At 55.9% G+C, this 140,279-nt stretch overlaps 2 protein-coding genes and 1 long non-coding RNA gene across 8 annotated transcripts in view; 1 reads left to right on the top strand and 2 right to left on the bottom strand.

Annotated features, from left to right (window-relative positions):
- Positions 1 to 9,255, bottom strand: part of MDFI (MyoD family inhibitor) — a 17,641-nt gene extending 8,386 nt beyond the window's left edge. Inside the window, exon 1 of the mRNA XM_052815705.1 lies at positions 9,011 to 9,255. Coding sequence (XP_052671665.1) covers positions 9,011 to 9,080 — 70 coding nt within the window. The 5' untranslated portion in view covers positions 9,081 to 9,255. The remainder of the gene's footprint in view (positions 1 to 9,010) is intronic.
- A 12,086-nt stretch (positions 9,256 to 21,341) lies between these two features.
- On the bottom strand, positions 21,342 to 84,428 carry FOXP4 (forkhead box P4). Of its 6 annotated transcripts, none has more exons than XM_052815416.1 (17): positions 84,340 to 84,428; positions 61,066 to 61,285; positions 52,003 to 52,092; positions 43,384 to 43,506; positions 41,284 to 41,370; positions 35,268 to 35,415; positions 34,516 to 34,720; positions 34,126 to 34,230; positions 31,461 to 31,548; positions 29,330 to 29,413; positions 28,579 to 28,780; positions 28,400 to 28,476; positions 28,077 to 28,178; positions 23,591 to 23,712; positions 23,397 to 23,463; positions 23,076 to 23,242; positions 21,342 to 22,848 (listed from the first exon to the last, which is right to left on the bottom strand). In XM_052815416.1, exons 2-17 carry the CDS (start codon positions 61,267 to 61,269, stop codon positions 22,704 to 22,706), a joined length of 2,016 nt encoding a protein of 671 aa, XP_052671376.1. In that variant the 5' UTR covers positions 61,270 to 61,285; positions 84,340 to 84,428; the 3' UTR covers positions 21,342 to 22,703. The 6 variants fall into 6 exon arrangements, with proteins under 6 accessions (XP_052671376.1, XP_052671375.1, XP_052671374.1 ...); XM_052815415.1 differs by lacking the exon at positions 84,340 to 84,428 and adding an exon at positions 84,213 to 84,292; XM_052815414.1 differs by lacking the exon at positions 84,340 to 84,428 and adding an exon at positions 83,156 to 83,317.
- LOC128154584 (uncharacterized) lies at positions 84,339 to 85,510 on the top strand. The gene is made up of 2 exons (XR_008239383.1): positions 84,339 to 84,405; positions 85,067 to 85,510. It is a non-coding gene; the product is annotated as an uncharacterized LOC128154584 (long non-coding RNA).
- Positions 85,511 to 140,279: the final 54,769 nt, after the last annotated feature.

The following is a 140,279-nucleotide window of genomic DNA, read 5'->3' as shown; positions in this document are numbered from 1 at the left end:
GCCATGTCCACTTCACACATATAATTACCCTGCACAACAAGAGGTCTCACACACAACCACAGCGATGCAGGGAGGAAGATGGCAATTAAATTAACTCCCGCTGGAACAAGCTGGCCAGAAGAGAGACGAAAATAGACAGGAAAGAAATTTGGGTAAGCTGGTCCTTCCCTGCCTTATACAGCCTCGCTTCCCTATTGCTGCACGTCCATGGGGAGCGTACGGACAGCGCTGACCCCCAAGCGCACGGCATCCCCTGGGAGCGAGATGGAGAAGGGCTACGTCTGCCCTCGTGGTCGCAGCCTGACCCCGCGGCAGGGCTGGGGGCAGCCGGACACGTGTGGGCTCAGCGCAAACCCTGCAGGCTCCTGCCCCGCAGCTCCCTGCTGCACTGCTGGTTTGCTGCGTCTGGGCACTTCCCAGGCACATTCCGACCCACAGGGAATGCACAGGAAAATGTGCGAGCACTGGGCACGCATGGGTGCGGCGGCTCGCCAATAAGCTTGGCAAAATGCTCCTCTGAACACTCGCTTTGGGGCTCAAAGCCCCCCCGAGAGAGGGGTTGCTGCTCCCCAAACCACACTAGAGAGGGCGAGCGGGGAAAGAGGCATGGGGAGGAGCAGTTCCATCTCCCCCATCACTGGGGTCTAGCAGGGGGTCCCCCGGCAAGGTGATGCCCCCCCAGGGTCCCCTCTCCCTGCTGCCACCAGGGCAGGGACTGGCTTCTTCCCTCCCCTGCTATTACCCTGCTGCCACCAGAACAAGACCAGGCTTGACCTAAATCTGACGGGTTTAAAACCAACCACAAGCCCGGGCAAAACGCAGATAAAGCCCTAAGGAGAGCCAGCCCTCGGGATGGGACATCCATCCCTTTCCCCACCTGCACCCCCAGAGCAGCTGCACCCCCAGCCCCTTCCCAGCCAGGGCAAACGCTCATCACATGGTGGAGAAACAGCCTGGGACAAGAGTCCGGGTCTCTGCTCCCCCATTCTGCACCACCTCTTGTAAAACACGAGGGAGAAATGAAGGTAACGTGACACAGGGAGAGCAATTCACATGTTTTGTTTATGGGAACAGAGATAATAAGGCATTTAAAAATAATAAGCCAGGCTTCAATAAATCACAGTGCTGCCGTAAGGTACAAAAGATTAGGAAAGCCGATAGACGCAGAACTACTTTCTTTGCCTCCTGGTTGCCAAGCCCGGGCGATGCACACGGGTCAGGTTTTCTGACTATTCTCCCCATTTACAAAGTCCAAATCCACCCATCATAAAAGCCCCAAGACATCAGTGAGCTCCAAAGTCCACCAAGCATCACAGGAGTTGAGAAAAAAGGAGGGAGGAGAGGAAAGATGCAAAGAAGTGGAAAGGTTTCATTGGCTTTAATCGAGTATCTTGTAATACTCCTACAAAGTCAAATGTACAAAATGTCCCTCCAGGAGCAGCGGCCGCTTTGCATGGCCAGAATCTGCAGGAGCTTCTGGGGCAACCCCCAGTTGTTCTGATTAGGGGAAAAACTATTTGTGTTTTGGGTGCGAGGCACGCTTAATTCCTGATGAGCTTGCAGGACTGAGCTAACCCATCCCCAAAAAGCTGGACAAACAAAAGGAAACAGCAGCGTGTCAGCAGCTGGTGAGAGCACTCGGCTGCGCCGAGCCGGGACGGGGCAGCACAAACAAGAGCCACGCCGCAGGCAGCACGGCCACAGCATCTCACGGCTCACCGGGACCTGTGGGTTTCCTTCTCTGCCGCCGGTTGTGGTGCCCAGACCCCCCAGCAGGGAAGGCACGGAGGATGTGGGAAGATGCAGAGCTGGAGCCAGGCTTTTGGGTCAAACCCACTCAGGTTGTCCCACGGCTCCTGCTCAGCTTTCCTGAGCTGTAGCTTAATGCAACAGATGATCTGCCTGGCTGCTTGGGATCTCTGATTTATCTGCCCCTCTTCTATCCAAGTGCCTTTGGCTGAAGAGGAAGAAATCTGGTGGCAGGAGATGGACGGACACCTCACCAGCGTGGCACGTACCCATCACCGCTGCCCCACACGTGGCTGCGTGCCAGCGACGGGCAGCACGGGAGAGAAAAATGCCTCCAACACATTGCAGCTAAAGACAGGCTCGGGCTGGTGAGCTCAGAAGCAAATCCCACCTCTTTAGCAGGCAGCGTGTTTGCATTAGGTGGTGTCAACCTGTTGCAAAAGGGAGGGACAAGGGTCTCGACACGTCTGGATCCACATCTGAGCTCTTCTGGACTCGAAGAGCATCCAAATCTAACACCGTGGGTCACGAGTCCTGCTGACGTGGAGATGCTCAGGAGAGTCTCCCGTTCCCCCTTCTCTCTCCCTTTAATCCCTCAGGAATGGCTGGTCAGGGACGAGATAGTGTTGGATGGAGACACAAACAGAGACAGTCTAGCGAGGCATTTGCCATTAACAACATGCTACCTTGCAGCAATATTTAGTTTGGGAGCTTTCTAATCTGTTTTATGCAGATAAAATGAGCGTGTAATCTCTCTTGGTTTTCCCGTACATGCTGCCTGGCCCAATCAGGTGCCTGTCTGACCTATTCAAGGGATATTTTAGAGCTTGATTAAGTGGTTTCAAGTGCAGAAGAGACGGCACTGAAGCAAATCCTTCCAATCCCATGAGCCAGGCTGGAGGAGAGGAAAGCAAAATTCTGGTTTGAAAGTTTGCTCAACTGGGAAAAATCCAAATGGCTTATTTACATTCAGTCTGAAATTAATGCACTAAAGCATTTTCAGATTCTATGATATTCAGGGAAAGGAAAAGCAGGGTGAGAGGGGAAGGAGGAGAAATGCCCAGAGCTCCTGAGCACACCCGGGACAGATCCAGCACAGCTTTGCTTCCCTCCCAGAAAGCGTTTGCCCCAGTGTCTCTCTGCTCACCTGGGCAATGCTTTGGATAAACAGTTCAGTCCTGGGACAATGAGGAATCCGGTCAAAAAAATATTGGTTTCTATGAAAAGTTACTTCCTAAATGCAAAAAAGCAAAACAAAGCAAAAAAACCCACAAAACCCCAAATAGCTTGCCAACCTGGGAGTTGTTATTATTTGTTATTTATAGCCATTGGGTGGGTAGGAAGAGAGGAATTTCGGGATAGCCAGACAGCCAGGACCAGCGTCTATCCAGTCCATCCGCGTTTGGCGTTTGACCTCAGCTGAAAGCTCCTTCGGTGACAAAACCCCGACTCCAGGTTTGGGGCGCAGACCCCGTGCCAAGGTGTCCCTACAAATCCCATCACCCAAAGGTCCTCGTTGACCCAACCAGCTCCTGCAAAGGAGGCACAAACCAACCCTCGTGGAAGAATTGCTCCCACCCAAGAGCAAGGACACCAGGGTGGTGGGGATAACCCTCAAGAAGGGGTTTCAGGGAAGATAAGAAATAAAATCACTGCAAGAAGCATGCACCTCTGTCACTGCAGCAATGGTGAGGAACTATTCCTTACGCACTAAGAATATATTTAACATACATATATTAAGGCAGCATTCGGGACTACAGCTGCAGGTGTAAGGGAAGAAGCAATCTCCAAGCCTAAACTGGAGAAAAGGGACAACGCGACTTGCCCCAGGACACAAACCCGATCCAGCAGGACCAGGTTTCTGCTTCCAGCTGCCAGGCCAGCCCATCTCCCAGCGTCAGGCCTGGGCTCCACCTAAACCAAAGAGCAATGTCTAACATCCCAAACGCACTGTGGGGCCAAGGAGTGGGGAAAAAGGATGGGAAAAAACAAAGGGTCAAAGACCCAGCCTGGGGTTGAGTCAGCTTTCATTGACTTTGAGGAGCACCGTGCCGGTTCGGCGCTCCCCGGTGCAGGTTATCCCCCGGTACTGGCCAGAAGGATGTAGAACGCCCATGCCATGGGAGCCGGGCATGGAGGAAGGATGCAGGAAGAGATCCTGCCACATCCCGGGTGTCCTTAAGGACAAGCAATTATCCTTGAAGCCTGGAAAGCGGCTAACGTGATGCCTATCAGATCCAAGGAGATTCTGGGAATTACAGAGTAAGGAGCCACACCACTGTGCTGGGGAAAATTATGGAGAGTCTAATTAAGGACCATGCCGGTACAGTAATTGTGTAACCTTACGGGGTCAAACCAGCACAGGTTCTGCCAGGGAAAATTTGTGTCTTTCTAACCTGCTAAGAGTCCTTAAAAAAAGTTAATTGAAGAGCAGATAAATGTAAGCTGGTGGACATCATTATTAACAAGAATAATAATTTGCACTTATGCAGCACCTTTCATCCTGAGATCTACCCAGCATACAGTTCTAAGCCAGTGCCCATCACACATTACCTGATCTCCATGTATTTTACTTTAGCATAGCTGCAGCTCTAAGCCGCTGTGAAATGGAACCGTATCACTGCTCGGCCCGGCAGGGAAACCGAGGCACGTAAAAGGGATTTGCCCAAAACAACATCCTACGGCGATGGAGCCCAAAACTTTGCAGTCCTGGTGCTCAACTTCCCGCTGGCGTGCACTCTCGCTACCTTGGGGTTTCTTCTAAGCACAGACCCCAAAGCAGCTTCGGAGGAGCTACAGCGTGGCCTGAACGGGGCCGGGGCGAGGTGAAAACAAGCTCTTCTGCAAAGGTCAGGGCAGAGCTTGCGGGGCAGCAGCATGCCTGCTCGCTGAAGGAAGGCGGTGAGGCCGGCCAACGATGAAGCCATCCGGGTGGAGCGAGTAATCGCTCCCGGAGCCGGCCGGCCGACCCGCTTCCTCGCGATGCGAAGGCGCAGCCGCTGCGGGGAACGCGCCGCGCTGGCAGCCCAGTCCTGGCACCGAAAGCAGCCGAACCGGGTGAGCACCCTCCTGCCCCGGGCACGGGGGCCGCCCGCAGCGGGGGAAGGAGTCCCTGCACACCCATGGGGAGCACCCCAAGAGAGGATGGGACTGGGGTGAAAACGCTTCCCGAAGCTACTGCTCGCTCCCTGATCCGCCCCGTCGCAGAGCCGGGGATGCACCGGTGGAAAGACAGTGGGAAAGCACCGGAGCGAGGGGGGAACCTTCCCCCCCAAGTCAAACACGATGTCCAACGAGGCTGCCAAAGCCCGGGTGAAGATCAGAGATGGTCAAAAGCGTGCGTGCATGTGGCTGCGGTGGGCAAAGCCTGAAAATTGGAATTTGGGGCAAAAAAAAAAAAAAAATCCCAATTACCCCATCCCTGCTGCTACGCAATAGCTCATTTCCACCAGTACAACCCAAGCGTGGCACTTGGGGGGGGATGCGGGAAGGGGCCACCCGCACCAGGAGGGACTGATGTGGCTCCATCCCACACCAAACCCCACAGCCCCGGGCAGCTGCCCGTCCCACAAGAGGCTGTGCAGGGCACGGCCTGAGCAAGGCGGAGCTCTGGGAAAAATCAGAAAAACTACAGAAAACGCCCAGAGGACAGCTTGGGTTTCTGCAACTAATAGACTCGAGCAGGCGCTTTCCAAGGAAATTCAATAAGGAGCTGGAGCGGGACCGGGACGCTGGGGCGGCAAGCGGCACAGCCCCGAAGGGCCCGCTTTGTTTTCCTCAAAACAAGAAACATTTGAAAAAAGCCAGAAATCTGCCTTTTTTGTTGGTTTTTTTGAGTTTTGTTGTTGTTGTTGTTGTTGTTGTTCAAAGACAAGAAAAAAAAAAGATGCATTTTCATGAGCAGACAAGAAACTTTGAAAGGAAACCAGAAATTAATCTTTTGGTGCAAAAAGTCTTTACATGGGGTAAAAAACAAAATTAATTTTGATTCTTTTAGGGCTTTTTTGGTTTTTTGGCTCCTTTGCACTTACAGGATGTCTGCATGCAAATCTGCAACCAGTTGCATTTAAATCGGTGCTAAGACAACCAAAGACCCTTTTATTTTGACCTTGGAGGGGGTTGCCTTTGTTTCTGCCCCCCACCCAGGGCAGGACAGAGTCCCAGTAATGGGTACGTGAGTGATGGTGGCACCAACTCCTGCCCAGCCTCCCCTGCCCACAGCCCCACAGTGCTTGGGGCATCCGTGGGTGCTCAGGTCCCTGAGTGGGGTGGCAGCACCCTCGTGCAGGCAGGCGGACCCCGGTATTTCGGGTGAGTGGGGCAGAGCCGCTCGGCGTATTGAAGGCTGCGCTGCTGGGGCTGCAGCTTTTCACCTCCTGTTACACCTCGGGCCAAACTCCTTGGGAACAGGCAGAAAGAATTAAAGGAAAAAAATTGCATGTGTGTGTGTGTGTGTGTGTGTCTCATCCCTGCCCGGCTCCAAGCAAAGAGCCGCTGAGCTGCCGGAGCCTGCGGCCAAGCCGGGATGCAGACACGGAGGGGGGACATGGAGGGGGGGACGCGGCGGTGGCCCTATGCAGCAGATGTCCTGTTGGGAAGGGAAAGAAGGGAGGTGGGAATGAGCAGACTCAAACCCGAGGGAAAGGTTTGTCTTCTGGAGATGGATTTGCCTCAAGCATCTTTACATGGGTTTGCTTCCCATAAGGAAAGCCCCTCTCCTGCTGTCCCTGTTCCCCCTCCTCTTCCTCCCCGTGAAGGGAAGGAAGGACAAAAATAATCTCATCAGCCAAAGGGCTTTCTGTTTTTCTCCCATTTTCTGTTAATTCCTCAAAAAAAATAATTATACCCCACGTACTCCACACAGGCAGACAACTGGCTCTTCTCTCTGAGGCTCCTCTGCAAACTACCTGTGGCTATTTCAAGCATTTGGTTTGCAATGTGCCCGTCCCTCCCGGGTGGGAAGAGGCTGCGATGGCACCGGGCCCGTCTCCGGAGATGCCAAGGAACAAACTCCGGGAAACAGGCTTCGTCTCAGGCTGGGAAATCGGACCAAGCATGGCAATGCCAACCCGACCCTGCCCACGACGCACTAACTTGGGCCAAACCACTCTGGCACCTCAGTTTCCCCATTTACTTCACAGGCTCGGTGTTACCAAATTAACTGGTCTAATTTGCAAAGCATCGGAAAAGGGAGCCGAGCAAAAATTCCCAGGCTCCGTGGTGCGTGACAGAGCCCCTGGACGCTGCCCAAGCGATAATGGCTCTGCACCGAAACGTCACGAGGCCAAACAAGCATGAAAGACAAACCGGACCCTGTCCATTCATTGCTCACCAAAAAAACCAAAAAGAAGTTATGTGAGCAAAGAATTCAAAGCTCAAGACGTGCACCCAGAAAGCTGCTCTCTGAGAGAGGACAGGGATATTCTCTCGGCATGAAATTTGGCCCCTGGAGCCTGGGCAGATGGAAATCGAGGGTGTCCTGGAGACCCCCTTGACCCCCCTCCAGCTTTGCATGCTGTGAAACGGGGGTCTAAAGGAGGCAAATTTGGTCCCCCTCTGCTCGGGTCACCCACTCCAGGTCCACGCTCCCCTCCAGGAGGAGCTGGGGAAGAGGAGGGTGGGTTAGGGGCTAGTTTGGGATGAAGGTGACAACCCACCACCACGGGCCCACCAAATCGGGCACTCAGGGATGCCCCCGGGCTCCCAGACGCTGCACACCTCGGCCGGGTCCCACCGCTCCTGCTCAGGACACCAGTACAACCGGGAGGCTGAACCATGCTCTACCTACACACCGCTCCTGTGCGGCCAGCGGCTGGCAACGTGGAAAAGCTGCAAGGCCATTTTTTTCCGACGCATTTAACAGATTTCTAAACTACTTTTTAAAAAAACCCACATTTGATCTCACAGCAGCTAGTGCACAGCGTTCCTCCTAACCCAGGCCGGTGGCAAATTCCCGTGCAAAAGCTTTTTTGCACTAGGTCCGTGCATTAACAGTTCACCGTTTCCCACCTGGAGAGGAAAGCAAATGGAAGGAAATCCAGAGAAATAAGCTCCGCACAGCCCCTGCAGCTGCCTCGGCCCCGCGACACGACTGCAGCACAAAGCAGCAAAAGAGTTTAGCTGGGAAGCGGAGCCTGCAGCATCCAGCTGGAAAAGCAGGGGGAAGAGAACAAGAGGATGTATTCTGCGAAATTTGGGCCCAGCTGTGCTCCGGGCCAAAGCCAACAAGGGGAGAGATCCAGCTGTGCTAAGCTTGGTTTCTGTGTATCACCATGCCCGGTGCTCCGGCGGCACAGCTCCTGCCTGCTCAGCCCGCCGCCCGGCAGCCGCTTTTGGAGCACGCGTGGAGCTGGTCCCGGGGTGAATTTGGCCCCTTTTGTGTCTGCTCTGACAGCACACGCAACGGGCTGTTTCACCTCTTGCCATCAGCTTCCCGCTCCGGCATTTTTGCCTCTCGCATCGGGACTTTTAATGCAGTTTCCGCACGTGAACTGAAACTTGGTGGGGACCCACCACCCCGGGACACCAGCGCAGGTCCTCACGACCCAGGCAGAGCCCGGACAACTGAGGGGCTCGGTTTTGTCCCAGGAAAAAAAGCGAGGATTCCCAAAACTTTTCCATCCACTTCTCCGTGGCCTGCTCCTGCCCCAATTGCATCCCGCCCGAGAACCCCCAAAAGTCGCTGCGGGGTGGGGAAGGGACCCCCCCCCAGCCTGAGGGGATTTGCCTCGGGGTATCCCTGTCCCTCGGGGGTGTTTTTAACCCTTTCAGCTTGCACCCCCCAGCTGCCCGGGGCGCTTGGCCGAAGTTACCGAAACTGCTGCAAAGTTTTGTGCTGCCAACTCCCCCCCGGCTCGTCCGGCACACGCACCCTGTCAGGGGCACGAACACACGCTCGGCTCTGCACAACACACGCACGCTCGGGCCTTGCTGGACACGCACTCAGGCCCCCCCACTCCCCCCCCCAGCCCTGCACACACACAGCCACGCACCCCCCGCCCCCCCCAAGCCGTGCACCCCCCCCAGCCACGCACACACTCCACCATACAACCCCCCCGAGCCGTCCTTACACACAGCCCCCCCCCCCCACCACCACCCCCCCAGCCGTCCTTACACCCCCCCCCCCACTATCCCCCCCCATACACACGCACCGTCTCCAGCAATGCACCCCCCGGCGGGGCACCCCCTAACCGTATACCCCCCCTCCCCGGGCAGACCGTATACCCCCCCGACCCCCCCCCCCAAACCCCCCCCCGGGTACCTGTCGGCGGGACCGGCTCGGCTCGGGGGGGCTCCGGGCGGCTCGGTCGGTGATTGCTGGCCTGGGACATCGGAGAAGGGGCACGGCTGCTGCGGCGGGGGAAAGAGGGCTCACTGCGGGACCCCGGCCCCGCCGCTCACCTGGGGGCCCCGGGGGTCTCCGAGCCTCGGCTCAGCCCCCTGCCCGCCCTCTCCGCCCCCCCCTACCCCCGGCATCCCCCGGCCCCGCCGCCAGCAGAGCGCCGGCAGCGCTCACCGCCCCGCCGCCTCCCAGCCCCGCCGCTCCGGCGACCTATAATGAGCCGGTCGGGGACGCGGGGTTGGGTTTGGGTTTGTTTTTTTTTTTTTTTAACCCAATTCCTTCAAAAAAAAAAAAAAAAAAAAAAAAAGGCTGCGAGAACAAACAAACAACCACCCGCGTCCCGCCGCGCTCCGCGGAGCTGGAGGGGGAGGAAAAGTTTCTTTTGGGGGATGGAGCAGAAGCCGGGGAGGGGAGAGGCGCAGGGCAGGCAGAGGTTGCTTGGCTCCCAGGGCCAGGCTCGAAATTGGGATTTCTCAGCTTTGCTGCGCTTTCGGCTCAGCGTTGGGTTTCCCTCCTGAAAACTGGGGCGGGGGGGAGCAGTGGGGATTAGTGGGACTGGGAAACTCCCACCACCCAGCCGTGCTCGGGACCCTCGGGTGGGTGCTCCAGCCCGTCCGCTCTGTGCCCAGGCAAGGAAGGAAAGAGGGTGCTTTTGTTCCTGACTCTGCTCGCACGTCATGGGGAAAGCCTCTGCCTCTCCCACCACTCCCTGCCTCAGTTTCCCCAACTGGTAAATGAGGTTCAGCTCCTTGGGGCGATGCCTGGAGGTGCTGGCATCGGAGGTGGCAGCGTCACTGCTGTCATCAGCCCCGAGAGCGATGGCGTGGAGCCGAGGTTTCAAGCGGTATCAGCACGTCCCAAGTGGGCCGACTCAGGGGTTGCTGCGTTTTCTCCGGCGCTGTGTCCCTGCGGGGTCCCCATGAGGATTCATCCTCGTGCAGAGCATCATGTAGGACCCAGTGGGACATTTTCAAAGTTGTTTTTTTATAACACCGCCGTGTTTTCCTGAATTTAAAAAAGCCCAGCATTGCAAAGCGTAGAAAAAAGAGGCTGCAATCGCTCCGGAGCTTGGCTGGAGCCACGCTGCCGCCAGTGTGAGCCTGGAGCTGAACCAGCCGGCAGCATGGGGGGCTGCCCTCCCTGCCCTCCCCTGCAGCGTGGGGCTGGGGGGGTCACCGTGAGCCGGCACTTCCCTCGGCCACCGCTTCCCAGACATGCCGGGGATCCGGGTGACAGCTCAATTTTGCAATCCAGAGCTATGGCTCCGGGTTCCCAGAGCAGGGCTGAACCCATGGGATGGGCCCCGAGTGACTCCCCACGTCCCGCTTCTTTCCTGCCTGGTGATGCCATAACCCTGCTGCCATCGGGGCCGTCTCCTACGCTGTGGTGCAGCATTTAGCGTGGCGAGGGAGACGTCACCGCTGCGGCCACATGTAAAGGAACCGGGTTGGGAGGGGGAAATGAGGCAGCCTGGGGCACGAAGCAGGACTGGAGGGACCCGACGTGCTCAGGATCCTTCTGAAAGCTCCAGCCTGAAGCCAGGAAGATGGAAAAGGTCATGCAAGACCTCAAGAATCGGTCTATTTTAAAGCCAACTTGTCACTACGGTTTGTGCCTTTTAAATAATCCTTCCAGGAGACACGTTCCTGCCTGCACCATACAGCGGCCCTAAAATCCTGCTGCTGGAGCTGCGTCCTCCTGAGAGCCAGCCAGCACCGTCCTGCCCAACCTTGCCGTGCTGGGCGCTGCACATCACAGTCCCTGCTTGGCAGGTTGGGATAACAGGGATGCTGACACAGGCAGAACCCCGAGTGCTCCCTGCCCAGGCAGCGGTGGGTGCGTGGGGAGCAGCACAGGGTGCAGCGTGGGGTGCAGCACCGTGCAGGGCCGTGCACCCTCCGTCCCGGCCGCAGAGAGCCTTTCCCTGTGCATCGCTGTCACTGGGGGTGAAGCATCAATTGACACCACGACACCCTGTCCCTGGGGGGGGCCACCCCGGCGCAGGTCACCCCACCAGGAGCCAGCGGCTGGATCGTTTCCTTCACCTGACACCGCTGCGCTGGCAGCAGCCCCAGCAGGACCCAGCCAGCTTTCCACAAGGGTTCATTAAAAGCAGCATCCAAGCGTGGAGCCGGCCGAGGTGGTGACGGCGAGCGGGGCCGCGGGGTGTGCCGGCATCACCGGCCTCTGAGGCAGTGTCTGTGAGTCACACCGGGAACACGCCAGCCCCACGCGCTGCCGCCGCACATTCCTCCCTGTTTACCTGCTCAGACACCCGTGAGCCTGGCCCCACCGAGGCAGACGCACCCTCGCTCCTCCCGGGCAGCCCCAAGGGACGTGGTCCCACCCGACAAAGGTGCTTCTTGCAAGAAGGACCCAACAGCCCCGGGATTGCCTTGAACCTGGGGAAGAAGAAGGGCGGCTGCCCCGCGTGGGTGATGCTCTGCCTTGGGGAGGACGGAGCCCGGAACGCGGGTACCACGTGCTCGGCTCAGGCCATGAGGCTGCACAGCCGGGTGGGGATTAGCAGCACTTTTCCTCTGTGCTGACAGCTCGGCCTGATAACCCACAAAAAAAAAAGAATTAAAGAGTACTTGGGAAGCTGAGTCATAGCTTTGGTGGCCCAGGATCTCCCTGCCGTGCAGCCCTGGCTTTGGAGGGGGAAAGTAGCTCTCCAGGGCGACTGCACGGGTGCCCGGGCTGGCAGACACCCAGGCACAGCAGGAGCTGTGCCATGCAGCGAAGTGCTTTGCAGGGTTTTTGGGGCCGGAGAGCAGCAGGGCTTTCTCGACAGCAACACCAGGGCCGTGGTGCTGCCTGCCCCGTGGGCCATCCCGCTGAGACCCCCGTGTCCCGAGTGGGGACACCCCCGGCCTCAGAGGCGCAGCATCGCTCCCCCTCCAAATGAAAGGGATTACACCGAAGCCAAAGGCAGGATCCAACCTCGCAAAACAACTCTGCGCCCTCCTTTCTTGCACCACCCGTGTGCCTTTGCTGTAAGGCAAAATGCTGCCCATGTACCTGCTCCCGGTGCCCTGGGGCTCTGCCATCTCCCTACAAGACTGGGCAGGATTCATCCCATCTCGGCACAGCCTGAGATGGCTGACAGCGGGCCCGCTTTCTGCTGCCTTAACTCCGAGCTTAGCCCTCCTCCGCCGTCCCCCCACCACCTCCTCGCTGCCTCCTGCCATTGGGGTTTCTCTCCTGCCACGTCCCACGTTCATTCAGAAGCGGGAGGCGAAATTTGGCAAGTGCAAACGAAGGGCAGCCGGGGCCCAGCCTTCCCCGACCTCTCCTTAGCGTGTTGCATCGCAGGGACGGTTCGAGCACGTCACCGGCAGCACCCGTCACCCGCAGCATCTGGTGGGGCGAGCGGCTCAGCCGGCCCCGCTGCTGCTCTCCCATGAAGGGCCCTGGAAAAAAAAAAAAGTGCTGCTGCTTTGCATCGGTGTTGCCCGACAGCGATGAACCAGCCTCCAACACTCTCCCTCGCTGTGGGGCTGCTGGTCCCTGGGCATGGTGGTCCCATGGGGGCTCCAGCCCCATCCCTGTGCTGGAAAGCTCCAGGGATGGAGGTGAGCAGGAAGCGAGGTCTCTCGCAGGGATTACAATTTGCTCAGCGATGCTGAGTACCCAACATGCTGACAAGAGCATTTTCCACAAAAACAACGTTTTTTTTCCCTAAAGTGTTGTCCTATCTAAAGAAAACTCCCCCCCCGAGCAGTTTTAGCAGGGTGCTGGGGTGGGCAGGATGGGGGCTGGGGGCACCCTGCAGTGTACAAGTACAGTCCCGCAGTGATTACACCTGGATTAATCCTGTGATACACCGGGGACTGCTGGACCCTGAGGAACACTGTGGGAGCTGGCTGTATTTTGGAAAACAAGGCCATTTCTGTAGGTGTGTGACTGCACTGACCCACATTCACAAACCCTGGCATCAGCCACCGCTCCGAGCTCCTCTGCAGCCAAAGTAAATCCATCCGAGTCCTCCCAGCTCCCGGTTGCGTCTCAGGCTCCTCGGGGGGAGCAGGGTCTGTGCCCCATTGCCCCCGGGGTCTCCTGCTCCCCGTTTACCCCATAGCTCCCCATCATCCGGGCTGGGGGTGGCGCGGAAGAAGGGGGCAGAGATTTAAACCTCCCTGACCTTCCCGACTCTGGCGAGGATTTAGCACTAAAACCTCGACTTTGCAGTTCAAAGAGGGTTTTGCAACATTCCCGGCATCTATCCCTCGGCGAACCCTTTGCAGTTTCGGAAGAAAAATAAATAAATAAGAGAAAATGCGTGCAATTCGAAAACAAAAAAAAAAACAACCCAGCACCCAGCCACAGCATGCGGTTAACCTGCCATGAATGGGACTGTAGATTTCGGCTTGTCTCAGCACAGAGCCAGGCTGTGCAGACTGAGTCGTGTTTGCTTAGGGTCCAAGCCATAACCCCCTGATCTGTCTAGCATAATTACCAGTCGCTGGGCGCACACAAAATCTCTAAACAAAATAACCTTCTCAAACCCTTCTGTGCAAAGCGGGCCGGGGGGGGGGGGAAGGAGAGGCGCTGCCTCACTGGGTTCGCAGTGAATGACCCCACTGTTTTAGATTTTCTGCTAAAAGATTTTGATGAGTCACGAGCTATTTCTGTAAATAATAAAAAAAAAAAAAAAAGGAAATGGACATTTAAAAAAAAAAAAAAGGGGGCCTCATGAACATTCATCTTTTGAAGATGGAAAAATTAAAGACTTCCCCCCCTCCCCTCCGCGCCACGCTCCGTCCCTGGGGGGGTTGTGTGCAAGCGCTGTTATTGGGGGGGGGGGAGGCAGAGGCACATAAGCAGCCGCGGGAGCATCGTGCGGTGCACGTCGGAGCAGCCCCACCGCTGCCACCCACCACAGCCACTCTTGGGGGGATGGATCGCTGGGGACCACGGCCTGGGGGGCTCGCCGGTCTCCCAGTGCTGGGGGGGGGGGTGAGCGGGCTACATCCCAGCTGGGCAAGGGACTGAGCATCACCGCGGCCTTTTGCAAAGAAGGAAACTGAGGCACGAAGTGGGTTGCTGAGAAGGATATGGGTGCACCCGGGGATGGGGAGGTGACCCTCAGCAGCAGCATCCCTGAACGGGGCTGGGGACGGCAGCGCTCCCCGCTGCTGCGTCGTTTCTGGGCAGGGTCAGCAAAGCAGATTTGGTTTCGGGGTGGAGATCAGGCGGCCGGATCCTGCCATGGGCAGCGATGCGGTGCGCTCACACTCGCCAAAAAGGTCCCCTTTGTCCTCCCTCCCCGTCCTGCGCTGGGGGGACCTGCTGGCCTGGGGTCGATGTTCCAGATTTCTGCACAGATGGGTACAAACCGAGGCTTTCGGAGAGGCTGGGGTGGCAAAAGTGGGGGCTTACACCCACCAGCGCCTGCTCCCCCATTCCTGGTCTTTTCCTTCCTGGCTACTAAAGCCACAGTTAGTCTTTCCACGGCTTTTTGAGACACCCCCCCCCCCCCGTGGTGCAGAGGGCTCACAGCCCCAGGCTGAAGCACATCACAGCTTGTGCCTTGCTCTGGACACGATGCGACGCTGATATTAAATCGGCCACGGTCTTTCCGCAGGGAATACAGCGCTGTCTGAGTGGCAAGAGAAAAATAAATCAGCTACAGGCACTTAAAGTATATTCAAGGGCTGTTCTTAACAGGAATTTGTCTACACTGGTCCAGCAGCCCCCAGGCAGAGGGTGGGCCAGGACCCCCAGGCACTGCCCCTCCTGCAGCACCCTCCAGCCCCACGAACAAACCAGAAAAGCAAAATGGGTGCAGAAGGGAGACTAAAGCAGGGAGCAAACCCGCTCGTGGCCCATTGCAGAGCTGAGGGCTCTGTGTGTGCCCTCTGCCCGCACCGCTTCAGGACCCCTTCTCAGCCCTGGTCCAAGGGGGGGGATACAGCCACATGGACCAGAGACCCCCCTGAGACACCAGCAGCTCGGGGAGGGGAACAGATTTCGGAGTAAGAACGCTTTGGCCACATTCCTTCCTGGCCCCAGTTGCAATTCCTTAATGCTTATTTAAAAAAAACCCCAAACCCAAACCAACCAAAAGCACTCCCTCCTTTTGTTTGTTGTTTTTAACTATTTGAAAGCCGTGCCGGCTGCGTGCATCCCAGGCAGCGACTTGCCCCCGGCCGGGGGCTCTGCTCCCAGCAGCAAACCTCACGCTGTGCTTCAGGGGTGTGCGAAAATCCCACGGATTTGGGGCAAAGCATGGAGCTAGCTGGAGAGAGGGGTGGTATCCTCGTGGGTGCGAGCTCTGGAGCACCCAGGAGGGAAGAGGAGGGAGGGAGTGGGTGCCTCCCGCCACTGTTTTCTGGGTGCATGGAGTTGCTCCGCACCCAGGAGCTGAGGGAAGAGGGTGGCTGGTCCCAGTCTCTTCCCCCATCCACGTACTGGTTTAGCAATCAAACCAAGAAAGCTTTCATGTCCACAGCAAAAAAAAAAAAAAAAAAAAAAAAAAAAGAAAGGAAAAAAGGTTTCTAGTTTAAAAGTTAAAAGCTCTTTCTCCAAGTGTTAAATCAATCAAAGCCACATGCTCCCCCAAGTGATCGACAGCCCAACCGCGAGCCCCCGCGCCCTCCCCGTGGGAGCTGGGGAGCCGCTGGAGGAACGGGGACACCGGCCTCTCCGCACGGTTCGGGCACCCATGGGTGCTGGCTCAGGTCCCCCGGGGCGGGCGGCGAGGGGCTGGCGGAGGCACGCTCAGCGCACCCCCAGGAAGCCACGGGCGAGCTGGCCGCGGTGCAAAGAGCCCTGGAAAAGGGCCACTGGAAAAAAGATTAAGCGAGTTTGGCTGAGACGGAGCAGCGGAGGGAAAGGGGATATAACAGTCTATTAATATTGGCAGGGTCTAGACACAGATGGGAGCCAGCCATTTCGCTGGGCTGCGAACCGTGGGGCTGCGAGGCGGCTGGGGGCCGCGGTGGCGGCCGAAATCTGCTCCCTGCCCTCTCCCGTCCTCATCCCTGTCCCCTTTGCTGCTGCAGCTCTGGCCAAGCCTCATAGCGAGGATATTCAGGAAAAAAAATAACGCAATGGCCAGAAGTCCCTCATGGCGAAGCCCCGGTGGCCCGGGAAGTCGATTCCCCGAGGGGAGTGCCAAAACCTTGCTGTTTTGTTTTTAAAGGGCAGATATCAAGGCTGCAAACCTGGCCCTGCTTTCGGAGCCTCGATGAGCACCAAGTGCTTCCGAATAAACCTCCGGTCCTCCAGCTGTGGGTGCTGAGCTGCCGGGAAGCCGCCTCCTCGCTCGCCGTCGTCCCGGGGAGAACCGGGCTGCCACCGGGGCTGAGCCGCGGGCTCCACGGTGCCGGGTGCCGCGTGTCCGGCTGCCCGGGGGCTCTGCGGAGTGAGGGAGCGCGGGCGGCTGGTGGGTGCCACCGCTGCTGCTGGATTAAGAGGCCTCTGAAGAAGGCGGACACGGATGTGTTAGACATGCGGTGGAGTGGCTTCGCTGCAGAACTAGTCTTAAAAAAATAAAAAAAAAAGAGATAGGAGAAAAATTCCCTAAGAGCAGTGGCAAAAACTGTCTTACCTACTAATTATTAACTTCTTAGTAATTGTGATTTTTTCATTTGTACAGGCAGATCTCTTACTGCGGTAACTCCAGCAACTCACCTTCTCCCCAGCCTTTAGGAAAACCCTTCCCATCTCAGCAGGGAGGAGCAGGGGCTGTTTGGTGAGGAAGAGGAGGGACACTCCTATCTGAGGTGCCGTTGCGCTTTTCCAGGGGCCACTGCTGCCTCACCCCGTGCCGTGCCGTGCCGTGCCGTCCCATCCCACCCCACTCCATCCCATCGCAGCTCCAGGAGTCCACCAGCATGAGCCGAGGGCTGGCAGGGCTCTGCCCTGTAATCGGCACATCCAGGGAAATTCAGGCACTTCCCAGGTTTCTGGGATTCAGGGAGCAGTATGTCAGCACCCGGGGAGGTGGTGGGTACTGGGTGGGTGCTGCCGGGTCCCCTCTCCGTCCCTCTGCCCCCCTGGGGCTTGGAGGGGGTTGAACTTGCAGAAAAAACTGAGCATCTCCTGGCTCCCCATCAGCCAATGCGGCTCTATGGTGTCGGCTGGTGCCGACAACAAAAAACCCCTGGGTTTGGCAACTTATGACAACCGTACAGTTCCCAGCACCATGACTGTACGGCTCCCAGCACCACAACCATACAGGTCCCAGCACCGGCGGACGTGGGGGTCCCTGCTGTGATGCCACCAGCGGCATCAGCAAACACTCCACGGGCAGGATGCGACCCCAAGGCTGACCAGCTCAGCAAAACCCACCCAAAATGGGTATTTATTTCACTCAGTCCCCTGGGTTCAGCTGGTGGTGCTGGAAGGAGTGAGCTGGTGAGGTGTAGAATTAAGGACCTAAATTACCGGGACTGCTGTAGCCCCCCAGCTAGCCCAACGCCGACAGAGCAGAGCAAGTCACTTCTCTCCCCTCTGACGCCCAGGCTGACCATCACTCCCTCGCTGCTGAGAGCCTACAAGGATTAAAAATGCAGATTTTTTTTTTTTTTTTAATCAATAATCATAAGAAAGCAGCCACCACAGCAGCATGATAGGTAATTTATTTTATTGCATTTTATAATGCCATTGTCCATACAGATTACATGCAGCTAGATCTACTGTACAAGGGTTTACCGTCTGCCAAAGCAGACACACGGAAGTTCAGAGTACAAATACACAGCAATGCTATTTCCTTTATACAGCACGAGGGATGCGGCAGCGAAGGCGGTGGCGGGAGAGAAAGGGGCACTTTATACACATCTTCCCTCCCCTCCACCCTCCAGCCCCCTCGGACCTCGTCCCACCTCCCCAGCATCACCTTCCCACCCAGAGCCAAAGAGGATGGAAAAAAATAAAGGGGGAAAAAAGGAAAAGGTTGTGGCAGGGCTGGCGCTTCCCCGGAGCAGCCAGGGGATGGGGATGCCCCCAACCCAGGCACCCACCTGGGGTCCCCCAAGGCCATTGCGGGCAGCTCCGGAGAGCGGAGGGTCCCCGAGCCCCTGGCTCTGGCCTGTCCCTGCCTTCCCCAACGCTTCCAGGACAAAAACCTAGATCCAGGGAGATCCTCTTGGGCTGGCCAGGTGTGTAAACAAAGCAAAGAAACCCTTTGGTTTAACGCAGGTTCAGCTGCTGCTTTCCCTTCGCCTCCACTGGCCTCCCCAGCAGCCCCCCCAGTGCTATCAGCACCCCTTCCCTTCGAGCACTGGTTTCCAACCCCACTGGCTCTACCCATGCTAGCTATTCAGGGGAAAACAAAAAAATCATTGGGAAAAAAAAAAGGAAAACATGGAAAACTGAGTAATTCCTTCAGTGAGAGATACCAGAAAAATGCCTTTACTTACAGAGAGGTGCCCACACCTTCCCCTCGCAGAACTGCCCCAGGGGGCCAAGAAACAGGAAATTAAAAAAAAAAAAAATCCAGAAGAAAACCAAAAAGAACAATTCATGTTGGTAGGTTTAAACCCAGCATATATATATCTCAATATATACAGACATACAATTCTGCCACACATTGCGTTTGGTCCTTTATCCTTCCTTCTCCCCCCCTCCCTGCCTCCGGCGTGTGTTTGAGGTAAGACATGCAGAATTTTGTAAAATTCAAACCAGCAAAAAATAAACCAGAGGGGTGGGCGCGGGCGAGGCTGGGAAGGGACACGGTACCTGGGTTCAGATGGGACCCTGCAGAGGCGGCCGGGCTGGGCGGGGGGTAAGAGAATGAATTAAATTTACCCCTGAGTATCAAACCGGGCACGTTTCCCGTGAAATCACCCACCGTGATTCCCATTTCAGCAACGGCCGGGGAAGAGGCATCACCTGGAGCCACAGGACTTTCCAAACCTGTGCACGTGTTTAAAGAAAAAAAACTCCTTTATATTTATATATTTATTTTTATATATATAATATATATAGAGAGAGTGCTCTTCGGAGCCAGGATGGCAGCTAAAGACCTATAGGAATATACGGCGCAGAGGGGAAGGTGCCAGGTTGTCCTCGCGGGGTCTGGGGGTGATGGCGTGATGGCGTACGGGAATTTTGGCTGGACCCGTGGGGATCTGGAGGCACGCAGCTGGCCCTGGGAGGCCTTTTGGGGATGTCTATACCTCTGGAAAAGCTTAAAAAAAAAAAAATTAAAAAAAATCACACCCCGAGCAGGAACCGCAGTGGGTGCTGGAGGGCTCGCCAATGCCGGGTGGGCTTCGTGCCTGGACCGCCTTGGGTTTTGCTGAACCGTATGTGGAAACCAGGGGGTTGCAGAGCTGCTAAAAAATTAAATTTGAAGAGCATGAGGAAGGCGAGGGGAAGGGACTCAGGAAGAGCAAATGAAGGGGAGCAGCTACTGAAACAGCGAGGGGGGGTGTCTGAACTGTGAGCAGAGCTCACAGCCCCGTGGATGCGGGGAAGGACCTGCCAGCAGAACACCCCCAGCAGTGGGTGGGAGCCGGGGCCGGCAGCACCCACCACCCGCCGGCGCAATGGCTCGCAGCCCTCCCCGCACCCGTGCAAGCTCCCGAGCATCTGCGGTACCAACCGTGCCCGCACGCATCAGGCTGCAAAACCTCCCCTTCTGTGGAAAGGACAAACTACACCAGTACAAGGCCAGTTCCAGTACGAGGCCAGGTCATTCCCTCCCCAGGGACACTGGGGTGTTCCAGACACGCTGGAGCAGCACGAGGGGTGGACACAGGGTGCTGGTGCTGCTCTAAGAGGCACAATTGCTGCTCGCCGGGGAGATGCAAAGCAAAAAACCCAAAAGCCTGATGGAGGCAGGCGAGCCCCTGCCGAGGGTGAACGGTGGGCCGAGCAGCAGCGGAGGGGGGGGGCCAAGGGGCTGCACCCCAACATCCCATTGCATCCACCCCTCCCCGCTCCACCGTACAAGTAAGAGCAGCAACGCGCGACACCGGCCTCCCTCCAGCGACCACCCGCCCGCGGCAGCTGTAAACTTGTTTAAAACAATAACTTAAAAGACTGAAAAAAAAAAAAAAAATTTAAGAAAAAAAGAAAAAAAGAAAAGAAAGCAGGTGGGGAAAATATGCGGCGCCTCTGGCCTCGCAGCTCTTTTGGAGGGACGGGGCTGCACCCACACCGCAAGTGGTTCGTGTTCCCCCCCCTTCCCCAGCCTGGGCAGGGTCTTTGGTGTCCGGCAGAGCCCGGTGGGAGCCGGTGGCGGCCGGGACGAGCCGGGAGAGGCCGGAGGGCGAGGGGAAGCGGGTGGCCTGGCAAACCTCCTCGCCCTGGTATTTTGGCAGCAGCGATGGAGCGAGCGAGGCTGCGGCGCGGGGAGAAACACGGGTCGAGTGGAGACACCTAGCGAAGGCCGGCACGGCACCGCACGGCCACCCACGCGTGGGGCTGGGGAGGGCGGGTTTTGCAGGATTTTTCTGGGGTTTTAGGGAGGGGAAAGGGCCCCCTCTGCAACACCAGCCAGGGGGGATGCTGGTGACCCCCGTTAATAGCCCCACCGCGCTGTGCCTTCCCCCCAGCCCGGGTGGCTGCTGCTTCCCGAGGGTCTCGGAATGGCCCGGATGGTGCTAGGGTGGCACAGGGATACAAGGCTGGGGGGGTTTCGGTCAGCCTCACCACTGGCTGCAGGGGGGACCTAGAGAACCCCCCCCCCATCTCTGCAGCCACCTGGGTATCGAGGATGCACCAGGCAGCAAAAACGATGATCCGAGGTATGTCCCGGGGACACGCCGCAGGGCCAACAGCCCCTTGGGGATGTCACAGAGGTGATGCATGGGGACAAACAAGCACCCCCCCTGCCCAGGACCCGCAGCCGTGTGTTGCATTTTCAACCCAAAATGCAGCTCCCGGGGTACCAGCGCTAGGAGCCCGGCATGGGGCTGGGGGGGCTGTGTGCTGGGGCACTGACGCAGCCCCCACCGCCAATGTCTCAACCCAGGGTACCAGGGACAGGGAGGGACGGAGCGGCGCTCGGGGTTGTTGCGGGAGAGCCCGGAGCTGGGCTCAAAAAACGAGAGCAGCTCCACATCCATCACAGCAAGTCTCCCAAGACCCCGCTGCGTGCCAGGACGGCCAGTGCCAGCCCAGCCGTGCTGGGGAAGGTGCTGGTCCCCGAGGAAGGTGCTGGTCCCCGAGGCCAGCACGGGGCACCTGGCAAGCCATGGCTGCCTGCCGGGAGGAGCCTGGCGCTGGGTACCCACATCACCACCACCGAAAGAAAGAGCAGGGAGAAGAGGGGTGTTTGGTTGTGTTGTTCTCGTTATTATTAATATTTCTTTTTTTTTTTTTTTTTTTTTGGCATTAATACCATCTGTTCACCTGAACTACGGACCTTCTGTCTCTAGAAATCTTTTGGTATCTTCCCATCTGGACGCACACGCACACAAAAGGATAATTAAAAGAAAAGATGAAAGCGGGAGCCCCAGCGGCAGCAGGCTCAGCTCGCTGGCCACGGCCAGGTTCAGCCGCCACGGGGTTTCACCAGGGTCGGCTTTGCTACCAGCGGGATGGCCGAGCAGCGGCTCACTGCCGGGCTCTGCCCACGCCAGCTCCTCTGCGGGTGCCCCCCCAGGAGAAGGCTCGGCGGTGGTGGATGCTGCCTTCCCCGCGCCATTACCCGTCCTCGGAGACCCCGTCCCGGCTTCGGAGAAGGAACCGGGCGCGCAGGGGAGCGGGAACCTTTCCCTGAAGTCGAAGTCGGGCCAGTGGCCATCCCTGCGCGGGCTGGGAGGGTGTCAGCCGCTGCCGCCGACGTTGAGAAGGAAGCAGGGAGCTGTGTCCTCGCTGCCCGGCGCTGGTGGTGGTCATCACTGATGGGTGCCACCAGCCCCCCCACCAGCAGGGGCTGGGGGGGGGCTCGGGGAGGGCGGCCAACCCGGGGCCGGCTGCTCTGCTCGCCGGGCAGTTTAGCAGCCTGCCGGAGGTGACGAGGCAAAGGGGACACAGTCCCACCGACGCGCCGGTCCTCGTCCTTCCCCAGCCGCGAGATAACGGTGCAAGCCCGACATCCAAACCATGGCAGAGGACTCGCCCCCGTTCCTGCTGTTTCTTCCCCCGAAGCTGGGTGGAGGCAGCACGTGGGCGAGGTCCACGGTCCCTCCTAGTGCAAAACCCACTGGGGGACGGAGAGACGACAGCGGGTTCCTGCCATCGCCTTCCCTCCCCGGGGCGGTCGTTGGCGGAGGCTCGAGCATCGCCGGACGGCAGAGCACCGCAGGGGAAGAGGGGACAGAGGTGCCTTCCCTGTGCCCACCGTGCACGGGGAAGGAAGGAGGGACCATTTCGGACAGAAAGAACCTACCATCCTCGTTCACCAGTCACTAACCAAGGGAGGAGGGGAGAAAAAGTCCAGCTCTTGGGTTTTTGCTTCTCGTGTCGCGGGATGTCCCCCGCGGCAGGGGTCGGTCAGTCACCGGGGCTGCAGCGCGGGGCAGTGGGGAGCGTGAGGGACGCGCCGTCAGCAACAGGTTGTTGCACCAAGGAAACCCTTTTGCTTTGTGGAAGTGCCTTTGAGAAACAGGTTAACGCCGAAGGTCACCTTGGGGAGGTGGGAGCCGTCGCTTGGTCTCCGGCCGGGAGGGTGGGAAGGGTTTGCCCCTCGGTGGGGAGGAGGAAGGGGTCCTTAGGACAAGTCTTCCACCGGCAGCTCCTCCTCCAGGTCCCTGTCGTCGGGAATCGTCACATTCTGGTTGGTGGTGGCCATCAGTGAGACAGGTCTGCTGTCGTCCTCTGCCTCAGCTGGTTCCTCCTTCACGTGCACTGGATGGCTGCAGGGAGGGAAGCCTTCAGCCTCGGGGAGCCGATCCCCCTGACCGCAACCCCACGAAGCTCTCGGTCCAACCCTCCCCGTCTCACCTAGGGGACAGGAGCCACGGGAGGCAACAAGCAGCTCCCGCTGCCCGATGTGCCACCGTCCTTTAGCTCCAAACCCTCCAACAGCCCAGTAACACCCACCAGCACCGTCCCTCTCCCCCTCGCCCCCGGCCAGGCTGACCTGTACTGCTGCGGGGACAGGCGCGGGCTGTTGCTGCCGTTGCTGTTGACCTGCTCCACGGTGCTGCTCACGTCGTCGTGGCCCACGTGCAGCATGCCGCTGGCGGAGCTGGTGTTGATCATGGTGGGGCTGTTCAGCAGCGGGAAGCTGCTCTCTGCCAGCGCAGCCTGCAACAGAAAGCGGCGGCGGCTCGAGGCACGGAGGACGCGAGACCGGGAACCGTGCAGGCGGGGAAATGTGGCCACGAGGGAAAACGGGACCACAGAGCGACGCAGGTTTAGTGCCCCCGCATCCCTGCCAGCGACGGGACTGGATCCTTACCTGGTAACTTGCATTAAGTGCTCCGTAACCGAGTCCTGAAATCATGTTTTTGACTAAAGTCGGACTCCTGCAGAAAGAGAGAAAGCAGGACGATGCACGGCTGAGCGCTCCCGGCCCGGGGACGGGGGGTCTGGGAGCAGAGGTGGGCGCGAGCGCGGCTCCCAGGCTGCGTCCCGCGGGACAGGAGGACCCACCCTGTCATCTTTGGTGGCCTTCGCTTTTGGTACTCGTGCTCGTCGACGGTCCAGACAGCTCCCTTGACGTTCTCCACGCGCACAAAGCACTTGTGCAGGCTCAGGTTGTGGCGGACGGCGTTCTGCGGGCAGAGCGGGCAGGAGAGCTCAGCGGCACGGCCCTCGCCCCGCCACCCGGACCCCTCCTCTTCCTCCCGATCCTCCTCCTCGCCCAGCCCCTGTGGGTCCCCATGGCTCTGGGCTGTCCCGGCCACACTCGGCGTGTCTACGGCCAAATGCTCTGCAAAGCCACCCGGGGATGCTGCAAGTGCTCGCTCACCCCATCAGCACCGAGAGGGTTTAGGAGTTGAGCCCCCAAGCCACTCGTGGGACATGACCCCCCTTTCGTGGACCTCGGCCAGATGCCGAGGAAGATGGGGACAGCATGGGACAAGGGACAAGTCACACCAGCAAGGAGCTGGGAGCAGAGCCACCCTCTCCGCTGCAGCTCACTCGGCGATGCTCGGCAAAGCTGGCTAATCTTTTCCTTTCTTTTTCTCCCCCCCCCCGCCCCCCGTTTTGGTCCTTTCCCTCCCTTTCTTCTTTACATCGACCATCTTTACATTTCTAAATGTAAAATAAAGAGACACACACGTAGGCAGACAGCACAGCCCCGAGAGATACCAGCTCCCTTTTCCCCTTCCAACTCCCTGCCATTTGCTACTGCCCCTATTTCATTACCAATTTTAATTTGCCTCTAATTAAATCCTGTGTATTTTTCCGACTCACTTGCTAATCCATGAGGGAGGCAGGAGGCTGGAGTGGAATCTCTCCGAGCTATAATTACAAAGGGCCTAATCACGCCGGGGCTCTGCCTTTGAATAAATTTCCTTGCATTAAGGTTCTCAGATTCTCTGCCTTGCAAATGAGAATGACCCCAATTTCAGGAAGTTGGCCTCGGAGGGTTTTTTTTTTATATTTTTTTTTTTTTATTTCGAGTCCTGATTCGTGATGAGAGACTAATTCGTTACGCTAAAACATTAACAGCAATTTAAAAGGTCGAACGGGGGCTGTATAAACAAAGGAGCTGGCCAACACAACAAGGCAAAAGGAGACACAAGGACTGAACCCCCCCGCGCTGGAAAGTGTTAAGAGTTCCCAGAAACTCATCAAATTGCACTGTCCCCCCTTTTGCTTTTTAATTTAAGGACAAAACCAAACAAAGCTGGGCTCCTTCCCTCGTCCTCCATCCCTCCGTCCATCCCTCCCTCCCTCCATCCATCCATCCTCCGGCAGCTGCCCCGTGCCCGCTGCCCACCCCAGCGTCCCCGGCTATGCCATCGTTCCCGGCGCTGCCGCGATGGCCCCGGCGAGAGCCGGCTCACGCGGTGGCAGGCAGCGGGGACGGGCAGGGTCCTGCTCCTCTCGCTGTTGGGCAGAGCCATCCCGAAGGGAAAACTTTGCAAGCTCCCAGGAGCTGGTAGCTGGGGAAGGAGATTTGGGCACAGTCGGTGCTGTTTGATGTGATTTTTGGGGGGGGAACTGGGAACCCCTGGGTCACACCAGGAACCCGCTGGTTGGCAGCCAGCCCAGCTCCTCGGGCGATGCTCGGTGTGGTGTAGAGCCGGGTCCCCGGGTCCCAGCCCGGTACCATTGCCGCTCTCACCCAAAGGGATATATTCCATTTGGGACATGCCCTGCCCTGGGGGCAGAAGCATCCCTCGTCCTCAAACCCCATTGCTGGCATCACCCAAAGAGGAGGGTCCGGCTGCGCTCAGCACCGCGCAGACAGACATCCCGGGGAGCTGGAAATCTAAGAAGGACCCCAGGCATCGCTGTGCTCCCGGACCAGCAAGGGAGCAGGATGAGCCCCCGACCCCTGCTCTGTTCTCACAGCATCTCCGCAAATATCCCACTCCCTGCCCGTGCCTGGGGGTCTGAAGTCCGGCCGGGGCTGGGTCCTGCCGCTGCCCTTGAACCCCCATTCCCTGGCGAGCAAACACAGGAATTCCTCCCCTCGCCAGGGCCGGATCCTGCCCCGCATTCCCCTTCCTCTTTCCTGTGAGCGCAGGGGACTCCTCGTCCAAACAAAGCCCTGATTAAAGGCAAGAAGCGGGGCAAAGCCGAAACCTTTCCTGCACGTGGAGATGCAGCCCCAGCCCAGCAGTGCCCACGTCCCCCCTTTCCCCCCGCCCCGGTGACACCCCCCCTGCTTTGAGGCACCGGCGGGTATGTGTTTGCAAAGGCAAAAGTGGAGATAAAATAAATCCTGGCACCGGGCAGGATGCGATTCAGCATCACCGGAGCCTGGGATACCCCCGGTGCTGTGTGTCGCGCAGGGTGCTGGTCCCAGGATACGGAGGAGGTGCCAGGCGAGACCCCCCCCGACGTGGGAATCCTCCCACCTAGTGTCAGGGGTGGGTCCCCTGCCTCATCCTAATGTGGCTTTTGTATTTCGACAGAGTATTTGTTCAGTGCCGGACTTGGTTGCTCTGTTTGCTTCTCATCTTTGCCTTTTCTAATGATGTTTGCTTTATGGCCCCGGCCCCGCTCCCCATGCCGTGCTGGGGGGTCTCCCCGTGGGCCCCCACGCCGCACTGCGGCTCTGCCCTGCCGTGGGGATGGGGTACCCACCTTGGCCCCTGGCACCCCTGCCCCATCCCGGGGGGCAGCTATGGCAGGAGATGAGGGAGAAGCCGCAGCAGAAACGGTGGTTTTCTGAAGAGCGGAAATACATTATTTTTTCCTGCGTATCCCCCTCCTTCAAAAGAAGCCTGGCCTTGGATGCTGAAAGTTGTGAAGGGAATTATTTCCCCCCCAGCTCTTTTTAATCCCCTGTCATCCCTTTTGGTGGTAGAACAGGAAAAAATAAAGAGCAGCCAAAAGGGAACCAGAAGGGCTGGGGGATGCCCCTCTGAGACATCAACTCTGCCCTTGGGTAGCACGGGATACAGGGGAGCCACAACGAAAAAACCCCCAAACATTTACTCCTTTCAGCTAGTAAGAGGGCAGGAATAAGGCGTTTTCACCTGCCATTATCTCCTTCCACAGATGGGGAAACCGAGGCACGGAGCAGGTAAAGTGCTGCCCCGGACAGCCCCTGCTCTGCCCCACGGCGAGACACCATCCTGCGACCAGCGACGGCCGCACCGGGCTCTCTGCCCCAAAGTTCCCCATCGCTTCCCACCCTCGCCCCAAACCCGGGGGTGTCCCCACGGGCCCGGCCGGGGTGCAGCGGTGGCAGCCAGCGCTGCTCCCCATGCCGTGCTTGCAGTGCTGCACGCGTGCCGTGAGGGGGACTCCAGACTGATGCAGTGCCACGGCCAGCACCAAAAACCAGCCCGGGCACCTCTGACCGCTCCTGCCCTTCTCCTTCCCGCTGCCATCCTCCCGCTCGGCGTGCGGGGATGCTCGGGATGGGTTGTGCCAAAGCCAAGGGCCACCCATAGCGCTTTGGAGCCGAAACGCCCGTTATTCACCCAAAGTTTGCTGCGGAGAAGCAAACCCCTGCTGCACTCAGCTCTGATCTGCAGCAGCAACACACGGGGGCCCTGGGCTCCAGAATAACCGATTCCTCCTTAACCCTTTCAAAAATGCACTATCTTGCTTGCACCTCGCTTATTCTAATTTTTTTGTTGTTTTTTGTTAGCTTCCTTCTGCCACTTTACTTCTTGCTGCCCTGAGCAGGAGGAAGCTGTGTCTCCGTAAATACATGCAGCAAGAAACAATAAATAAATCTTCCCTGGTTGGGGCAATAACTGCTCCTTCTCACAACCACCCTGCTCCTCTGAGATGTGTTTTCTCAGTCCTCGATTTCTAAATAACCAAGGGGGGAGCAGCCTTGGCACCTGCGTGCTGCCCCAAAATTCACGCCCATCAGCCCAGGCCAGTGACAAACGGCTCCTCGGTGCCAAAAACTTTCAATACCTGCCCATACACCACCATGCACCGGGTGGGGGGACCCGACGGGCACGGACACCCACTCGGGGTCTCGCAGCAGAGCCACAGGTGCTCCCACTCGCTGACGGTCTCCCCAGCCACCACCGCTCTCCCTCCATCCCCACGGACCACAACCCGCTTCCCCGGCCACCATCAAGACCTGGCCGCCGCATCTCGCAGCCCGGCTGCGGCACCTCGCGTTCGCAGCGTGCCACCCGCCCCCGGGTTATCATTAACCTTATTTGCTATTTCAAGTGTCTTGCTCTTTTCTCTGCCCTTCTCCCGGCACCAAGGCTCCGCAGAAAGCCCCAGGTTTCTACACCGTGGCCCTCTGCCGTATCCTACTGCACGGATGATGCGTCCCCAGAGACCGGGAATGCGTTTTGCGTGGAAAAATGTGGGATTTATCCACAAAATCATTTCCTGCACCATCTCAGAGCTGTGCAATGAACTGGTCATTTACCATAGATGCCCATATAAGTTGGAGCATCTCCCGCAGCAGGTGGGATTGGGTGAGCCCCGGGTGGGATGGGGTGAGCCCCGTGGCGCTGAGCAGGACTGCTCTCACCTTCCAGGTGGCCGTGTTCCTCCGGAAATAGGCAAACATCCGCGTGAACCAGTTATAGATTTCGTTCAACGTTAGCTGCCTGTCGGGGGTCTCCAGGATGGCCTGGGAAACCAGAGAGGGGACAAGAGCATCACTCGTGACGCCCTGGTGAGGTTCAACGTCCATCCCGTGGCGAGGCACGAGATGCAGAAATGGGGGTTCAGCAGGCACGGGAGCCCCCCCAGGACTGAGAAAGTGGGGGAGAGCGTGGCTTTGCCTGAGATGCCCAGCAAGCAGGTCTCAGGGTGCAGAGCTGAACCCCGCGGGCACAGGGAGCCACTCACCTGCCGGATGAGCGAGGCGTACGTGAAGGGCGGCCGGACGTCTGCGTTTTTGTAAAACTCGTGATTCTGTGCAAGTTCTGGAGGGTAGACAAGAAATAGGGGGGCGGGGGGTGAAGGGACCCACTTTGGGACCCAGGGACGGCAGGATGGAGGGTGCTGAGCCCCATCCTGGAACTCACCTGAAGATATTGGGGTGCAGAACTTCTCCGAGTTTCTCCTGCGGATGGGCCCCACGTTGTGTAAAGTGGAAGAGCTGATGACAGAGGGGCCCTGCCGCAGGGGGGTGATGGGCGCCGTGGCGGAGGTGGGGGGATGAGGTAAGCCGTCGGGGAACGTGTCAGAAGTGCTCTTGGAGAGGGTGGCACTGGAGACCAGGTTCAGCTGCACGGACAGGAGGAAGGGAGGACGGGCGGTTGGGCACCGGTGTGGGGAAGGCAGGGACTGGGAGAGCCCCCCGGCACACCGGCAGCTCGGCAGGGCTGAGCCGGCTCATGCCGCAAAGCGGGCGGCGAAGGGCTCGCGGGGGGGGAGACTTGCTGGGCTTGGCAGGGATGGGATGCGACCATGGGATGGGATGCAACTGCAGGATAGGACGCAACCATGGGATGGGGATGCAACGGTGGGAGAGGATGCACCCACAGAACGGGATGCAACCACAGGACGGGATGCATCCACTACATGTCCGAGCTGGTGGAGCAGCACAACACGCTGACACAGGCTGCGTTTCACTCCCACCTGATGCCTTCCACCGCACAAGGGACCAGGCTACATGTGCCGGAGCAGAGTCAGGGCATGCCCATCCCGGGGAGCCTGTCCAGCTGGGCTGCGGTGCCCATGCGCAGGGCAAGGAGGGGATGGCAGCAAGGGGAAAGGGGAGGAGAGGGGGCGGCCGCAGGGACTCACAAGGGCAGGAGGGGGACGCACGCTTACAGGTTGGCTGAAAGGCTTTGGCTCTGAAGGTCTCATGTGAAGATGGGCCATCATTGCTTGGAGACGCTCGCTCTCCTTTGCCAGCTGTGGGAGGCAAGAAGCAGAAGGGAGACGGTCAGGCAGTGCCGGCAGTCACCGCGGAGGTGCCCTGGGCCCGGAGGAGGTGCCCACCAAGCCCCCAGCCCTGGTTCTGGGCAGGGAGCATCCTCCAGCATCCCCGCAGGAGCCACCTCCTCCCTGATGCTGAGCCCTCCCAAGAGCCCCATCAAGGCTGTGGCTCTGCGGGGGGCTGCGGCACCCATCGTGGGGGGCACAGGGGCTGCCGCTGCTCCGGCTCCGTGTGTGCAGTCAGATGAAAAATCTATGGTGAAACGGAGTCACTTCCCATGCCTTCAGGCTGCCATCCACCAGCACGGCTCCATCCTGGCCACACACCGCAGCCCTCGCTCTCCCTCCTGGGTGCTCTTGTCCCCACACCCCGGCGCCTGCCGTCCCCATCCCCTTCGCCCTCCTCCAGCCTCTGCTGTCTCCCGCTCACCAGCAGCTCCCTGTCCATCTACCCGTCCCTCTGTCCGTCCATCCATCCGCCCGCATGTGCAACATCGCTTTAATTGTGCACTCCCGCCTGTTTACTCCCCAGAGTGCGGAGAAGGGTGAAATATTCACTGTGGCACCAGGAGGGATTTTGAACCCGGTGGAGGCGATGGGATCTGACACCCGCTCTCTTCCCGTCACCTTCCCTTTCCACCACGACCCCTCAAGCTTGGGGCTCGGCCACATCCCCGCATGCTGCCGGCTCCCCGCTAGCCAAGCCCCCTCCCCGGGCAAGCGCCGGAGCTGGGAGTCGGGCGAGGAAGGAGTTAAAGGCAGGAGCCGGAGCAGAGTTTGCTGCAAGTTTGGAGCAGCTCGGATGCTTTTGCGCTGTCGTGGTGCTCATTAGAGCTGACAGGTCTCCCCTCGTGATGCAGACGCTCTCCACCGGCACAGCGGGAGCTCCGCGCTGAAAACTTTATAATTGGTAGCTCCGGTGGCAGGTTCTCCTCTCTGCACACGCAGCCCTTCAGCTTTTTTTTCCCCTTCCTTTCCCTCCCCTCTTTAAGCCCCAGTAATTGCTTTCAACCTCTCGCTTTAGCGAGGGCTGGGGAGCAGGATGTGATCGCATGGCTTCGCCCAGGCGGCTTGGCAGCCTCCCCACCCGGGAAGGTTTTGCTGTGTCCCCCCCACCCCAGAGCCCCCATTACAGTAACTCCAGGCAGAGGGTCTCCCAAAGCTGCCGCACAGTGTGGCCCGCTGCCCCCCGGGGCTGGCGTCCCCTGCGATGATACCCACGGCCACGCACAGCGATGGGCACGAACCGCTTTGAGCTCCTGCCAGCCCCTGCCTGAACAGCCGGGCACCGTCATGCCACTGGGGTCTCGGTGAGCAACCCTCTGACAGAGACCCCTGCCCCATCCCGCTTCCCTCCTCAACTGCTTTCAAGTCCCAAGATGAAAACCCTCCATTTCCTCCTATTTTCCCCACTCCCTTCTCTATTAACCGAATTATGCACAACACATCGGGGAGTCGGAGACACTGGGAAAGGCACTATTTCAAGAACTAGCTTTCCAAAAATAGCACCCTGAAGTTGGCCTCCAAAGACCATCCTCAGCCACTGAAATAAGTGGCCTGATTTCCAAAGAGCCCAGCAGCCCCGTGGCTCTCTCTGCGGCGGCACGCCTGGGCACGACGGCTGGGGCACAGCTCACGTCCCGCCTGTGGGCATGCACCCCACCAGGCAGCACATGCCTTCCAGGTCTGTGGCATCTCCTTGGACCCACAGGGACACTTTGGGCAGGAGGGATGGCTTGTCCCTTCCTCCAGCCCCATCATCATTGTGCAGGGATGCTGGTATCGGATGGGGAACCAGTTTGAGGGTTCCCCAGGTCTTGATCTCCACCAGGATGCGGTCCAGGGCCAGCACTCCCATTTGGGAAGGATGCTTAAAATGAGTCCCTGGGGCGGCTGGTTATCTCACTACGGTCCCCGACCTTGCTAACCCCCTCCTGCAGAGAGCAGCCAAGACACAACACGCAGAAGTGGAAAGAAGACGGCTTTTTAAACCCATGTCCTTTGAGGCTGAGGCAGCACCCACCTGTATTTCCAGCTGCTGTACCACTTGCATCTGGACTCGACACTGGGCCGTGCTTCGGTCATCAAGTGCATGTTCTGTATTGAGGTGTCTGGGGAGGAGAACACCGGGGTTTATGCCTGGACGTGCCCAAAATGCAGCCCCTCTGCTGGGGCCACACCTGGGATCAGCCCCAACCTGAAACCCCCTGTACCGCAGCAATGCCTGGGGATGCCCGTGAGGCACTGCCCATGCCGGGGATGCTCCGGCACTGCTGCCCAAAGCGTGATGAGCAGAAGGGAAACTGAGGCATGAAGGAGGGCAAGCAAACTGGGCTGTGCCTCCTCCCCGACCCTGGGCTGGAGGGCAGCCGTGGACAACCAGCCCTGCCCATGGCAGCCCCGCGGTGTTCCGGAGCAGTCACTGGTTGATGGAAAGTCCTTGAGAAAGCTGCTGGCAGGAGGTGTCCAGGAGGACCTGAGGAGCAGGTTTCCAGGACAAAGGTGGCATTATGGAGGTTTACTTACACCCTCTAAGGAAATCCCCGAGGCGGAAGGTGACATTTCCAGGATGCTCCTCATCCTACTGCTTTTGTGCCTTATGTTTATAAGGCATTTTATGTTTATAAAGCACAAGGACCTTTGGTCCTTGCTGCCCTCCCTCCTTCTCGGGGAGGGGAAGGGCTCCCGGCAGAGGCAAGCAGCCAGTGATGGGGACATCACTTGCTGCAGAGCCACGGACATCCCGGCATCACCTTGTGGGGGTCCTCGCCCCTGGACCCAGCAAAGCGGCAGCCTGGGGACGCACTCAGCCCTGAAGATGCCGCGTGGCCGGGCCACGTCTTCGCTGGGGTGGGTGCAAACCCCGGGGGGGTCCTCACCAGAGGAGTGGGACAGGTCGGAGGGGGGATGCAGGGCAAACTGTACCAGGGCCACCCCAGAAACACCCCAAAAGGTGGCATCTGATGCTGGAAAACACACAGGTGTCCCAGGGCCATGGGCCAATGCTCTCCAGGACCAAGACTGAGATACTTCTGCTGAGACATCCCAGGAGAAGGTGCCTCAGGAGTATCTACCCTCGGTCCGGATGCAGAAGACGGCGGAATCTCACCCAGCTGTTTGCAAGAGACTTCCAGCCCCAACTTGTAAAAACAAGTTAGGTAACTGGGACCAGCTGCCAAGCCTGTATGTGAGCAAACCCTGCTGGTGTCTCAGCCCTGCTCTGCAGGGCTTCAGCTGGACCAAGCTGCCTGCTCCTCTCCCCTCATGGCAGATTGAGGGCACAGCTGTTTCTCCAGGGAAAAAGCTGTCGAGAGCCTTGGCTGTGCTGAGCGGGAACGAAGAGGTCTCCCACCGACCCTCACAGGCTTTTATAAACCACTGCTCTAAAGATGCACTGCCCCTTTCCACCCTAACGCTGAGGCTTTCTGAGCTACTCCATGGAGGTGATGCTCAGAGGAGGCTTGAAGCCGGTGCCCGGACCCAAAACAAAGTCCATGCTACAGCTGGGCTCAGCCTTTGGGAGCTGGAAGTTTTCCATCTGTCTGTCCCACACCCCGACACTCGCTCACATTGGCAGAGAGGGGACAGAAACACTTCACTAGTGCTGTTGGGGAGGCTGCCCCTCGGGAAGCTTGCTCCTGCAACACTACGTGTGCTTGGGGGGTTCAGGCAGATGCGACGCAGGGTGCAGGGACCCTACAGCCCCGGCCAGCGCAGCAAGGCTCTCCCAGCACCGTGACCCAGCTCCGGCTGTCCCCTGTCAACCCCAGCTCCAGCTTCCAAACCAGAACTTGCTTATCTGCCCCATGCCATGTACACATGCCCGGAGGGGTGGGAGGAGATGTCTTATCTAGGTTCACCCCCTGAGTCACAGGCAGAGGAAGGAGGATGCAGGAGCCTGACTCATTCATTCAGTGGCCACCAGGCAATGCTGCCCCAGCCTTCCCAGACTGCCTTCGCACCTCCTCATCCTCCTGTGCAAGGCCTCTGCCCAGCTCCTTCCCTGGGAACGAGGAGGCCAGCGCGGTCTGCGGGATGCTCCCACTGGAGCCAGCCCCAAGTGCGTGGCAGCGGACGGGATCAGTTTGTAAAAACCCAAAATCTCGCTGATGGACAGCGAAGCAAGCGCCGGTGCATCTCGGCTGCTGCGCCGAGCAGACAGCCGGAGAGGCGGGGGGGAAGGAGCAAGCAAACCCGTCAGTTCCTTCTGATGTCTTTGCTAAAAATCCCGGCTACAAAGAGATCTAATTGCAAATGAACTAATTAAGTAAACCTCTGACGAAGCGTGAAAACAATTTGTTTGACCCTGACGCTAGCAGAGGGCTCTTCGACAGCAGAGTTAATCAGTCAGCGCCGGAGCCCACAAGCGGTGTCAGCGGGCTGCCGCGCCGCCATCTGCTTCCTCCTCTCCTCTCGCCCCCCAGGAGGGGAGCTGCAAACTCCCCTTGCCTGCTGCCTGCGCCTGCCCGCTCCTGCCCGCTGCATTGGGTCTCTTCTTCTCTAGCAGTAATCCCTGGTGTGTTTTTTTCCTTTTGCATCGGGCCCCCTTGGCTCTGGGCAGACAGACTTTGGGGTGTCTGGACCTATTTCCAGGGTCTCCCCCTCTGCCAGCCCCATGCTGTCCCAGCCTGAGAGCACGGGCTCTCCCCTTCTCTGGGAAAACCTCCCCCAAAAAGGGGAGCACTTACTTGACAAACTGTCCCAAGTCCTCACAGAGGGTTTCGCAGCCGGGCCACTTGCACTCTCCGTGGCCGTAGAGCGGGTGGGAGCCGGGGGTCTCTTCGTGGGAAGAGCTGCAGAAGAGGAAAAGGGACCGTCAGATGGGACAGCTGTGATGCTCCGGCGTTCCCATGTACAGGGCCAGCCCTCGGGGACCCACGGGAGACCCCACAGCAATGGCTCCCTGTCCTCTGTGGGCACACGGGCACAGCGAAACAGCGATAGGACTTATTTATGTGGTGGGCAGAAACCCCCCAACCCTCCCAACCCTGTTGCCAGCCCTGCGGGCGACAGATCCTGGCCCCTTCCACCTCTCCGGGGGTAAAAACACAAAGTGCCAGAGCCCGACCCGGCTCTACCTGTCCCTTCTCGGCGTGTGCATGGTGCTCTGTCCATTGGGCAGAGGGTGATGGGAAATGGGAGGCGAGACCTTGGCGGCCGAAAACGAGGTAGAGTTGGAGGTGTTGGTGGTGAGGTCGAGACCTTCTTGCTTAATGCTGTCCTCGACGGGCTGGGTGGCCGTGACCTCCTTCCAGAGCTGCTGGAGGTCCGAGGGACACACAGCTACGGCGCGGGGAGAAAGCGCCCGCCGTCAGCAGCGAGGAGGAGCAGCACCCGCTGGCACCCAGGCACCAGGCTGGTTCGGGACCCCACGGGCTCCCTCCCTGCCCGGCTGGCGCAGCTTGGCTCCCTGAAGCTCAGGCAGCCCGGCACGGACCGTGCATTGGGAAATCACTACCCGAAGCTGGGCACAGCCCTCTGTGCCGGCAGCCGGGGAGGAGAGGCTGCCCGGCCCCATCGGGAAGCCCAAAACAAGCCGCCCGCAGCACCCGGGAACCCCGCAGAGCTGTCCCCGGAGGGAAGGAGACCCCAGCACCCCGGCACCCTCCTGCAAGAGGAACCCGGGGGCTCAATCCTGCAACACAACCCAGCTCAAACTCCCCCAAGCTGCTCCGGCTGTTAATGCAATCCGGCCCCAAACTTGAGAGGGATGCATTAGGAAAAGCAATGCCCCAGCCCCCTCCCCGCAGCCTTCCCTCGCCCGGAGCAGGGAGAAGGTGCAGCCGCAGGGTCCCCCAGCACTCTCCCCACCCCAGGCAGGGGTCCTTACCTTGGGGCAGGGTCTGCAGGGGCACGGTGCCCTGTCCCGGCGGGAGGCTCACCAGCCCCTGGCGCTGCAGGTTTAACAGGTGCTGCTGCTGGAGCTGCTGCATCTGCAGGAGCTGCTGCTGGAAGGCCAGCTGCTTGTTCCCTAACGGCTGCCGGGAGACAAACGGGAGAAATCAAAGCACGTTACTTCCAGCCTCACAGCAGAAGCCTTGCAAGGGAGGCAGGGGCTCGGTGGCGAGGGATGCCCGCGGCGGCGGGACCGGGGCCGTGCGTGCCTCCGTCCTGCTGCTGGGCCTGCTCAGCTTGTGGCTGAGCCGGACGGAGGCTTTGATCTCTCGGAAGAGGAGGGGAAGAAAAGGAAAGGGGAAGGGAAAAATAAAGCACTGAAAAGAGAGGGAGCGAGCAGAGCCGGGGGCTTGCTCAGAGCAGAGACCCAGCTCTGCCTGCAACGTGGGCAAACCTGCAAACCCAAGCCGTGGGGTCCCACGCGGGGAGGCACAGCCGCAGGGCGAGCTCCCGCAGGCACCAAGCATCGCCGAAGGAAAGGGGGCTCCCAGCACCCAAAAGGCATCCTGGATGCACAGCATCCTCCTTTAAGCAGGGAAATGGTCCCATTTGCCAAAAAATGACCATTACGAGCCCCTTCTTTTCTACAGGGGAGCAGGTGCCCAGCGCCAGTACCGGTGCCCCCACCCCAGCCACGAGCATCCCCCAGGTAGGCGACCCTCCCACCCATCCCCAGGAGCCGGCCGCACTCTGACCGGCACGGCTGGCCCTAAACTAGTTAGGCAGGACATGTCCCTGGGGAGGCACCACGAAATCCATGAGAATTAACTGAAGAGGAGAGAATTCAATTAGGGATGGGGACAGGCAGCTGCTAATCTGAGCCGGCCACGAGAGGGGAGCTGCCCCAGGCCTGCCTGGCCTCATTAGCGGGGCAGGCGTCTCCGTAACCCCTTGAACCCCTCTGTTTGCGCAGACGTTATTTGCAGGTTGCGAGGAGCCGGGCTGGCAGGCAGCGCAAGCCGGCTGTGCCGCGCCGACCGGCCCCAGCAGCAGCCCAGCCCTTCCATGGCAGCTCCGTTATCCTGAGCAAGAAAAGTGCCGGGGTCCCTCTCGGCAGAGCGAGCCCCCTCCTCGGCGGAGCACGTCGGCCAAGCCCATGCTAAGGCGCTTCCCCCCGATCTTGCTGCACTCGTGAGCGGGGGCACTTTGCAGCCCCATTGCTTGGCCGAAAAAGAAGTATTTTCACGTTCATGTTCTTACTGATGAGTGCAAAAGCTTTTTTCGTATCTTCTGGCTGGGTCTGAGCATCGTGGGGATTCAGGCCGCGGTGCACCAGGGCTCCCATGGACCTGGCACAGCCCCACCTTGCTCTCTCCATGATCCCTGAGGCTGCATCTCGCTCTCTGCTCAACAAGGAACAGCAAACAGAATCTCCGTGGCAAATCCAGTACACGGCTTAGTTTGGAATCAGCATGCGTTGCTGTACCCGAAGCAGCACCCCAGGCCTCGCGGGATACAGGTGGTCCCCTGCAGATGCTGCCGACGCTGTGGCTTTGTGAAACGGAAGGCGAGGATGAGCTCCAGGCACTGCCCTGCAAAATCCCTGCAGTCTGCAATGTAAGGCATGACTGTGAGTCCTGTCTAGGGCACAGAGAGAGTTTAAATCTGGTTTCATCAGTCTCAGAGGGATGTGCGGACTCCTCCCTGTCCTGTCCTGTCCACCTCTTGGCCACAGTAGAATTGGCCAGAGTAGAATTGTCTCCTCAGAGTCAAGTCCAGATTCTCTTTGGCTTTGCCTCAGTCCTGCACCTCTGACGCTTGAAGATAAAGGCACAAATCAAAGAAATTTCTGCTCAGTGAAGAGAAATCCCTGCGCTCACCCTTGCTCCTGAGCAAGGTGCTAAGCCAGGAGGGCTTCAGGCCATGGGACGGGACAAGACCACGGCCCGTAGGACAACGATGGAGGAAAAAAAGGCAGGACCAGGCTGTGTGCCCAAGGGTCTTAACAAAGGCAGCGCTGTCCCCCACGGCGTCCCCATCCCCTGCGAGGGAAAGCTCTGCCACCCCGTGGGATGGACACTCACGTCCTTGCCTTGGTTAGAAACAGCAGCTGGGATGGGATGGGATGGGATGGGATGGGCTTCTCCTCCTCTTCCCAGCTCCGCTGCCACCCTCCCCGGGGGCCCCGGGGCAAGCCTGGGCTCCGCGCAAACACAGCCTCATTCACGGCACTTCCAGGCTGCGGAGCAGAAGGAAATTGGGAGCGGATGAAGTCATGAGGATCCCCAGGGCACGTCGCCTGCGCCTCATATCCCGGCTGGGCTCTTCCGACCTGGCCTCACCAGAGCCGTGGCCGGCAGAATCAGACCCCGCTGAGCCCCCGGGGCACCGGGCAGCCCTGACCCATGTGTGGTTCTGGCAGGGACGATGTCTACGTTGAACCTGCACCTTCACGTGCTTCAAATCCACATGCGCATCCTTCCAGCTTCACCAGACCACGAACATGGGGACCGGCCTCAGGAATACGAGTCCTGGTGCCCGGCGGATGCGCAGACGCCTGGGCTAAGCCAAAACGAGGACCACTTCTCTCTGGGGAAGCCAATTTGCCAGTCCCTAGAGAGCAACCGCTGCACCGCAGAGCCAACAAACTGCCCGGGCTCAAAACCGCTGAGCGCGACGGGTGAAGAGGTGCACCCATGTGCAGACCCACCCAAGAGCACCCACCAGCCCGGGGGCTCCGAGTCAAGAGTTTGCCCTGGAGAAGATGGGGCGGCGAGAGCCTGACTTTCAGCCCCAGCCTTATCAAAAACCTCACTCCCTGGCCATTTCCCCATGAGCTTTGCTCATCTCCTCTCCTTCTGGCAAACCCCAGCTCGGCAAATGCTGGCCGAGTCCCTCCCAGAGGGGACCTCCCAGCACCCACCGGAGGAGCTTGCTCTGTGTTAAGGCCGGATCCTGCGTTTGGCCCCCCCCCCCCCCCATCCCAATCCCACCTCCCATCCCAGCGCGGGGGCTCGGGGTCCGGAGCTTCGCCTGCGCTCAGCGTACATTAGACGCAGATGACTGGGTGCAGCTACCGGGGTAAGAGCCGCCGTCACTTTGATTTATGAGCACATCAGGAGGAGTTTCGGCGTGACACGCGGGACTGACAGGAGCAGTTCATTAAGCTGACACTGAGGTTAGGCAGCCGGCAGCTCCCCCTTGCCGCCCCCCTCCCCTGCCCTGCCAGACTCAGGAGAGGGACAAACACCCCCCGCCCCGGCAGCTTTGGGGGCACACGGAGACCCACTGGTCTCGCCCCCAGGGGATATTGGGGTCTCCGCACCCGGAGGCCACTGGGCTTGGAGAGGCAAAGCGGCTGGAGAAAGAGCGGGACGGCAGACACCGGCTTCGCTGCCTCTTGCCACGAGGACGAGGGGCTGCCTGGAGCTGTCCCAGCCCTGCGCCGCAGCTCCTCGCTTCGCCTGCGCCCGGGATGCTGCTGGGGGTTCACCCTGACACCCTAATGCAGGAAAATGCTCTGGGCTGGGCTGGGATGTGCTGCAGCTCAGCCCCATCCTGGACCAGCTGCCTCGCTCGGCCCCTTCCTCGTGGCTCCTCGCAGACCGCGGACACCCCCCACATCCTCTGGGACAGGATGCTGCCGACAGGCGCTTCCGACACGTTTCCATCCTCCGCGGTCCCTCTTTTCCTGCTCTCCCCTTCCCCGCGCCCGCTGGGGGACCTCCAGCTGCGCCGCTCCTCCTGGGGAGATCTGAGCCGCTCCTCCACGAGATGCTGCTACCTGCTCCCGGCACCTTCCCCGGTGCGGCGGCACAAAGCCGTTCCCACCTGCTGATCCCCCTCCGTGCTCACAGGCGAGCCGCCGACTTACAATTACACCAAGGCGAATCCTTGAAATCAAGCAGAGGGAAAGCAGAAGGCGCTCGGTTTACAAACCTTGCAGTGGGGCCGTAATTAAATACCACCGTGGATTTCCATGAAGGAACCGACGCTGGCCAAGAGCGGCTCTGCGGCGGCATCCCAGACACGCCAGCTATTCCCCGCGCCGTCGGGGGAAGCAACGGCAGCACCGTTCCCAGCAGGCAAGGACTGCTGCCGAACGCAGGCTTTATTAATAGCAGCTGCCCAAATTCATGGGGTGAAGCCGACTCCACAAAGCCTGGCTGGGGGTTTTGGGGAGGGGAAACACCACGACATCTACTCGCAGGGACACCCTCGCTGTTTTTCCTGGCCATGGGGTGGTGATGCTGCCAGGAGCTGGACACGCATCCCTTTAGCAGCATCTAATGCCCCTTCCCCCCTGCTGGCCACTCAGACTTTCTTAGCGGATAAATTTCTCGTCTCCTCTGTACCATTTAATTAAAAGTTAACATGCGCTTTTTAAACCAGGAGCCTGCTAAGCAAGCCCTTTGTTAGAGCTTAATTATATCCCCGTTCGTTGCTGCAATATAACATCGCCATGGCCAAGAGGAAAGTCCTTGAGGAAGCTCAGATTTATGCCTCCCCTGTTCCTGGAGCATGAGCAGCTACTCCAGCTCCTGGAGATGGCTCCGATAAAGCCTGACCCCGCACACGCTGCGTAAATATGCCGACATCCCGCAATGAAAGTCCGGGTCAAAGTCTATTGAAGGCTCGAGTGGGTGCCGGCCTGACCCCGAGCCGCTCGAGCCACTCTATTTCCCCAGCACCGGCATGTGCTTTGCTGTCGAGTCCCTGCTGCAGCCACCCCAATGCGCAGTCTGGGTTTAAATGCTTTCTTCCTCAAAGGAAAGCTGAATTTTGAAGTGCTGAGAATTCATGAGTGTAAATCAGGGGGTTGGATTTTAGGAGGGGTGATTGCAATGAACAGCCCCAGCACCCCGTTCCCCTGCTTGCTACTGATACTTGGCTGGGGTCAGGGACTGAGCAGCTCAGCTCCACGTCCCTCTGCACTGGGAGCCCAAGGAAGGATGCCCGATAGAGAGGGCAGTGATGCCAGACATATATCAGCACCTGCAATGCAAAATACCCCCCCCATGGTACCACGTGCACTGATCTGGGAAGAGAGAGGGGCAAAAATATATAAGAAAAAGGAAGGGAGCGGTGCTGTCTGCCCGCTGCCGGTCAGGGTCGATCCCCAGCCTCCGTGCGACCGACACATCCCCAAAACCGAGCATTGCTGATACAGCCACAACGCCTCAGAGCGCATTACTATGGGAAAGGACAGCAAAACCTGTTGTGTAAAGGGAGTTATACAAGATTGATGCAATCACACCAGCATAAAACACTTCTCCACCAGGCAACCACCTCCCCAGCAAAGGGCCCACCGCTGCCGACCTGGTCACAGCATCCTCTGCCTTGAGCATCTCCCATTGCAAAAGCCCTTCGCTGGCATCGCTGCTATTTCACGCGGCGCTTGCGTTTTGCAGAACCGCCTTTCCAGGCAGCAAAAGCCCTGGTTTGGGTTCCCACCTGACCAGCCCTGCCTGCCTACTTGCCAGGGTGCTGCCGTGCCAGCTCAATCAGGACTGGGCTGCCCGACGCGAGCTGTGCCAAGACCCTGGCAGGGCCAGCACGTCGGGCAAGGGCTGAGCCGAGCCTCCTCTGCCCCCCGCACCGCAAGGAGGATTTGGGGAGCCCTCGCTCTGTGCCGGGGGGGGCAGCGACCTGCCCCTCCTGCCGGGGAGGGTCCGGCGGCTCTGCCGGAGCTGCCAGCCCACACCCGCTGACTTCACCGCTCCCCACACCCAGCCCGTAGTTTCTAGATGCGGCAACAAGGATGCGGCGCTGAGAACGATGCAGCTCGGTGCACGTGCCAGATCACAGATAGGGAGGAAGAGGAGGAACTCCCAGCACCCGGACCGGCTGCCCCGGCACCCCCCGGGAGCAGGATGCCCCCGTATCCCATCCTCGCTGGCTCCCAGCCGGCTGCCCTGGGTGCTGGGACTCACGCACACCTTGTTTTGTGCTGGTCCCCCTTTTATTTGCTGCCAGATCTGATGGCCCAGAACCCAGCTGCATGAGCTCACCTCTTTGGGTTGCTGCTTTCCAGCTTGCTGCTGTGTCAATAGCTGCAGGTGAAGCTGCTCCTGTTGCTTCTTGTAATATTCCTGCAACTGGGAGGGAGGGAGGGACGGGAGGGGAGAGAGCAGCCCGGATTAGCAGCAGGAACACCTTGTTCACATCTCCCTGCCCAGCACTACCCCATGCCCAGCACCGAGCTTTGCCACAGCCATGCCAGCTCCTGGCACCATGCCGTCAGGGCAGGCTCTTGGCTACAGGTTAAGATGAAAAGCACCCACCGAAGGAGTCATGGCTGCAGAAAAAACCTTGGCCACACGCTCCTAAGGGCTCTGGATCCCTGCAGCAAGTAAAATCCCCAAACACCACCAATGCCAAACCTGCCATTCGTTTTAATGCCAACGGGTTCCCTGGCTTTCTGCCACCGGCTGGTCCGGGAGCCTCCACCTTGCCTGGCCTCCGGGAGGAGGGTCACAATCCCTGGCTCTAATTCCTGTGCATCCTGGGGATTTTGCAGCTGTGCTAGGGGGATTTTTGTTTGATGGGGGAATATGAAACACCAGGAGGTGGGCGAGCCCCTTGAGAGAAGCGGGCCTGGGCGCTCTGGCACGTAACGCAGTGTTTCAACAGCAGAGAAACCCCTTTTTTGGCGTGGCGGGACCTCAAAACACCCCGGCAAGTGTTGTGAGAGCTGGGGGGCTTTTGGCTGGGAAGGGGCCAGCAGCAGCCACGGTCTGTCCGGTGCAACCCCGTGAGCGCCGGGGGCTCAGACATGCATCCCCCTTCACGGGCACCACGGGAAAGCGCAGGCAACCCGGCTCCTCGCAGCACCCCGGTCAAAACAGAGGGTTTTGCTGGGCCAGTAAAAGAGAGAAAAACGCCCCGGCCCCGCGATGAGCCACTGGAGAGGGTCCCAGTCTGCACCAGGCAGCATCGGGACCTGCCAGCATTGACGCCAGCTCTCGCCCCAGCCCCTAAATAAACTGTTGGTGATGGATTTGCTGCGTGCAGGGGGGCCAGAGGCACAGGGAGGTCAGCGAGACCCGGCGGCCCCCTCCCACCCGGCCTGTACCCCCGTGCAGGGGCGACGGCGGCGGCTCAGGAATGCCCCTTTGAATGCCGGGAAGCCTTTATCAGCTCGGGGCTGACAGCGCTGACAGCAGCAACTTTGCTTTTTCTGTCGGCGAACAGGTTTGGAAAGCCTGGGTGTTTACCCGAAAGCCAATCAAAGCCAGGTCTCTGCAACATGGTCGAGCGAGGCTGCAGGAACATTGGGTCAGGGGTGAGAGGTGTGATGTTTGGTTTTCTTCTGGTGGAGAATGCGAGCTATTCCGGCCTGGGTTGTTTAATTTGCAGTCAAACGTGTTTCTTTATCCGGCTCCAAAGAGGCTTGGAGAAGGACCCACCCAGGGTAGTGTTTACCCTTTGTTCTTTCCCTGGGGCCAACCTTGAATCCTTATCAGCCTGTTTGGAGTAAACAGGTACTGGAGGCAGGAGGAAGGGTGTGGAGGATGCTTGTGGGATTTCTCCTTCTCTCCCTCCCGCCAGCGGGAGGTGTTTACCCAAGCAGACCTGTTTTGTTTCGGAGTTGAGGTTTGTTTTTTTTTTTTCTTCTCCTCCTTCTTCTTCCCTCCACATTGGTTTTACATTTGATAGAGCACTCCAGAAAAGCTGAGCAGGGCCGTGAGAAACAAACCCACATGCTCAGGTCTGGAGCTGGACCCGGGCACCTGCCCTAAAGCCCAGGCAGTGGCCACGGGGGCTCTGCTTGGGCTCCGCTGAGCCAGGAGCGTCCACCCGGACTCCAGCTCTTCCCAAGAGCCAGGGAGCCCCAAACCAGCCCTCGTGTGGGAGCTTTCTGGGCTTTGAGACCCTGACTCAGGGCAGCAGCATCCAGCTTTGCCAGCATTGTTAGCACCTGCAGCTCTTTCCAGCCCTTGGCGCTGGATGTACTCAGAATCCCTAAGGAAATATGGGGGGAACGCAGGAGCCTGAGGAGGAAAGGACCCATCTGCCTGCCCCTAACAAGCTCCAGCATTCATGGACACCAGTGAGAAATCGCTTGGCCCGATCCAGCCGATGCACAGCCAGCCCAGGACCAGGGTTACCTGTTGCAGCATTATCGCCTGCTGCTGCTGCAGGAGGGCCTGGAGCTGGGGCGGCGAGAGGATCTGCTGCATTTGCTGCGGCGTGATCATCTGCGGGGACATCATGGCCACGGACACCGGGACCTGTGGAAAGGAAGGACATGTCACCACTCCCAATTCCAACCTTGGAAAACCCTCCCCAAATGCCAACAGCCTGCGAGTGCCTCCCACCTCCCAGGCTCTCCTGGAGCAAGCTCCGTGCCCCCCATCCCTGCGTCACCTTCGGGTGAAGCCCTTGGCCACCAGTCTGGCCTGGCGTGCCGAGACCACCGCTGGGGACGTGGCGATGGCAGGGAGGTGCCCCGGCGCAGGGGTGAAGCTTCCTAAACCGTGAGCTCCCCCCACCCTGAGGGCAGGATGCTCTCTGCCCACGGGGTCGTCTTTAAATGCAACTTAGCTGGGGGAATTAGGCACCGAGAGGAGCCAGTGGCACATGGGCAGCCAGCTCCAAACCACAGCTCCCTCCTCTCCTGCGAGCACGGGAAAGGTGCCGGGCACCGCTCCTTCCCTCCGGGTCCCGGAGGGTGCAGGGAGGAGGGAAACACCAAGGGAAGTGGGGAAGATACCGATCACCCAAATAACTTTGCAAAGCAGAGCACGGAGGAAGAGGTTACCAGGTTTTCCATAGACACATCAAAGCTTTACCTCCAGTTGACACCAGTAACTCACGTAATTACCGTGCCAAGTGGAGGGAGGGCTAAGAAAACCTGCCAACCCCTGCCTTTGGTTATCATAACACGGGTCTACACCCCCGCGGCAAAGAGCCGGGGAAGGTGTCGGTGATGGATCCCAGACCCGTCAGTCCTGCCCAGGTGGAGCAACGCTGCCTTCCCAACCACGGCCATCAAGAGCTGCCTTGTCGCAGCCCTCCACTGATCCCACCAGCCTAAAGCCCTTCCCAAAGCTCTGGACAGGGTTATGGCTCTGTTGTAACTTAATAACCCTTCCTGGATGTTCCCTTTTCCTAGGAAAGCAGACGACTGCCGCTGGTCTGGAGCAGGGGAGCCGGTCAGGCTGCCTGGCAGCCTCAGGCTCTTTGAGGGGACCCCAGGAGGAGGCGACTCCTTGGCACGTGGGATGCGGCAGAGCCTGAGCCAGGCTCCTGGTGCAAGCCAAGGACCCAATTTTGACCCAAATTAGACGACTTTTCATCCCCTCACTCCAGGGTCTCGGGACCTGAGAGACCAAGGGACAGTGAAACGAAGCAACTGGCTTCAGAGCACACGGCAAAGTCCAAATGAAAGCCCGCTACCTGCCAGCCCCTCCGCCCCAGGACCTCCAGCAATGCCCAGACTCCCCAGTCTGGACCTGCTGCCCACCCTGGGGGCTGCCTCCCTGCTCCGGCCACCCTGGGGGACACGGAGCAGGGACGGGACCCCAGGGGCAGCCCCGTGCAGTCCCTCCCGTCTGCGGTGGGCATCTGGCCGGGCTGGAGCATGCTGACCTTCAAGGGAGATTGCAAAGGCTTATCTGTTTACTCAGGCATTTTGCTGGAGGGAGGCGTAGCAAGCGGGCCGAGTTTCATTTGTCGCCGGCAATCCCCCCCCCCAACCCCCCACAGCTGCCTTCGTGTCAAGAGTTATTGATTAATTGCTGCGTGTTCACACCCAAGGGCTGCTGCTGGGGTGCCTTCAACCGCACCGGCTCGGCTGGCAGCGGAGGGCTCCGGAGGCTGCACGAGTGCCCCCAGCAAAGAGCCGCAAAGCCCTGCGAGGGCTCCGGCACCCGCCGACGTCTGCGGGAGAGCCAGGAGAACCCCAAGCACCCGCCACGGCACCAGCACCGGTGAAGAGCTGCTGTTTCGGCGGTCAGGTGCTCGCAGACAGCTGTGCAAAGCCCTCGGCAAACATCTGGGAAGGAGGGAAGCTCGCGGGGATGGCAAGACGAGAGCGAGAGGGGTGCGCGCCCGCTCGCTGGGAGCTAAGCATCCTGCTAATTTCCCTTTGCCAATTCATCAGCTGGCAACGTGCTCGGAATGAGAGCCCCTAATTAATTGCTCACCGCATCCCCCATCCGGGCGGCCTCCCCGCCCCCACCGCCGCCGTGCGGCCTCTCGTACACGTTTGCTGGCATTTTCAAATCGGAGGCATCCTAATTACCGGAGAGTTATAACACCTTCCATTTCTCGCCCAGCGGACTGACACCCTGTCAAGAGCAAAGAGAATTGCCAGAGGTTTTGACAACACTAATTGCCCCTATAATCTAAAAACACAAAGGAGAGGCGATTAGTCGAGAGGGCCCCAGCTCTCGATCCGACACGAGGTTTTCACAATGTTACAAGAAAACAAAAGCGACGCTTTTTAGAGTTTGATGGCTGCTAACAAAAGCAGAATTATATTTTCATACAACCTTTGTCTGCATTAAATGGTTTTTTCTTCCGTGCTTGGATGTGGAGCTGACACGGGGAAACGGTGGCAGCTTCACGAGGGGGCGAGGTGTGAACACAGCAAACTGGTGCCGGTTCTTGCGAGGGGCATCCAGGCTTTGCCGCCTCCCCGAACCCTGGCGGATGCCGAAGCCGCACGAAGAATTTCCCCCCCCCCCCGGCGTGGAAAACATCCCCCTCCCGGCTAAGGTTTCCAGGGAGGGCAGGAACTTTCTTTAGTAAAAGGGGAAATTCCCATTTACAGTAAGTTTTGCTCCCGCCGTGGCCATTCATCACGCGCGCCGGTGCCGGGTGCCGGGCAGGCTGCGGCGCTGCTGCCGGCGGCTGACTCGACCCCGGCACGGGGCAGCAAACCGTGGTGCCGCGGTTCTCGGCCCCGGGGCTCCGGTGACAGCCCCGGCTGCCTCTGTCAGGGATGGTGACGGCTGCTGCCTCAGCAAAACGAGACGGGGATGAAAAACGTCCACCCCTGGCCCAGCCGAGAGCCCCGCGGTGGCACTCGCCGGCAGCTGATCTGCTAACGGGGAGGGGGACGGCACGGTGCGGCCCCCCTGGGACACCGAGGAGCGGGGGTCAGCCACGGCACTCGGCCATCGCCGGTGCGCAAGCTTCCCCGCGGCAGGGGACGAGGCCAGCCTGGCGTCCCCGGATAACATGGAACGGGGGCTTTGGGCAACGGTCACCTCAAAAGCTCGGATCCGGGCGGTCACGGCGGTCAACAGCGCAAGGGAGAGCCAAAGGGCGCCGAGCAGAGCGGCGCAGGCCGGGTACGAGGGGTTAGCTGCACCCAGCTGCCTCCTCTCCATCCCGTCCACCCGGCGGCAAAGTCCTTCCCCAGGAGCCGGAGCAGCCGGGGACCGTCCCCGCACCCGGCGGTCGCACCGCACCCGGCAAATCCCTGGGGAAGCAGGTCCCAGCAGCCAGCCCCCGCAGCGGCGGCTGGTCCCCAGCCGACGCGTCACGAGCTGGCATCTGCCAGACACCAAGTCAGGAAGGGTTTGACTCACTCCTTGGCTGGCTGCCACTCCGCAAAACTGCTTACTAACAGCTCCGGCTGCCTCCCAGAAAGCCCCGGCGCTGCGGCTCCGACCGGCGAGCGGGATCTCGAGGGGGTGATTTTCCAGGCGGTCCCGGTTGTAATCCCTCCGTGCCAGAGGATGGGGCGGACGCGGATCATCAGGCGGCGGGTGGAAAACGAGACGGGTATTACAGGGGAAACTCGGCGCTCAGCGTAAGCGCAGAACAACTCTGCCAAAGCCGGCTGAGCGAAACAGGATTTGGCCGGGCGTAACTCAGCAGGATGGGGGAGCGATGCTTTTATTTAAATTTTTCTTAGATTTTTTTTTTTTTTACGGGAAGCGAATTGCAACTCCCAGCCACGAGGCAGAGCGCGGAAAGCCACGGCCTGACGGCCGGTCTTGGCTCTCAGCGCTGCGGGGCTGCCATCAGAGGGACGGCCGCCCTCCTGACCCCCAAGACAGCTGGCTTGGCACAGCATGGGAACCGGGACATCCCCCATCAGCCCGGGGCATATGAGCAAGCCCGCGGTTTGCTCAGCCTCAAAGCATCCCTGCACCGACCTTCACCTCCCAGCCGTGCCGTCACCCATGCCGGGAGGTTGCCGCAGGAGCTGCCACGTCCCCGGGGAGCCGGGGCCAGCAGGTCACCGCTGCTACGGGAAGGAGCATCTCTGGGTTCACACCTAAAACCACATATCCAAGCTCTCGTGCCAGGGCAGGCACGGCCCAGACCTTGTCCCCCACCCTGTCTCTGCTGTCCGGGGGGGGCTCTGGGGCCGCCAGGATGAGCAAACCTCTCCCTGTGGTGGGTGCACGCCAGCTACCTGGGGTGTTCGATGCTTCCCGCAGAGCCCAAGGCGCTGCACATCATTGTCTCTGATCTAATCTTGAGTTTTAACTCCCAATTAGAAACAACAGCAAACATGTTTGCGCTGTTTTTCTTTTTTTTTTTAAACACCCTTTTCAAATCCAAAACCAAGAGAAACAAACCAAGGAGGTTGGTGAGGGAGGCCGGGAGCCGGTAACGTAAGGGGGGAAACAACCAGCAGCTTTGGGTCTGCTGTTTTTAGGGGCATGGGATGAGCAAATCCCCCCCCAGCGCACCCGCTTCTCGCTGCTGCAGCTGGACGAGAGCAAATCTTTCACTTTGAGTCCAGCCAAAGCGCACGCAGGCAAATCCACGTGTCCCCTCCTGCGCCCAGCATCCCCGGGCGAGCTCCATGATTCAGCGGGCTCAGACCATCTGCAAGAACTTCAAATGCCTGGGGCCAGGCAGTGATGCCACTCACACCACTGTAACTCCAGCTACGGTTATATATGTCTTGATGGGTGGTACAGGGCCACCCAAACACTGCCCAGCCTCCACCCCCTCCTCCGCTCACACCACGCCGTGTCTGGACCTTACCAAGATGGGACAGGGACAACAGACCAAAACCTATCCAGGGTCAGAGGAGAAACCGAACCCAGATCTGCAAGGGAGCTCCAGCTCCACATGCCAGGCTGGGTTTTGAGGCTGTGAGGTTATTTTACGAATACTTTGAAGAGCCTTAGCACCAAAGGATTAATTGCCTTGGGTGGGGGTGGCAGGAGGAGGGCAGCAGCGCAGGGCGAGCAGGCACCACCGTAGCTGCGTGGAGGACAACCGGCCTCTGATGTTCAGCCGCACGCAAAGAAAAGGAGGAATCAATCCCCTGCGTGTTCGACCCAACGTGCGTCCTCGTTAGCACAGCGCGCCCCGCCAGGGAGGCACTAATCGCGCGTAATTGGGCTGCGAGTCACTAAAAGTTGAAAGGGAGGTGGTTGGGGGATGCTTGGCGGCGGTGGGCTGGAGAGCTTGCTGCCTGGCAGCCCCTTCCTCGGTACGGCCCTGCCGGGGCTTGGGGTGAGCTGCTGCCCCTCAGCATCACCCGGGCAGGATCCCCGGGGGGCCACGTCTCCTCCACGGGCACGGGGCGCTGGCACGGCTCATCACGCCGATGAGATCGGCAGGGATCGAAGCGACTCCTTTGCTTCCCCGTTAATCCAAAACGCCGCCGTCGTGGCGGTGGGGACGGCGCAGCAGGATGGCGGCGGAGGCTACGGGCTGGCAGAGCTGGGGGCTCTGGGAAGGAGGAGGGGGAACGGCGGGGGGGAGCGGGGATGGACGGCGGTGCTGCAAGTTCAGATGGAAAAATCTAGCGCCACGCAAGCCAAGACGGACGGGCTGCTGTATTTTTTCCTGGAGAGGGAACGCAGAAGGGCTGGTATTGATCTGTCTTCATTACCCATTTCACTCAAGTTTCAAATCAACAAAATACACTTTTCCGCTCCGCTGCCCTCCCTGCCACAGCAGACAAAAGAAAAGCAATTTCCCGCAGTTTGCTCCAAACTCCTCTCCCCTTCCCTCAGCGTCCTTCGGCCCCTCTCCTATTTTAGAAGCTTTTTAACCTCCGCAAGTTGCTCCCGCCAGAGGCTGGGAGACCCCCGGCCCCCCAAAGAGGGCACCCCGTGATTCAGCAGTGCCTCCAAGACAGAAATGCCCCAGCACCAAAAACACACGGTGCTGCCTTTCTAAACACGCTCCAGCACCTCATACCTTGGACTTTACTGGATACCGGCAGCATCTCCCCATGCCGGCAGGACCCGGGGGGGATCCACCGCCCCCGACCAGCCTCGCGCAGGGGAGGAGAGCCCTGCAGACCATCTGCAGCAAGAGTCCTCAAATGCAACACTTAGTCGGCATCTGCCAAGTTTCTAATAGTTTTAAAGTTGCGAAGAAATAAAACCATTTAAAAATGTTTCAGGGTGGGGTTTTTTTGCGGGTTTTTTTTTGATGTAGCTGTAATTCGAGTGTCAGCTGTGAGGCCCTCCACACACACCTCCAGGCATCTGGGGGGAGAGAGGGTTCACACTCCAAAAAAAACCAACCCCAAGATCCCTATTGAGCCCAGCAGCTCCTTGTTTGTTTTTAAGAGCACGCCATTGCCGACTGTCGTTAATATTCCCGCTGGCTTGGCGCCCCGTAAATGTCCCGTCCCCATCAGCAAGGGAGCTGCTCGCTGCAAACGCAAGTGCACGGTGTCGGCAAGCAGGGGGAATTTGCAGCGCTCCTGGGTGTTGGGTGCTGGGCGCGGGGGCTCCTGCTCGCTCTGCCGACGCTGGGACCCTCCTGCTCGCTTCACCTGGGACTGGGGGCCGGGAGCTGGCTGGCAGGGAGCTGTGGGAAGACCACTGAAACAGCTTCTCCCCCTGGAGCAAAATAACTCGAGCGATGTGGAAATCCAGCCCCCAACCACGGGGACTGTGGTGCAGCCGCACATCCACAGGCAAAGCCCGCGGGGGTCCGGGCCGGCACACCGAGGGCACCCCGGTTGGCAAAGGCTGCAATGAACCCCCCGGTCCTGCCGTGCTCCCCCCGTCCTCCCTAGCCAGGGGCTGCTGCAGCCTTTCTCCTCCTCCTCCAGCCGTCCTGGCCAGTCTCATCCACACCACTCTGCCGTTAGATAAACTTCCTTTCAAAGGAGTCTGCTTAATCCTCTATCTCCCCTTGGTCAGATCCCGCTCCAGCTGCCGGCAGGGCTGGTGGGGCCGGTGGGGGGGGGAGGAAGAGGCCGGTCGCTGCTGAGTTATGAGCTATTTCTGACTCACGTCTACAACTTTCACAAGTCCTTTTGCAACACAAAAAGGGAGGAGGGGAGAGGAAGGCAGATCCAGTTCACTCCGGCAAAGCCACCGGCCAGATGGGCAGGGAGGGGAGGCGAGAGAAAGCGGCAGAGAAGGGGGGAACGGGATGTTAAGCGAGCGGAGAGCGAGCGAAGCGCGTGTGCATTGCAGCCAGGGGAAGCAGCGGAGAGAGCAGCGAGGGATAGGCAGGAGAAGAAGTGCAGGCAGGAGAAGTGCAGGCAGGAGAAGTGCAGGCAGGAGAAGTGCAGGCAGGAGAAGCACGGCCAGGGACAAGCACACGCAGAGGGGAGCGAGGTGCCGGTTACCGGAATCTGACTTCACCCTCGCTGCCTTTGTCCTTCGCAGACATTTTCCATGCAGTGACTGCATTTCCTTCCTGCAAGCGCCACTGGAAAAAGCCGCCTGTTTGTGCCGCAGAAGCCCTGACTAATTCCCGCTGCTCGTACCCTGCTGCTACTTCCCAACCTGGTGGGGCAGCCGGGGGGCTCCGGGCTTCCCCGGCCCCCGTGAGCCCACCCCGGTACTGGCAGCACCGGGATGGCCCTTGCTGTCGGCCGAGGTTCAGCCGTGCCCCGGCCGTGGGGCTCGCCAAGCCGGGAGAGGAGCCGGCGATTGCCCGTCCCAGCCCCGGCTCTTGCCATGCTGCCGTGCTGGCTCAGCCTGGCATAGGCAGGACCTCCAGCTCTGAGAGCGCTTGTGCTAATTACTTTCCTTTGTTAATTAAACCCACGTGGCTCTAATAAGGTAACCTGCTGTTCTCCGATAAATTTAATTAGCCTGAAGGGAGAGCCCCTCTGCACAGCTATTTAAATTGTCACTTTCCATCGCTTGGGCTTTGCTTCTTTCTGCCTCCCCCTCTCTCCAGGTTCACATCCCTCTTCTGCCCCTTTCCTTTGGGGGAAGAGGGCAGCAGGGGTGCAAAGGGGAGGTCCCCCCCTCCCCTACGGGAGCAGGATGCCACCCAAGGGTGCTGCGCTCACCCAAAGCCACATTTTCCTGCCAGTGCCACAAAAACCCCACCCAAGCTGGGCTTTTGTCCCATCCCAGTGGCTGTTCCACGCTGGAGGACCTGGCCTGGCTCCAGCCCCAAAGGACTATCCCTTATCCAGTCTCTACACCCAGCTCACAGCACCCGGCATCAATCCTGGGGTGCTCGGGGTGGAAAACTCGGCACTTCCCTATCCGAAATGCTGTCCCAAGGTACGGTGGCACACGATAGCCTTCTGTCCCCGGTCCTTGCCCCACCTGGAGCCATCCTTTGCCTTGCATCGCCCTTTCCCACCATGTCAGCACACAATGGAGACCACCACCCCTCTCCCCAAAAAAACCCCAACAAATTTCTGGAGGTTTCCAGGGTATTTAACTCTCAGGGGGCTCCTGGTGTGCTTCAGCCACCCCAAGGACGGAGGCGACGTGTGTTTGCACGCGCATTTTCCCACAGCGTCAGTTTGCAGCCGAGCCCTTCCCGAAAAGGGGGTGATGGGGGGACACACACACGTCCTCGGGGCTCACCTGCACCGCCGGCTGCTTGCCCTCATTGCTGCTGGGGGAGCTCAGCCCCGTGGCCTGCTGCAGCAGGAACTGGCGTGCCACCTGGAGAGCCTGCAAAAGAGACACAGCAGGGTGGGCAGGAGGAAGGATGCCCTCTTCTTCCTCCCTCCTCCGGGCACGCTCCCCCTCCAGCTCCCCAGAGCAGCGCCCGGACGCGGGGCCGGCCGGACTGGTTCTCCGCGGGTTCGATCCATGGGGTGCGAGGGATACACGAGGAGGGCGGTGCTCCCCCACGCTCCCTCCTGCCGCACCAGTATGACCAGTACATCCCATTACAGACCACCGCTCTCCAACCCCCCTGGAGCCACGGAGGGCCATGAGGACCCGGGGGCAATCCTATCCTCTTCCAAAAACCCCTACCCCATCTTCAGCAAGTCACCAGGTCCAGCATCTTTGTGCTTCTGGCAGGTTTTCACACGGGTTATCCCCAGCCTCGGCACAGGCGTCTCCTGGCTAGGCACAACCAGCACCCGACCGAAGGTCCGGCGGAGGGGCCGGCTCCCGGCTGATTTATTCCACCCTTGCATGGAGCCACCACTACATTTCTGCTGCAGCTGACATCCCTTGTGTCTAAAGCTACCGTGTATATTTAATTTTACATCTGATTGTCACGCTGGAGCACCAAAAAGTCCCAGATTCAGTCAGGCCAAGAGCAGGATTACACCCTAAATTAATAATCCACAAATGCATCCGCACAGAGTTTATGGTGATGCAGGAGTTTAGCAACTCACCCAAGTGACCAGGATGAAACCTGCTTATTTTTATGGGTGTTTGCCTAGAAAGAGTTATGGGTTTCCTTAACTTGTTTGCAGGGATGAAGGTGTCTGGCTGGGAAGTCACGCAACAGGCAAAAAAGGGAGAAACCAAAATAAATTGATAAAAAACACTTGTGGAAACACACGCAGGCACAAGCGACTGTGAGCGAGCCCTGCACAGCAGTGTCGGCAGCTGAAGAAAGCAGGTGAAATTAAGGAAAATCCTGCAAAGAGACAAGAAGGACAGAGGAGCAAGTGCGAGCCGGCAGGAGAGCCGGCTGGTCACCGGCGAGCACGGCCGAGGGCGAGCTCCGGTGTGTGTGCAAGCCGAGAAAAGGAGCTTCATTCAGGAGCTGGGAGCCAGAAGAGGGAATAAAGCCCTAACGAAAACAACCCTGCGGTACCCGGCTGCTGCTCCAAGACCCGCTTCCTCGTACACTCCTTATTTTTGCTTTTAAAGAATTTTTTTTTTTTTGGGGGGTACATTTCTCAACAACCAAGTCATTGTAGCCCTGCCTGCAGGACAGGTTTGCATTAGGGCCCGGCATGGGGTCAGAGCCTGGCTCGGCGGTGCCGCCAGCAGCACACGGGTTCCCCCGGCTGTCATCACCCCGGCTGTAAATCACTGCCCCGGCTTCCAGGAGGCAGCCGCATGCCCCGAGAAAGGGCCGCTTGTTAATTCTCTGCATTTCCAGCTATAAAGAAGAAAGCCCCCAGCCCGTGCGCTGCCTCTCCATCCCTCCGTGCCAAATCCGCTTGCAAACCGGAGAGGCATCACCCACAGCGTGGATGCACCTTAATACATCGCTCCAGTCCATTCACTATTTATTTAACCTCTGCGAACCAAGGAGCACCCACAGCACCCTTAAACAGTTGCTCAATGGAGCATCCGTGAAGACTCATTACCTGCGTTTCAATCAAAAGGTCCCATTTCGTGCTCCTCTCCGCAGGGGTTGCTCAGGAAGAGCGTAGGGGATAGATTTAGAGCAAAGGATGTCTGAGCTCTGCCACCACTGTTTTTTGTGTGAATAAAAGCCTTCTGACACGCTCCTTGCACATGGACAGGCGTTAGAAGTGCATTTGTAAAATGAGAGGTAATTTTAAAGTTGCTGCCGAAGCCAGAGGCTGTGTCCAGAGGGTTTAGCAGACAGAGCCTTGCCTATTTTATTCACAAAAATATCGTTTCCGAGCAAGGGACCCAAACCCAACAGCTGTGCCCCAGATGCAGCACAGGACACCCTCTGCCCTGCCCAGCTGTGTTTGTCACCATGCACGTGCCCCGAAAAAGTCAAAAGCCCAGGAGTTTCAAAAGCCTCTGGGATCCTAACATTACCCTCCCATGACGAATTGCCAGGGCTGCACCCCTGGGTGCACCCAGGAGCAGACAGAGCCCGGTGCACCCAGCGTGGGTGCACCCAGAGCTGCCCCAAGCCCACTGCCTCTTCCCGAGCATCCTTGGCCGGCTGCTGGGGATGCTGAAAAACTGCATGACCACTGACTTGCAAACTCAATTTATCCAAACGATTAAAAAATAAAATCCATGAGGACAAACATGGCAATTTGCTGCTGGGAATCACTGATGGTATGAACCCGTGGTCCAAGTCCCAGAGCCGACGCAGCCCCAGCGCAAGGCACGCTCCTCTGCGGGCATGTTATTTCCCTGTTATTAACAGTAATAGATGTGCATCGGTAATGTGAACACAAAAAACATGTGACAGTTATGACAGCTCAAGGTCTGATATTTTAATTACTTTTTGAAATGAAAACAGTAATTCCAGTTAAAAGCCAAGGGTGGAGGAATTCAATCGACGGCTGCTCAGCACCAGCGTGCAGCAGAGCCAGCAGGTCCAAGGCACCCACCTGAGGATGGGTGCCGGACCACTGGCTGCATCCCGCATGCGCACACCAGCTGCCCAAGCTTCATCTATTTTTCCACGTGTCCGTTTGACAGAGGTTTGCATGGATTTGGTTTCTCCATCTGCACCACGTGAGATTCCTCCGGTTGTTTGTAAAGACCATCTCACAGAGGTGATCCGGTGAGGCAGGTCCCTGCCCCAGCCCAACAAAAATCAGTGCAGCAGGTACGGAAAATACAGCAGAGGGGAAAAAACTGAACAGACATAATGCCAGCACCCAGGCAAAGCACTAGGCAGGACTTCTCCCGCAATCTCTCTTTCTAAATCCAAAAACTGGCTGGCCCGCGGGTGCCACCGAGTCCCCAGCGCCCGGCTGGCTCAGCCTGCCGCTGGCCGCCCACCCCGCGCCGCCTCTCAGGGGGGAATTTAATTCACTCCCTGCTGGCTCTCTCACTTTGTTGTGCTCTGAAGCACGAAATTACAAGATTTACAGGAAAAAAAATGACATGGCCTTACAATTGCACACAGGGGCCTCCCCGCCAGCGCCCCGGAGCTGCCCCCTCCCTCCCTCCCCGCCACCCAGCAGCGATTTCCACTTAAGCCTAAATTCAGCTCAGCCTGCAAACGAAGGATGCTCTGGCTGGCAGTGCCCGGAGTCTGCAAACCTGTTGCACGGCTGCACAAGGCAGGCGGAGTCCCAAGAATTGAATTTCAGGATGCAGAGCCCCGCGTTATCTGCATTTGTTACCCCCACCCCATAGGGCAGGAGGAGCAGCTCAGGTGCTGGGGGGGATAAAGCCTTTCTGTAGGGATGAAGGTGTCACCCACAACCGCTCCTTAGGGCTGAGGAGACGTGAAAGCAGAAGGAAAAAAGTCTCCCCATAGGAATGGATGGGCTTTTACCTTCTGGCTCTGTGAACCGGAAAAAAAAAAGATTTAAAAAAAAAAATGTATCCTGCTGCATAGTGTTATTCAAGAGTCATTAGCATGTTACCCGTAATTAGGAACGAATGGGTTGTGTCAAATTCATCATGCTCCTGGATGGCTCCCTTTGATCAGCAAATTATCCCATAAAAAAAGTTTGTAATGTCTCAGACACTTACATCAGCATCTGATGCAGTTTGGCTTTGCCCTCCGCAAGAGCAGCAGCAGCAACACGTTTCAGGGCTGAGGAAGAGGATGGTGACCCGGACTTTGCTGGGGGTGGCCCACAACTACCCCAGACTGCGCGGGGGCACCTAGCACACCAGGGTTTTGCAGGGAGAGATGAGAGATGCTGGAAGGTGTGCGCTGGGACAGGGAGGGGCTCAATATATAAACCAAGCCTGGGATTAATCCCAGGCACGGCGAAGGCTCTGTCCAGGCAGCACACCCCCTGCCAGGGCCAGCTCCGAGCTGCTCCCGCGGCAGCAGAGGTTTCCCTGCCACGGAAGGCGGCTCTCGGGGTACCCAGCCCGCGGGGATGCTCACCTCTCCCCGGAGACACCGAATCCCTCCAGTTCGCTGGAAAAACCGAGGCTGGATCCTCCCCCTGACTTCAGATACAAGCATCTCATCCTCCAGCGGGGAAGCAGCCCGTTACCCCGGCTTCCACTCAACGTAATTATCATTAATTCTTCCCCCAAAGGCTTGTGCTCCGGCCAGCGGGACTCCACACCTCCGCCCCTGTATGTGACGGAGGCATCCCAGGACGGCAGGAGGGCCAGCTTTTTGCCTGCCTTCCCCACAGCAAACACCCCGAACTTCCCTTTCTCCCACAGGGAACACCAGGTCCCATCTGGCCCCGGTGATGGAGGAGCCCGGGGAGAGGAGACAGCAGCTCCCACCCCATTTAGGGTGGCTGACTCACACTTCAGGCCCTCATCCCTGCCTGGCTGCCTTTTTCTCCTCAAAACCTGCCCGAGCGGAGCCTCTCCGAGGCCTCCCGCTGCCTGGTCAAATTAGGAAGAAATAGGTCAAGAGGTTCGGGAAAGTTTGCTGAGGATGGAGACATCCATGGGTCTCTCTAAAAGCACAAGCCCCAGCCTCCCAAAAAATCAAATGGAAAATCTTGCCCAGGGTATTTTTAAAACTACCTTATTCTACCAGGTATTTCATTTTACGAGGGTGTACTTTTTAATTATGCTCAGCGGTGCCCGGACGCTCCCGTTGCCGGAGCCAAAAGCAGCGCGCCGGCTGCCTGCCGCGCAGGGGGGAGCGGGTTCACCCGGCCCACGATGGGAACCGCTGCCCAAAAATAGCCGAGGGATTTTCCACCTGGATGGGATCAAAGCTTTGCATGGGGTTTTAACCTCCAATGAGTGAAAAGCCACCCTAAAAATGATATTAAACCAAGAATTTTGCTAGGAGGGAGGCAGAAAGAGGATCTATAAAGAGAGTCTGTATCTTCCCTTTTCCCTCCGTTCCTTTTGGAGGGTAGAAGGAGGTTGGGAAGGGATGAAAAAATGTTAAAAAAAAAATTTTTTTTACACTAACCTCATAAAAATGACATCGTCACATTCCAGAATTAGAGCTATTAAAACAACACACACAGGGATATTTTTAGATGAATATTAACGGTAAATGATGCCATATTGAGAAGCACTTCCACCCAGCCCAGCCCTGGTCTTGCTTAACCAGAACCAAATGGCTCCAAGAGATCAAAATTAACAAAAATGACACAATTCTTCACAGGAGGAAAAAAAAAAAAGCCAACGTCCTTTTTACAACCAGCTCTGTGCCTCTCTCTCTGCCCCAGCTGTTCTCCCTTTCGCTGCACATGCTAATGCTTCTGGACTTTATTCCTCCACTCTTGACTCTTCAATCCTCGCAGGCGAGGGGTTAAACCCATTTCCACTAATGAAGAACACAAGGAACAAGCTCCTGACAATCCCACCCCATGAAAAAAAAAAAAGAAAAGAAAAAAAAAAGTGAAAAAAAACCCTCCTGCATTTGTACTCAGTAAAATATGAAATATAAATCAAGGACCCTAATAGAGAGATGAGTTTCACTTAAGTGCTCCGGTCTCATTTTTATCTTAAATACCCTAATAATAGAGGATTACACAATATATTTGAGATGTGATCACATGTTTTATGGAACGGTATCTTTCCTATGGCAGAGAAGTGCCTCTCCTCCCCCATCCACACCCTTCTTTAACTACCAAAAAAGTCCGATTTGCTTCTTTTTTTAAAAAAGTCTTGGTTTTGTTTAATAACTTAACATTTCTTTGACATGTGTCTGCAATACCCTGCAATTTTTTTTTTTTTTCATAATAAAAAAAACGCCGAACAATGCCTGAGCGCCTGGATTTTCCAGATGGCTCCTCTTCCATGGGATTGCAAGTTGGAAAGAGCTACCGTGCAGCCGCCGGGCTCGGGGACTTTCCCCACGATTCCCCCAGAACATCCCTGCTCCGAGCACCTCCAGGCTTTCACCTCCCACCCCCTGAACCCCAAAAGCTGCAACGACCCCCGAGACCCAGCCTCTCTGCACCCCACAGCTTTAAACCCCAGCTCCGGGATAAGACTTGGCGAGCTGGGAATTTTTTGCAGGAATTCAACTGGGAGAAACCCAAAGCGTCGGAGAGCAGCGCCCATTCGGCACGCAGCCCTGTACGATGCCCACCCGTGGGTCTCCCCTGACCCCCCCCTGCCCCTCTGGGGTGCAGCCCCGCACCCCGATACCCAAGCCGGAGCATCCTTCATCCTTCTCCCATCGCAGGGATGCGACACCCCCATCACCCCCACCGTTCCCGCTTCCTGCCCAGCCTTCCGAGGATTACCGGGAAGGGGGTGGGGGGCCCTGGCGTGGCGGGGGGGCGAGGGGCCAGCCCCCACATTAAAAACTCATTAATGCGCAAAGGCGGCAGGGCCCTTTGGAGCCCAGTTCGAGGATGTCAGCGCGCTGGAGGTCTCGCCACGTTCCCACAGCAACGGCGGTGGGAGACCCCGGCCGGCGGGCAGCCCTCCCATGCCCCCGGCCGACCTCTCCCCTCCGCCAACCCCGGCACAATGCGGGCGCGCGCTATTCAAGCTTTTCAGCCGAATCCCGCCATTGAAATCCAAGGATTTAACCTGAACGCCAGCCCCTGGGCTGGAGGGAAGAGGGAGGGAGGGAGGAGAGGGGGATGCCCTTTCCCCACCCCATCCCACTGGGCTCCCACTCTTCCTCCAGACTCTCCGGACCGCAGGATGCTCTGAAGTCGCATGGATCGGGGTGGACAGCCGGACCAGGCGCGGCTGAGGACGGTGACAGAAAGCTGTGCTCCGCGGTGGAGCAGAGCCCGCGCCGCGGCTGGCAGCCCCTGTCCTGGCAAAGCCGGGCTGGTGCAGCCGGACATCCGTGTCCTCTTGCTCCAGGGACTCCCCAGAGGCCATAAAACAGCTTCAGGGGTTCCCCGAGCACCCTACAATATATACACCTCCCCTCAAACTCCCACCCAGGACACTTACCTCCGGGCAGCATCCTCAAGAGAGGAGTTTTAACCTGAGAAGTCCCTGCAAACCAACCCCAGGGCTGTCTGGGTTCACCCGTTCAAAAGGGTGAAAGCAGAGAGACCGCAGGCACCAAAGAAGGTCAAAACCAGCTCGTTTCGCCAAAAGGTGCAAAACCAGCCGAAAACGAGGGCAGAGCACGTGCTCCCAGGGAGCTGCATCGCCCAAGCAAACCCCTACGGACATGGAGTTTTAAGTCACCGGTGGCCCTTCAAGCTCGGGTTGGGTGGTTGAGCGGTGGGTTTCCACCCCTCCAGGCTTCCTAACATTTCCTGGGGATTTCATATAGTTAAATAAGAATAAGGATTGAGTGTCAGCATTTCAGGAGCTGCGGCGGAGCCAGGACGGAGGAGCTGTCAGACGGGAATAGCCCAGTGGTCCGAGAGCCTGCCTGCGACAAGGGGCGAATGCTGGATGCTCCCGAGGATGGTGTAAAGCCTTCATAAAGCACCTAATTGTGCAAAACTCTATATATGGGGACATTTATTCCTGACCCCAGCTGGTGCTCAGCCTGTTTCCTGAAGCATGAAGATTGATAGTCCTCGGGATGTTTTTTTTTTTTCCTCCCCCCAAGGTGCTGTCATTGCAGATGTCATTTGTTTTTGGAAGTTTACCAAACCCTCTGCCTTAATAATTCCACGTGCCAGCAAGTTTCCCAGGGTAATTACACCGGGAATCCGAAAGAAGAAATGCAAAAGGGTGAAATTAAACATCGGCTGTGCTTTGGGCAGGGCAGGATTTACCAGGTGAGCTCAGGGAGCAGCATCCACGGGGATGAGCCAACAGCAGCAGTGCTCTGCGTCGCGAAAGCCCCTTTTTCCCTTATTTTCCGGAGGAAATAACCCCGTTTTACAACCATGCTGCCCACCCTCCGATTTGCACAGTTTTGGCCGTGCAGGAACAAGCATCTCCTATTCACCCCTGGCTCCGGCTGCCGCTCAGTGAAATTCGGGGCCGCCCTCGGCGTGGGGAGGGGAGCGAGCGGCAGCTCCTTCGGCAGGGGTGACTCGCAGCAGCATTACACGCATGATTACCCTTCAGATCAGGGGAACAGGGGCTTAACTGCGTGAGAAACGGCTGTTATTCAGGTAATGGATTTACAGCACTCACTACTAAAGTATCAGACACAGCAATTTTTTACAGCTTTCACGCTGGAATTTATGGCTCAGGGAGGCGATCTCCATACGAGGCAGGGATCATTGCCTTATTTAGTATCCGAGGAGGAAAATTTATGTTTTTGCCAAAGTTTGTTTTGAAAGGTAACCTGCAGGCACGCACACACGTCCCCCCCTCCCCACAGCCGCCCGGGCGTGCGTGTTGCAAGGGGAGATGTGTGCCACGCAGCTCCCGGGCACGGGCTCCCCGAGGCGCACACGCGTGTGCTCAAGGACAAAACTGTTGCATGCACGTGTCACGCTCACACGTGTTTTAGGCCACACGTGTGAAGTTAATTTTTCAGCTGAAGGCACCAGGAGCCCCAGAGAATGGGAGACCACCTCCGGTCACCCACCTGGGTGACCAAATACCGACTAAGAGAAAACCTGCTCCTTATTTTACAGCCAACAGGTCTTTGCTCTCACGGCCCTCCTCCTTTTCCTGCACCACTTTCCTCGCACCGACGGGGTACAGAGCAGGCAGGACCCCCCCCCAAAATACAGCCATCTCTGGGGCAGCAGGCACCAGCCCACGAGCTGCACGGATGGACGGGCTCCATCTCCTGAGGGATGTGCACCCCAAAGGACAGGCGCCTGCTTTTTGGGGCAGCACTCGCACCCCAACTTCAACAGGGATGACCAAGTCTAGCGCAACCCACGTCCTGGGCCAGCCCCGGAGACGCGGGGAAGGTAAATTTGGGTATTGCCCCCAAACCAAATCCTCGAAGGACCCAGTTCCATGTTGCCTTGTGCAAGGCAGGAGGAAGCGGGGCGTCCCTCCTACCTGCTGCTGCTGGAAGTGCAGGAGCTCCACGGGGCTCATCTCGCCGTTGGTCTCGCCACTCGTGGCTCCTTCGCGCCCGCCGCCCCCTCCGCCGCCGCCGCCTGCGCCGCCCCCGCCGCCATCGGGCTGGTTGCTGAGGCTGCTGACCCCGTTTTGGCTGGAGGGAGTGGACCGTATCGTCTCCGAGGCAGATTCAACCATCATGACTTGCTAGCAGGACCTGAAGGGGAGGAGGAGAGAGCAGAGGCTGAGAAAAAAAGAGTCTGAAATCCCTGGTTGGCATCCCCATCTCCGCCTGCCCCGTGCCCCATCCTCGCCCTGCGCCGGCTCCGATCCCCGCGAGGTCTGGCGGTGAGACGCAGGGATGGGATGTCAAACGCCGGCCAGTTTTAGCTGCGTTCCATTTACTCCAAAAAATAAACGTGCAGCAGCGTGAGCTGCCACGAACAGGCTGCCGGCCCTGTACAGCACTGGGGCAAAGCAAGTGCAACCTGTGTCCCTTAGGAAAACACCACGTTTTCAGCTTTCTCCCAGTCTGATGTAAGACACAAAACCCCAGGACCCGGGCATTTTTCACAGAATCCCAAGATATTTCATTTTCAGACGCTGGAGACAGCAAAGCTGAAGTTTCAGCGAGGCTGCACACCAAGCATGTGGAGCCTGCACCACATATTTCACCGTGAAAATCTCAACAAAGTTGACACTTTTCCACAAAGCGCTTCACCTCCCAGCGAACCAGCACTTCCCAGCAGGAAAAACCACCCGGCAGAAAGTCTGCCGCCAGGTCGAGGAAGCCCAAAGGTACCGCGGAGCTGGGATGCAGCAAAACGAGAGCACGGTGGCACCCCAGAAAACATCACTCAGAAAATCCTCCCTTTCTCACGGATGCCTCCATGCACCCCCCGCTCCTGCTGTACCCCTCGGATGCCCTTGAAGAACCAAGCTGGGTGCTTCGCCCTTCAATGCAGAACGCAGGGGCCACATTTTCAGCCCCGCACGAGCCCCTGGCAGCCGCGGTTTGAAGCTCTTGCACTTCATTTCATGCAATTACAGGCTTCCCTCTCGCAAGGCAACAGCGCAACACTTTGCCTCTGTGGATGGGTTTTATTCCTGTAAACTCACCCTGCCCATCACCCTGTTACACCCGGGGCACAAGGGCAGAACTGCCCGCAGCTCGCCGCTGCTCCCCGGGCCCCGGCCGCAGGGCTCGTGTTAGCAAGCGTGCCCGTGGGCGCTGCAGCAAACCCGGGAGCAGAGTTGTGGGGTGCCAGCAGCCTCACCGAATTGAGGGAAACCATCCGGCACCGGGAGAGTCACAGGCTGGAAAAGCTGCTTCCACCCCAACGCACGGCCGGCTGCACGAGAGCTAGGTGCTACGTGCATCCCTTATCCCCCCTGGTCTTAAATGCTATTTAAATTAAGGCAGATGGGCTGGGGGGACACGACTTGCGAGGAGTTACAGGGCTTGGCTTCAAAGGGATGAGACGAAGAGTCTTTGCTCAATGGGGTTTGATTAGTGGGCCGGTTGTTAGCTGTGAACCTGAGGGTCCCCTTTTCTGGGAGAAACTCCTGGATCCGGGCTGGCACGGGAGGAAACACAACCACGGCGTCCAGCATCAAACCAACACGACCACAGCATCCAGCATCAAACCAACACAACCACGGTGTCCAGCATCAAACCCCGCCGCTCCAGCCAGCAACCGCCGAGCCTCCCGGGGCCGCATCCAGCCCTGACGCACGCACAGAGCGATCAGGGGCACGAGAAGCCCCACCGGAGCCGAGGGTCTCTCCCTCCTTCCCAACACACACTCTGCTCTGTGGAAAAGCAGAGGAAACAGTTTTATCTCATTCGATCCAGCTCCTTCCCCATCGGCGGGTGCCGGAGCAGGTTTGGTGTTTGCCCACCGGCACTCGCAGCCGGCTGGCGAGTTTGAAACAGGAAGGGAATAAAGAAAGAGGGATGGGGAAAAGAAATACTGTTTCTCCCTTTTTCTTCTCTTTTTTTCCCCGTCTTCCCCCCGCCCCCCCAAAAGACAGAAAGACAAACCGCGAACAACATAATTGCTGAAATGTGGCGTGTAATAATAGCTATTCAGAAGCTGATCATTCATATTAAACAGGGTGAAGCAAGCTTCTCATTTGCATGTTTGAGATTATATGCATTTCAAAAGTCATTTCCGCAGGGTATATGACTGACATTAATTCCCATGTGGAGCTGCCGGCTCCCTCCCGCCATCCTGGTGCTACCAAACCCGCGCAGGGTGACACACCGGTGGCTGCGAGAGAGTTCAAGGTTAACGGGATTACTGGGCTTTGATTTTGTTTGAAGTGCAGGAGCCGGGGTGCTGGGGTGAGAGCGTGGCACGGTCGGAGCAGCTTCCCGGGAAAGGATGGGATGCTCGCCTATGGCCACTGCGTTAGGAGCTAAAAAGCTGGAAGAAAGAAAACACCTTTTGCCTCGAAAACTACATTTGCTCCTCCCCCCACACCCAACATCAAACAAGAGCCTACAGAAATATTAAATTATTGCTGTTCCTTTTCTCATTTTCCTTCTGCAATCTGCCGCCTGCTCCGCGTTTCGACCAGGCGAGCGGCCCCACAGGGAAAGCCAGGCTCTGCCCGTGTCCGGCAGTCACAAGGCATCACCATGGCCAGAAACTCAGCAGGATTCAAAAAGGGATTTGACTTTTATACGGAGAACAAGAATATCCAGAGTTACAACAGGAAGTATTAAAAAAGGAAAAAAAAAAAAAAAAGTTTTTGGAAAGGATATAAAACTTTCCTGGCTTCGGGGCTTAAATTGAAGCTTAACTATTGGGAATTAGGAGGAAATCTCTTCTGGTGGAAGAGCTGTAACCATGGTCTTGCTCTGTCATCCCTGGCCCCTGCCAGAGGCGGGATGCTGGAGCAGATGAACCGGCGCTGGGGTCCAGCCGGGTGATTCCCGCAGTCCGGGACACCAGGCCAGTTGGGTTCCCTCTCCAAGTCTAGTAAAACTCAACTTCCCGTTCGCAAACCCTACTGGGATGCTGGTGTGTCTGGGTTCCCAACACTGCAAGGGAAGTAATAAAAGAAAGTAATAATAATAATGAAAATATTTCCATTCATATAAAAGTTTTACAAAACCTTAAAGAAAAAAAAATGAAGCCAGTGTCTGCAACATTATAAAGTCGACTTAAATTGGGAACGAGCGCTTTTCCAGCCAGGACTGATCCGGGATGACTGAAGCCGCGCTGGGAAAAGCAAAACCTGGCTGCACGACCGGCTGCGAGTGCTGAAGCACACGTGCATCTCCACACACAGACGGGAGGGCTCTGAAGCATCCCAGCTCCCGCTTTTCATCTATTTTAGTTCAAACACATCCAATATTTTAGGGATTCTCCATACACTGGTATCCAGAGGGTCTAATCGGGATCAGACCTTGCCCCAGGCATAAAGGCAGGGACCCTGTCCAGACAGTCATCGCAGAAGATACAACACCCAGATAAAGTAGAAAAGGATGGTTTTACTTAAAAGGGGAGGGGAGGAGACCCCTCTAATGGTGATGAGCAACAGAAGCTGCGCAAATGGATTGCTAATTACCATTTCAGACTCAAAATCCCTTCACTGAATAAGCACTCTGCCTTTTTTTTTCCCCTTTTACTTAAAGGGGCACCTTTTGCAGGACAAAGAAAAAGGAAACAATTACAAATGGAGTAAAGAATCCCCCTGCCTTTAGCAGTACCATATGGCAACGAGAGTATATTAATTACCGTTGCTTTTTAATTAACAATTGCTTCATCTGAGCAGTAACATTTCCTTGACATCCCCCAACTTGCCGCTAACCTGTAAAGTGCACGTGCCATGCCAAGTCATCAATTCATTTTTATTGACAGCCCCCCCAAACAGGCACAATACCAGCGTTTTCCAATTAACACCTCCACACTCTCTAATTAGCGCAATTAACAGACTGATGGATGCCCAGAGCTTCCCTGCGAGGGAAGGTGCAGATCAGCCGGCCCGGCTGTCGGACACGGCTCCCACCGCGTGCACGTGTGCCCGACACGCGTGTGCCACACTTCCCGGGGTCCCGCGGGGCCACCACACGTGTGCTGTACTGCGCAGCCCGGCATCGCCGCGCAGCGTGGCATCGCCGCGGAGCCTTTCCGAGCCCCGGCAGAAAGGGGAGGATGAACGTGGAGGCGAGCGAGATGGCAGACTCAAAGCAAAGATTTGCACCAAAGGGCATGGGGTCTTTAGGAGCAAGAATAGGAGATGAAGCATTTACAGAGTGGATTTCTCCCCAAAAGCTCCCGGTGAATTTTGGGGCATCCAGACCCACCCAAAACGATGCCGCTTCTCCTCCCGATTCAGCTCCACGGGCATGAAAATTTAACAGCGCTTCTCAGCCCCTGGGACCCGCAGAAGAAAGAGGTACAGCCCAGACCACGAGCTCCTAAGCAATTGCCTGAACACCTATTTTAGTCGCTTCTCCTATTTTTAAATATCCTCAATACCGCGGTCCTCAGGGGCTCCGTAACTTTGGGCTGTCCTTCACGGGCTATTGGCAGGACCGGGGCCACGTATGGACCCAGCATCACGGGCACCCCCTCCCCGCTGCCAGCAGGTCCCTGTCCTCGAGCCCCCGTCCCCATCCCCGCGCCGGCGGCAGCGGATGCCCCTTGGCCTTGGTTTCCCCAGATGCAAACCCAAAGAGCATCCCCAGCTCAAAACCACCACCTGGGAGGGATGAGGATGAACAGTGGGAACCGCTGGTGGGAAAACGCTCCCCCCCCCGTCTCCATGAGCTGAGCAAGTCTCTGGTGCCGAACCGCGTTTTCCAAGGGACAACACAGGTGACACCACGCATTTATGAGCGGCCTGCTACCGTGATGCTCCGGAGGCTTTTTCCGCCCTTCCCACCACATCCTGGCCCCAAAGCGGTTTTCTAGACCCTTCCTCCCAGCTCCAGCCTCGCCAGGACCTGGAGGGGAGCAGGGGGCTGCCCTGCGGCACGGCGAGAGCTCTCCCTCCAGCACCAGGAGCCAGCCGTGCCGGCAGCCTCTTCCGCGGGAGCCGGCAGATGATGGAGGAGCACGGACCGAGCAAATCCCCCAGAGCCGTCAGAAGTTCTGCAGGATGCTCCTCTGCACGGCTGGGAGGAGACGAGGACTCAGGGAGGCTCGATCCCAGGCACCGGATCTGCTCCGAGCTACGGAAAGTTGAGCAACCTGCTTGTCCGGATCCGGCACCGCCAAGGCTTTAGGAAGTGGCTGGCTAATCTTAAAAGGCTTTGGCTTGAAGAGAAGCAGCAGCCGGGATTGCTCGGAGAGTGGCTTTTTACCCTTTAATTAACACATAAACACATGGAAATGTGGAAAGGGGATTAAAATAAAAGTCTGGGGGAGCTGAAACGAATCTAGAGCATTACTGTAAATTAGAAGAGATTTAAGGAAGCAAGGACTGGCTAAGCCTGGGCACCGCTTTAATGGGATCTCACCTCTGGGCACTTTCATCTCCCACTTTCATCTTGCTCCCAGCAACTTCTTTGGGAAGAACCAACCTCCAGGTGCTCGCCCTCGCCGGCAGGCAGACCTTTACCCCCTGCAGCCCTCCTCGCCTGCCCGCCACGATGCCATCGCCGCCCTGGCCACGCTCACGGGCACCGGCGAGCGTCAGGCAGCGGAGAGCTTTTGCTGCTACACAGAAATCAAGCAAGAACGACCACGGCGAGGTTTTTCTCCCCCAAAAGTTGGTTCATCTCACTCGAAGAGCCGGGAGCCCACCTGGAAGCGCGAGCAGCACCAACGGGCGAAGCCCCCGGGACCGTGCCGGTCAGCGGGACGCGGCACTACTCCTGCTTGGGTCCTGGCGAGCCCACCCGCCTCTCCGAAACATGCCTCCCTCGGAGCACCCTTTGCTCTCCGGAGCTCGCACCCACGCAGCAACGAGGACGCTCCGACCGTAGCCAACCCCACGGGAGATCCTCCGCTCGGTGCCCATCCCAGCGAGCCATCCCGCACGGGGACGCGGAGCATCCCTGGAGATGCCGATGGCTGGTTGGCACGTCTTCCATTCCCTGCCAAGCTTCAAGGAAAATAAAATCCCTCCCGGCGCGGATGCGGACTCGCCGGACGCGGGCCGAGCCGGTGCCGGACGGCTGGCGAGGCCGGTGCCGGGCACGTGCCGGGCACCCGGGCTGCTCCATCCCGTGCTTCCCTCGTTGCGCTCTTGAAAAGATTAAAAAAAAAAAAAAAAAGAGCCCCACTCCATCTCATTAAGAAAGTAAACACAAGAGCCGTCTAAGTGTCTAATTAAGCTTCTAATTAGTCCCTGCTTGTTACTAATGCAAATTAGATTACGCCGCTTAACTACAGCATGTCCACAACACCCTTGTTAATTGCGGCCTTTTGAAATTAAATTACTCCCTAATTAGCATATCAAAGCCATTGATTCGGAGCCAGGAAAGATGAGGGCAGGAGGAAGCCGAACGCCAAGTTTTGTTAATCAGGGACGTCTAATTAAATAGTGACGTGGTGCACGGGGGCTCCCACCTCGCTGCTCGGGAGCTGCATGTGTGGGCCCAGGGGGACCCCAAGTGGGGCAGCACCCTTGGTGGGTGCCAGCTGGGTGGGTGCTGGTGGTCTGCACCCAGCATGGTTCACCGCTGCCGGACCGGAGCATCCCCACAGGTCGGGGTGCAGGTGCGGTATCCGCATCCCGGCGGATGCACGCTGCAGCCAGCGAGGCTGGGGGGGGGCAAAGCCCGAGCTCCGGGAAGCCCCCGTGGAGCTACGGCTGCCATCGCCGCGCCAGGATCCGGCCCTGGCAGCAGGGAGGGAGGTTAAAGCAGACTCCAGTTTCTCATCCCCCCAAAAACTTGCTTTCCTTCTGCCCAACGTGTTCTAAATGGGAATTCAAAGGAAAAACGTCCCGAAGCGCAGACACAGCCCTGCAGCCCCCTGCGCCCATGGGGGCAGGGTCTCCGCTCCCCCCCAGAGCACCCCCAAAATCCTTGACAACCCACACGGGACCAGAAGAGGCACCCAAGTGAGGACGGGCAAGGCTGGAAACAGGCGACGGCACCTCTCACCTCTAGGACCCCAAATCCAGCGTGGCACCAAATCCCCTCGCCGCGACGGGACAGCACATGGCACGGGGCGGGATGCCCAAGCTGGCGGCCCTGGCACCGAATCCCCCCTCGCCCAGGGCACTGGACCCACGGAGAAAACACCCCCACATCCCACCTCCCATCCCAGCACCCCACGGGCATCGACAAGTGCGCGGCGCAGATCCGTTCTTTGGAGAACATAAACCCACCTCCCCAGCCCCGAGCGGGGACGCGCTCGGCACTCACTCCAGTTAGAGCCGATCTCCCCCAAAACCTCCAGGCCCAAATTCACGACGGGACATAAATAACGGAGGCACCAGGGAAGAGTCTGGATCTAAAAGTAACCAGGTAGATTCACTCCAAGGAGAGTACAAATGAAACGAACACCTAATTTTTAAGTTATCTGAATAACTTCCTGAATGACCCAGTTCTTTAAATTTTATAACTTTTCCTCTCTCTCTTTTTTTTTTTTTGTTTAAAGAGGTGGGAAGGGAAAAAAATAAAGGGACGAAGATTGGAAAAGTTTAATAGAGGGAGAAAAAGTCTATTAAAAAAAAAACCACGCAGGCAGCCCGTCTCGGGGGAAGAGTTGAAATATTAAAGAAAGGAAAATCGCTTCTCCGGCTGCCGAGACAGAGGAGGAGAATAGAGTGGCTTTAAGAGAAGGAGCTGTGCACTTTTAATTGAAAAGAGGGAGATTCAAATGAAATATCCAATATCCCCCATTAAAGAAAGGAAGAAAGACGGACCCTGGCCGCTTTACTACGCTGAGAAATTGCTAAAGCCCCAACTTTCTTTCTCTCCCTCTGCCTTGGAAGTTATAGGAAAGAGGGATGAGAGAAAGGGAAAAAAAAAGGGTCTTTCATACAAGAGGAACTCAAGGGAATGGGGGAGGAGGGTGGGAAAAGAGACCAAGTTTTATTCATTTATTTTATTTTATGAGATGAGTAAAAATAATATATATAAAAAAAAAGGCAGAGTTTTATAATGTCACAGTGTTTGGAAGCAGCAGCAGAAGGGAGAAGAGAGGGGGGAAAGCAACTAAGAACAGAAGGGCCAGCTCCAACCACCCGCCGTACAAGCCTCTCTCCCAACGAGATTCAATTAATTGATAACAAGAGGCATCAAATTAATTTTTCAAGGATGTTAGATTTTGATGAAGGAAAAAATCTCTCTGATTTTAATCGGGGCGGCGTTTAAAAGGCATAAATGAATATCCCTTTCTAATCATCTGAGGCGCTGAGGAAGCACCAAGCGGTTAACGTGAAAATTCAAATCGTTTAATTAGGGGGGGCCGAGGGGAGGTGGCCGTGGTGGGGGAAGGGGACTTGGGTTTTTCTTTTTAAAGAGCTTTATGAAGAAATTATTTTTAAAATTATTTCTTTCAAGCATCTTTGCTCTCCCCCGTGCCCCGAAACGCACACGCACTTGTAAAAACATCTCAGAGGTTTTTCTTTTGAATAGAGACCATTCCCATCACAATCTAATTAACAAAAATGATAATGAATAGGGTGGGGAAAAAAATTCATAGGGAACAAAAAAAATACTCCAAACTCCCAGGAAAAAAAAAAAAACACCACCAGGAGGAAGAACGTGTGATTTCCCAACACGTACAGCTCGCTGTCAAGAGCCGCTCTGCGCTTCCACATGGGATGGGGTTTTTAAGATACGGGGGATTTTCAGCACAAACACCCCCTCCCTCAAAATCCTATTAAAATAATTAAAAGCACCTCCCATCGCTGGTGCGGCATGGCATGCATTTGCAGCCAAAGCAGAGCCCGAGTCCAAAGGCAGCGGCTGCAGGGACCAGCGCAGCAGCGTGGACCGTGGTGCACACTGGCACACGCACGCTTGTGCACGTGGACGCACACGCTTGTGCACGTGTGCACGCTCACAGCCCGCGGCCATCGCACCCACAGCCCCGGCGAGGCTCTCCAGCATCGCTCCACCGCCAGCAGCCGGGTCCATCCCCGCCAGCTGCCGGGACACGGCCGGCATCGCACCAACATTTTCCAAAGGCTCCTCCGGCATCTCCTTGTAAATCCCGACTCGGGTTTAAATCTCTGCCCACGTGCCCAGCGCCCACAATTATTTTTTACCCCATCGGCAACACAGGCAACCCGCGGCGCACATCTCACCCGGCCTTTCCGCTCCAGCATCCCAGCAGCAAGCAGAGCCCCGAGCCCACCCGGGACACACGCAACGCGCCTTGCACGCGCAACACGCCCCGCACACGCAAAATCACCTCCGGCCCTTCTGCATGCAGACAGCCTGACCGCGGTCCCGCGCTCGCGGGTGTCCCCGCCGAGGCACCTGCCTACCGCAGGCTGGGGCACCCGAGGAAGAGGAGGGCTCTTCCTCTCGGATAGAGCCATGAAGGGCATCGCCTCAAGGGAGCCGAGGAAGAGGAGGGCCACGGGGAAGCGTCCTGACTTGCTCTAGAGAAAGGGCACCGGCACCCGGCAGCCCTGGGAACGGTAAAGGCAGCGCCGGGGCGGAGGAAGGCTCCCACCAAGGGTGTGTGTAAGGAGCAAGCTCTTAAATAAAAAAATCAAAATCAAGCTGCAGGAGCTGCCCCCCGCCCCATCCCTTCAAGAGAGGCTGCCAAGGGTGAGGGCAGAGCCGGGGAGGAAGAAAATGACCTGGAGCAGGTGAGGGACAAACCGGACCATGACGAGGAGTGATGGCAGGGCCATCGGCGTGAGGGACCCGGCGCTGGGACGCAAGCTCCCGTGTCAGACCCCGAGCGAAATTTTTCAGCTGAGTTTGCGTGAAGTCAGACTGGAGATTGCTAAAAGTCTCTTCTGGCCTTCAAATAATCCAGAGGGGGGGAATAAAAAGTCACGGTGCCTACTGAACAGGAGGGAGGAACTCAGATGCTGCAAGTTTTCCCAGACTCCGTCACGTTTGTGCAAAAATTCATCCAGAAAACGCTCTATTTAATGCGCTCCCTGCTGCACATTGATGCTTTCCACTGCAAATCCCATTTCTATGCAGGAAGAGGCCTGGTTTCCATCCAGAAATTATGCTGCTCACGAGGAGGGAGAAGAAAAAAGGCGGTGGGGGGGAGAACTATCCTTGGGCATTTTCAAACTCCTGGTCTGAAGTCCATTTTTTTGCATCCAAATCAGAGGCAAGCATGACCCGAGGCCGGCTCCATCTCGCAGCCACCGCCAGAGCCAGTCTCGGCACTTTCAAACAGCCTTCCTGATTTTATTTCTGCACAGCTCGGCTCCATCTCGCACGGATTCAACATCTCCTGGTTTGCCCGGGCACCCGGCACCCCCGCAGCAGCCTCGGCACCCGCGCGGAGCAAACCGCAGCCCCGAAGACAAACACGGCTCCCAACAGCCCTGACATCTCTGCTTAGAGCAGCGACTGGAATAACCCGAGCGATTTCTCCAGTGCTTTCTCAAAAGCTGGGAAGCGGTATGCTCAGCAAAGAGGCTGGGCTGTCCCGGGGTCTTGCACTGGGAATGGTGATGGGTGGCTGCGAGGCCACACCACCCGCAGAGGGGATCGGGAAGGTGCATTTAACATTTTGGGTGCTTGAGAAGAGAGCAAGGCTCAGCAGAGAGGCACGGAGCATCCCTCCAGCCGGGGGAAGTGTTACCCCATGCCAAAGCCAAAAGATTGCCAGGGTCCCCCGTGCTCCTTCTCCCTGTGACCTGGATGAGCCACATTCAGCCGCCACGTCCTCTTCCCGGGGACAGCATCCCTCTCCAGCACCCTTCGCCAGGGAGTCCAGGAGGGCGACGGTTCACCCAGCGCACCCACAGCTGCGGATGCGGCAAGAGCTTTTCCCCTCCGTTCCCGGCGGGATGGCGACACACCTCCACGGTTTCAGCATCCCTCTGGACCGCTGCCAGGCCGGCAACACGGGAACGTGATCTGGTCCCACAGCATCACTTCGGTGTCACCCGCAGCATTCCCAGGTCATGCCGATCCATCCAGGCTCCCGAGCCCTGTGCATCCCCAGCGCTCGGCCCTTACCAGACGGCACACTGGGACACAGCGTCTTCCCAGATCCGGGCAGCACATCCCCACTTTATGGATTGGGACAGAGCTACGGAAGGACGAAGTGAATCGAGGTGATCCGTACCTCCCGAATCCCTGCTCATCCCTGGCAGTAGGCATTGCTTCCTCCTGAGAACAGCGAGATTCCCAAACAAGCCCAGCTTCAGGGTGCAATGACACCCAAGAGCAGCGCGCAGGTGGCTGCTGATGCTCTGGGCCACAAGCAGCCGTGCTGCAGTAGCCAAGGAAGCCACCGGCACCTTCCCGCTGACATGGGACAGACAGCACCGTGCAAATCTGGGGAATTATTACCATTAAGGTGGTGTTAAGATACATCCTCACTGCAAAGCACACTTGAAAAATTGTGTGTTTTTTCCTCCCTCCACCCCTCTTAAAAATAACCCTCATTCTTTAAAATATTAGTTTATGATTCACCAATTGCAAGCTGCAACACCCCGCACCTCGCCCAGGACCGCAGCTCCCGGCTGCCAAGTCCCAGGGACCCTGCGAGCACCCGCGGGTGCCGGGGCAGAAAGGGGCTCGAGGTACCCAGTGCCTGGCCGGCTCCCGACGTGCCCCCCTGCCCGGGGAGGACTCACTGGTGGGAACCTCAGCAAGGCACCCCAGCAGCAGCAACCTGCTTTCTTTAGTGGGGAACCCAGAAACCCCCAGCCCAGGGCACGGCGGAGCTGCGGGCTCTTGCGTGGGGTCTCGGGTGAGGTTGCCCACGTGGGAAGCTTTGGCACGAGCCCCACCGCAGCTGCGCCACGGCTCCGGACTCCCTGCCGGCACCGTTCCTCCGCAATCAGGTCACATCATCTTTCCGCATCTCCCGCTGAGACAGGGCCACAGACAACCCTCTCCCCGCTGTCCCCAAAGCGCATCTCCCCAGGCGGGAACCAAGCGCTCCATCATCACCGGCTGTAGGACACCGAGCCACCGGCTCCGTCACCAGCCACCCCAGGCAGGGCACTAACCCAGGGGACGTCCCCTTTCCTCCCCGGACCAAAAATCATCCCATCATGGTGAGGGAAGGCAACGACACCAGGATATAGCATCGGGCAAGACACGGAGTGGATAAAGTCCAGGTCACCAACTCCCCCAGGGACCCGACCCACCTCCCTGTCTGGTCCACGAGCCCCCAGTACCTGCCCACGCCGGCAGCCCCGGCCCCGCGCCCCCGGCCAGCCCCGACGCAGACCACGGCTCCTGCCCGCTGCCAGGAATTTTAAAACACCAATTATTATTTTAAACCTCCGGCTAAAAACGGCGACTTGCCGCTTGTTCCCAGCCCCAGGGTGATTCCCAGAGCATTTGTATCTGCAACAGCGAGGACCAGCGGAGATCTACGCTGCGGTCAGAAAGGACCAATCCTGCAATGAAAGGAGATGCACGTCCCCTCCGAGGGCAGAGGACAGGGGTCCGTCCCTCCGTCCCTCTCCCAGGCAGACGGGCACAGCCGCCATCTCCTCCCACAGCAGCCCAAACCTACAGCTGGAAATTCAGCGGCACCGACGCTCCCCACTGCAGCATCCACTGCTCCGGTATGGCAGGGACACAACTGACCAGATGGCACCGACCTTCCCCAAAGCCAGCATCAATCCCCAAACGAGCCCCCTCGCCTCTTAAACTTCATCTCATTGCATTTCTAAATGGACTGGCCTTTTCATCAGAGAGTATTTTAAAACCACCAGCTCTATAACCCAGGGGAAAATCACTCTAGCACTGCTTTTGCCCAGCCGCAAGGCCAGCGATGCCAGTATCGGCACTGGTGCAATACGCGCGTGGTGCGGGAACAAGGTGGCATTTGATCTGCAGATGGGGCTGCTCCGACAGCCCCGAAGTTTGACCCAGATTCAGAGCCGTCGCTCCACTTCCCAGGGAAAACGACATTTGTTCAGGGCTCGAGCCCGCCAGCATCAAGGGAAAGACTTCAAGGGATTTTGAAACAGGCCCTAAAAGTACACTCTGCCACGCTAGGTATAAATAAAAACCTGGTTTAAAAGGGAAGCATGACTAACCCAAATAGAGCTGTGGTGAGCAGGGAACGACCCCGATCTGCCCGCCGCATTCGGTGAGCCCCGAGCATCCTTCAGGGCAGGCAGAGACGCATTAAGAGAAGGTGGGCTGGTCCCTGCAGCACCGAACGTCACTGCCAGGGCGAGCAGAGGAGCCGGGGAAACTCAGACCCAAATTTCAGCACAAATCTTCTGCCTATCGCTACGGCAAAAGAGGGATGAAACGAACCTCGTGTCGTGCCACAGGAGTGGACCTCGGCCAGAAATCCCTTACCGGGGTTTCTCCAGCACGCTTGCACCTCCACTCCTCACCGGGACGGATTTTAGGACATTTTCCTTTACTTGTTTCTCTTGCAAGCACGTTGACTGGACATCTCCCCTTTCCAACATGCACGACAAACCCCAGATTTGGGGAGATTTTCCCCAAGACTGCATAGATGCCTCCGCAGGCTGGACAAGCTCCCGAGGGACACTCGGGGGCTGGCACTCGCTCGCCCACCCTGCACACAGCAGCGATGCCCTGATGCCCCACGCTCTGCAGCCCCCATGTCCCTGCCCCGGCCAGAAACCCTGCACAGAGGGACCAGAAAGTGAGAAAAAGCACATCAAGGTCCCCCTGCACCCGGTGCGCGTCAGGGACCTCTTCTGTCACCGCTTGCAATCCCCCCAACCCTCCCGAGCAATCCCGCGGGACTCCATCAGCCGGGTGCAATGTGGAAAAACACGGCCCGAACCCCCCGTTGATATAACGTAGGATCTGCTGGAGTTTTGCAGACACTCGAGAAGCCAGCGCTTGATCTTGATCCCTTCCCAGGAGGTGACCGAACCCAGCTCCGAGGACAGAGGGGACCCTGCGCCCCAAGCCCCACGCAGGCAGCTTCGGAGCCTTTCCCAGGGCACTTCGCTCAGCGTGCTTTCGGTGGTTTCACCCCCATCCATTGGGGTCTGCTGCGGAAACCAGTACAGCTCTGACCCCACTCAGGTTTGCACGGGTGCAGGATCCGACCCCGTGCACCCCAGCCTGCCCGTTCTTCTCCTTCGCCTGCTTCTCGCCTCGCACCTGCACGCAGGAGCAACGGCTCCGCCGTCGAACCCAGACCCTCCTGCAAGCAGCACCCAACAAACCCACCACCCCCAGTGCCACGGCGGGTCGGAGGGAGCGAGGCACGAGTGCCCCGGACAGCGGGTGCCAAGAGGCTGAGACAAATTGGGAGCGATGGGACCCACAGCAGCACCCTCCTCCTCCTTCCCCCAGCCCCAGATTTATCCGCACAGTGGGGGACAAGCGCCCCTTTTGTTTTCCAAATGAGAAATCATGTCGATTTTGAGGTTTTAATTTATTAACGGCGAACATCCGTGCCAGGCGGAGCGGTCGCAGCCTGGCTCCCCAAACCCCACTCCTGGCAGAGCCGAAGCCGAGCACGGGGCATGGCAGCAGGAGCAGGAGATGGGGAGGGGGAGACCCTCCCCTGCCCATAAACCAAACCACATCCTGCTGGGACCCCGCTGCAGAAATGCAGAATAAAAATGCCACCGCTCTGGTCGGGAAGGGACTTCACTGCAGGGAAAGCAGGTTGGGGAGTAAAAGGGGAAAGCGTAAATACTTTGGAAACAACCCCAGAGAAGGGCAAAGCTGGAGATGTCGTTTTACCCCCACCCAAATCCAATCTCAGCAAAATAAGGGGTTTTTGCAGCTAGGCCCGGCACAACACATTTTCAAAATCCACGCTTCCTGCCACAAAAGTTATGGGACACTTTCCCCCCACCCCACTTTTATTTTCTCTCCTTCTTCTGTTTTTTAATAGGCCCAATGCTACCACATTTGTATTCCAGATCCAAGTTACCCTGTGCTCCAGGGAATTTCCCTCCCACCGTCAGGTCTAGCTGCATCCAGGAGGGATCGGCCGGGTGGGCTTTAGACTCTGGAGGAAGGACCCAGCCCGCCGGGTGACGGCCACCCGCCGGGAAACCCTCTTGGTGGCAAAAAGCATCTCACCGCCTCCTCCTGCCCCTCCCGGTTGGAAGCCGGGACAGGGATGCGGGGCCACAGGATGCTCAGCAGAGCTGGCCCCTTGCTGGATGTGTGGAGCTCCCCTGGGAGAAGGGGGGAGATGCCCAAGAAAAAAAAAAATTAAAAAAAAAAATCACAGGTCGTTAAAGGGCATTTTGGTTTTGTTCAAGAGACCGAGATCCCACGCTGCTTCCACACTGTGCTTAGGAATGGCGAGTTTTGGGGTGCGCTTCTCCAGCCGGAGCAGCTCAAAAGCCAGCACAGTCCTTGCAAAAGGGCCCCCGGTGCCGCGCAGCTCCATGGCAAGGTGGCTGCCAGGACACAGCCCAAGAAGTGTCCCCCAGAAGGGACACGCACCATATGGGAAGCCCCAGGCCATGGGAGAGGGTTTCTCCCTCCCCAGTACAAGGTCTCTGCCCACCACTCCTGCCCAAAGCCTAGTCCAGTTCAGCCAAAAACTCCCGACGCTCAACAAGAAACTTCATCTCTGCCAGTTATGTCTTGCCTTAAGGTGTCCCCTCAGCCCAGGGTGGCTCCTCCGACACCCTCGTGACCACCCCGAGCCCCAAACAGCCCCAGGGCCCTTTGCCAGTGCTGCAGCGGGGCACCTTTCCCCCTGCCCCGGGAGGCAGCGAGACGTCCCCTGCCATCCCGGCCAGGCGTTTCCATCCCCTGGGAGCTGCGGATGAAGCCATCGGGCAAGCCGGGAGCCGAGGCACCCCCAAAGCTCCGTGTCCCAGCGGGGTTTGGGGACAGTCCCGCAGCCGGGAGCATCCTCCCAGTAGCACCCAGAACGGCATGGCCAAAGGAGGATCACCCACGCCAGAAACCCCACGCCGCCGTGGCCAACCCAACTGATGTGCCGTGATCCCGGCACGTGACGGGTGACACCCAACCGAGCCGTGAGCCCAGCGCGAGCTCCGGCACACGAGCGAGCCACCCCCGGGCCAAGAAACACCGGCAGAAAGTCACTGGGCAAACCCGTTCCCACTAACGGGCCGCAACGGACAACTTGCAGGCAGGGAACCAAAGCTGAGGGGCCGCCATCCTTCGCTCACGAGCACAAGTTCTGGCCTTATATTTTGCATTAAGCAACCTACCTCGAGCCTTCCTCCACCATCCCTCTTTCCTAAGGTTGAAAATGTCTTTTACCAAGCCCACGACAGCTTCTCCTAAGTCGTCCCCTTCCAGATCTCGCCACAGGCGAACAAATAAAGAACAGTCCCCGGCTCGCAGATTCACAATAAGCAGGCAAAAAGAAAATCACTCACCTAAAATCTACAGTTTGTGGAATAAACCAAGACTCGGAGGAAGCAAGTGAACGGCCAGAGGGTTTGGGCTCAGGCCTTTGATGGCTCCTGGCCCCCGAGGTGGCTCGGCAGCGTGATGCTCAGCTAGCCCTGCCCAAGCGCACGGGAAGCGCTCGCTGCCCCGCACGGCACCGTTGGTGTTTTATGCCTTTATTAGCCACGGCACAGTTAAATCCCACTCGATAAACCCAGCTCCGCCAGAGACTTGGCAAAGGTGTGTTGAAATAAGTTGTTTCAACACCGTCCGCTCCGGGCGAGCGGCTCATCCCGGCCGATGCCGGTCGCGGCCCCGTGTTTGTTTAAACGGGAGCATCGGTGCCTGAGCAAAACCCCCTCCGGGGCTGGCATCTCCCCGAGCCTCGGGAGCTGCCGAACAGCCCGCACAACACACACAGAGCACATACCCATCACATGGGGGTCTTCCTTCTCCTCCCTGGGGGGCTGTAGCTCCCCTGCTCCCCGCCAGCCCCACGGCCCAGCTGGAACCAGTCCGGCATTTCCCAGCCCCATCCGTGGTTTCCCGGCTGGCCGGTGCCAGCTCCCCACCGAAGCCGGTCACGTGGAGGTGGTTTGCCATGAGGCAGAATAAACGGCTTCCAAGTCACCTCCAAATCAGGGCCCTCCATGGGATTTTTTTCCTCCTCTAGTACCTTAAAAAGGAATTATTTTTTTTTTTTTTTGCACCTTTCCTTAGCTTTGAAAGTAATCTTCCCCAAAAAAGTTTCATTATCGCACCTTTCACTCCCGATAAACACACCCAGGAGCCCCCAGCAGAGTTAGGACCAGGTGAAATTTTCCTCCCACAGCCACCCTCCACTCCTTATTTTGCTAAAAAAGCAGCACATTTTTGCTGCTCATCTAGATCCGGTGACAGCGGTGCAGGAGAAGGCTTTCCACCCGAACGCACCGCAAAACACTTTTTGCCAACTTGCCAGGGCACAAGAACCAGGCGGCAAGTGTCGCCTGGGGCCAGCGAACGCCAACACCAGCTCGCTTTACTCGAGCTAACTGCTCTGCAGAGCAGATTGCAAATACAGGCTTTTTTTTTTTCCTTTAAAAAAAAAAAAAAAGAAAAAAAAAAAGAGAGAGAGGATCCCGACTCCCTGTGCCAAGTGCTTCGCGCACGCAGGGCTCGTTTGCCTGGGTATCCAGGTACCGTTACAGCCAGCCCCGTGCCCACGTCTGTGCTGCCGGCACAAGGCATCGTAATCCCTTAATGACTTCCCTCCAGCTCCATCCCCAGATCTAATCTCTCCTCCAGCAGGATCTTTATAAAATAAAACGTGGCAGACGGACGGGTTGCATTTTCCTCCGCAGCATCGCGCTGCCGACCTCCGAAGGGAGCAGCTCTCCTTCTCTGCTGCTTCTGCCTCTTAATTCTTCCCTTTCCCCAATGCCGTTCCACTTGCAAACACATTTTTGTCACGGGCAGTCTCGTTACCAGCAACATGTTTTCTCATAGAGACCTGCCTATGTGATTGCCAAAAGGGGTTTAAATTAGGAAAAGTTAGGAAAAAACCAACTCTTGAGCAGCGTCTTCGCTGCATTTTATACAACAAACACTTGCAGCGGGGGGGGGGGGGGAAATTAGGAAGTTTTTCAAGCTGTGCCCAGCCCCATCTTGATCTACAAGTTATATTTGACTTTAAAAGGTGCAGCACAGCGAGCAGGGGGAGGGGGAAGGTTTTGCAAGATGATAAAATGGGTGCGAGTCCTTCCCCATGCCGCTCTCCCATCAGCTGGCAGAGGAGCGAGCTTTACCGGCCAAAGCCCCGGCGGCTGCTCGGAGGGGTGAGCAGGGCCAGCCCGACGGGGTCGAGAGCCGGACGGTAACTCACTGCAAAACTGATGTCACGGCCCCTGGTTTTAATTTCAAGCGAGAAGCTACCCCTGCGTTTCTCTCAGGTGCACCGGGGTCTCCACAAGCGGCACACGGAGGATTTTTACATCTTCCGAGGCAAACACATGGGTTTCCAAGCTCCAAGTGCATTTGCAGTTTTATTTCCCACCTTTTTCCTCCCCTCTCCCGCTAGCACAGAGCTCGTCTCTCCGTGGGGAGGATGCCCACAGCGCATCCCTCCCAGGGCAGGACGGACCCCCCCCCACCAAGCCGGGTTTGCGAGGTGCCCCCCCACCCCACGTAACCCCCACGGCTGTGCCGGAGGAGCTGGAAACCAAAGAGGACGGGACAGGAAATTTCAAGTTTCCACTTCCAGAAGTGGCAGGTGACACCGAGGCGACGGCAGGGTCATTTCGGGAGCCCCGGTGCAGAGCAGAGGATAAACCCAGGATGGCCCCCGCTGAGGAGGTGGGACCCCCCCACACACACCCGGGGAGATGCCGGGGTGCGAACAACGGGGAACGTCCCCACGAGACCTCCACAAACCACCTGCCAGCCACAACCCGCGGGCTCTCCCGTGCTTCAAAACCACCGTGGGGAAGGGGGACGAAGGTGGAAAACCACCCCAGCTCTCCCTTCCATAAATAAGAGAATTTCCCTAAATACTTCGGGCCACCAAACCCCACTCCGCAGTGGGAAAAGCGACGCAAGGAGCCATAAACATGTATTACTTTTAAAGGAGCAAAAGAAAAGCCGGGGACTTCTGGGCTCTCCCGCCTTTCTCCGGTTGGAAGAATGAGCCCCGTCCCTGGCTGGGGGCACGGCTCGCCCCCCACCTTGCTTCTACAAAAGCAAACCCAGCACCGCACCTCTCCTCCTCCGGCCTCGCTCCCCCCTTCCACCCTCCCCGCTGGACCAACAAGAAAAGAGGAAAGGGGGGGGAGGAAAAAAAAAAAAAAATAAAAGAAGAGAAGAGAAAAACCTGAAAGCCAGAGCCTTGCCACCCCCCTTTCCCCCAGCCCCACAGCGAGACACAAACATCAGCAGACTCAAAGCATCCCCCTCTCCAGCGGCAGAAAAGAAAAGCTCCCGGGCTCTCCGGGCAGCAACTTCACAACTGAGTGCACTCGCATTCCTGCCGGGTTATTAGGAGAGAAAGGGCGAGGGCCCGGAGTAGATATTTTAGTGTCACTTGATTTTATACATTGCACAGATTTTTTTTTTTTTTTATTTCTTTTTCAACACGCCCTGCTCTTCCCTTTCCAAAAGGAGACGTAAAACCTACAGTCACCCGTCTTTCAGGGAAGCAACCGGGGCTGAACACAGTATTTACAGATATTTTTTATATTTTTTTTTCGGGTCTGAGTATCAGCCCCCTCCCTGCCTCCCCCCAGCAGCAACTTTAATCCGTTTTATTTCATTTCGCTCTGTTTGCTCAGCCTTCTGCCCGCCCCCCCCCAGCACGCCGAGTTCCCAACCCTCCCCTCGCCCGGGCGTTCTCCATCGCCTCCTCCTTCCCCAAACCGGCGAGCGGGGGGCACCCAACGCTCCCCCCGACCCCGCTGGGCGACGCATCCCCGGGGTGCGCAGGTTAAGGAGCTGGGGGGATTTTCCATGCCGATCCCGTTCTCCCGCACTTTTCCCCTCCCAACCGAGTCCAACTTTGCGCTGCGCGACGGGGCCGGTTTCTCGCAGCGGTTTGGCTTTTATCACGGGAGCGATGCTCGGAGCGACGGCATCTCCATCCCCACGCCAAACACCCCAGCAAAAGGAGCTTGGGATGGAGTGGTGGTGGGGGAACCCCGCGACAAAAAACCCCCCTCAAGAGCTAGTAAATTAAAATGAAAAAAGAAAACCAAACAGGTAGCATCTCAAAACAAGGGCTCCTGACCATTATTTGAAGCGGAGGGAGCGGGAGGGCTCGGGAAAGCTCTTCCCCGCCTCGCCCCCAGCCCCGGCACCACAAAGGGCAGAAGAAAAGGCAGGAGCCGGAGCCACCGAGGGCTTCGCAGCCCTGACAAAAGCTCCCCAGCTTGGCACTGGAAATTTTGTCCCTTCTCCCCCATGTATCCCCCCTTTCCCAGCTTGATTTAAGCAACCTGAAGGGGGGGGGGGGGGGGGGGAGAGACAAAAAACAAAACAAAAAAAAAAAGAAAAGAAAAAGGGGGGGAATGGGGTAATTTTTCCAAATCTGATTATTTTCTCTGTCCACCCACCCCTAGGGGCTTGTTGGATTTTTTTTTGATGGACTTTAAGGTGGGGTGGAAATTAAAAAAAATAAACAATAATAAATTAAGAGTTAGATTTCACAAGAGCCTGAGACTTTGCTACATTTAATTGAGAATACGGGGAGGCATGAAAGGGAACACGTCCATGCAAACACACAAGGACCAGGGTCACACCGCCTGTACAAGACACATGTTGGGTTGATTTAACATCAAATGCCTGTTCTCCAGCATAACACATTTCTCGTGTAAATTTTTAACACACAAGAAGAAATTTGTAAAAGTAAATCCTACCTCTGGTTTGGGTTAAAAACAACCCAAGCTTTTAATACAGAAACTAATAACATTTTTATTGTATGCCCCACAGCTTTACAATGCTTGCGGAAAAGTGAGGTCTTAATCCGATGCTAACTTGGTTCTGAGTGTGGTAAAAGGCAAATCTCTGGGTATCGCGGTCTCCCAGCAAGACCGATGGGGATGGAAGAGCTGCCTGAAGCCGACGAGCGATCCCGGGGAGGAATTCGGACACAAATTCCTCTAGGACTACATTAAGAAGAGCAAAAGAAAAAAAAAAAATCCCAGCGCAAGTTTTCAAAGCGGGCAGTTCCCGACCACTACTCCAAGCAAAGTGGAGTTTGCAGATGCCTGTGAATTATTCCTGTTTTCCCCTACACACATTTTTCATTTGTATTAAAAAGTGCACAGGAGGGGAGAGAGGGAAAGAGACAGCCCTTTGCTTATTTTTTTTTTTAAAAGGGGAAAGAAAAAAAGAAAAAGAATCACTCCCAAATGGAAAAAGAAAAACCAATTACACTCCACTTGTTCTCTCCTATACACACCTTCAAAACGCGCCTGCCAACTCAAAACAGATTTCCTACCACCAAAAGAAATATTCAGAGCAATCTGCTGCTAACACAGCACTTTCTGAAGTGCCTTTCTTTTTTAGCGGGAGAGAGGGGGAGAGGGGAGAAGAGACAGAGGCGCGTTTGTTTATCACGCAGACGAGGAAGAGGGATCAGGGAAGAATAGAAATATCTGAACTTTGCCAGCGCCGGGGCTGGGAGAGCATCTCGCATCGAAGGCGGACACCGGGGTGGGAACGGGACGAAAGAGGCTGATCCGGGGCTCCCAGCGACCCGCTGCCAGCTTCGTTAAACAATATTTGCCCGGGAATTTCTGAACTCCCAGAAGACAACAGCTCCGTAATAAAAACTCTTTCCAAACACATTATTATTGCTGATATTATTAGTAGTCGCTGCCGGCAGGGTCCCAGCCAGCCCGCCGAGACCTCCCGCAGGCAGCGGGCATCGCGTCGAGGTTATAAAGACCCCCCCAAACCCTTGGAAAAAAAACCCCAACCTCGCTCCCCTTTCGAACAAAGACACACCGAAGCCTCTCAAACTTTGCAACCGGGTGAAACGCAGGCACGGGCGAAAACGCGGGGCAGGGCTTCGCTTCGCAGCCGGCTGCCGTAACCACCGCCTTCCCCCCCTCCTCCGGAGTCCAAACCTGCGGGAATTTCTCGGGAATATTCTCCAGCTCCATCCGAAGCCGTGCATTTGTCCTCCTCTCCCCTCACCTTGCAGTTTGGGTTATTATTTTAGACACCGCGAAGGATTTCCCAGGGCGCTGCTGGAGCGACGGCCGGTCTGGCTGCAGGTTGACGGGGACGGCGGCGGTTGCTTCTCCCACCAATTTCAAAACTTGGGGCTGACTTACTTATTTATCTCAAAGGAGGCGATCGCACCCGCTGGGCCGCTCCTCGGCACAGAGCGGCGGGGCTGAGTTAAAATGCAATGGTGGGGAGGGGATGGAGGAAAAAAAAAACCAAAAAAAACCCAACAACCCACCCAAGCCCCCCCTAAGAAGCCGGAATTAAAACAAAACTGCTGGAGAGAAAAGAAAGATGGGGGGGGGAATGGGAAGCACCAACAAAGGCAGCCCAGGGGCGGCTGGAAGGGCAGGGACTGGTGTACGTGTGTCCCCCCCCCTCCGGCTAAAACCCGCCCGGTGCGAAGCCCCCCCCTCCCCGTCCTGGGGGTGCGGGACCCCGAGGCGGAGGCAGGTCTGGATCCGGCCCCGGCAGCGGGGCTCTCCCGGCGGCAGCGCAAGTTTCCCGGTGCCCGACCCCCTCCCCGAGGGGGGGTGCCCCCCCCCCACCTCCTCCACCGGCCAGCGAAACGCCTCGGGTGGGGGGGGGGGGGGAAGCGGCGGAGACCCCCGCACCGAGCCGGGGGCACAGCGAGGACCCCGCACGCACCGGGACACCCCCGCGGACCCCTCTCCCCCCCCCCACTCCCGGCTCACCGAGCCCCCGGCCCCGCTCCCTTTGTCCGGGCGCCGCAACAAACTTCCGAGCGCGCCGCGGCCGAGCGTGGGGGGGGGGGGGGGGGGACAAGGACCCGCCGCGCTCCCGGGTGGTAGTGGGGGGGGGGATACACCACGACCCCCCCACCCGCCCCACACCTGCCGGTGCTTGGGGGCGGAGGGGGGGGCATCCCGAAATCCCCCTCCACCCGCAGCAGCTGCGGCGGGGCGGGGGCAGCGCGCACCCCCCGTGGGAAGGGGGGGGGGGGTCTCCCGTGGCGGGGACACGCACGGACCCTCCCGCCCGGTCCCGCTCCGCTCTCACCCACCTGGTCCCGCCGAACAGCCGGGGGGTTCCGCGACGGGCATGCGGCCGCGCCGCCTCTCACCCGTGTCCCGTTTCTCCCCCCCCCCCCTTCCTCCTCCTCCTCCTCCTCCTCCTCCCCCTCTCCGCACCTTCCCCAAACTTCGACGGGGCGGCCGCGGCGGGGCGGCGAGCTTAGGAACGGCACGGCATGGCGAGTAAGCGGGGTGGTGGGGAGACGGGGAGGGGGGGGAGAGAACGGGACGGGCTCCCGGGCACCGGCGCCGCCGCCGCCCCTGACGCCCCGCTGCGGCTGCTGGGCGGCGCCGGGCCGTGCGGAGCGCGGGCAGCCCGGGGCCGGGCCGGGGCCGTGCGCGCCGCGCTCAGGTCCGGCTCGGCGCGGCGGCGGCGGCGCGGGCGCGGCGGCGCGGGGCGGGCGCCGGCCGCCCTACCATAGTTCCTCTAAAGCAGGTGCAGCCGCTTTCCCCGCCCGTCCCCCCCCCTTCCTCCTCTTCTCCTCCTCCTCCTCCTCCGGCCGGCGGGGTGCACCCCCCCTGCCTGCCCCCCCCTCCCTTTTTTTTGGGGGGGGGGGAGCTATCCCCACCGGCTGCACCCTCACCCCTGCGCGACGTGCCCCAGTCTCTTCCCCTTCGCGTTTTGCTCATTAACGGCCGCGCTAATTGGTTTTTCTGCTGCGTTCGGTCCCCCCGGGCGCAGCGATGCCCTGGGGCTGGGTGGGGGTTTGCGGGAGGGAAACTGAGGCACGGGAGAGCGGGCGGCTGCGCAGTGCTGGGGGACGCGCACCCACCCAGCCCCTCCCCTCCACCCACAAGGTGCGCGGGGCAGAGCCGGGACAGAGTCGCTGACCCCATTTTACAGATGGGAACAGCAAGGCGCTGAGCTGGTGACCCCGGCGGCGCCCAGCCCGGCTCTGTTACACCCCGACACCCCATCCCACCGGCAGGGAGGGGGTCCGCAGAGCCCGCATCAGGGTGCCGGACCCAAACCACCACCTGGATGCTGAACCCAAACATCTCCCGGATGGAGGCCCCAAACCTCCATGAGGATGCCGGACCCAAACCAGTACCCGGGTGCTGAACCCAAAGCATCGCCCGGGTGCTGGGACCACCTCTGGGCAGGACGGGGAGACGCAGCCGGCTGCGGAGGAGGGCTCGGCGCTCTGGCCTTGCCGCTGAGGCTGGCTCGGAGCAGCAGTTCGGGAGGTGACGTTCCCATCTGCCGCAGGGATCTGCACGGGTGAGGGATGGATGGTCCAAATCTCACGTGGAAGGAGTGAAATAAAGTTTTTCGCAAAGTGTTGAAGCCAGTATGTTTCAATAGCACCAAAGTGTGACTGCTCTACGTTCTCCCTTTTTTTACCTCAAAAGTAGCTTTTTTGAAATTTCTGGTTTATGGACAGATAAAATAGTTTTAAAAGGTGAAATTGGAATGAAAGTACGTCAACCCACTTGGATATTTTTTCCCTAGAATTTAATTTTTTACAGGAAAACTCTTTTTTAAAAAATAATCTATTCTTGAATGAAAAGTCTGTCCCTGGGAATTCCTGTGTGATGGAAAAGCTGGTTCCCCCCAGCTACAAGCTCTGGTGACCCCAGCAAAGATCCCAGCAAACCCATCGCTTTTGCCCCCCCCCAAAATCATCGCTGGAGGGGAGGACAGGGCCGGCCATGAGCACTGCGTGACTGGCTCCTAGGCTGTGCCTAGCCTTAAACCCAGGTCTTAACCCAAGCCTTTCGGAGGCCTGGATTTTCCGGAGGGCTCGGCTTGTTTTCAGGCAGCTCTGGGGCTCCCATCGGATGAGCATTTGCTGCACACCCACTTCTGCGGAATCGGGTCCCGGTGGCAGGAGACTGGCTTTCTTGGAAGAGGCCCCCCAGGACCCGTTTCTCGGAAGCACGCTGCACCGGCCCCATGCTGCTGCGGGCAGGGGAAGGCTCCGCTTCCTGCCAGCGCGCTTTCCTTCGAGGAGGGACAGCTTTCCCCTCTTTTTCATCTGAAAAAACCAGATGAAAAAAACTCTAGCCAGCCCTCTCCGTGCTCCCTGGCTTCGGCGACGTTTTCTCCATCGCTGGAAGGGGATTTCCTGCAAGGGTCGGACCCGGTGCAGGCAGCCCCCGGGCTGGGCAGGAGCCCGCTGCGAGCTGGACAGGCGGGCAGCACGATGCTCTGCACCCCGCAAACACCAGCCTGGCATCCGCATCGTGGCACAAGCCGTCCCCTCTCCGCCATCCTCCAGCCTCTTGCCGGCAGCCCCGGCGGATGCGCTGCAGGAAGGCGACCGGGTGACCCCTCGGATCTGCGGCCGAGGTGGCCGAGCGGGGCTGGCTCTGCATCCCGCAGCATCGCCCGTGGGAGCCCCCGCGGGGACCGGCCGAGCCGGCAGGCCTGTCGCCTCCCGGGACCCCACAGCCACCGTTGTGAAGGCAATTTTTTCCTTTATTTGCTCAAAAGGGCTATTTTAAAGAAGGCGTTAGAAAGGGGCAAAGCGCTCAATGCTTTTGCTCAATCCTTTCTGTGCTCAGGATTTGGAGATACGGACACCCCAACCCATTCTCAGGGCTGGGTACCACACGGGAGGTGGAGCGGCTCCGATTCCCCCCAGCTCAGACCAGATCCCTCCTGGCACATCGCAAACCCATGAAGCGTTGGTAGCTCTGAGACCGGTGCGATGGGTTTGCTCCCCACAAGCAGAGGGGCAGCCCCGCCGAGATCCGCTGCCCTCCCCTGTCCCACCATCATTCCCGCAGGTAGCCTTGACCCGCAGCAGCCGAACAGAGGCACCGCAAGTCGCTGCCTGCCCCTGGCTCAGCTGAGACAATTCTCTTCAGGCCTTTTTGTGGGTTCAAGGAGTTTTATTTCCCTCCCAGATACATAAAAGCTGTTTTCCCATTCGCCTCCCCAAATTTATACCCTAATAGCCAGCATTCTGACTTTATGAGTTATTCACCCAAATATCAGCCTATGAAAAACAGAATGTATTTTTTTAATCCCAAACCGGCACTTTTCTGAGTGAAAAATAGCCTTGAGTGATGAGCCTCGTCAAACCTGCGCTTGCCCTCTTTTCTCAACATAAGAATAGCCCCTTTGAAGACATCAAATAGCATCTGAGCGGGAAGGATTTGCACAAAAAGACATGGGCAGCCTTCCACCAAGGGGAGTTTGTGAATTGAGCGTGGCCCAGAGATCCCTTTTTATTCATCTGTGTCAGCCAGGAAAAAAAAGAGGACTGAGCAGGAATCTGGGTGAGGAGACATGGCTTGACCGGGCTTCAGTCAGGGTTTTGTACGGCACCTTGCTCGGTGGGGTTTGGTCTCCAAGGGATCACTTCGCTCCTGCCACAGCTGGAAAGCCGATGGCCACAGGGACATCAGGGATGCTGCAGGGGAGGCCAGGAGATTCCCAGGAGGGCGACAGCAAGAGACACCACGGATGCTCGTGCTACAGCGCTAAACTCCCAACAGAGAGAGGAAGAAGAGGAAAAAGAGGAAAAAACTTCCTTTATTCTGCAACAGGCAAAGCTTCAGGCAGGTATCACCTCCAAAGGGTGTAACAGAGGCAGCAGGATTTATAGCTCTTGGATTAAACATTTTGCATAATGCCTAGTTATAAAGCACTGAGACACGTGGCTGGAGGACCAGGAGTTAGTGTGGGGTAAGTGATGGGTCCCAGACGTTGTGTCCTTCGTCTCTCCTAGGAAAATTACATGGAAAAAATCCAGCTCTTCCAAGCTCATCCTCACTCTCATGCCTCTGGGATCAACCCCCAAACTCTTATCTGTGGGAAATTGTTTTTCCTGGCAAGGTTTTTTTTTTTTTCTCCTCCAGAAAGTGTCTGCTTTTCTAACCAGAATATTGAAAATCTTTAAAAAGTGAAAATTTTCAACCAAAGGTTTTTGATCCCATGCTTGCCTGGAATGGAAATATTCTCAGTTTGCCATAAGGTTGACAGAAAGCTGAAATCTTCCATGGAAAAGGTTAATTTGGGTTTGTTCTAAATCCCACTCAAGGCAAAGCAGCTCCGAACCAGGCAGCATCCTCATCCTTCCAGGAAAGTCCTCTCCGAGCCAAATCCAAAGCCTGTTTGCCACAGGTTATGGATTGGCCATTTCTGGCAAATGGGTGGTGGAGAACACCGCGGTTGTTTTCTGTTTTTTCTTCTATGGGAAGAGTAACTTCAAAAAGAAAACCTGACTTTTCTGAAGATGCTCGTTTGAAAAATCTGTATTTGATGATGTGAACAAGTCCCCTGAACTCCTCTGCTTCCTGCCTTGTCTCGGATTCTCTCCCTCCTTCTTTCAAGGCAAAACAAAGAAAAAAACATATGGAAAGAAGAGAAAGAAGACAATTGGGAATGGGAAAATAGGGAGAAGAAGGGAAGAAAGTTATTTTTTCCCTTCCAGAGTAGTGTTTTGGGGAGGGAGCTGTGCTTTGACACAGCTAAGCCCCAAATTCCCATCCCTTCCAAGGTGGAAATTTCAACAGATGAGCGGAAAAGCTGTTTTTCCACCCAAAATACACCGGCCGTTTTCATGCAGTTCTTGCAGCACCCTGTGAAGTTGCGGTGCCCGACAGCGCCCGGAGCCCAGCCCTCCACTCGCTCCCTCGCCTCCCCCGGGGTCCGGGGCTGAACCACCCCGCGCTTCATCCCGGCAGCGTTTGCAGCCAGGTGCCCTCCGGGGCATCACCGCAGGATGCACTGACCAGCGGGCGAGCGGAGAAGGGTGCAGGATCGGTCCTCCCCGGGGCAAACCCACAGCTCTGGGCGTTGCATCCGCAGCCAGCGCAGGGCTGGCGAAGCCCAGGGGTCCCAAGGAGACCCCCCCAGAGCCCCCAGGGGAGGACACCCCGTGGTCGCACGCCCCGCTCAGCCCACGCTCGCAGGCCGCCAAGCGCCCGGAGGAATCCGGCTTTGCCCGGACGTGCTGGCGGGGCCGCGGCCGACGCCGAGCTCTTGGACCCCGCTTGCCTCTTGCGTAAGGCAAAGAAATGATGCACCGAGTTACTGTAAGTGATGAGAGGCTCCTGGCTCCCTTTTAAAGCGACAGGCTGCTGTCTTGCCGGGGGTCTGGCATCGCTCCCCCCTGCCCCGGCCGGCGTGACCCCGCTGCCCTTGGCCAGAAAGTCCCGCGGCGTTTCCCCAGGCGAGCAGCCCCCCGGGGAGGGGGGATCCAGACACCCGTGGGGGCTGGCGGCCCCGCTTCGGAGCTGCGCATGGAAGGGGGACGTGGGGGGAAACGTTGCGGGGGCTGCAGCAGCGCAGGCGCAGCCTCGGAGCCCAGGCGGGGGCTTTGCAGCCCCTCTGGCTTGCAGCTGTGCCGTGCCTCAGTTTCCCCTACTCGCACAGACAGAGGAGAGTCAGACAGACCAGGCTCAGCTGGGCTTTAGTGAGCTGAAGCTCACGGTTAAAAGAGAGACGGCGGACAGGCGAAAACACCAGCGCCTGGGTGTGCTGCTCCCACACACGGAGAAAAGGATGTGGCGTGGGGGGTCTCCAGACAGTGACCAATTTTCCTCCGTGCTGCAAAGCCTCAGCGCAGGAGAGGAAGGAGCCTGCGAGCGGAGGGGCCGCAGATCGCCCCGCTGCAGGGCACCGTGGCATCCCCGACGGAGCCGAACCCCCCGCTCAGAAGCCTGCGCGCCGTGCCGTGCCACCGGCACGCCAAGACACAGGGACGCTGGACACCTGGCTTCTCTCTCCCCGCTGGCATGTGCCGTGGTTTGGTGGTGGTTTTTTTTTTCCTTTCCCCTCTTCTCTTTTTTTTTTCATTTATCTGCTTTTCAAATAACGTTACTCATCCAGAGCAGGACGTCTGCATTCACCACTCACCGTGTTTGTCTGCATTGTTTCCTTCGGGGAGATGCTTACCCGCACGTGGTGACTACTTGTCTGAGTCGTCTCGGTGCCGAGCGGCAGGGATTACTCATGGTGTAAGGTTTAGGAAAGGAGGGGGGAGGCCAGATTCAGCGCTTTGTCTGCAGTTGTTCATTTCTCACTCTTTGATATATTTTTTTTCCCTCCTCTCTTTCTTCTTCTGCCAATGCTCTCCATCCTGGCTCTCCGAGCTCCCTCCTCCTTGCTCTTCCACCGGGGCCAGAGCATCTGGCCGAATCCCTGCAGGATGTAAAACGGCCTTTGCTGCGCTGCCCCACGGGTGCAAAGGGGCCCCCCATCCCCTCACACACGGCCGGGAGAACCAGTCCCTCCCTTTAGGACCCCCCTCTTCCCCCTCTGCCCGCCGCCGCCGGCTCTGCCCGCTCCGCAGTTGCCCATTTCCACTCGCTCTTGGCCCAACTTTCCCCCCGGCTCTGCCACGACGTCCCCACGTGGCACCCGGCCACCGCGGCACAAACCGCTCTGCCCAAGCCGGACCGGAGCCGACCCCGACATCCCCCCGTTTGCTTCCACCAAAGAAGACCCAAACCTGATGTATAAAACCTTAGCCATTATTAGGCATAATAGTGTGATAAAGGGGGGGAGAAATAGCACCCAGAACGCCCTCGAGCCTTGCTCCAGCCCGGGGGCTCGGCCGGGCTCCCCAAAGGGCGCCTGCCAAGGGCTGATGTGTGAATTACCATGTTTGCGATGCTGGGGCACAACCCGCTGTTTTAAGTGCGTGCTTGGGAAGACTCAACAGAAAAGCATTTGGGACACGGTCCTTCCCTTTCTCCATGCAAAACCGCGGCAGATCAATGAATATTTTAACAAAGAAATATTTCATTAAAAGAGTTGATTGCTTAATGAACTGTCCCTGTGAGCCATCAAAATGCAACGTTTTTTTTTTTTCCTCCCTTTAACGAAGGCAAAGATTCATATCACGAAGAACTGGCTTATCAAATTACCGTAATAGCCTGTGTAGACCAAGCCCGTGGAGCGGCGCGGGGAGGCCGGGGGCTGCCTCGCACCAGAGACGCGACTCCACATACTCTACGGGTGTGTTTAGACGATACCAAACAAGACGGGACCGGACCAGGGTCCCTGGGTGCTACTGCAATATGATCCATAAATAACAGTGGTAGGCATAGCGTGAGGCAGGTCTGTTTTCCTTTGGGCTGCCAATATTTGAAGGGAAGGAAAACGATCCATCTTTTTTTTCCCATCCCAAGAACATCGTGATAAAGGGACAGCATCTTGTTCGTTAAAAGCCGGTTCTGATGTCTGAATCCACAAATTCAGCACAGCTTTGCCGGATTTGCACCAGGGCTCCAGCCTCATTTACCTGGCTCTCATCTTGGGTGATTAAAACAGAAAGGCATCCAAAAATGTAATCAGCTCTCTCTTATCGACGCTGTTTGCTTGCTTGTGTGCCCTGATGAAAACAACTGAGTGCTTCCCATCGCTTCCCCGGGGCTGCCGGGCAGGACATCGGCTCATCTTCCTCGCTTCTTTTTGAAGTTTCCATTGCATTGCCTTTTGAAAGTTTATTAATGAAAATATTCCTCTTCATCTCAGGTTTCATAACGGCTCTGCTTAGGGTGAGAGCTGCCAGGGCCACTCCGCAGGGCAGCCGTGATGCTCGCCGGGCTCCTGGGCTGGGCACGGCTGGCGGGAGCAGAGTCATTAGCGGGTGGGAAATGAACAATAACTTGACAAGAAATGACCAATTTTCCATCAATTAGAGCGAAGCCTCTTTTTGTCTTTTTGTAAAATTAAGTTTTGCTGACTGGTGATTACTTTGGTCTGATGACAATTCGTTAAAATTTACACGGGGACGATGCTAACAGCGCAGCCGGGAGGAGGAGAAGGAGAGGGAAAGGTGGCAAAGCAGCCAGTGCAATGCACTTGGAGAGAAACGTGGGTTTGGAGGAAGACTCTGGAGGTCAGGATCTGGCCTGTTTAATGCTCCAGCAGCGGGACAGGACACGGGAGAAGAGGGAAGCAGCCTCCAAAAGCGGGGCAGCAGGAAGCCATCCCCACTCGCTCTCCGGCAGGAGCACAAAAGCGCTTTGTTTGGGGCCGGAGTTGGGCTTCTCACATCGCTTCCCCCACCGAGGGCTCCTCCGCCGCCTCGCTCCGGTTTAACAACACTGCAGCATCCCAGGGTTCAACGCCAGCTCGGGATCCCGACTGGGGCCACAGAGCAGCTCTCGGGGACAACAGGGACACGTGCCACGAGCCCTCGCGCAGCTCGCGTCTGTGCTCTCTGTGCCTTCGTGCCGGCTGCCCGGCCCCTGCAGAGGTGCCAGGGATGGGGACGGGACGGAGGCAGGGCTTTGAATTCGGCACACGCGGGAGCAGGGATGGGCAGCGGCAGGAGTGAGCTGGGCCTGCAAGACCAGGCGGGGAAGTCACCATCAGCACCTTGAGCAACCGCCCAAACCAGATGCAATCGAGACCAAACTTTTGTTGAAGAGTGAGGGGAAAATACGTACCGAGTTTTGCATTTGCAGATACGTATCTGTGTGTGTGTGTGTGCCCACAGGCACAGGAGCCTTTAAAAGTCAAGTCAAACAATGGAGCAGAGCTGCCTCTGTCGCAGGATCAGGCCTCCTTGTCCCGCAGCTCATTCCCAAAACCCAAGACAGAAGTTTCTCAGGCTGCTGCTCCATTCGCACACACCTGGTGATCGGATGCGTCTGTGCTTGAGCAAGCATTGGGGGGCTCTAATCCTACAGAATCCCCCCTCAACCATCCTTTGCACTTTGGAAAACTTCCCTGGAAAAGCCTAACCCCAAACTTTCACTTTTATTTACTTATTTGTAAATGTTTCCCAGTAATTCCAAAGCTTGCACTCATGCGCACCAGTTCTCTGCAGAAAGGAGCTGCCTCTGCGATCCCTTCCCAGGAAAATGGGCAGGGATTAGATCATCAGATGGCGATTGTGAAAGCTAAGTGAGTATTTACTGTAAGAGGGCTTTGATTCAGCAAGGCGGGTGTTTAAGTGCTAAGTCAATGGGATGGGAGTATGTGCTGCTGTGCTGGGCTGAATCAGAGGCGCAGGCGAGCCCTCCCTGCCCGCACCCCTGAGCTCCCAGGTCTCTCAGGACACACGCTCAAATCCCCATCCTGCAGGAGAGCAGCAATGGCCAGGTATGAAGGATGCAAAGATTTAGTAGGAAAAAAAAGTCAGGTTCTCACCAGGTTCTTTTCTTTTTCTTCCCCAAACTCACTGCAAGTTCAGAAGGGGTGAAATCTGCAGTTGGTTCAAGGTGGGTTTTTTAACAGTACCCAACTGGGCATAATGGGTAAATAACAGGGATGATTTGCTCCGTGCACTTTTTTGTCACTCTATTTGTAACTTTATTTGGGAGGGGATTTCCACCAAAAGCCATAAAAACTGGGGTTTCCCACTGAAAAGCTTTTCATGTTCTTTCATGACCTTTGTTCAACAATGACCTAATTTCACTCAAACTCTGGCACAGACTATTCCTGAGGTGGGAGGAGAAGTGGCATTCAAAACTGGGTCAGTTTTCATTAAAAATGCTTCCGTTTACTAATAGTTTTTCATTTGTTGGAAGGACTCGGATCTGCTCAAAACTCCACTCGGCGCAGAGGGGACGGCTGCCGTTCTTGACTTGAGAAATGGGTTAATCTTCATGGGAAATCACTCGTCCCCGCCGTTGATGCTCAAGGACTTTCTGGCTCTTAGCTAAGACCTTTCCCCCTCACCGAGAGGCTCAGGTGGACGCGGTGCCTCGGTGCTACGCAGTGACTGCACCTTCCCGAGGGTCCTGCGCTGGGTGCTGGGTGCAAGGACTGGGGAGGGACAGGGGCTGCTCGAGGCTGGGCCGTGGTGGTTGTGCCCACGTCGTTGCGTGTAACTCGCCCTTTGGGTTCGTCAGCACGACCCGCGTGTTGGCCAGGGCAGCTCGAGTTCAGCCGTGCCTCAGGAAAGATGCAGGATGGAAACATGAAAGCAACCGGGAGGCTGAAACATCCCATACTCTGACCTAATTCAGAACCTAATCCAAAGCCTGCCCTAATCAGGGGGATCTGAATCTTAAAGTCTGATCCCCCCCCAGTAAAGCAAATGGGAAAATGCAGCGGGATTCGGGAGACGGGGGCCAGCTGCCATGCATCTGCAGAGGCCCCTCGTTGGGGCTCCTGGGGATGGACCAGGGCTCGGGGTGTGGGAAGGGACCGTGGCCTCGGGTCTGGTCCCCGGAGAGGCGAGAGCTGCAAGACTTCACTTTTTGGAGTCATTCAAGATGGGACGGGAGGGAAGATGCTTTCAGAGAGCAGCAGAGCCCACGGACCCTGCGATTAAACCCTGTGAGAGCTGCGGGGTGGGCAAAAGCTAAAAAAACAGCTGAAAACCGAGTGAGGTGGAGAAGGAAGCAAAGCAAAGCACCCAGCTCTCAGCCGTGTTCCTGCGGCCCCGCTTTTCAAATGTGCAAATTATGCAGCCATTTCACGGGACACTTAGGAGTCAATTTGCAACGCGGCTCAGGGGGGAAATTGGGCACATAATTCCCCTGAACAATAACCGGGAGCAGCCCGCTTAATTTAACTCCGAGCCTGTACCTAGTTAGCGCTTGGCCGAGGGGAGGATGCTACGGGTGCCGGGGCCACGTGTCCACATCCCGCCGGACCCCCGGTGCTGGCGGCGAGGCCACGAGGACCGAGGGGCAGCGGGGCGAGCCAAGGACTGGCCTCCTTTGCAAGGCAGAGCGGCTGGTGTGTCGCACGCCGGCTCGCACACGCGCCGCGCACCATCGGGCTCCGGCAGCCCGGAGCACAGTGGCAGCAGGCTGTTCTCATTACAGCCCAATGAGGCTGTTTACTCACCCAGCTGGAGACAGTTAGAGAGTGATAAATAATGAAAGAGAAAACATGATTTTCCCCTCTGTGGTTTCTATTTGTGTAACCATATGTCACAGCTCAATACAGCAGCATTTTTTTCTGCTTTATTCAGGAAAGAGTTGATTTTTTCCATAGAGCGGCTGTTTTTTTCCCAACTTTTCTTTTTTTTTCTGGTGCAGTGACAAAAGTGTTTCTGTTTGTTTTCCTGTGAAACTCGCTCGTATTCGGTCTCCTTAAAGTCTGGCTTGTCCCAGTAACTGCAAAGGTTTGATAGGACGATTCTCAGCTTCTTTTCAAATACCTGTCACGGGGCTGTGGGGAGAAGAAACAGCTGAAAACAGACTGGTGAAGGAACACCACCCTGAGCGAGGTCTGCGAGAAGAGTGGAGCCTGCCTCTCTCTCAGGCTGCAGCAACTTTATACCAGAGGATAAAATGCATCAGAGTTTTCCCTGGCAAGGGAAGGGAGGGTTAGATGAGCGATAACTATGACATTTTTGCAAGCAAGGCTCTCCGAGTGCTTTCCAAGAGTAATAGAGCATCGCTCCTGCTGTTTTGCAAGTAGGGAAACTGAGGCACGGTGCTGCAGAGGTTTCATCCAGGCAATGAACCTGCAGCGGCAGAGCCCAGCACCCCCAGGCATCTGCGCTGACCTGTCCTGGAGCGGCAGAAACAAAGTTTTAGCTGGGGGAGAAGAAGCTGGTGGGGGGAAGGAGGCAGCCGGGCAGGCGAAGGAGAAGATCTCACACGAGCATGGCTCTTTCCCCGAGGAAAAGCACTTGGAGCGCATTTTGCAGCCCGGGTTGGCGTCGGGGAGAGCTCGGCGTGTGTACCCAGCCCTGCCCGCCCGCCGTGCGTGCCCTGGGGAGGGCAGGTCCCTGCAAGGCCCCTCTCCCTTCCCGCCAGGTACCGTACATCTTCCTCCTGCAATTATCCCCCCCCAGTTTCCCCCAGCGCCGCATCTCAGCTGCCGGTGTCTCTTCTCCTGCCATGCCCCCGGAGCCTGCAGCCTATTGTTCGGAGGTCTTGGCACGTTCTGCCGATGAGTTTCCCCTCGGAACGCTCTCGGCCAGGGGTGTGCGATGTGTTTTTTTGCCCTAGCAAGTTCTCCGGCTTCATAACATCCTCTTCCCGCAAGATACATCGTTTGGGGAGAGCAATTATCTGAGTGACCTCATCCATGTCTGCGGCATGAGGTCACCAACGTTCGGGGAGGTGCACACCTAGCCTGGTCCAAATGGGGTGTGCCGGGGAGCTCAGCTCATCCCGATCCGGCACTTGGGCTCGCTCCAGAGCCCGATCCCATCACCGAGGAAACTGGCAATTAATTGTGGTATAATTCCCAGAGGCCAAATCAGGTACCCGAGCGTAGATGCGGCAGTGGTTGGATGGGTGTACGAGCCGGAGTGGCACTGATTACCAACATCCCTGCCCGATGCGCTGCCGTGGGCTTTGGGGGAGCTGCGCCGGGGCTGAATGTGCCCCTTTGTCCTGAAATAGCACTGAGTATCGTATCTCCCTCACACAGACCTCCTGAAACGAGACCCACTGACCCACTGCTCCACCTGCCTTCGACGGGGTCCAGGTCCCGTTACTTAGTGTGTAATCACGGTGTGTACATGATGTTAGCTGCGATACCTAATCTCTACAACCAGAATCCCAAAGCCTTTGCTGTGTTTGAACTACCTCAATGAAATTTAGCAAACACACCTCCTCATATGGCTGATCACTTTTTAAAACGTATGAAAACCATTTCTCCGGAGGTTTTGTGTGTAATAATCCCAGCGTGCCTGAATGGGAGAAGATCATCCTCTGCTCCCCCAGCCCTGCACACACACGTACGCGTGTGCACACACGTTACACAGGCATTTGCACAGCACTTTGCTTTGCGGGTTCCTACATCTGCTCCAGTGATACATAGCAGCGACTGGTTTGGAGTGAGACTGGCATTTCACTGGCTGCATCCTCCAGGTCTCAGAGGTGAGGTCCCACCAGCAAGACAGTTGTCAAAAATGTGCTCAAATTCACCCAAATGCTGAAAAGCCAGCTGTTACCCAGACTGGAGCCACCACGTCCCAGCAAAAACACCCCAGCTCCAAGTCTGAACCATATGCTGAGTGTCTGAATACTTGCAGCGTTGATGGAGTTGTCCTTTTTAAAAGCAATTTAACTGAGTAAAATCAGTATCTTCTTGCTTCAGGTCATGGCGAGCTCTCATTGCAGGGCTTGAGCTGGAGATTGGGCAAAGATGGACCCTGCTGGTTCCCCTGACCCCCTTCCTGCCCCAGCAATTTTTACAGCCTTCCACAAGCAGCCCAAACCCACTCCTCAGGCCTCCAGGTCCTGCTCCTCTCCCCCCGCAAGCATCAAAAAATAAGGGCTGGGAATTTGTTGCAGGTTAATTGGGGTTATTTCATATTAAAGCCCCTTTGCCTCTGTAAACCGAAACTTTGCTGCACAGCATCGGTGGTTTCGACGTGCCTTATTACACCTCTCGGTGCAGAGGGGGTTTGCGCTCTGCAAAGGAGATGTGGATGCTTCCCCCATCAGTTCCTGCAGCCCCAGGTGGCTGTCCTGGCCAACGTGGGACATGCCACCTCTTTACCTGTGTCACCTCCTGCTGTGGGTCACATCAGCCAGGAGGTGATGAACCCCAAATCCTCTTGCCTCGTGTTGAACACCGGTGCAGATGCCATTCTGGAGACCACCTAGATGGCATCTGGAGGGAGTCTGCAGCCTCTGGAGAAGATGCCCGGCAGCTGGGAACGATATTTAACGCAATTGCATAGGAATATCAAACCAGCTCCCTCCGGGTAATGTTTCTACCCGCAGATCTTGTGCCTCCAGGCTTCCAGCCCCCACCTCCGCAGCTATGCCGGACGGCGGCCGTGCCAGGAAGCATAAAGGCTCTCCATGGCTTTTTCCACTCCTGGCTGTGCAAACACCAGGCTCCTGCTCCTGCTGGCTGTGTTCGCCTCCGCACCCCCCTCTGCCTCCCCGCTGCCCGTGCTTCTGCCGCCCGGCCCGGCACCGCCTGGGTTAACGGGAGGCGGTTGGATGGAGAAGGCCCTTTTTTATTGTAACAGCAGATACGGAGAAGAAAAAGCGCTAGAATCATTTATCTGGCTCGCAGTTTCACTAATGCCCTCGGCTTTAGGCCAACGTGAGATATTATGAGGTAAATCGGCCAAGTCATGCTATACAAACATTTCAAAAAAGAAAGATATTTTCAGGCGCTTGCAGGAATCCAGCCCTCCCCCTGCCCCGCGTCGGGTTACTGCAGGATTCGGCCGGGTCTGTAGCCCACTTTACGTTCATCTGTGGGTGCTCGTAAAGCAGGAGAACTTAAGCCAAAAGACAGTGCTTGAATTTGGTAAGGGACTTGCTCGGCGGTGCAACCACTGTGGCACCGGCTGGGCACCTCACAGAGCATCACCGGGGCACCGCAGCGGCCAGCCGCAGCCCGCACGCTTGCCCCGTGTGCCCGAACTGGCCGGGATGCTCTGCCCTTGCCCACCTCCCTGCCTGCTGGGAGCTGGGGAGAAGGGAAAAGCAAAGGGCAGGGCTGGAGCGGGGCAGCAAGGGGAATTTCCCAGGGGAGAAAATGCCTTTATGGTCCCAGATAGACAGTTCTTTCCTCGAAACATCCCAGGACTTGCCGTACGGTGCAGTGGTGCACAAAGATGAACCTCTCCAGCCACACCACGCTGCTGGGCTGCCCCAAAGAGCTTGGTGGGCAAAGGCAGCCCCTCCGCCGCCTCCGTTCGGTCACAAGGGACCGACCCTCACACTGGTCCGTCCTGCCCCGAGCGTGCAGAAGACCTCAGAGCCTCCTGCATTGGCAACCCTGAAAGCAAAAATATTCTTGTCTGCGTAGTTGGCACAGTTAGCTTTTTGGGTTAATAATGGATTTTAACTTCATGGGAGCTATGTATGTTCAACAACACATACATATTTTTTATTGCTTACAACATTTAAATGGATGGGTTCTTTGTTATTTATTAAAGGGCCATTGAAAATGTCTTTCCATTCTTGTTTCTGTGTCTTGAGCAGTTCATTAAAATGCCCACCTTTCCTGTCATAAAACCCACGTACGCAGGCTAATAAAATCCAAACATGTACTATTAAAGTCCCCACATACAGAATAAAAAAAACCACCCACAGCCTGTATTGCAAGTGCCCACATAAAACACAGTAAAAGCTTTATGCCGCTGCACTGACACCCGCTCAGATGCGTGCAGCAACGGCGATTAAAGTATGGAGAGAGGGTGCCAGTGCCTGGGGCTGTCCCAGCTGCCCCAGGTGGGACTGGGAGGGGGACAGACCCTCCCCGTAGGCATCGGCGGTGGGGCAGACCTTACCCATGACCCTACAACTGAGCTCTGCCTTTTTTCCAGCTTGAAGGTCCTAAAGACATGGCTCCTTTCCTTACTGTAATAATACCCAACGGGGTGGAGTTTGGGGTATCTCGGGGGGCTTACAATATCAGGAGTACCAGGAGCTCCCAGTCTGGGTCCTACTCCACCGCTTCCCCACTGGGAGCTGATGGGGAGCAGGGAAGGGGCCGCAGAGCTCGAGGGTGGGTGTGAGAAATCGTCATCCCTCCCAAAGCCAAGGGGAATGTCTGCTGGGGAGTTTGCAGTTCAGCTTGGCTAGTTTTTATTGAGGAAACCTGCCTGAACGGGGAGCCTGTGACACGCAGTTGTGGAACAATCTTGGTTTTCCACCCGCCTGGAGGCAGAGGTGCTTGGATCCAGGATTTGGTGCCACCTGAGCTCCAGAGGTGGAGAGGCAGAAATGCCCAAACCCTGCAGCAATCCGGGCCCTGTGCTGTTGCTGCAACTGGACGTAGCCGAGCAAGATTTCAGTCTACAGATTTTTCCCATTCCTTTGCCCATCTCAGAGGGTCAAAGCAAGATGGGCTTAGCCCAGGTCTCTGCACCATCGCCAGGAGTGTCTGCTCCCAGTGTCACACAAATAGGGGAGAGCTCGTGGCACCCGCCCCTCTGAATGCAGGGCTGGGAGACCCACCCCAGAGAAACCCCTTTGCTCTCCTGTAGTTTATCCTGACCCCAGCCAGGCCGTGGGCTTGCTCACGCCGAGGCCAGCTGCCTAGGTGGGCGAGGGGAAGGACAGACAGGCTCCTTCAGAGCCGCTCTCCCGCAGCAGCCCCTGGCCCGGTGATGTGTCTATCACCGAGCATTTACAGCCTCCGATCGATGGAGGGTTGGGCAAAATACTCCAGCGCATCATTATTGTAATGACCTGACAGTAAAATCGGTATATGCTGTCCTGGGGTGACGGTTTCATCTCCCCCACTGGGCACTGGTGCCAGCACCCTTTCCCTGCTCATCCCTCGCTTTTGGCTGACCCCCGTGAGATGGCCAGAGCCCGCAGCCACCGCACACCGGCCCCGAGCCCCGGCTGCCACGCTGGAGCATCCACCGACACGGTATCGCAACCCCCGTCCCCCCTCTGCCTGCGTCCTCCCCCGGGGAGCCCCAGTGCTTTGCTGGAGGGCACGGAGTGAATCATCCAGTAACACAGAAATCTCAGAGTCCTCTTTAGATGTCCCAGGAGGAGGCAGATCTGAGGGAAGGCAGCGGAGAAGATGCCTGCAGCAATGTCAGTGCTAGAACAGCCGGGCTGACAGGATTCAGAGTGGGGATTAAGGTTGGGATCAGGGATGCGGGGAAAATGAAAAAAGACTCTGGCTTTCAGGCGCGACTCCGCTGTGTTTGTCTTCTTGTTTGCTCGGGAGGAGGACGGGCTCCCGGCTTTAAAAGGCCTCCGATCGCCTTCCTGAAGAGGCCGGGGTTCACCTCGGCGCTGCATCCAGAGATGTTTGCAAGGGGGGTGAGGATGCAGTGGGCCTGCTCTGCCGGCCCTGGTGCAGCTGGACCAGTGGCAGCAGGAAGAGGCTGGGCAGACCGAACGCTGTCCTGTGGGAAGATGCATTAAGCAGCACCGAGCAGCCGTGGGTGCCTGAGGAATATCTGCCTTTTCACAGGGGTTTCTGAAAGTTCACTCTTTCACTTCCTGACCAAACTTTTCCCACTTCCATCCTCCGCAGGGCTTCTCGGCCGGGACATCTCTGCCTTCCTCCCAGGCAGGGGCAGCAGGCACACCCGGGTGGTGACAACATTCTTACCAGCTGCAAATGCCTTTGCTCTAAGGTGGCATTTTATTGTGCATGGGAAAGTGGACCAGCTGCCTCTCCCTATGCTCCAGCCCCTGCTAAAAGCAGGACTACGGGTCATGGGAACCTCAAGGAAAGCAAGAAAGGAGGAGGAAAAGCCAGGGCAATTGTGCAGCTCGTTTAGGTGCAGGAAATTGGGATCCACTGTAGGCAGGGAGCACCCCGCTCCCCACGGCTGCTGCCTGTCCCCTGCTCGCTTTCCACCACATCACCAAGAAGAGACCCAGCCACTTGTCACCTAGCATCACAACTTTGCTCTGCTTCCCCTAGCATTTCCCCAGGGTCAGCCATGCCTTTGCACCCTGGCAAGCAGAGCTGGCGGTCCACCTTTCCAAAGGCTGCTCTGGGGTCCTCCTCCCCCAGTTGCAGCTCTGCCAAGGGGCGCGGAGCAGCCCCCAAAGGGCAGGCGCTGCTGCATTTCCCCTGGGCGAGCTGGGGAAGAGAAGAGACAGCGAAAGTTTGATGCTGGGCAAAGCAAAACCTACCTAAAATTGCATTTCCAAGAAGAAAAAGTCCCACCCGCTTCTGACCCAGACGGAGCAGGCTGAGGATCCCTGGGCAGGCTCAGGGCTGCTCTCTCAGCCCCCCATCTCCCCCAGCCCTCCCCATAGCTGAGCGATCCCAGGCGCTGGAGCAGGGTCCCCCCGCGTGCCCCCAGCCCGCTCCTCCGCTCTTATCTCTGGGGGAGGGAAGGGGCTGCAGGGTCCCTCCGTGCCACGCAGCCAGAGGAGGTGGTGGGCCCCAAACACTCTCCAGAGCACCGGCGGGGGCTGCTTTAATCCACAGGCTCTGCAACCATCCACCGTCCAGGCAATATTTCCAGTCAAAGCAAATCTGGACTCTCTTCCCTTCAGCCTATTTCTCTCCCTCTTCTTGCCTTTTTTTTCCTTCTCTCTTATCTCCACATACACCATTAACTTTCCCCCCAGTGCTGCCCACCCTCCTCCCTCCCCTCCTTGGGGCTCCTTCGCATGCTTTTTTCATGGTTTACGCCGACCGCCCCGCTCGCACCCCTTGCTCACACAGTGACTCAAGGACACAGAGCCCCACGCAGCTCCGGAGCTGCTCATGAGACACCCATACGGTTTATATACTCAAACATCCTTCTCTGCTTTGCCACTCCGACTCTCTCATTTCGAAGCTCCCTCTTTTTCCCTGTCGAGATACAAAAGACACCAAGTTTTTCCTTCACATCCCTCTTTCCCCTTCTCCCCTCCCCTTGATTCGCAGTATCCAACCCTCTGTTTTCAAGGGTTTTTTTTTCCTTCTTTCCTACCCCTCTCCCCTTTTTTTTTTATTTAAGTTTTTCTTTTAACTTTCAAGGTCAACACGGACAGACAATGCCACCAGTGCCTGTTTGATATGTGAGCGCTATTGGCGTCCATTGCCACGGTTTCCGTGGTAACACAGTAACCATTAATTTTCAATTAAAGTAGACAAAAAGCCCGATGACAGCTCCAGGTCTGCTGAAGATGTCAAGAATCCGTATTAATATACAGCAAGAGAGCATAATTGTGTGTCCATCTTCCCGAGCAACGAAAATGGAGGGATAATTACCAGCTAGAAAGCCACTCTGTAATTTTGTTCTTACTGTCACCACAACCCTACATATTAGCATAAATTAAAAGCAGGGTTTATTGTTACCAAAGTGCATTGATATTTCCAGCCTATTTTCTTCCTTTTAACTGTTTGTTGTTGATGAGTGACTCCTGGACACATGGTGGGTGAGCCCACAGGAGCAATCGAGATGCCAGAAAGTAATGGATGAAGCCTTGCGATGCCACCCAGGTGGAAGGAAGGGAAGAAGAGCACGATGATGCGTGGAGGTGGGCAGAGAAATCCTAGATCGGTCTGCAGCCCTCTTCCATCCTCCGGGTCCAGGATGAACTCCTGTTCCCAGCGTGGTCCACCCCAGCTCAACTCCTCCACGGGCGACATGGTGGGGGGCTCTGCCGCGTGTCCCCATCGCCAACTCCTCGGGCTTTGCCTTAGAGCTGGAAGGGGTGTAAGTCCCTGACTGCTGCGCTCTTGGTGACAGGCGCTGAATTCATGAATTTAAGTGAATGGAAAAAAGCGGGTTCCTTGTATCATATCCAGAGAAAGCTGTCCTTCAAAAGGAAATTTAGTGTAATTACCCTTAAGGGAGCGATCCTCACTCAGTCAGTCACAACACTGACCTGCTGCTAGGATCTGACAGGGAAATTACAGGCTGTGTACTCAACAAAAGGGGCTTCCTTCCTTCTTAGAGGAAAGATGAAATGCTGAGGTTTGAAAAGAAAAGTATTGGCTTCTGGGTTTTAAATCAGTATCTCACACAGGGCTTTCCTTTGCACAGAAATTAGAAGGGGGTGGAGGAGAACCAAGCCCGGGAGGGGAATGGGCGTTTTACGGGCTGGAAAAAGAACCGAGAAGCTCCAAATTCCCATCGAGCGAAGAAAGTGGTTTCTCAGGATTTGCTTTCGTGATACGCAGCGAGGCGAGGGGCATGGCGAAGAGCAGAAGCGAGACAACCTTGCAAAGAGGTCTGCTGCAAGCAAGGCTGGCACATCTCCATCCTTCTGCAGGAGCAGTGTCATTGCGCGGAAGCCAAGACAAGCCCTGTGCCTCCCCAGCTGCCGTTGCCCCAGTATCTAACCCAGTGGCTCTTCACACAGAGCTCCAAGGCCGGGGGGGTCACAAACTCCCCCTCAGATGCTGTCACCACTCCAAGTGGGGCATGCTCAAGTGGGGATGGGCTTGGAGAAACCTCTGTGGTTCCCTCTCGTACATAAGGAGGGACTAAATCCCTCTCTGATCCATCGGTTTGCATCTACGTGAACTCAGATGGTGAATTCCCGGAGGGCTGGAAAAGACAATCATAACATCTATGATTAAAGGGGGGGGGGATTAGTCAGAATAAATTGATACTCGGAAAAATACACAAATAGATTATTAAGCAATCAATTTGTAAGGAGCTAAAATATAATGGCGAGGAGATGGGTTTGTCTAGAATACTGCAACAAGGCAATTTCTTTCTGCGCTGAGGCAGCTGGCCCAGCTGAAATGGGGAGAGCAGCAGACACAGCACGGGCTGACGGCAGGAAGACTTCGGTGCAGCCTCCCCGATATTCTCATAAGCAAATAAAGGTAACATGGTCTCAAGATGAAATCATCATCCTGCAGAGGCACAGCTGGGTGGGAAACCACACCAGGAGTTATCAGCAGCTTGCTATCGAACTGAAAGGACTTTTTCAGGGCTGGGGCAGGAGGCATTGTCCCAGGCCTGGTTAATATTTTTGGTGGTACGTTAGGCTGCATGCAGAGACTACATGTGCAATGTCTGCGAGAGCACCCTGGAGAGGGGCTGCCATTTGGGGGGACAAGATTGGCATTCAAAACCATCTTGATAAAATGAATGAATGACCTAATGAGCTGCAGTCAGGCCAAAGGGACAGGGAATGAGAAGCAAAAAGCTGAACTATAACTTTTTTGCGATAGGCTGGCGAGCCAATGGTGCAATGAAGGGTGAGATTTATATTTGATCGCAAGCTCGGTAGGAACCAACAAATTGCCTAGCGTAGACAGAGCGAGAGAGCCTGCAGCAAGGTGCACGGCGGTGCTGCGGGGCTTTGCTCCACGTAGGGCTCAGCCAGGTACCCAGCCCGCATTGCCTGCCGCCTGCCAGGAGGGAGATCGGCAAACTGGAGGGAGTTCAAAGACGACCAGAGCAGAAATGATAAGAGGTTTGGAAAACATGACCCGTGAGGAGAGATTGGAGGAGCTACGTCTGTTTAGTCTAGCCCAGAGAAGGCTAAGGAGGGCAGATGATAACGGCCTTACAGTATAAAAGGTTGCTGCGATGAGGACGGGGATCAACTGGTCTCCATATTCCCAGCACAGGAGGAGCAGAAAGGGGCTTCGCTTGCAGTTTTAGGATAGAGAAAACTTTGCACGAAGGTTCTGCACTATGTGACCAAGGGAGGTCACAATCTTCTTCATAACGAGACTTAAGAGATTAGAGGGAGGTGTCGATGCCACCTGCGAGAGAGACCTGACCCTCTGAGCATCCTCTCCCAGGCAGCACTGCCCTGACTTGCAGGGAAGTGCAGGCTCCAGACTCCGGCAGAGCAGTGTCAGGCACCCACCCCAAACTTGTCCTGAATGTTAATGTTTGTGGTAGGACTAAAGTGAGGATTTCCATAACAAACTTCGAGGTGCTTCAATAGCCAGGTGATCTGAACAGGCACTTCAGCGAGTAATGAGGGTAAACAAAAAAGAAATTGCTGTTTTTGGCCAAATTGAAACATTTCAAAAGTAGGTCAGCTTTAGCAACTTTTTCAGAGTAGAAATAAGGAAACAAGAGCAGTCTGAGAGCATCCCATTTGCGCACTTCAGAAATGGGGGGGCAGTTTTGAATGGATTTGTTTGGAGAACATTTAGTGCCTCCAACACTTAAAATATGACAACAGTTTTAAAAGCTCAAAACAGGATCATCTGATTTTCTATAAACAAAACCCTCAGTCATTTGAAGGTTTTGTTTTTCTTCCAAACTCCAGTTCATGCTAATTAAAAAAAGTTTCTTTTCTATCTGTGGACAGAATTTTCTTTTTAAATTGTGGGATTTGCACTCATTATTAATCTGTATGGTGCCTCCTGTGATATGCATGTGAACCTCATCCATCATATGAGGAGTTATGAACCACGGTGCCAACATACTGCCCTGGAGAGCATAAATACCACCGCTGGGAGAGAAACTCCATCCCTCTGGGGAAACACAACATTAAGACTGAGCCCCTTTTATCCGCATGCCCCTGGGCTGCCCGTGGTGGAAGCTGCAAGCATTGGCTGGATTTCAAAACACTCTGGGCCAAATCAGCCAGGGTAAATTGGTGCTACTCCACCAGCACCACTGTTAAGATGCTGATTTAAACCAGCTGAGCTCCTAGCTTTTAATTTCCACCTGACAGAGTCAGCTGTTTGCGGCACTTTCCCTTCACTTCCCATGTCCAGCAGATGTGTAGGACACTGATCCTGACCCCGGGATCTGTCCTAGAAGTGGCAGAAGGAGCATTGAGTGCATCTGGAAGATTTGCATGTGCTATTGGGATCCCTCAGGACAAGAGAAGATGCTATAAGCATTATTCACGTGCCCAGCTCAGCTGATGGATATTGCATACCCTCCCAGTCCAGGAAAGAGGCCAAATTCTGCTTCTTGTTACACAAGGGTAAATCTAGAGCAAGTCCCTTCTGACTGCACCTCCTTCCCAGAGACAGGTGGCTAAGCATCCACGATTTGTTTAGTTTAGGGGGAAAAAGCCATCCAGATGATTTACAGGGGCAGGTCTGAAAGGGAAGGTGACAGAACCGGCTTGTCGCCAGGAAAGTCTCTGCTCCCCTCTTTGCTAGAGTGCTCTCCCAGCCAGGCAGGTGAGGGCAGACTGACCCCCCCCAAACCTCTCCCTTGCAGGCGTGCAGGAGGGACCCCGGTGCAGGACCCCGCAGGTGCTGAGCTACGGTGCTCAGGTGCGTACGTGGCTAGGACGGACCGCAGGCAAAGCTGGCTCTCGGACCTAAACAGGGCCAGCCACAATTGAAAGCAAGAAGTGAGGAAGGCACGTCCCCAGCCTGGTATTGCTGCTCCTCTGGGGCGGTGCAAGAGCCCTCTGTCCCCTCAATTCTCCCAGGATGGTCCCATCTCTGGGATCACTGTGGTGCGGACATGCCAGCATGCTGCTCACCACCTCTAGCTCTATCGCCCTACAGCCAGCGTCACTTGAAATACAACACACCTTTATTCAACTCGCCTTTTGCTAAGTTGCCGAAAGGCCATTTCCAGCTGCAGCTAAAGGCGTGGTGCGGGGCTCAGGCGATGACTTTGAGCTCCCATGTCAGCCCCAGGCTGTCGCATGGCCGAGGGCAATCCAGGCTGAGCTTCGTCCATCTGCTTCCCAGGGTTGTGCATCCTTCCTTCCTCCCCTTCCCTCCGTGGGGCTTATTTTGCTTGCAAGCTGTCCAGGGCGGGGAATCCCTCACCAGACATTTATCTACCCAGTGCCTGGCACGGTGATCTCAGCCAGGACCTCTGCACGCCTCTGCACGGCAGAGAAACGCTGACGCTCGCTCAAAGCCCCCGCACACCCTCGCACACCCGCCTGGCTTTGTCCCTGGCTGCAGCCCGGGGTCCTGCGTGACACCCAGCCCGGACCCAGCCCAGACCCTCCAGCTCTGGAAACACCCCAGTTCATGCAGCCGTAGCTAGCAAAGGGTCAAAAAGATCCTAGCCCTCCTTTCCCCCCCCTTGATATAAATACCAGCCTACCAGTCGACACAGAGTACATACATCTTAAACAAACACTTGGCCGGGCTGTTTATCTCCACAGCCTTTAAACAAACTCTTTCAAAGGTTTCTGCTGATATGAGAGATTTACTGAAAACCATTCGCCCTTCTTAAAAGCCTCTCAGTTTATGCTGCTATGGGTGAAACGAATAGTGTTTTAGCCTGGAGTTTTCTGTCTTCTGACCGCATGTTTATCCTAGGGGCCACTGCTGGCTTTGATACGAGAGCAGCATGGACACAAATCTTTACGAGGGAAAATATAAAATAAACCCAGAAACTCTGTATGTGCGTGCGTGTGCGTGTGTGTGTGGCACGGGTGGAGGGGACCAGGCAGGGAGGAGTGAATGAAAAGTTTCGTCCTTGTCAGTGTCATGCTCAGCGTCTCCGGTCTGTGGCTCCAGCATCCCATGTTGCTATCCCATGGCGTACATTATTCCCATGAAATTTTTCATCCCGGCAATCGGTGTGGGGGTCCCTGAGATTATAAATTTCTAGCAGCTCTCAGCAGCGCCCGTGACAGACAGCTCAGCACCTCCGCGGGGCACGCTGCCGTCACGCCGATCGGTTCGCAGAGCAGGTTTCATTAAACCACTGGCAAAAACCGAGAGACATCAGAGTTACTGCCAGAGCAGCGAGGACGTCTGTACAGCCTGAGGCACTTTATATTGTCTCGGTGCGTTTTCAGCCCCATTTCACAGGTGGGGAACCTGAGGCAGAGGGAAATGGTGTGCTCAAGGACACTCGGGAAGTAAATGGGAGGAATTGGACCTGAGTTTAAATACTAGATGGTCCTGCTTTGAGTAAGGTTGATCTGCTACTTCTGACTCCAACATGAGAAGAAACGGGAGAAGACAGATTGAAAGTGCTTTTGGAGGAGCTGAACGATTTAGTAGGAAGAGTATTTGCCCACAGTGCTTAGAAATCACACCTTGATTTTAACTGGGGCCTTTTGCATCTCGCCCATGGCTTTGCAGTGACTGCGCCAGGTTTCAGCCAAATCCAGAGGTTCTCAAACAAGTAAGGAGGGTTTGTCAAGCTGGTCTGCAATGGGCAGAGCTGAAGCCTCCTGAGACCTGGCAGTGTCAGCCAGGGATCACCCCGTGGATGGTTTCATGCCTGGGAGCCCCTGGTCCTCCTGCCCCCTCTGCAAACAGCAGAACAGCCCATGCCATGCAGGGAGAAGAGCAGCACATGGGGGCACAGGGCTGTCTCCCGGGGTCCTGCCAGCGGGAAGGGCTGGGGACGTTGGAGCAGGAAGGCTGGATGCAGCGGGATGTGCTCAGAGACGCCCGGGGAAGGGGGGAAGCAGACCTGGCAGCCTGTGTGCTGGCTCCTGGCACTACAGCTGGGGCAGCCGGCAGGAGAAGGGACATTTTCTGTCCTCACTTGTACCCCTGTGTATCCAGGATAGCTGCTTCAGCGAGGCTTTTTCTACTGACTTTGATGGGCTTTCTGCTGAAGCCCAGGCTACTTTCACCAAAGCCATCAGTTCGCCTGGCACCCACAGCAGTGTAATTAGGAGATTCTGGCACAGCTGTAATTACCGCTCGTTGGATGTAGCGCAGGAGAGGATGCAGCGAGGCATCATCCAGGCTCCTGCCATGACCCCAGGTATAGGGGGGACTTTGGCCAGCTGGCTTGGGTGTCCTGGGTCACTGTCCATGTGCCAGCAGCTATGGCACAGGGACTGCTCCAAGGGGGTTTGCACAAGGTGCCTCTGCCCCAGGGCAGTGCCGTCTGGCTGGGTGCATTGCGCCCATGTGGAGCTGTCTCGGCAGCCCTGCCACAATGCTGCTGTATGCTGGGCAAACTCTGAATAAAGATGGCCCCTGCCCCAAAGACCCTGCAGTCTACTGACAGGGTAAAACATTCTTTCTCCTTTTTTTCAAGCACTTTATGTCATTTTCTCCAGTGTTTTCCAAGGAGATGACCCAGCCTTCGATTTGCTTCTGCTGCAACGTGCCATGCAGAGGAGGAATCTGTTCCCTTGTTTCCAGCAGCCCCGGGCTTTGCAGCATTACGTGTCATTTCTTATTTACCATCCTCCCTCGCTTATGACACACTCAGGTAGAGACCTGTTTGTTGTCAGTATGACACCCACATTGGTAAACAAGACGAGTTTACCCAGCCATCAATCAGGGAGTTATCGATAGCAGGCACTGCTTTCCAACGGCAAGAACAACCTCAGGGTGGGTGAGAGCTCAGAGCCAGCATAGGCGATGCTCTGTCATCCAATATCCTTGGGGTCTCTGCCACACAGCCAGAGGACAAGGCTCTGCTCTTGCACCACAGAAAATCAGCAACCTACGATGCAGGCCCTGCAGGGAGAAGGTTGCAATCAGGTCTAGTCTCCTAAAGGTTTTATTTTCTTTTATTGCTATATGAATATTTTTTCTCCTCTGGCTCTGTAGCTCCCTGGATCTGCCAGTGTTTTAGCAAGCCGGAGTGAACAAAGCCACACGACAGGTTTCAGAGTAAACACTGGCTACCACGAGACTCCTGATAAAATTGCAAAAGCTCTGGCCACCCAGCCACACTTGGAGATATGGCCTCACTACCCCAGCAGGCCTGGAAAGCAGAAGGCAAATAAAGAAAACCCCAACAAATTTATCAGGGGCAGCCACTAAAGCATCGTGGCATGGGTTTTCAGCCTGTTTCGGAATAAGCTGGAGGCCTCACGTGGGATTTGTGAATGCTGGCATTGATGGTACTGCTTTTCCATCCCTTTTCCAGCCCCTCACCTCAAGGTAGGAGAAGCTCAGATGCTTCTGGGTCTCCTATGAGCCCAAGGTCCAAGGCTGTGGGGAGAGAGAAGGATGAAGAAGACAGTTCCCAGATGTCTCCCTGCACCACCATGCACATAGAGACATGGAGATAGGGTGATTTGGGCTTCTCTGGGGATAAAAGGTGGTTTCGTATGCTCTGCATTTAGGAGAAACCCGGCAAAAGAGCAAAGGTCAGGAGAGAAATGCTGGTATTTATTTATACAGGAGAGCTTTGCGAACAACATGTATTTGGGAGCCTTTCGAAACAACATAACTCGCCCTACAGAGCTGCTAAACCAGTTTGGTGGCGACACTCCTGCACATACACGGGCAGAGGTGCGGGCAGCAGGAGGGACACCCGGGAGAGCATGCGGAAGGGCAGCTGGAAAAGAAGCCATCCACCCGAGTACAATAACTCACCTCAAATCCCGAGGGGCTCAGGGCAGCCGGCTGTTCCCTGGGATCCCCCCAGTCTTGTTTCTAGAGCAGGGGGGAGCCCCGTTTCTGGGTGCTGTTTAACCTGGGCTGAGCAAAGGCCAAGCAACGTGGCCTGACGCTGGGGTGAGGGGCAGGATAAGCTTAGCTCTAGGTGGAAACCAAGGGAAAAAAGGAAAAAGCTGCTTTCCCAGAGGGCAAACCTTGGAACATTGCCCCCAGGCTTTTCAGACCCTGGATTTATGGCATTTACTTTAATGGGGCAGGTAGGTGTTTATCCATGGGAATCCACGAGCCTGGGGTGCTCGGAATCTCTGCACCAAACCCTGACTGCGCCCCAAATCAGTAGCCACTTTTGAAAACTCGTGGCTGTAATGTGGAGCAGCCTTTGTGCAGTCGGCCTGGGTCTGAAAGCAGAGCCCAGAACAGGTCCAGGTGGCAGCAGGGGCCCCCAGCCCGTAACAACTACCTCCCTTCAAATGGAAACTTTCCCTTATTTTATCGCCGTTTTACACAGCGTGCAGATGAATACAGCAAAGCACAGCTGGGCAAAGGGAGGGACATAAGCAGGAGCCAAGCAAGATGCTGCTAGCTCAGTCGTGCTGATGTTTCTGGTAGCTTGGAGGAAAGTCGTTCATTATAAAAAGGGCTTTCTCTTGAAGCCTCTCACTGCTGTATGGGTCCTGCAGGAGGATGGGACGTGCACCTGTCCTGATGGGTTCGCCTGGCAGCATTTTGGTGAGCAGGTTTCACCGGGGTGGCTGGACCATGCCGGCACAGCGGCTGCCTCGGTGCCGCCCAGGCATTGACTCCCGGGCCAGCCCCGCTCTGTTTGCTGTTTGTCCTGGCTCCTGGGATGGCAAAACCACGCTGGTGGGGGCTCGGGCTCTTTCTGGGCACTGCGTGAACAAATGCAAGCTGGTAATGGCAGCACGGTCGGTGGCCTTTCCTGAGCTGCGTCTATGAAAGCTCAGATTTTCCCTCCCCATCCCTTTTTTGGGGGATCCTGCCTGCCGAATGAATGACCAACACCCCGACATCTCAGCCACAGCCAGGGCTTTGGAGGAAAAAAATAAATGCAGGCAAAAACTTTGGCCAAAACATGGTGAGGCTGACTTGGAAGCGCTCCCGCAGCACCACTTGGGATCAGTAGCTCATTTTTTTGCACGCCCCTGCCCTCCCCTTCAGGCTGCACGCCCTGATGGGCAGCTCAACCCCAAACACATCCCGGCCCCTATCGCACCCTCATCCGCGGCTCACGGCTGGCTATGAGGGTAGCGGCAAGGTGGCCACGGTGGTCCCCGTGCGGGGCAGCCACGGCACGAGCGCGACAGAGCCCCGCTGCTGGCGAAATGTGGGTAGCACAGACGGGCCCTTGAGCATAAACCGAAGAGAAGACTTTTTGTTCACATGTGTTGGCTCAGCTCAAATAACTCATCGGGGACCCGAGCTGCAGGCTGGAAAGGGAAGAAACTCTCTCCAGATGAAAGGATGTCAGAAAATTGTATTTAGTCAACTGCGTGTGTGTGTTAGAAAGGGGCGGAGGGAGGAAGGGGCCGCGGAGGCTGTTACTGTGACTGACTTTCTGACTTCTTAACTTGTCAGCATATCCTAAAGTTAAAAATGCACATGCACACAGGACTGCAGCCAAAGAGGCTGTCTAGCCGCAAATCCAGATGTGGGGGCCACTGCGCAGCCAGCCAGCCCCGCTCTCCCTGAAACGACTTTCAGACTAAACAATTGTGACTTGGCTGTGAGAGGCAGCGCAATTCCAGATGCTGCTTTCCTTTCACGTTGTTTTAATTGGGCTGGCAGGCGCAAGGGCTCTTTCAGTGAGAGGAAAGCTTCCCCACGGGACCGCAATGTTTTGGCAAAGCTCCCACGCTGCTACCTTAAGAGAGAGCGAGAGGGAAGGAGAGGGAGAGGAGGGCAGGCAAGGAGGTGGTGGTGGGGAGAAAAATTGAGAGCGACTTTCCAAGGTGTTTACTGCCGTGAACGGCTGCCGCTTTGCATTTTTATCTGCTGAAATTCTCACCTTTTTTTTTGGGGGGGGGGGGGTGTTTAGTTTCTTTAACGTCACCCTGGAAAAAACAAAATGCACAGGACATGGGGCCATGCTGGGGAATGGGGACTTGTCCCATTGCAGCCTGGGGCGTACCCAGTGGCACGGGCAGTCGGTGCCGGCAGTAATGCTGGGCCAGCCCAGCCATCCTGGGAAGGGAGTACCCAGGCTCTGTGCCTCAAGCAGGGGCAGCATCCGAGAGCCACAGTGGGTTTCCATGCTGGCCATCCTCACGGCACTGTCATAGGGATGCTTCCCCATCCCTTCCCAGATGTTTACAGTCACAACAGCCCCATCACTGATGAGTGGGAGCCAGCGGGTTCGTCCTTCCCCTTGCACTGGCAGAGTGGGAAGCGATAAGGGCTGTTAAAGTCACTGCAAATCTAGTCCTAAGTAATGTAGGTGCTGACATCCAGACCGTGCTCCAAGGGGGAAAACCCCATGTCTGGGTGGTGAACACCCTTGTTTTGTCCTGCCCTAAATCCCCCAGTGGCAACCCCAGACTGGCTGGTATAAATGGGTTAAATCAACCCATTTCAGTACCCCTCCTTACCATCCATGCTGCTCCCCTAGTTATCCCCCTTCGCCCGCAGCACACCCAAGGGAGAGGGCTCTGCCCTGGCAGGGTTAAACCAGTGTGGTCCTTCCTCCATGGGGTGAGACCCCAAATGCTCTTTTAACTGCCTTGAAGTGGTGTGCCGGCCTCGCAGCCCGCTGCCAGCGGGTGAGTCAATAGCACAATTTTAGCCTGGGCCGGGCTCCTCTCCCGAAGCCAGGCTGAGCCAAGGGAGGCACAGCCGCTGTCGAGATGTGATTTTAAGGTGGACTCTGGAAAAAAACTTGGGAGCCCCATGGGGAGCACCGAAGGCGAGAGGGGAGCGTGGAGCTGGAGTGCCATCCCCACCGGAGAAGCCGCGGTGGTGGGGTAAAGCAGCTCCTGGGAGCACTCGGCCACTTGCAAAACACACAGAGCGGCGGAGATGCAAAAATACGGCTTTGCTATTTTTGCAGGGGGATGCTAAAATCCTGGGGAATGCTGCCCAGCCATGGGGAAGGGGTTGGCAACCTCGTCCCCTTCGGTGGTGCCACCGGGACGGCTGCCCCATGGCTGTGCAGCATTGCGGGCACTGCCTTCGCCACCTTCCCCCGGCTTGTTTTGCTTAAAATTGGGAGGTCTGAATTCCTGCTGGATGCTGTCGTTTGAGATTCAGGAAAGGCTGGTCAACGGCCTTCTCCGTCCAGCGCTTCCAGGAGCGACAGGTACTTCCGATTCATGAAATGCAAGGCAAAAAAAAGTGCTTTTGGGGTCGGGGGGCTCTCACAATGCAAACACAGCAAGGAACTGAAACTGCTGTCCCAAACCCAGCCTGGCTTCTGGGCCAAGTGCACTGGGAATGTTAAAAAATAATCAGGAAGGTTTTCTAGACAGGAAAAAAAAAAGAAGTCCCAAACACATCCTTAGCCTGCGCCCTTACAAGTCCCTTAACTCTTTTTTCCCCTCCTAAATGGGGAGGGAAATAGTGTGTTTTTTTGCTTTGGTTTGTTTGGGGGGGGTTGTTTGTTTTGTTTGTTTTAAAACTTTGGCCTCATTAATTTCCAAAAAAAATTTCCCCCCAATAAAAGGAAAACATGGAAAGAAAAACAAACTATTAGAAAAGAGAGGAGGGAGGAAATGTTATTTAAAAGGTTACCAGACCACATCATTTTCCAATGATATTATATACTCCCTGCAGTATCCAAAATATATATGGGCCTTAGGCCAAGAATGTAAAAAAAAAAGAAGAAGAAGAAGAAGAAAAAAAAGAAAAAAAAACACCCAGAGTAGACACAACATCTGGACAGAGGCTGAACAAAACCTCCATTTATCACACTTAATCCTGCAATGAAGCAGTCAACAGTTTACTTCTGTTTTGCTAATTTAGCTGCTTTCATGCTTCCGAGGTGGAAAAGCCAAAGTAAAAGCTTTGAATTAAGTGTCACTTTGTGAAGCTACTTCTCCTTTTTCTCTTCTTTTTTTCATAAAACTTTCTTCTCCATTCTTTTTTTAATCCTGTTCTTTTATTAATTCCACCTTCCCTGCCCCCTCCTGCTTTTTTTTGCCCTTTTTTTTTTTTTTTTCTAGGATCGGCAAGAAAATCTGGTGGCACAGCCTGTATGGACAAACCCACTGAATCCTGCCCCCATTTCTACCCAGACACACACAAACCCCATGCAGGTCAGTGCCAGCCTGCCCAGAACGGGTCCAGCACCGGTGGGATTCACAGCTCTTAAGTTCCTCCGAAAATCAGGGTACTGGTTTAGCTGCCCAAACCCAGACGTGTGTGCCCAGGTTGGAAAAGTTTGAGCCATGCAGTTTTTGTGGCCCAAGAGGTGTGTGTGTATAAACCTGCTCTCAGCTAGAAACTGTCTTGGAGGGGGGTTTCACTGGAAAATTGGTTTTCTCCCATGCCAATATGGGTGGCAAGGGCTTCTGTGTGGGAAATGTGCCTTTTTCCCCAGGAATCATTCAACTTTTCATTGAAAACCAAACCATACTGGGGCAATGGCCCCTGCTTCCCTTCCAAAAAAGCAGTGGCCATCCTGGGAAATTCAGAGACTGGGGTCCGGGTGCATCCCCCCACTCTCCTCCCACTGCCACGTTTCAAGGTAGCTCTGAGACTTGATTTGTCTTCTCCCCTGAAAAAAAGCTCACGTTTTCAGTAAAGAAAAACCCCATTTCCTGGCCTACTGCGGTGCAAATATGAGTACGTACATATGTCTGCCTGCTATCTTCCACACCCACAGCTCCTACAATTAATTACAGAGGCAGGTTTTGCTGTCCTCAGAGAAGAGACTCTTCCTTTTGACTAGCTATAAAGTACCCGACACCCTGTTTGGGGGTTGGCGACGATAACAACAACCACAGCATTAACCACAGCACATCTCCATCCCCCCAGGAGTTGCGGACTCCAGAGGATTCTCATTCAGCTGCTTAAATACAGATTTGTGAGCCTAAATTCAGGCTCTTGAGTTGGAAAAATTTTGGCCGCTGAAGCTGTATTGCCCAAAGGATGTGTGGTTTGGGGCTCCCGGGGACAAGGCTGGTTTGTCTCATCCTAATGTTTAAAGTTAAGGAGCAAACCCCAGTTTCTGTTGGAAATTCAGCTGTTATCATCTCTGGGACAGCATTATGCGGTGTGCAGCTGAGCCAGTGCTGGGCACAGCCTTTGCTGGAGAGGAGGGCAAAACACCCCTGTCTATCCAGCTGGGCCAAGGTATTTGCACATATTTAGTAAACAGAGTTATTCGTCTGCTCTTGTAGCTTCTTCAGATTATTTTTGTTGTGTCAAGAGCAAAAGATACAACAAATATCCATCCTCAGAGGCTTAATTAATATTTGTTAAGACCAAAATAGCCTACATCTCATGAACTGCAGGGTGTCCTGCCTGTTTCGAGCTGAACATGCAAAGCTTAATGCAGCGTGGGGAATTAGGTTTATTTTTGGGCCTGTCTGGTTCTCTGCTATTGTTATATGTATGGTATTGCCATCGTTTCCCTTGACTTGATGTGGTTTCATGTGTGTGTCAAAGGCTGGCTTGTCTCTATAGGCACTACTTATTACTGTTTTATAAACTGGAAGAATAATGAACTAACTAACTGAGTGCTTTAAGATCTGCAAAGAAAAAGCCTTGTGCGGTGCGAAATGCAAAAATATTAATAGCTTATCCAGAGCAGCTTGCTGGTCCTGAATGCTGGTATTCAGAAGTGACACATGCTGCATACCTTGTCTAACAGACACATCAATACAAGATTAGATAAGGAACAGCACATTCAGACTCTCTAGAGCAAAAAAAAAATGTACCTAGCTTTGAAAAACAGGAGTGGAAAATTGCCGGCATGCATGATATTGTTACGGCCTCCGTCCCTGCTTCAATGGACTAATTTTATGAAAACATGCATCAGTCTGAAACTAAGCAACAAGTCACCCTTCCACATCTGACTTAATAAGAACCATGGGATCTCCCATGCCCTTTTGGGGCACATGTGCTATATGCAGAGTCAGTGTCTGCAGATATTTAGTACTTAATACATAATAGTGTGGGGCCCATAATATTAATACGATTAATTTTCTCTGTCTGTAAGAGGGCAAAGTAATATAACTTAGGTTAAGCTTTTTGAAATGGGAGTTACAAGTGATAACGGCCAGGCCTTTTCGTTTTGGAGGTGTCAATCTCTGTTCACAGGGTGGCAAGCTGTGGGCTCCCTCCCACATGTGGAGTTTAGTCCTCACTTCTTATTTCTGGACCCAAGCGGGAGGTCAATCAGCCTGTGCCGGTCAGTGTGGCTTGGTTTCCCTTGGTGCGTGGTGTGGTCATGCCACCAACATGTCACCCCCTCCACGCAACCTCCCAGGCTCCTGCCTCTTTCAGAGCACAGCTACGTCCAGCTGCTTTGGGTACAAAGGGTAAAAAACTGCCCAGAGGCCTTTGGGCTCCTGGAACAGCCCTCTTAAAACCCACAAAACAATATTAAAGTATAACAGAACAAGCCCTGATTTGTTGCTTTCTGGACCTGCCCGTTAGCTCGAAGAACAGGCGTTTCCCATTTTGCTCCGTCCTAGCAAACTTCTGCATGGCTTTGAGCTATTTCCCTGCAGGGATTTTTCCCATTTCTTTCCAGAAGCTTGTCTTAGATGATGGAAACAAGAGAGCCATACTGCTGTGCAAAAGTTGTTCCCTTATGTATCCTGCCCAGTTCTGCCAGTTGTAGATGTTGAAGGAGATTTTGATATAACTTAGCTAACGTATCTTAGCATCCTGCCGCCAGCTTAGCAATTGTCAATTCAATACATCCTAGCCAGCTGCTGATAATAAATAACCACATTATCTTTTCCTCCTCGTAAAGGCAAGGTCTGGCGGCTTGCACGCGTTTGCCGCCCAGGGCACGGCCGGACCAGAGACCCCCCCAGCCCCGACCCGCGGAGGCCACGGCTGCGCCCGCGTTCCCCGAGGCCACGCCGTCTCCCCGGCGTGACGTAACCGCCGCTGCATTCCCACGGCTCTCCAGTGCACAGACAGACTATTTCAACCCTAGCGTGTCGCTCCGGGGTCATCCGTTCATGTTTACTGTAGGGGAAGGAGGCCGCTGCAAACATTCCTCCTCGGTGCCTCACCCGGGCGGGAGCTCTCCCACCGCGTCGGGCAGCCCGGGCGCCCTGGGAAAGGCTGCCGGACGCGGTGCCCAGCTCTGCCTGCCTCGCGCAGGTGCAGCCGGCGGGGAAAGGGCCCCGGAGGGCCTTTCAGAGGCCCTTTTGTTGCAATGAGGTTGGTGGGGTCCAGGATCAGACCCCTGAGCCTTTGGAAGAAGGGCCTGACCATGCCGGCCCCTTCCTACGATGGAGCGGGCTGCACTTCCCCAGAGGCATAGCCATGCCAGGAGCTCGGCATCGATCCTTTTGCATCCTCACATGGGGCCCACTGCAACATCAGCACTAGGCAGGGGGTTATGGCCCCCAGCTCCCTCCCCAAATCAGTGGGCAAATCCCCTCTTGGGGGCTTTCTCCCCCTCCGGCACCTCCTGCCCCAGCGTGGCTAATAAATGATAGTCCAGCAAGCGCTGCGAGCTGCGGGACTGCTGCCCGGCCGTCGGCGTCCCTTCCCCAGGGTGGCGAAGGCCCCCCTGAAGCTTTCCCCCAGGGAAACCCCCCCACATCTGGCAGGAGCTGCTGTCCATCCCCGCTGCCCCCCGCCTCGACGTGCCGCAGAGGAGCTGCCGAGGGAGGACGGGAGAGCAAACATCCCGACTGTGCCAGCGAAGCCGCCTGCTTGTGCTCCAGCCGCTGCACAAAGAGCCCGCTCGGACCCACCTTCGCTAGTCCCTGGCTCAGCAGGGTTTTGGTAGGAGGGGCTGTGCTCATTGGGAGCTTTGGGGAGTGGATTTGGCCCTACTTGGGAGAGGAGCTCAGTTCCTGAGCCAGGCTGGGAGCATTGCTCCTTGGGCTGGTGCAAAAGGGATGCTCAGCTGACATTTGGTAAACCCCTGACATGGAGAATAAATAACCCAGTTCCCAAATCCACCCGTTCCCCTCCATGCACAAAAAGCATCAGTGCCCCAGCAACAGGGTCTGTCAAATTACAGTAAAAATAAGCCCTCTGCTCAGCTGGGAAGCTCCTCTCTCCTGCGCTGGGAGGGGAATTGCTTCCCCTCCTGCTCAGCCAGGACTCCTGGTGGGAGAGGGACCTCCGGAGCTGCCCGGCTGCTGTCTGCCCTGCATGGCTGGTATTTACAGAGGCAGCGCGGGGCTGCTGGGGCGAACGTTGTGCAAACAGGCTCCGGGAGGATCCCCTGCCTTGGAGAGCCTACGGACTAATTGGAACAAAGGAAACCTTCGCAGAGGGGGAAAGGGGACAAAGAGCCGCCAAGTGCTTTTCCCAAGGCCACCTGTGGCAGGGATGGAGCTGGGGGGACACTCTGAGACCGAGTCGCAGGCTCTTCATGGTGGGCTTGGGGCCACCTTCCCCTTCAGGCAGCCCGGCAACACGGCGGGGAGTTAGCAGCCCTTGGCTGAGTGAGGTCTGGCGAGATGCTCGGTGAGAGAAGGCACGCGTAGGGAGGGAAACGGGGAGCGGGTTTCTCCATGTGCCTGTTTTTTCCCGGATCCCCCCTTCCCTACTCTGTGCCGTGCCGCGCTGTGCAGACACACTGCTCCCTCCTTTCTGGCCTCCCTTAGAAAACATCTCAGCTGGGGGAGACGCCACTAAGCCCAGCCGCCAGCCCCGTGGCCTCATCCAGGAAAGCCCCCCCGAAGAGCCCGAGCAAGGCATAGCCCAGCTCCTCTGCTACCTTACACATCCCCACGTATGCCAAGAAACCCCAGTTTTGCTGTTCTCTGCTAAGAAAAGTAAGAAGAGAGCCTCTGGCTCAGATAGTTTTCTTGCATCAAACGCTTTGGCTCAAAGGGACAACTTGCAGCCAGACAAACTCCTCCACTGGCAAACGTCGGCTGAGCATCCCTGGAGAAACACCTCCTTTACCCCAGCTGCGAATCTGGCCCAAGCCACCCGCTTTACCTCCACGTCTGCTGATGCTTTAAAGCAGCCTCTTTAAGGTTGTTGTCTCATGCAGTTTTCTTTTTTCGTATTTAATATTAATAGTAATGACTGTGGCAGTAAGATAATAAGCTTCAGTCAGATTAGAAGGGGGTCGGCTCTTATCTGTGACTGCTGAAGACGCATGTCTTTCACCTGCTCCTTTAATATCCCCCATCTTTCATTCCTACCGCCGAGCCCCCTCCCACTGTCCTAGAACAAAAGGGGTATTATTGTCCGGGGTCTTTTCAGGCTGGAGCCAGGAAGACCTCCTCCTCCCCCAGCCGCTCCCCGAATGTGCAGCAGTTTGAAATGAGCCTTTTTCCTTCCCCGGCAGGAGATTAGCTCGGTTTGACAAGGCGGTGAACTTTAGGCAGGGTGAAATAGGGTCTCCTTGGGGAGTGGAGGCAGTTCAGCCCTGACTAATTCTGACAAAGAGAGGCACCAAAAAAAAAAAAAAATCCCTGCAAAAAAAAAAAAATTAAAATAAGAAAAACAACCGAGCTGGAGAGGAGGCAGGGAGGGGGAAGCTCTAGGGGAAGGAGGGAGCGTGGAGGCTGCAGGGAGGAAGGAGGGATGGGAGGCCAGAGGGCACGTTCCCGAGCGGGGCTGGGCTGGAGCTCTGGGGTTTTCTTCCTTGGGTCTGGCCTTGGAGGAGGGAATCGCCTCCCTGTGACTCCCCGGTCAGCCCTAACACGGCATGGTGCAAACGGCCGCCAGGATTCATGGGGCTCCTACTGCTCTGGATTCACTTTCTCCTGAAATCCCCTTTCTTTATATTTTTAAAAGTTCTTTTGAAACCCTTTTAAATTAAAACACTGTGGAAGCGGTACCCAAGAGTCGCAGCTTTCTTTTAAAAAGCAAAATGAAGTGTTAAGCTGCTATGGCCAAGGTAGACAGTTTAAATAAAAAAATCCCCAAACCCCACAAAGTGAAAATCAGGATTTGAATGGAAGGAAACCAAAGTGATTTCATTTAAAAATGCTGTTTGTGCGTCAGAGGCCTGAGTTTGTGCAGAGACTTGTGATCGTGACGTGCCCAGGGTGGAGAGGGTGTGGATGGAGCCGGGGAGTGACGTAGGTAAGGGATTAAAGGAGAGAGATTGGCAGAGGAAAAAGCAAGCCTTTTCATACTGCAGTATCTAGTCCAGGGGTGTCTTCCATCACAAAAAGGCTTTAAAGTGATGCAGAAAAGGGTCATGAGAACTGAAAGAGAGGAACGTAACCTGCAGGGTTTGGAAGGTGTGGGGGCTGGCAGAAGACTGAGGCACTGTGTATCTCAAGTGCTCAGAGCAGAGAAAAGGGAAGCTTTTTCTGTGGCCTTGCACTGGCACAGCAACGGTGCCCTGTGCAGGTGGTGCCTCACATAGTGGTTCATGTAATATGGATGGAGAATCAACTTGGAAATATCCTGGAGTGTTTTCCTGGGTCAGGGGGCATGGGGAAGGCACCATGTTCATCCGCAGCTGAGAAACTTTTCTATTTAATCAGGCTTTTAAGTTGCAAATGTTTGCAGATGAAAAGTTCTATGTCAGTCTTCCCCACTCTGCATATAGATACACACAAATATTACACATATATCTATAAGTACACTAATGCACAGATGTGCTTGTACATCTACACTAAGTAGGAAAAGCAGCCATATGACACAAGGTCTTGGCACTCTGAAATCCTCCATCAAAGAGGAAAAGAGAAGGAAGAGGCTGTGCAGCCAAGCCTGTGCACAGCAGAGGTCTGACCCAGCAGCAGAGACCACGACAGACCTCAGGTTCTGGGTTAACTCATCTCTCAAAATGCCTTTTGAGCCCCATGGAAAAGGGACTCTCACGCCAACTTGTCCCCGAACACACCAGTGAACTGTCACTCGGGATGTTCCTATCGGAGCTCTGAGTTTGGATTCAGGACCTAGACAGCAAACCAAGGCTGCTGTCATCAATTCTTGCCGATGTCCCGGCTCATTTGTGCACAAAGGTGTGTTTTCCTTAGACAGCACCAGCACTTCTCCCAGCCTGGTGCTGGCTCCCTCTGCTACCACCCACCTCTGGACTCAGCACGCCTGTCCCGTTGCCGCAGGCTGTAGGTCGAGGTAACAACCTGCAGCAATGCATCCCTGCAGGCATCACCCCTCTGCCCTTCCCTTTGCTCCCGGCATCCTAGCCCCTGTCCTGCAGGACATGCTGCATTGTGCAGGACATTTCCTGCCACTGGCTCGGCAAACCCCTGAAATCTCCCCGTCCTGCCAGGAGATTCCTCCCTAATACTCATTAAGCCGCTTGCAAATCCCTGGCTGAACATGGCTGCACAAGTTTAATAAAGCAAAAGACAGATGCCATCAATCATGTGGGCCCGCCACACATCTGGGGGAAATCCAGGGCCATTACTCTCCTTTCTTCTCCCCACCTTCGTGTCCCAACAGTCAATATCCCAGGAGTTACACAGGACGGGTCTGCTCCCCTCCTGGGCTTACTGCACCTTCTCCATCCCTCGGGGTCCTTTCCCTGCCCCTGCTCCCCATCACCTGAGGCCCAAAGCTTGCACAAGTGCTAAAGGAGCTTTACGCTTTACATAAGCTGTTTTCCTTTGGGCAGTGGGATTTCCATCTTGCAGTCAAATTTTTTGCTCTTTGAAATGACCAGGAAGGTCCCCACAAAGGGCCAAGCGCAGAGGAAGGACCTCACAACCCCGTTTTGGTCGTGCAAAGCAAGACAGGAGCCAGGGGGAGGAGAGTGGGGAAAAGGCACAGGAGGCAGGGGAGGAGAGCAGAGGCTGGCGCTTTATCCTTGCACCTTCGCATTGCGCACTCTCTTTCATTTTCGGCATTGCCTCCTGCTTGGAAGCAGCGGGAGCAGGGAGGAAGACGATCCCTTCAGCAGGGCTCAACACGTAGATTTTTGGTTTGAATTCAGATGATGGCACCTATGGTCCCCATCTGGAACAAATCCACACCTTTACTCAACTGCTTCCATCAGGTGGGAGACAACATTTATTGAGCAGATGTTCACTTTGGAGGAGTCAGGACCTCGCTGGTGTGTCTGAGCAACGCACAGCCCGAGCATGCACTTCATTTAGGAAACGCGGCTTTCTTTTAGCACAGCAATCCTCCGCTCTGCCTCAGACTCAGACTCGCTAAGAAGAGCTCCTATTTATTTGTTTTACAAGTTCCTGCCTTTCTAAAATCTTTATTTAACAACACACGTTGCAGCTAACCTACTCATCATGGTGCAATGGAGCTCACCCACACATTAGTACTCCAACAGACTGGTTTCTTTTTGCATTTACAGCCCTGATAGTAAGGTGAGAGGCAGGTGAGAAAAGCATAGTTGATGGGTCGATTGAATGATAGATCTGCCCCACTTTGGTTTTGGGCAATCAGAGATAACTTGTCATCTGAAGGTGACAAGGGTGCATGCCCTGCAGATGTTGCAGTGTTGGTGTGTGCACATGTGTGGATGTGGTTTCTGTAGGAGGCTCTGTCTCAGTGGTGGGAGATTAGTGAAGAGCCAGTGGTCATTTGATTTTGGATAGGTACTCTCAGCTGTGCTTATTTCTCTAGATCTCTGGGTTGAGCTGGTGTCAGCAGGAGGACACGGCCTCCTCAAGGTCTTTCCTATTTCCAAGTGTGGGTGGAAGCACAGCTTGGGCAAGGAAAAGCTGCCTGGGATGGGGAATAGTGGGGCAAAGGGGCATGTAAAGATCCTCATTAGCCTAAAATCAGGCCAAGCCACATGTTCAGACAGACACAACTTCCACAGAGCCTCGAGGCCACATCGAGGATGGCAATTAGCAGTACAGGACAACGGGCATGTCCTGCTTCTGCCTCAAACCTGCTTGAAAGCGAGGATTATACCTCTCCTCTCGCCATATCCCTGGGCTGCGACGGGAAATTCCTGTCTATTTGCTTGGTGTTGAGACCACAGGGAAGCCAGGAAAATAGCCCAGCAGGAACCACTGCTTAACTAAAGCTATCTGTTAAATAAAGTGGTCTTTAAAGGTTTAGCGAGGCTCTTCCCCCACCAAGTCTCCAGGGCTCACGCTGTCAGCCGTCCCCTGGGTGCCGGCGGCATTGCCTTGACTGGCAGCTTCGAGTGATAGACAAATAGATCTGGCAGGCAGGACGGCGCTTTGGCTCCCGCACAAAGTTCTGCCAACCGCCAAACACGCTTCTCATTTCTGTTTTGCAAAAGCCTCGATATGTATTTATTAAAAAAAAAAAAAACACAACAGAGAGATGGAAGGATTTGATGATCTGATCTTTTTATGCATGCCCGTGCTTATGAACAAGGATGTGTTATTGACTAATACAGCGTCGTGGGACTGGAATAATGCATGGGGTTTACTTCATCTTTGTCTCCATCAGCCACAGAGGGATCTAAACATGTTAGAGCTGAACAGTTTAGTGCATCTAACTGGGATGTCAGGGCTCCTGGGTCCCTCTCTCAGCTTGTGGAGGGTGAATTCATGTGTGGTTACAGGGCACGCAAAAGCCAAGCTCTTCCCTCAGCCCTGTGAATGGCTCAGGGTGGGATCTGGGACAAGTCACCCCAACTCGTGCAGTGCTGTTTCCCCAGCAGTCAATGGGGAGGATGGTACCTGTTTCCCAACAGGTTGCTGTTGAAGTGGAAAGTGTTACCTAAAGGTGTTGAGATGACCAAAGATTGGCTTCATGGCATCCTTCAGCTCAGCACAGGGACTTAAGATATTTAGATGTGCTTGGGGCTTGTCCTCTCTCGTCCTTCTCATGGTGACCCCTTCCTCCCCGCAGGCTTCCACCTCACCCCTTAGGCTCAGACCACACCGTCAAACCGAGTACAAGAGGACACAGAAAAGAAAAGACCCAGATGGCCCATGTCATCCCCGGTGCTGCTCTCCGCCAGCGCAGGGAGGGAAGCGTCTGGGCCAGAGCCCGTAAAGGGCCAGGCTGATTTCAGCAGGAGCCGCGCAGTCCGGCCGGGCTCTGGCGTGGGACGCCCGCCAAGTCGCACATGTGGGATAGATTAGCCACAGTGGCTTAGAGGGGCTTCTCTCACTGCCACTCACCTATCCGCCCGTGTGGCAGAGGGGATGGCAGAAAGGTTTTCACAGCTGGAATAAATTGCAGGGAGGAGGAGGAGGAGGGGTTTGGGAGAGACAAAAAACAACATTGAACTCAAGATGGAAGAAAGACAGTATTAGCGGAGGTAATGGAGAAAATATGTGTGTGTGTGAGAGAGAGGGTATTTTATTTACAGTCTGTTTGTTTGGTGTTGCCCACACACGGTGAAAGCTGGGCAGTGGCTGGACTCCAAAATCCCAGCAGGCGTTTTGGCTTGGAGTGGTAAGGAGAAGAAGAAAGACGGAAAAAGAAGGGAAGAGGGAAATACAGAAAGAAGGAGAAAGAGATGGGATTAGGAAAGGAAACAATCAAGTGGCACTTGTTTGGACAGTGAAGGCATTTAGTGGATGGGGTGATGGAAGATCACTGGGACTGCCTTTGCCTCTGCTTGTGGTGGAGATGGCTGGACAGGGAGATTTCTGGATGTTTGCCTGCCCCCTCTGGCAAACCGTTGCAGCTGGTGAGGCCTTCCTCAAGGAATTTCAGTGCAAAAAAGCACTCTCCATCCTTTCAGAGCTGAGCCAGCCATGGTTCCTGGGCACGGGGTGCCTCACCCGCATTGCCACCTGGCCTGCAAGCAGAGGTCCAGGAAGCCCTACCCCAAGCCTAGTGCCCTGCTTAACACCAGGGCGTCCTGCAGCACCATAAGCATTGCCTCAGTCACGCCAAGCCAATATCCCAGCTCTCAGACCTTGGGTTAGGGGCAGCCAGAGCTAAGCACCAACAAGAAAACCGGCTGTAAGCTTTGCCCTCCCCAGGACATTCCTGGATCCAGCCATGGCTTCTCCCAACACAGAGAAAATTGCTCCTTCCCAAGCCCTCTCTATCTGCTCCCCATTGATGGTGGCACAAGCTTTAAATTGCTGGTCATTAGTCAGCTTTATCCAGCTGTCCCCTCTGAACCCATCACACTTTAGACGCGAATAGCCACCCCGGGACTGCATGTCCCACCAGGACCCTCGATGTTTGCCTTGGGACAAGGGGAGGGCAGAGGAGGAGGGGAAGGCGCATTTGGTGACAGTGGCATTGCTACCCAAGGAGCCCCGGCAGCCTTCACTGACCGCTCTGTGCATCCCTGGGGAGGGGTAAGACAACCCAGAACTCCCCAGTGAAAGGTTTTATTCTTCACCCTCTCCCCCCGCCCCATCTCATGAAATATTGGAATTAATATAATAACACACCTTAATAATATTATCCCTTGTCGAGTCCATAAAAGTCCCCTCTTGCATTACGGCATTTGAGAGACTATTAAGTTTTAAGGCCACGAGACCTCCGTGAAGGAGAGAAGTCATTTCCATTTTTTCTCTCTCTTTTGAGGGCGCTGGGGTTTATGGGGCAGTCAGCAACCGGGATTGACGAGACTTCTGCACGGCAGCACGTGGGCCACCACACTCACTGGGGAGGGCTGGGCCCAGGGCAGCAGCGATGGGGGTCCCGGCATGTTCTCAAGGATGGGGCTTGCAAAAATGTGGGCTTGGGGCGGCTGATGCATTTTTTCTTGCTCTTGGTTCTTCCCAAATCCTAGGCTTTCTTGCAGAGACAGGTGTTCGGGGGAAAATTAGACAATCGCTTTGACATACAACAGTGTGAGGATGTGGGATGAAACAGGCAATGGGCTTGAGATCCTCTTGTGCATTTGTATCCCTCTACATGTCTGAGCATGCAAATATCCCAGCTGAGCACGAAGGAACCGGACAAATGAAGCCCCCTTTGCTCCAGAGCAGACCTGTTTGTTATTTATTCTGTATCTCTCTAGCAGTATGGACAGAAAAGTGGTAAATATTTTCACTTCTGTCCCATAGGAAAATAGCCCACCTGTGTGCCTGTGCTGGTTCTGATCCCATGTGAGAGCAGAAATAACGCCCTGGTCACCTGAACAGTCCTGCACAGGCTGGGCAAAGTGACCTTGTCCTCAGGAAGGCTTGGTACCCATGTAAAGATTGCAGAGACAGGCAGAGCTGGGAGACTGCTTGGTTTTTTCCAAAACTCAGTCCAGAAGTGAGCACAACTCAGTCCAGAAGTGATCTGAGCATTCATTCCCCAAAATCCAAAGCTGTAAGGATTTTGGATACGGTCAGGTCACTGCTGCTGGCTAGGATTTGGGGGCTGTTTGGCTCGAATCGCTTACAGCCCAGCAATGAGACGCAGAGCTAAGCAAGACAGAGGCCTGGTTCATGGGGCCATTTGCAAGCAGGTACTTTGGCATGTGCATGGCCTCGCTGTTTATGCAGCCCAGAATTGCATTTGGCTTAGATTTAACAAAGCACTTTGTCTCAAGTGCTTCGCTAAGCGGGGATGGACTTCACCCCGCTCTCCAAGTTAAGCAGATGCTTATGCACTTTGCTGAATTGGAGGCACAGAAACCACAGTGGCTGCAGAGCAAACACAGGCACCCGCTGGTGAGTTTTCCTGAAGGCAGGATGGTGTCCTCCAGCCAGCCCCAGGACACGAGCTGCCGTCCGGGCAGGCTGGCGGCATCCGCCGGCTCCCACCGCGGTGAGCAGGAGCGTGGCTGTGCTTGCTGTGGTGTGCAACTGCAGGAGAGGGGAACGAAATGCGGCTCTGCGGTGTGGTGGAAGTGAATGCTCCCCCTCTGGGGCAGGTCTTGCAAAAATGCAGAGAGGGTGGAAAATTCAGCATTTTGCATCAAAATGGGTGCAGTGGCTGCAGCCAGCGCAGCCTGGGGTCCTTTCTGCTGAGAGCAAGCGGGCAAATTACGGGGAGGGGTGTTGTGCACTCTCCCTTCCCTTTCATTTCTGCTCACCCTCATTTGAGAGTAAAACACCAACAGGATTAAAATGCAAAGACCTGATCCTGTTCTTGCAGAGAGCAGTGCAGATGCTGTTGGTGACAGTGGTGGTGACACAACGCTGGCTTGTGCTAACTGGGGTTGCGCTGGTTCAGCAAGAGGCACTCAGACCATGTGTGCCAGGAGAGAAAGGGGTTTGCAGAGCTTACGGTTATTAATGTGCAAGCGTTTGGGGGTTTCCTTCACAATTTTTATGTGCTATAAGAATTTCAGGGATTCTCCCCAAAGAGAAGGAAGGGTTCGCAGCCCAAACCTGATGGCGCGGTGGGAAGACAGGAGGACCTTCACTGAAAGGCAAAGCAGATAAAAAAGCAAAGTGAGAAGCGCACATCAGTAATGATGGTCCCTCAGTGAGCAAAAGCAAGAGGAAAACCAAAGCGAATGATGAAAGGAAAGGAGAATGTAAAAATTTCTTCCCTTTTAGCAGGAGTATCATACTGATTTTAAGCAGCTGGTTAGATTCAGAGAACTATTTACTCCAGATTTCTGCCTCTGCTGAAGGCAGCAGAGTTGTTTGTGATTTACCCCCAAGTTAACGAGCTCTGATTTGCAGTATTTAACCTGCCGTTTCCTGGGTTGCTCCCCCAGCCTGTGCCATGCATTGTGTTCTGTGTCGGCACTGGGATCTTGGAGTTTCAGTTCCCTCACTTCTGTTTGCTGTGTTGCCAGAGAAGGGGCTCATGAGAAATGTGTATTTTTTTCCTAAAGCATAATTTCACAAAGATACGGTGTTACAGAAAAACCTCCACCTTCACTAAAAAACAAATAAAACATCTTTCTGATTGCCAAGAAGAGTTTGAAAACGTGACCGCTGCAGGCTCAAAAAACCAGAAGGCCAATTAAAAAACACCCCTTTCACATTTATTATTATGTAAAATCTCATGCTCTTTAGGGCAATCTCATGATTATGAAGGGGTCAGGGGAACTGATTTATGATTAGAGAGCTCTTGGCATCGGCAATATTGTATATGTTTTAATTTTGAACCTTAATAATCCATCCAATATGCAGCACTTGATCATGACACTCATTTCTCACATATAATTTTCCAAGACTCTACACATCCACCTTCACCTCCTCTCTAACATATACACCCGCCTGCGCAGCACCAAGTAGCTGTTAAACCTGTTCCCTGCGCCAAAGTCAAATGCAATCCAACTTTTCCTTTTCGAATCAACCTTCCCCAAAAAGCCCAGCAGGACGCAGTGCCGATGCCATGTCGCACAGCCCAGGTGTGGCAGCGAGCAGTATTTCATTCCCCTTTCACAGACCAAAAAGACCTGCTTTCTGCAGCAGCACTAAAGCAGCCGGTGCTCTCACCAAGTGGACATTTCTATGTAGATGAAGGGAAAACCAGGCATTTCTCTGGATTTTTTTTGTGAATTCTTCTTCTGAAAGCGAAATAGAAATCCTGACCTTTTTTCTAAAATCTTATATTTGTAAAGATGTGTTGCTTTTGCTCATTGGTGTTGATCTCAAGGTGCCTCATGCCTTGCACAGAAGCATCAAATACCAGTTACTGCCCAGACAGCATCTTGGGCCACGGTGCCCCGACATGAATCAAATTACGACCTGTGTCCACTGGGGTGAAAGAAGGGGAAATCAGGGCTGGTGGATTAATACCAGGCTGAGGGATTAACACCAAGCTGAGGAAGAGACCCCAGTGCCCTGGAAACCTTGATCGGTGAGGACACATGAGGCTGATGGTGTATAGCTGGACAGAGGTGGCTTGAGTTCTGTCCTGCTCTGATTTAATAGGATTCCCTTTCAAACAAACCCAAGCTGCGACTTCCCTGCCTAGGATGCCCTCCTTGCCTCCGTGGCCATCTCCCCTCTCCTTCTCCCATTTGAGGTGTTTATTTAATTGTTTTCCCTACTCCTTGGTGGCAGCGCTTCCCTGCCATTAAACCCTGCCATCCACGTTCTGACTGTGTAATTTAAAGCTATAGTTAAATTATGACTTCTCTGAACCTGTTGTGGCACTGACGCATAACCCTAATTAAATGATCGCATCCATTCTAAAGCCAGTCTTTTCTCCCCTCAAACGTTAATTACAACATAAGAGGCTTTAATGGCTCGCCTCACCTCCAGCTCCTCGAAAGAAAGGTCATGCGATTAATTTTCGTCATTAATCTTTTCCCAATGTGGACATTGTGCTGTCACTGGAGCCTATTAAACCCCCTTTGTCCCCCTCCCCTTCTTCTCCCTTCTCCCCCCTTCGTTCCTCCCCCCACCCCTAAGTGAATGAGAGAACAAAAATATTTAAGCTCCACTTTGGCTCTGGTGCTTTCTCGGGGCGAATGGGGCTTGGGACAGCGGCAGTGGAAGATGTGCTGGGAGATGTCCCACGTCCCACCATCGACCTGAGAGCAGGCTGAGGGTGGGGATGCTGCTCCACTGCACGGGGGACAATTTGGGGGTGGTGGGGCTCCCCCTGAGAGCTGCACAGGACCCTGGGGTGGCAACGTGAGGGCATGGCCACCTCCTTGGCGGTGGAGGCTGCTGAGGCTTTGGTGGGGGCAACTGCTGGACAGACCTCTGGCTAGCAAAATGCAGAGGGTTTGAGGCAAAGGGGCACGGGGCACCAGAAGGGATGCAAAGAGGCTGCAGAGCCCATCCATGTCCGTCCAGGGTGGGAAAGGCGCTGGGAGCAAAGCCCAGCGCTGCAGGAGAGTCTCCCTGGTGCATGGCAGCTGCTGCAACCACCACTTGTGGTGGGGCCTGTTTCAAGGCCCTTTTTTTTCTTTTTTTTCCAAAGGAAATGGGCGTTTTTCTAAACTCCACAAAATCGGCTTCAGTGACTTAATCCCCTGAACCTCGGAGCAGGTCTTACTTCAACCTGCACCAGGCAGGCCTTGTTCCTTGGAAGATGGGCGGGAGGGGGGCGGGTGGGGAGCAGAGCACACGTTTAGCTAATTTGCAGTATTGTTTCAGCTGAAACGAAGGTCTGAATAATTCCCTTTTATGCAGGGTGACGTAATCGGGGAGCAAGTTGCTGCACGGTGGGGGCTGGCAGCGCACACGGCACCGTTTGAAATGGCTGCTTTAGGCAAAAAAACGCCCCGGGATCAGTTGTGCAGCCGAGTCCAAACAGCGCTGTGTCCCCGGACTCACGGCGTGCCCCAGTTTGGAGGGGCTGAGAGTGTTCCTGAAGGGTATGACCCACTTCCCAGTCCTCCCTCCAGCTTGCTGACATCCTTTCTTCCCATTCCCAAGGGCAACGACTCATGGGGGAAAATCCTGGAGTATTTTAATAAAGAGGAGACAGATGGTAGTCACCTCGCTGGGTAAATATGTTAGTGGGAAGTGGTCCAATACTGTGGTGATGAAAATAGAATAGAAGAGAGACGAGATGATCCTATTTTGACCAGGATCCTTCCTTCAACGCACCGCTAACTGGCTCCTTCGTGCCCTCAAGGGTCTCTCTGGATTTAGACATCTACCGGCGCACGTGCTGGATTAAAATCCCTCTCCCCACAAAGGGCAGGGGACTCGCAGCCCAGCCAGCTCGCTGCACCTCTCCGCAGGTTTTGAGCTCTTTCTGCACTCTGGGTTTGCTTGTGGCTAATCCCTGTCTCTTGCTCCAGGCCTGGGGTAAGCAAGGCAAGGAAACCTGGGCATGTTTTTGCTAGAAGTTTTGTTGGTAGCAAGGGCAGGGCAAACAGCTCAGAATGGGGCTGGCAAAATCCATCCGAATTTGGGAATTTGACCACGCACTCCCTGCAAGTGCAGAGGCTGGGTGCCGAGCCTGTCTGGGGTGTCTGCGGGTTGCAGCCACACAAATAGAAATCTCTGCTCTCTGTGAGCCCTTTGGGCTCCTTCCCATGGGCATTAGGGATGGTGAAATTCTGAGAAATGGGTGGTGAATAGCCTTGGGAATGAGCAGACACAGCAATACTCCTCTCTAGGACAGGAGCCCTGTCCCGTGGAAGCCCTCGGTGAGATGGGGTGAGCCGAGCAAGGGGACCTCAGCACCTCCCACATGATGAATTCAGCTGGTAAATACCTGATGTTGTAGGAGGGAGTTTAGTGTGTGGCTCTGGGGCTCAAATCAGCTCCACGAACTGCCAGAGGATCCTCTCCACTGAAACAAGCCTGGAAAGAGCTTATGTGCAAATGCAGAGAAATCAGGAAAGTGTCTGGATGCACAGCCTGGGGCTTCGCCGATGTCTCTGCACAGCCTGGGATGAACCATGGAGTTACAGGGAAAAGGGGATGGCAAGTCTGAAAGCAGCATCCCGAGCCAGGGTAAAAGACTCCAGTTCTGCTGAGATCAATGGACCTGGGCTGATTTTCACACACAGCCCTTCTCACCTTGAATGATGCTTGATAAGAGAACAGTAGCCAACATATGATCTCTGTGCAAGCCTCAGACACTATAATAATAATTAATACATTTCTGACTACCGCTTTATTGTTAGAAAATAAACAGCTGATGGATAAAAGCCTTGCTATGGGCTCCTGCGCACTGGAGCACAGGAACATTGTAGTGTGTGTCCATCCACCGACATTAAATTTCAGACCAGCTACAGAATATAACTGTGGTCTCCATATCAAGAGGTGAAAAAAGGTATTTTTACCCCAGGGCTAATTTTTGGTTGCAGTTTCTCTCTATGCATTTCTCTCACATGAGTGAGACGGGGAGGGAAAGGACAGCCGGAGATGTGTCAGCAAGCATAAGCCCTCTTTCAAGACATGCTGCAGTCATGGACATGGCCAGTTAGCTGGTGGCCTGTGGACTGGTATTGGTCCAAAGCTGGACCTGAACTGGGTGACACAGCTGCAATTTAGTTTGGCGAGCACTTGCTCCATAAATACAGGTGGAGGCAGCTCTGGGCTCGGGAATGGCTGGGCAATTTCTGGCTTGTTCAAGGGAAGTCTTTCTGGTCTCTGATTAGGTGTGTTTCTTTTCCCCCTTAACCAGCCAGCAACGGGAAAAGGAAAATCCCTCAAAAGAGATTTGAGACTGCAGATTTTTTTCAGGAAATTAACAACTGAGTTGCTGTCAAGAGTTGGGAGAAATTTCTTCATGGCTGGGAAAACTAGCCAGCCAAACCAAAGGGAGATAAAACCACAACAGGGTACTATTCCCATTAATAACAGTAGTATCAACAGTGTAGAGGTGCTACGTTGGCCCGGGGCTCTCTGTGCCAGCAACAGAGGCAGGAATCGCTGCTCCCCCCGATCTTTATGTTGCAAAATGACAGCCTGGAGACTCGTGTCCCTCTTTTTGTGCAGAGATAGGTTTGCCACTATAAAATCCACATCAGGATTTCTGACACCCCAGGTGCTGAGGGGGTCTGGTACTTGCAGCTCAGATGATCATAATGGTTCTTCCCGGCTTTAAAAGCCAGCGACGAGGAAAATTCAGCTCTGAAGTCGGGTCTGGTTTCCAGCCCCTCGGAGGTAGCGGTGCAGAACCTGACCCGGCTCCGCTGGGAGTGGTGGGACCCGCATGCAGGTCTGGGCATCAAGGAACAAAGATATATTTGGGCTCGTCTCTAAACATTAACCAAAGTTTGGGGATAAAGGCAGGCAGCAGGGTGACCCAGTTTTTATTTTGTGTTTTCTACCCAAATAACCCCTTGACCCAAAACGTGGGCAGTAGCTGGCAGCAGGGCAGTGCGCATCAAGGCACACCAGAATAAAAGAAAGCTGCTGAGACAGAGACCCTGCTTGGCAGCGGATGCCTGCCAAGGCTCCTGCCAAAACACTGTCGCACCAGAGACAATGGCAAAACCCCTCTCGCTTCACACCACCGGCTGCCAGGAGCCCGCCCCGGCTCGGACACCCTGCTTTTTTTTTTCTCTTTGTCCCAAGGACATTGGGGACATCACGTCCGCAGTGCTCTGTGTAGCAGGATAATAATAATTAATAACCATTAGCAACAATAAGGATAATACCAGCGCCAGGCCGGACTGACTGTGCAGAAGAGACACTTTTTTTTTTCACTTTAATGAAAACAATGATTTGACTTTGAAGAAAGTGACTTTTTTTTTTAAGTGAAAGCTGAATCCGTTCCCCTGCCCCCCCGCACACTCCTTCTTCGCCCCCTCCCTCCTTTTTTTTTTTTAACTCTCCTTTTTTCTTTTTCTTTTAATACTCTGCGTTCTATCATGCAAATCCCCTTTCAAATTATGAGAGTATTAGAGCCATCAGCGGTAATGTCACCGCCACAAAATGAGAGCAGGGACTTAAGCACCTAACGAACAATGAAATGTGCGAGCCCTGGGACAGGACAATTAAGAACTGGGCTTAGCCAGCCAGGGAAATTTATTGCTATCAAATCCATATTTCTATTTTCCCCCTGAACAGTAACCTATTTGAATATGATTAAAGGGTTTCATTAGAGCTGAGAGAAAGGCCCGTGTCCCGCCGTTCCCTGTGAGCTCACAAACACGCGCTCTGCAGACCGCGCTTTGGGGAGGAGGAGGACGGGGAAGGAGGGGAGGAAGGAGGGGAGTCACGCGTGGGATGGATGTCCGGGGTCACTGGCTCCGGAGAGGGACGAGGGTGCTTGCTGGGAGCTGGACCACTGGCACGGGCCTTTCCAAGAGCAGCAGTGTCCAGAGATTGCTCTTGCTGTGCCGCCGGCATCCCTGAAGGTGCTCAAGTACCGAGGGGAGGAGAGCTCGCAGGAGGCCGTGGTGCTGGGGAAAGAGGGAGGCGAGAAAGGAGCCGTGGGGCAGGCAGGAGCCAGCACCCGCTGCCCGCTGGAGGGGCCCGGCTTCGCGGGGTGCTGCTGGATAACAGATAAATCAGGGGTTTTGCTGGGAGCTGGCAGGGTAACCCCGCAACCCCCATGCACCCGCTTGGTGCACCCTCAGTTGTATGCACTGAGCTGTGACCGTTCTCATGGACACGGCATGTGACCATCAGCTGTGTGACTTGGGGACTAGGAGCAGTGCAGACAAGAGGACAGGGGGTGCAGACAGACACCCCTTCCTCCCTTACCCACACACAGGGTCTGTCTGAACAGTCATTCAGGAGGTGAAACAGAAGAGAATAAGCTTTGGCCAGACGTGAATGAGCATCAAGGAATACCTGAAACCCCAAACTGTTTCACAGTTGTTTCCCTGTCCCTCCAAGGAGGGCATTTGTGTCCCGGGCAAACTCATACCACCACGCAAAACTCTAAATGCACAATCACAAGAGCTCTGCAGTCTAAATCACCTATCCTGCTTTTTAGCTGGAGCCCACTGTTATCAGCACTGGAGCTCACTATTTTTGCTATGAGAGAAGTCTTATGCTCTGCTATACTATTTATTTACTCATTATTCCCACACTACAGTATATTTATCACAAGAGCCAAGTCCCAGTTCACTAGATCTTTTTTCAGCTGAACAATATTTTCTGGCATTTGCAAGCTCTATTGAGCTGTTCATTTTTTGCACCTCAGCTTTTGGTCTTGCTGCAGAGACCATGTTACCAGAGTGAACACAGGAGCTGGGATGGACAGAAGTGAGATGGAGGGAGCAAAGGGGAAGGTGTGCTGGTTTCTTCAGCTTAGCAAATTTGGGAAAATAAAGTACAAAACTTTTGGAGAGAAAGAAGGAAAGAGAACAGGTCTGTCCCCTTGTGTACCAGCTTGAATCATTCAATACATGTGATCTTTGCCATTGATATTTTGCTTGTAATTAGTCCAGAAAGCACCAACAATACAAGGGTTTGTGATACTGTTTTGCTGCTGTTATTTCTGGAAGAGTTTGGCCTTTAAGAGTGCATTTCCCACCCTTCCAAGGCAGTTTATCCCCGAGCCACTGTTCTGCCAAGGCACCCTGAAATCCCTGGCTGCCTCCTTCCCTGTGCCTGCAGAACTGCCAATTTAACACATAGGTATTTAATTCCAGACTATTGAGTGATCTGAATTGCCAGTATCACTTTCCATCTGTTTATATCATGTGCTTTTAAAAGAACAGACAGGATTTGAACTCAGATTTTAATTTTTCTCTCTCTGTCTCTTTTTTGAGCAAATATGGATTAATTTCTCCCTGGTATTTCTCACCCAACCCGCCCTGCATGTGCAGATCATGGCGGGTGTTGGAGCCAGGGCTGGTATGGAGTGGATGACCCCATTCCCTGGCTTTGGATGTCCCGAGGGAGCCCCGGAACATCTGGGGGAGCCCTGGACCCTGACAGGGTCCCTATCCTCTGACCCAGGCGCTGGAGGTGCTGCAAGGTTGGAAACTGCAGGAAGACGCTGCTGATCTCTCGAACGAGAGATGGCTGCATGTCGCGCTGCGGACATGGCAGACACCCGGACAGATCCGGGCTGCATGGCTTCTGGGAAGCTCTCGCATTTATTATGGGATTGTTGTGAATAATCACTGATTTGGGAAAACATCAATATTCAGGCCAGCATTTAAGCATGTAGTTAAGTCCCATTAGAGTCAATGGGACTTATGGACATGCTTAAGTTAAGCATGTGTTTAAACACTTTCCTGAATGGATGCCAATAATAATAATTAGTGCATCTCCTGGCAATTACAGAACCATAGGTTTTAAGGCCATGGAAAAACCTGCTGTCTCTCTGGTGTGACCTCCTGTGTCGCACAGCCCAGAGGATGCAGCACAGGATTTCCGACACAGGGCCCAACGTGAAACACGTCGACAGTCCGTGGCAGCACGTGGGTCCTTCCTCCCATGTCCGTGCCGGCTGGTCCCAACACCTCACCTCCCCTTGCGACAGAAGCATGCTCCTCTTTAATTATAGCTCCATAACGAGCTCGCCCTGTGCCGTGCTGCACCGGCTGGCTCTCCCCGACGGGTGCCGGGCAGGAGGGAGGGCTGGCAGAGCCCGGCAGCCCCCTGGGACCCACCACCGATCAAGCCGGCGTGCAACGCAGCTTTGTTTCTCTGGCAGGTCGCCCCGCGCCAGGGCCCTCCTACCGCTGCCTCCCCTGCCTCCCCCCACCCCGGCGAGGCATCACAGCTCCTAACGAAACGGAACTGCTGCCAGATGAAATATATTACTATTAAATACTTAATTCTTCTAGTGAGCGGAGAGCAGCCAGTATGAATACGATTATTAAAGAAAATTACTTTGGCTGATCAGATATTTCTGCATACTAATTTCTGACCCTTCTTTCCTCTCTGCTTGCTTCTCATCCCTTAGAGACCAGGACAGATAAAATTCCATCACAAATAGCTGATTACTGGGGCTTGCATTAAAATCAAATTTTTTTTCCTCTCGGCGCTAATGTCCTTGCCTAAAGTAGAGGCAGCAGCTGTCAAAAAAAAAAAAAAGCCTAGAGATTGGTCTAGATCTGAATATCCCTGAACTTTGAGGCTGCCGGTGTTATCATCTGGATCCAAATGTTGAAGTTGTCTCTCTAACCAGCCGGGCTGGCACGTTTCGAGCGGCAGGGCCAGCAGGAGGGTTGCCCACAGCTCGCAGGCAGCGATGCTGCAGGGGCAGCGGGAAGTTCAGTCCCTGCCGCCAGCTCCCCATAGCCCTTGCCCCTGCCCGACTCCTGCTCCAGCCCTACTTGTGGGGTTGCTTCCCAGCCTGCTTCAGCCAACGTTATCTGGTTGCCGGTGAAGAAAGTGGAGGGTAAATTGTGCTGATAGAAGCAGGTGGATTGAACAGGGCAGGCAATGGGATGAGCACAGCTTTGATACTTGGGGGGGGTTCAGACCCACACAGCTTCACCCCCTTTCCCTGCTCTCCCATACAGCCATTTCGACAGGCGGACAGAGGTAGGAGCTACACAAATACTCTCTCCCCGCACTGAGTCCAACCAACTTCCTTCAAGTTTCTGCATCTCCCACCCCTCACCCAGGTCACAGTCAACCTGTCACAGCATGAGGATGCCACTAAAAATAATTCACTCCTGTCTCATCCCTTCCCCACCATCATCACCACCATCTCCCCCCGCTAACGTACCCAACCTGGAAGCCTCCAATTTACCTGCTTTTAAATAAAGACACTTGTAAAGGTGTCACAGTGCTGAAGCCCTAATTACAGCCTAAGCATGTTAATTCCCGGCTCCGGCTCTGCAAGCGCTTGTCGCGATGGGGGATCCTGTCTGCCCTCTTCCTCTCCCCCTGCCTCCGGAAAGTGCATGTGGGAGTGGGAACGGATCGGGCGCCTGTGCAAGCGAGGGCAACGGGGGGATTCAAAGCTCAACTTTCCAACCTCCGCAGCTTGCTGAAAAGAAGTCCCTTTGGGAGGTGAAGCCCATGAGGTTTGAGTTTCATGTCTGACCCTGCTGAACTTGCTACTGGGGATGTGTTCCTGCGCTGGGGAAGGGAAAAGGGAAAATCCCTTTGCAAAGGCAGTCTTCCTCCTCGGCTTCCCAGCTGCCCTAAAGCAAGGCTTGAGGCCGTGCCCGCCAGCCCTGGCTTCGGGCACCATCTGGGAGCTCTCGGTCTGCCATGCACAGCAGGCCAGCGCTGCGGCGGCCCAGGGATGTGTGTGCACAAGGACGAGGAATGTTTGTTTTTCCCTTATTGACTTTCTCCGAATAAACGCAGGGCAGGCAGAAAGGGGCTCCGGCGGCAGCTGTTTACCAAGTGTTTGTGATAAAAAGCCTTTTCCATAGGAACAGGTGGCAACGGGACTGTCCCCAGGAAGCACTGAGAGGGGCCTCTGCAGCCTGCCACAGCTAGCTATTTAGTGCAATGGAGAAAATATATTTTTTACATGGCTCTGGTTACAGCCAGGCAAGGGGTCAAAGCTCAGGGGGTTCAGCCGAGTCAGGTACGTGGGCTGAATATTGCTGGGGACAAATGAAGGCTCAGAGGAACCATGGCCAGAAGGAGAGAGCCCTGTTTGGACACAGCCTTGTGTAACGCCACATTGGGGGGATTCTCCCCTTTTGCATGTTTTTCCCCTCTAATGCCACACAAGCACAATGAGCTCTCCTCTAAGGGGCTTTCCCCTGGGTGAAGGGATCAGTCCCAAACCACAAATTCATATTTACTTCAGCCCGAAGGAAGAGGAAAGGAGTGGCCCTGGGGTTGCTGTTGGGATTTGGGTTCACAGCAGCAGAGTTTGCTCGTCATCCCGGGGGCAACACGCTCCAAGCTGGGACTCTGCACACACTGGAAGCGATGGCCCTTGCTCTGCTCCCAAATGCACCCCAGCCGCACCCTGCCCTGGAAAACAGGGATGGGTAAGCTCACAAACGCTGCCTTCCTTTCCCACCCCTCCTCGCCCCTGGCCGCGGTGCGTGCCGGCTCCCCTCCACCTTGGCAGGGCACCCAGCGCGTGACCCAGCTCTCTGGGATTTGTGCAGTCCCGTGAGCAGGAACATCGGGTTGAGAGAGTTCAGCGGCGGGTGGTTTCATGTTGCATTAATGCCGCTGGTTTTGTGAGGCAGGATTTGGACTTTGGTGGGACAGGCAGAGGGCTCGCGCTTTGCTGCTAACCAAAGGCTGATTTTACAGGGAGCAAGGTGCTGTGATGAGGGTACCAGCACACGAATCCTAACAGCTCAGTTGGCCGACCGCACAAGAGGTTGGGGAAAGCTGATCCAGCCAGCTCTGTTGCAAAATTAGCCCTGCCGCTAACAACCCAGCAGGACTGATTTGCCTTCCTTGGATGCAGACACATCCATCCTCCTCCAAGGATCCTGCCCAGAGCGGGAAAGCAGAGGCTGGCAGGAGCAGCGCACCGCACCAGCAAGCCCCAAGCCCCACCTCAGCACTGGCCAGACCTAAAAATCACTTAGCAGCAACATGCTGGCTAATCTCCTCATCACAGAAGCTTCATCTTCATCTACAACAACTACAGGTGTACCTAAACCCCAACAGATGAGATGGAGATGAGATGCCTGATGGTGTTGCTATTATTTACAGACACTGGCAGGTTTGGGTATCCGTGGTTTGGTTCAGTTTCTTTTTCCATCTTGCTGAATGTTCATCCACAAAAACTCCTGAGCATGCACTGTTGTAAAAAAGTACTGCCTTTTATTGCTGTTGTGATAAGAGATACAGAGAGCTGGGTTTCCACACCTTCTGCCTCTAAACCAGTCAATAGTTTATCTATTATTTCCTCTATTAGCTACTATACATGGGAATGTCATTGTAACACCAGACCTACACTTGCTTTGGTGAGTTAGCAGCAAAGAGGGATGGTGGAAGAATCACAAAGGGGTGGGCAGGAGACTGGGGAAAGGAACTGGGATAGGAGAAAAAAAAAGCCAGTATCAGAGAAGAAGAAAATACAGGAAAGTCTGGTTCTCTGAGGCAGCACTGGTATCTCTTTGCCCTGCCTGGGCTGGGTCCTACTGTACAGGTAGAAGGAAGCAAGGGGAACAAATGCTTAAATGAGCAGGGAGAAGGGATAGGAAGAAAGATGAAGATAGGAGATGACATATGGAAGATATTGGCATCACTCAGGAAAAGACAACAAACTTTGGCAGCTGATGGACAGGGCACTTGGAGGACGAGGAGAAGCCTCAGGAGCAAATAATCCTGACCTGGGGAATTTGTTCCAGCCCCTGGAGCTCTTGGCAACAAGGTCTCAAGAGCTTGGCAGGATTAAAACATAGTTTGGACATTTATGTGGATAACAAGAATGTCCAATGTGGTGGAAATTAGTCAAGAGGCTGGAAAGATGCTAATCCCCCCTCTTTCAAGACAGT

This window comes from Harpia harpyja, chromosome 19 (assembly GCF_026419915.1).
Source record: "Harpia harpyja isolate bHarHar1 chromosome 19, bHarHar1 primary haplotype, whole genome shotgun sequence".
NCBI classification, from domain to species: Eukaryota; Metazoa; Chordata; class Aves; order Accipitriformes; family Accipitridae; genus Harpia; species Harpia harpyja.
This window is presented reverse-complemented; position numbering and strand designations above follow the sequence as displayed.

What these genes read in the sequence shown, in the direction of transcription:
- FOXP4 (XM_052815416.1), bottom strand. Translation starts at nt 61,269, where the DNA reads ATGATGGTTGAATCTGCCTCGGAGACGATACGGTCCACTCCCTCCAGC. An exon ending in CACACGCCGAGAAGGGACAG is followed by an intron (nt 34,231 to 34,515) that starts GTAGAGCCGGGT and finishes CCTCTTCTGCAG; the next exon opens with CTCTTCCCACGAAGAGACCC. An exon ending in CTGCACCCCAATATCTTCAG is followed by an intron (nt 28,477 to 28,578) that starts GTGAGTTCCAGG and finishes TCTACCCTCCAG; the next exon opens with AACTTGCACAGAATCACGAG.